This window comes from Vipera berus (assembly GCF_964194415.1).
Source record: "Vipera berus genome assembly, chromosome: W".
Classification (NCBI taxonomy): domain Eukaryota; kingdom Metazoa; phylum Chordata; class Lepidosauria; order Squamata; family Viperidae; genus Vipera; species Vipera berus.
Genome location: NC_138210.1, coordinates 69,640,985 through 69,764,712, shown reverse-complemented (window position 1 = coordinate 69,764,712; position 123,728 = coordinate 69,640,985). Strand labels below are relative to the sequence as shown.

Here is a 123,728-nt window from a genome sequence, read left to right as displayed (position 1 = left end):
TTCGTGTCCAGTTCTCACTGTTCCTTCTTGGCCCACATATAGGTTTCTCAAGAGACAAATATGATGGTCTTGTATGGCCATCTCTTTAAGAACTTGCCACTGTTTGTTATGATCCACACAATCAAAGGCTTTAGCATAGTCAATGAAGCAGAAGTAGATGTTTTTCTGGAACTCTCTAGCTTTCTCCAAGATCCAGTGTATGTTGGCAATTTGATCTCTAGTTCCTCTGCCTCTTTGAAATCCTGCCTGTACTTCTGGTAGTTCTTGATCCACATACTGCTGGAGTCTAGCTTGTAGGATTTTAAGCATAACTTTACTAGCATGAGAAATGAGTGCAATGGTGCGATAGTTTGAACATTCTTTGGCACTGCCTTTCTTTAGAATTGGAATGTAAACTGATCTTTTCCAATCCTGTGGCCACTGTTGAGTTTTTAAAATTTGCTGGCAAATTTTTATCAGGTGCCAAAAATGTTGAGCTTTTAGACATTCCCACCACATGTGATAATAGGTCTCTGGTAACTTTCTACATTTCCAGCATGTCAGTGAGGTTTTTTTTATCCCTTTTTACTAGCCTTGTGGGGGGAAGGTGCCACCTATAAAACATCTTGTATAAGTTTTCTTTCTAGGTGGTGGCTAGTGTTAGCCTCCTGTTCCTGTTCCATAGTCATTGCCAATTGTCTAGATCAATGGTATAGCAAAACTTTTTGCTCCAGATTAGCATTGTATCCTTAACCTGTTCTTCTAACATATCCTGTTCTGATAAATATTGATATATCTTTTTATCACTTTGTCTTCTCTTCCTAATAAGATTTTCTCTAATTCTGTGTGCTCTAATTTTATCCCTGTTCCTAAGTTCATGAATTTGGGTGCATAAATATCTCCAATGTTGATATCCAGTTGGGAATTTCTATATAGTTGTTGTTTTTTTAAAAAAAATAGTCCACACCTCTATTAGTGCCTGTCTAATGTAGTGTTTCTGAAAATACTGATGTGCCTTGTGTTTCCCGTCCCGCAGTATCGCAAGCCACCCTCTCTGCATGTCATGGCCTTCTAATGCTAACAGTCTTCTGTTCCTTAGATTTATCCAGTCCTTTATCCACACAGATGCTGCCACCTGATAATATTTTTCCCAGGTTGGGAGGCCAAGCCCTCCTCTTTCCTTTGCATCCTGCAATAGTTTAAATTTGATTCTTGGTTTTCTTCCTTGCCAGATAAATTTGGATGTAATTTTATTTAGGTTTTCGAAGAAATCTTTGCCTAATTTAATTGGTACACATTGGAACAGAAAGAGTAGTTTAGGGAGTATATTCATCTTGATTGTCACTATTCCCCCCATGAAGGAGAGCTGCAAGTTTTTCCATCTATCTAGGTCTGGTGTGATTTGGTCTATTAATTTATCATATTTTTCTCTTTTGAGTGTGGTGAATCTTGCTGACAGTTGGATCCCCAGGTACCTTACCCTTTTAGATATTTGAATATTATTTTTTTCCACTAGCTCAATTTCTTCTAATTTGGACATGTTTTTAACTAGGATTTTGTTTTGTTTTTTGTTACTCTTCAACCCCACTACATCTCCATAATTTTCCAGAACCTGTATTAGTCTTGTTCTGGACTCTGAGTCTTAAATAATATTTTGATACCCAGGATTATTATCTGAAATTTCATGTGGAGATTGTTCTTGCAAGCTCAAATTATTATCTTTCAAAATAATGTATAAAAAGTGGACTCACACACTTGTTGTCCATATATACTTAAGCTCAGAAGGAGAAAGATCACCCCTGATTTGGCATTTTCCATTTTTCAAAATAATATTTAACAGCTGCAAACAATGCATTCTAGAAGACTGACTCTTTTATTTTGGTTCATGCTTAAACTGGAAATGGAAGATAGAATAGAATAGAATAGAATAGAATAGAATAGAATAGAATAGAATAGAATAGAATAGAATAGAATAGAATAGAATAGAATAGAATAGAATAGAATAGAATAGAATAGAATAGAATAGAATAGAATAAAAGGAAGGGACCTTGTACTTCTTGTAGGTCTTCCTTGCTCAGGCAGGAAACCCTATACCATTTCAGACAAATGGTTGTCCAATCTCTTCTTAAATGGTTTAAGTTTATGTAAAGATGTTACTTCTTACATACTTCATAACAGGGAAATGTTTGTTGGGGTGTGGAAAAAACAGAGGGAGGGATATACAGAAGAATGCATGCAGGTTTGAGTTTGTGAACAAAAAATAGAATATAAATCAGATAAATAATTGGATGATCTTTCCTGATTCCTTTCTATTAGCTTCCAAGGGCTCAAATATCTGATGAACTTCAAAAGAGAAATGCAAAATATTTTTCTTACCCTTTAAGATGTTCTTCTCAGTTTACAAATGAGGTTGTGATCATTTTAATTACCTTCACAAGACCAGCTTTTGTGAAGTCATCACTTGACCAGGAAATAAACTTTCTTCTACTGCATGAGCAGAAAGAGATTGTATAAAAAACTATGGGAGAAGGTTGCTATCTTTCATTTCTTAAGTTCATACCTCTTACCTCATAGGAAGAATTAACTTTGGGGAGAAAAGCTGCTTTTCTTAGAAGTGAAGGATGTAAAATTCAAGGCTGCTGGATCATCCATGGTCCAGACTACATCTTGACTTAATCCTTAGAAACCTTCCCACCTCCCCAATTCAAACCAATTAATACAACAGGAAAAAAACCCTTAGCATTGCATTCACAGGAATTTCATTTCATATTATCGACATATCCATGACAGGAGTTTGAATCCTGGCATACTTTTCAAGTCTATATGTAATCTGGGGTCTCAAAACATAGTTTGATTTATGGCTATCTTGCTAGTTAGCTATTTGGTTATCTATCATCATAACTTCTACTTGTCAATATTTTCTCCTTTGAGCACAGAGAAAGTTGATTTTTTTCTCTCTCACAAATATCAGTTTTACAGATATTGATAAGGGCACAGGCTTTAACCAAGATTACAGTCCAAACCAAATAGAGCATCTCTGTTCTTACCTTCTTAGCCACCACAGAACATATTCTGGAGACCATATTAACAAAGAAAAGCCTTGCATATATCTTATATAGCTGGAAGGATTCCCCCCCATGTGATTTCTTAACAGTACCCCAGGGGTACTGAAAGTGATGTAAAAGTTTCCTTCAAGAAATGATAATTTTATAAAGAACTTCAGATACACTGGTGTACAGTGGAGGAGTGAGACTGATCCATTTTTTAAGAGTTCATATCAAGAATGAATGGAAAACTAAATAAAAATGGTCTGACTGAAAAATGAGTCATAGGCACAAATTAGGTATATTGAGATTATTTGGTCTTTACTGAGAGACTGAATGATGATTGAATTGCAAAAAAATATATGAAGACAGAGTGAATGTGTTGAGAATAAGGAATAACTGAGAGTGAAGCAGTTGGGTGGAATCATTGAGATCTCGAGGAAGAAAGCAGTGAAAATCCTATAAAGAACAAAAAGCAAGGTCTAAGGTCTTGTATGGACATCATGAAAGCCAGGATGACTAGCAAGCATAGTGTCAATAATGTGACTAGCAAAACATAACATTTCTTCAAGGCAATTGAGTCCAAAAGAGTAAACCTTTATTGGATACACCATCTCGGAACTAAAGAAGCAAAACCAGCTCTGAGTTTTCCCCTGCAAAAGCTTACTTAGTTAAACAATAGATTCCCATGCCCCCACCCACTGGGTGTTTACATTGTCCAATAGTAATACTCCTTTTTGTTATGGGAACAGTTCACTTCTCCATCGAGCACCTGTGGCAATGACCTTGGCATGGAGTAGGCTCCCATGGTCTGTGAATGGCTTCTTGGCCTTACATTTCCTCCCTTCATCTTCTACCCTCCCCCTTTTATCTGGCAAGTTGATTAGTGACAGAAGCTGCCAGGCACCGTAGTGATTCAATCTTGACAGATAATATATATGATGTATATATTTTCTTTGTCTTTTTAATTATTTTCTTCCCTCTATTTTACTGTTTGAATGATGTTTATCTAACATCTCCTACGAGAGAGTAGGGCAGTTTAAAAATGTGATAAATGAATGAATGGATGAATGAATGAATGAATGAATAAGAACAGAATGATGGGTAAATCTTCAAGTGTGTATGAGAAAACCAAGAGTTCAATGACATCTCTCAGCCTCCAGAATCACTTGGTTGAGTTGGGTGGGTATAGAAATTGATTGAATGAATAGATAGATAGATAGATAGATAGATAGATAGATAGATAGATAGATAGATAGATAGATAGATAGATAGATAGATTCACAAATAAACCAGGGCTCAACAATGTTTTTGTCTGAAAAGAGGGTTCAAATTCACTCTTCTCATTTAGCAGTAAACTATAGGTGGATTTGCAGTAATGTGGTGGAATTCCTGACTTTTAACTGGAATCAAGGAATAGTCAATTGCATGCAACTGGGAGAAACACAAACTGCACACTGTGCTTTGTGTGTGCAGATGTTCATTGTGAGGACGTCAAAAACTGACATTCCATCTCCATATTGTGGGCAGAGTCAATCTTGAAATATCTGGTGAAACTGCTCTTATCCTTTTCTTACATTAAATAATACAAAATGAGAATGAATATCACTAAATGAATGCTTGTAAGGACTACAAAAATCCTCACAGGTAGTCCTTACAATCATTCATTTAGTGATATTCATTCTCATTTTTTTATTATTTAATGTAAGAAAATGATTCTTTCACTCATTCGTTTAGTGATATTCATTCTCATTTTTTACTATTTAATGTAAGAAAAGGATAAATTAAATCCAAAATTACATTTCAGTTACAACCTTTGGGAACTTTGGTTCTAGTGTTACCTTTTTATTCCACAAAGCACTGCACAGAAAAACTGTCACACTGTTTCAGTTTTCAACTTTGAGGTCCCTTCCTTTTAAGGACTAATGACTAGATAAAAGACAAGTGTCATGGTTACGACAGGTGAAACTCTTCAAAGAACTTTGCAGCACTTTTACCTTGAAGAATCTTTATTTAAGGAGCATGGCATTGGCAGATACATGGTCAAAGCCAAAATCTGAATTCTCCTTCCCTAAACACATAGTATCAAAGCACAATTCCCTCCACTAATTAACAGTCATAAATCACATTTTCCAATTAGTTTGAAATGCAGACCTTCCCTCCAGTTCTCCAACTGGCCATTTCTTGTTATCTCTTATTTCAAACAATCTTGAAAAACATTCTTCCTCCTCCCCCCCAGCATCATCTAATTCTAACTCTAATAGTAACACTCAAGTTAAGGGGAAAATGGCTGCATCTTCGTATATTGTCAAAGCAAGAACATCCAAAGTTAACAATGTTGACAACAAGCATGTCAGAGTCACAATACAGTTTGTTCTGAGCTTTGCTAATTTTCTGGATATTTTTATTGTCTTATAAACATGTTTGGATTGAAAGATTTCCCCCCCCTCCTTAATTCATTTAGCTTTTGAGTGCCACTCAAGAAGAAAGCTGGGATATAAATTCCAAGAAATAAAGGGGGGGGGAGGGGAATCCACTTTCTTTTATAAAAAAGTTAATTTCTTACTATGGATTGCATTGTACACAAAACAATCACAACAAATGCTGTTAACATGTTCAGGATTTACAAATCTTGATCATCATCTGTTTAGTGATCACTTCAAGTTACAATGGCACTGAAAAAATGATTTACAAATGTTTTTTTCTCACTTACACCATTGTACCATCCCCATGGTCACATGATTAGAATTGAGACGCTTAACTACTGACTTATATTTATGACAGTTGCAGTGTCCCAGAGTCACATGATCCCATTTTGCGACCTTTTGACAAGCAAAGTCAATGAGAAAGCCAGATTCGGTTAACAAACATGTTAATAATTTAACAACTGCAGTGATCCACTTAACATCTGTGCCAAGAAAGATCGTTAAATGGGGCAAAACTCACTTAACTAATGTCTCACAATTTTGGGGTCAATTCTAATACACCTGTATTGTAAACTATAAAATCAAATGGTGTTTTTAAGTCTGAAAATGCCAATTGGATTCTGATTGCCTCACTCAAAATGCCACCAATGCCGCAATTCTCTAAATTTCATCTCATTCCTGTTGCATAAGATAGTGCTGGAACTATTTCTCCACTCATTGTCTCAATTCAAGGTCCCTTTCCTTTTATGGATTACATTCTGGACAGCTTTTTTGACTTCGGCATTACGAATTGTGTATATGAAAGGATTCAGCATTGGGGTAAGATTGGTGTTCAGGATCGCCACAGTCCTTGTCAAGTGGTATGAAGATTGGACATTGGGCCTCACATACATAAAAACAAGAGCTCCATATAAGATGGACACCACCAACAGGTGAGAGGTGCAGGTAGAGAAGGCCTTCTTCCGTCCTACGGCGGAGGGAATGCGCAGCACAGTGGCAATGATGAAAATGTAGGACAGAGTAATGAGAAGTAAGGTCATAATCACAACAACAAACATAGTCAATATTCTGAGGGACTCAATGACATGAATATCAGCACAGACAAGGCTCAACAGAGGACCAATATCACAGAAGAAATGGTCAATAATATTGGACCTGCAGAATGGCAATGTCCAAACAATAAAATAATGAAAAAAGATAATCACAAAGGCAGCATACCAAGTGGCCAAAGACATTTGAAGGCACACATGCTTGGACATAATGATGGGATATTGAAGCGGCTTGCAGATGGCCAGATAGCGGTCAAAGGACATAGCTGTGAGGATGAAGAGCTCTGTACTACCAAAACAGAAGTGAAAATATCCTTGAGCCAGACAGCAATGGAAGCAAATGGTGGTTTTGGCTTCTATAAATGTCTGTAGCAATTTGGGTACCACAGTGGAGGTATAGCAGATCTCCAGGAAAGCAAGGTTGCTCAGGAAGATGTACATTGGTGTCTGAAGTCTTGGCTCAATTGCTACAATGATAAGGATGAAGCCATTCCCAAGGATGGTTACAAGGTACATGAGCAGACCCATCACGAAGAAGACTCGGTGAAGATCGTACAGAAAGGGAATTCCTAATAGGATAAATTCACTCACTCTGGACATATTCCTAGGCTCCATCATTTCAGAATTGTCCATGGTATCTCAGCAGTAGCTCAGATGGCATATAGCATTTCAAAAAGTATTGCTACCGTGTGCATTATATATATAAATAAGGTTAAGAAATGGAAGCAAATGAAGAAAAAAAACTCAAAGCAGGAAAGAAGGGTGTAGGAAAAGTAGCACAATGCATTTAAAACTTCTGAAATGTTCTATTTATTTAAATTTGTCCGTCTGGAAAATTAACTAGTATTGTTATAAGATCCACACATTTAAGTGAAAAAAGGTATTTCATTTCATCATTTCTCATAGATTGCACAAGAAAGTATGTGAAAAGTCACTATGGTGATGCCAAAATTCAGGTGCACAACATTATATCTCTGTGTTCGGATTGATATTTCAGAAGTTACACTGGCCATATTCTTTCTTCCTGGAATAAAAGAAGAACACAATTAAGGAGAGAGAAAAAATATCTTACTAAATAAAGGAGGTCTCAAAAGTGCTTTTCCAATTGGCAACTGGACTTTCTTTATTTTTCCTTGAAGATGTCTGGTTTCTCATCCAAGAAGCTTCTTCAATTCTGACTATATGGTGTGTTTGTGTGTGTGATGTAAGTTCTTCCTGTCAGAATTAATCCTTCCATTTCCCCCCACCATCCAGTCAGAACTAATGAAGCTTATTGACTGAGAAGCAAAACATCTTCAAGAAAAAATAAAGAATGTCTAGTTGCCTTTTTTTGATAAAAGCTCCTTTGAGACAACCATGACCTGGATTTATCTCCATAGATAAATAAAGAAGGGTGGTTAATGTGGTGGGGGCACCACATAATATTTTGACATTCAGGACTGATATCTAAAATTTCATGAGAGAAGAGTCTTTACGTGCTCAGATTATGATTGTCAAAAAAGCAAAAGAAAGTCTAAAAAAGAATCCCCACGGAAAGAGCGATATATTAATTTTATATCAATAATCAGACAAACCTTTACCAATACCTGTCTTATTCTTTGAACCTACTCTAAAGCTTTGCAACTATCTTGGTCCTTGGGGAGTGCCAATCAGATCAAATAAAGACAAACAAAACTGTCCAGGGTCCATGTTCATAATTTTTATGCATAAAAAGTGGTACATATTTATATTATTTTGAGGATGGGGGAAATTCAAAACATCTTATATCAGCAGTTAGGAAAACAGGCATTCCAAAGACTCCAGTGACTCCATACATAAATGAAGAGCCAACTCTAAATTCAAGCAGATTCTCCTTTTAGTGTTTCAGTTGTTATTATTATTTGATTGGCAGGAGGGTGATTGTGGAACCAGGATTTGGGCATTCTGAACCTTGACTTACCTTAGGGCAATTAATTTTAGCTTCAATCAGCCTTGCTTTTAAACATAGCTTCTATAAATCCATATCCCAGTCTCAGCTTACTTTTTTGAGGGAGAAAACAGAGAAGGAGAGAAGGGAGAGTAGAGAGCAGAAAATGATTTGAGCACTAGAGGAGAAGAATTGACAGAATTGTGCAGTGCTAAGATTAAAAAAAATCAAAATGTGGTTCTTTTCATCTTTCAGACTTTGGATGTTGTACTTCCTTCCCTCAACTCAAAGCAGCTGTTTCCTTCTCTGAGATCTGGCTGTCACCCTCCATGATCTCATGAGATTCCAGGTAAAGAGCTCCTTCACTGAAACAGCCACAAAGCCAAAGCTTTCCTAATATGTCATCTGCTCAAATCTTTAGCAGGTTGCAAATAATAACCTACTTTTCACTTTCCAAAGAGGAGCTATTTTCTCTCACTACTTCAGTTCTGGGAAAGCTTCTTGAATGAGTAGTGAAACTTTTTCAAGCTAACAAGAAAGTCCAGTTTCCTTTAGAAAGAAAGCTCCTTTGGGGCAACCATGACCTGGATGACTGAGAATCACCAGAGAGATTTACAAGGAATTCTTTAAAAAAGGACGGTCATTGATTTCTTTATCTATAATGCTACATCTGTAAAATAAGCCAGCCGATTCCAAATCGTAGAATGCTAAAAGGATGGAGCAGGTGGGATTCTCCTTCTGTCTCTCTCTGTTTCTCCATTTAGGGTTCTCGACATTTTTGTCCTCATTTACAGAACTCAATAAATCTTTATTGACTTGATGTGGAACATTTTTTCCTGGAAATTTCATAGTGATCCAACTATCAATATGTCATCCATTTCTTAAAAGAGAGAATCCCTTATCAAAATCTCCTAAGATTAATTACAATATAATAACTCACTTTGTTTAAGAGCTCTTAGAATAATGGAAACTTTCCTTAATCATAATTTCTCTTGGGAATTTTCCCACTTAGAGATAACTCTCTCTGGTTATTATCGAGCAACTGGAAGAAAAACGCCAGTAGGAAAAGGTTGAAGGAGACATATTTGGCTATAATTTTTCAGTTGAAATTATAGGAAGTGGCCAGAACTAATTGCTATAAGAAACCTATGGCCATTTCCATATCGTCTCCCAAAAGCATATTTATTTATCAAATACAAGTAGTTAATGACTGACAATGGTTTATTTAGGGACTGTTCAAAGTTACAATGGCACTGACTTACAACCGTTTTTCACACTTATGACTGTTGCAGCATCCCCATTTTTTGTGATCATAAAAATGAAAATAATGTTGTAAGGGACCTTGGAATTCATCTAGTCCAACTCCCTCCTCAAGCTGGAAACCCTATGGTAGGGGTAGGCAACCTGGGCTCTTTTATGACTCATGGACTTCAACTCCCAGAATTCCTGAGCCTGCTGGCTCAGGAATTCTGGGAGTTGAAGTCCATAAGTCATAAAAGAGCCCAGGTTGCCTACCTCTGCCCTATGGCATGTGTGAAGGAAACCCTATACCTTGTCTCATGTTTCCGAAAGAGAGAGACAAATAAAGTAGAACTCCGAAGCTTGCAAGTTCGTCAAAGAACATGTTTATTGATACAAAGTATCGGCACATAAAAAGTGAAACCAAGTCTGAATAGACAGATCACAGCCTAAAGCTATGCAAGCTACTATGTTCCCGAATACATCTTCATGCTGGGCTTTTCACGAAACACCCAGCCTGCAGTTCTGGGAGCAGCCAATGACCTTGGTTTCCCCAGGAGGAAATCTGTGTAGTCTAGTGACTAGTTAACCCCCCCTCCCTCCGTGCTATGTGTCAATCGAAAACGTGTAGGGAAAATGGCTGCAGCCATGCTCATTTTCAAAGTTGACACCATGGTTAATGAAAAACCTACACCATGTGTGATGAAAATTCACACTTGGCAACTGACTCATATTTATGACAATGGCCGTGTCCCAAGGTTCCACTTTTGCAGCCTTCTGGCAAGCAAAGTCAATTGGGGAAGCCACATTCATTTAACAACCATATTACTAACTTAACAACTGCAATGATTCACGTAGCAACTGTGACAAGTAAAAGTGGGCAAAATTCCCTTAACAAATGTTTCACTTAGCAACAGAAAGTTTGCTTAATTGTGGCCATAGGTCAAGGACTACCTGAATATATGGCGATCCATCTCAAAGAAAGTGACTCTGGATGGTGTAGAACTTTAGAGAGTTAGAGTTAAACATTCCTTAGGTCTATCCCCACTTCAGGATCACAAGGGACAATATGCATGGGCTTCTCCTTGCAAAGTGATGCCAAAAGGTAGCAATTAAATGTGTACACACACACACACACACACACACACACACAAACACCTTAAAAATTACATAATCAAAGAGGGGACAAAATAAGACTCTAATACTTTAACCGCATCTATTTTGAACTCTTTCCTAAAATGTGGTCAGCCTGAATATGTTTGTTCTATAGGGTTTCCTGCCACAGCAGGGGGTTGGGCTAGATGACCTCCAAGGTCCCTTCCAACATTATTATTATTATTATTATTATTATTATTATTATTATTATTATTATTATTATTATTATTATTATTATTATTATTATTATTATTAAACTTTTATTCATAAAACATGAAACTCAGTCAACTGAACACTCAAATTGACTGGCACTAATGGTTGACATGGACTGCTGCCAGCATCCGAGGTGTTAACCAGGTATCTCCTTAAAATGTAAGATGTTCCGAGTAGTGTATTTTTTTGTAGCTTTGCTGGAGTTATTGCAGGAAGCTGCAATTTCTTGATGTGTTTCACAAAGTTTTTGGACATAGTTCCCAGTGCCCCGATAACAATGGGTATCACTGTTACATGTTTCATCCATAATCGCACAGTTTCGATGGCTAGGTCGCGATATCTCATAATTTTTACAGTTCTTTTTCTTCGACTCTGGCATTTCCTGGTACAGCAATACCAATCAACTGTATGCTTCGGGTCTCTACAACTGTGATATCTGGTGTGTTGTGTTCCAAATGGCGATCTGTCTGTATTCGGAAGTCCCACAAGATCTTCACCCTCTCATTCTCAACAACTTTTTCTACCCTATGTCCCCACGACTTTTCGGACACAGGCAAGTTGTTTTTTTACACAATGCCCATTGGATTAGTTTAGCAACTCAGTCATGTCTAGCTTTGTAATCAGTTTGTGTGATTTTGCTGCACTCACATATTAAATGTAAAACAGCTTCAACTTTGTTGTTGCAAAGTCGGCAATTTGGATTGTCAGTAGATTTTTGTATCTTCGCTTTCATGGCATTAGTTTGTAGTGCTTGTTCTTGAGTAGCCAGTATTAAGCCTTCTGTTTCTTTCTTGATGGTTCCCATCTTAAGCCATGCCCATGTCAAATTGTTATCACATTTTCCTTCAATGTTTTTCAAATGTTGTCCATGCAAAGCTTTGGTTTTCCATCTATTTAATCTATCATCCAGCCGTTTTTCCTTATATTCTCCATTTGTTTCTGTTATTTTGATAATGTTCTCTGTTTTCACAGCCTGCAGCAATTTTTCTGTACTTTGATTCACATAGTCATTCAAACTTCATTTTTTTTCTTCTACAGTTTGGTGGATTTGCAATAGCCCTCTGCCCCCTATTCTTCTTGTCAGGTACAATCTGTCGATGTCACTTCATGGATGTACAGTGTGGTGCATGTTCAAAAGTTTATGTGTTTTCTGGTCTAAGTGTTCTGTTTTGGCCAATGTCCAGTTGATAATTCCAGCTGGGTAGCGTATCACTGGGACTGCCCATGTATTAATGACTTTGATTATATTTCTACCATTCAGCTTTGATTTTAGTATTTTACAGACTTTCCTGATGTATTTCTTCTTCTTCTTCTTCTTCTTCTTCTTATTATTATTATTATTATTATTATTATTATTATTATTATTATTATTATTATTATTATCATCATCATCATCATCATCATCATCATCATCATCATTATTATTATTATTATTATTATTATTATTATTATTATTATTATTATTATTAACTTGGGGTCAGCTAAGAGTATTTGAGGAAGGGCTAAAAAACGGAATTGGAATCAACATGGCTAACTCTCATCTTTTTAACTTTGTAGCATGTGTCAAACTGATAACGCGTGGCAGGGCTCACACTATCATGAGTATAAACTTCTTTGATCTCTCTGGACTGATGTCTCTGAGAGCAGCTTTCAAAGCAAAGAAATATTTAGAATAGAATAGAGCTGGAAGGGACCTTGGAGGTCTTCTAGTCCAGCCCTCATTTTACTTTATTACAGCGTTAATGTTTGCAAATGAAGAAGACAGCCTGATCCTCTACATATTTTCTTTGTTTTTTTAACAGAAACCTATCTGATATTAGGTAAATATATAAATTATTCACATCCTTGACAGCCTGAAAAAAATGTAGGAATTGTGTCCTTTTCTCTGACTTTTGTTGCATCTCAACATGACTGGGCAAAGCATTGTGTAGAGAGGCAGATGAAATTCACTGGAAAAGGGTCAAGGATGAAATTCATCTTTATAGAATCATACAAATAAGAAAATGGATGTATTTTGATTATGACCGCAAAGTATGGGTTTGGTGTGACAGTTTTGGTATATCCACAAATTAAGGATAATATTGTATTGAGGAATGTACTTCAGAGAGTGTTTTAGTTTAGTTTAGACCAAAGCTGTATTATGTGAATAAAAGTTGTTCTTCTTATGTTATTTTTTTGAGATATTATCTTTTAATGGCTTGGCTTCTTATCCTAATAAACATTTTTATATCTAAATGTTTCTAAGAGGCAGTGGCCCATTTGTTTTCCTTAAAAATTCGGGTGTTTATGAGGAGGGACTTACCTGCCTTAAGTAGCACAAATTATTTCCATTTGACTACTATGATACGATATTACAGATGAACAATTCCCCTGGTCGCCATTAAACTCCTATCCATCTTTTTTTTTCCAAAGTCCTTTTAACTCCAAACAAAGAAGATGCTTTGATGATCTCCCAAACCACCAGTCTCTACTATCATCTTTATGTACAAGAATATCACTGTGACTTCTCTAAAGCCTTACTAAAGACTTTTCCCCAAATGCTGTTGAAGTTGTTACCTAGCCTCATAAGGAAACATTTGGAAACCAATCCATAAGCTAGAAGAATGAACCTTCAACTTCAACCTCAGTCTTACTAAAGTCCCAGTTGAGTGGTTTGATGGCCTAGAAAAAGCTAGTTCTAAAAAAAGTGCTTCTAATTAATCTGCCCATTGTTGTTGTTCAGTCACTAAGCTGAGTCTGACTCTTTGTGACCCCATTGGATCACAATATGCCAGGCCTCCCTGTCTTCCTCTGTCTCCTGCCTAAATTCATATTTGTTGCATCGATGACATTATCCAACCATCTCATCTTCTGATGTCACCTTTTCCTTTCCCCTTCAATCTTTCCCATCGTCAGGGTCTTTTCCAACAGTCCTTCCTTTTTATAGTTGGCCAAAGTATTTCGGCTTTAGGTTCAGTATGTCCTTCCAAAGGAAAGTCAGAATTGATTTCCTTTAGGATTGATTGATTTGAACTCCTTGCAGTCCAAGGGACTCTCAAAAATCTTCTCCACCAATCTGTCCATGATCAACCTATATTCCTCAGCTTGACCATGGATTTTTTTTTTAACGGATGATTCATTTCCATTATTTGAATACTGCCCTTTCAAAAATTCCATACTGTACATAAACTACTAATTAGCAGGAGGAAAGCTACCACATCACACGTGCTATCCCTGAGGAACTATAAAGAAATCATAGGAAAAATAGTCTTCCAACTCATCACTTTTACTGAACTAAGTTATATGTAGAAACATTCCTCTCTAAATCTGTCTTCAGAACATGTTTGATGCTTGCTACAAGGTAAGCAAGAATATTCTATATTTGATGTGGATTGTAAGGTCTTTTACAGTTATGGCAATTTGGGGGTTGAGTGAAATCATTTTGAGATTCAAATGGATCTTTATCAATATCTCTAAGATTTATGAGAAAAGATTTTTTTAAAATTTTTTCTCAAAGCTTTAAATGTAGAACTCTGAATACTCAGAAATTATCAATATGATAGAGAAAGGCTAAAGAGACAGAGTATTGTAGGATGTATATAATTCTCTAAAAATTATAGATACATAAAGGTTTTGGAGTTCCAGGTTACACTTGGCCTTGAACATCAAGAGATATAGAAGAATTTGCAAGTACATTAGTGGCCATAAGCCTTGAGGAGGAGAAGGACGATGAGCAGGAGGCAGCAGAGGAGTGATGTAGCTTCTTTCTATCAATTTGAAGAGGCTGGCATTGGGCTGGTGTTTGAACTAGATTATGGTTACTAGACTAGAACCTTGTTGGTTGTCCTTCCCACCTCAGTGATGGATGGATGGATGAATGGATGGATGGATGGATGACTTCTATGGCTGACTTCCTGCCAATGTTTTCCTGGAAGCTGAGTATACTCTGTAGTTTGCTTGCTTATTAAATATATATTGTATCTTCAAGGCAGTTTGGTATTTCTAAGTAAGACTGGATTTATCCAGGACAGTTTGGCATCATGACTCAAATTGTCAGGGTGAGAGAGAAGGCAGTCAATCACTTGCAATGTACTCAACGCTTTGCAGGTTTATGAGTGTTTTTTTTTTATTTTCCTGCTTTGCTTTTCCTATCCAATCCCGAACCCAGTTTGTTAGAAGGTAACATTTGAGGGAATTTTAATTTGGCCATTTTAATTTTTAATTTATTTGGATTTGCCCCTGCTAGCTTTGGGCCAGTGGAACACTGCAAAGGCAGGTCAAGGGTTTGTCTGGGAAGGGTTCCTACAAGATGTGGGACTCCAGTTGAAAGCACCATGACAGGTTCTGCACATCTGATTCCAGTGGAAGGACAAATAGGTGCAAATTTAAAATTCTGCATAGACGAGTTGAGATAAATTTGGATTGTTGCTGGCTGATTCTGCAAGGACATTAATAATGGGCTGGTGTTGAAAGAGTAAATAGAAAGATTAAGATTGAGGTCAGGTAGGAAAATGGACAGGACGTCTACTTCCATGAATTAATTGGTTGCAAGCTTTTTCACCTAGCTTCAAAGCCTTTTTACTAACTGAAAAGCAGGAGCGTACAGTTCTTACCTTGGAGTAACTGATCAGAGAGGGCTCAAAACAGATACAAATTCCACAGATACAAATTATGAAATACAATTCTTTTGTAGAGGAATAAAAGAGAAACTCTTTCAAATTACAACTGCTTCCTGTCTACAAATATTCCTCACCGTTCCTACAGCTTTTCAGTTGTTCCTGCATTAGTGTAAATTAATTCTCTGTGTGTGAGTATTTGTGTCTGTGTGTGTGTAGAGGTGAGAGGTCGCATGAATAGACACTACATTTTTTAAATCACTTTGTGAAGCACTCAATAATATTACACACCACAGTGAAGTTATAAAAGGGTATGTCCACAAAGTTTAATAATCTCAATTTAAAAAAAAAGAAAAAGTCAACATTATACGCTGCCCTTGAAAAATATTAAATTAAAGAAGGAAGATTATGTCAGTTTTATTTTTCCCCATATTAGATTTCAGAAAGAACTAAACAAATCCTGAACTGTGTGCAATACTTCAGTGAGGAAAAAGGGTGATAACATTTTATGAGGAAAAATGAATTTCCTGCCTCAACTCGCATCCTGAATCACATAGCCACAGATTCTCTGAGAGTGGCGGTGACATTTCTGAACCACTAATTAATCAACAGTTGTGTGAGTAAAAAAAAATATTAAACAGTTCAGCAATTCACTGTATAGCAATTCACTTCAGCCACTGATGCAATTAACCCTTGCTCAGATCCCATTATGTGCCTTGTTTCTTTCTTAGACGACAAATGATAATAAATAAATTATTGTATCATTTTAGAAAAGAAGAAGGCAATGTCAAATGCTACATTTTTCAATGAATTCATTCTTCTGGGATTTTCTGAATTACATGAGGTGTACCTGGGATTTTATACTCTCCTGCTTTTGATGTACCTTCTGTCACTTATGGGACATGCCTTAATCATCATAGTGGTTTCCATGGAACCTAAGCTCCATACTCCAATGTATTTCTTCCTACTCAACTTCTCCATGGCTGAGATTTCTTCCACAACATCAGAGATACCAAAGATGTTGGTCAATAGCTTTTCTGGCAAAAACACCATCTGCTTTGCCTGCTGCATGGTCCAAGGATTCGTGGTCTTCACAATGGGAGCTGTGGAGTTCATCACCCTCACGATCATGTCTTTTGACCGCTATGTGGCCATCTGCAAACCTTTGCATTATCAAACCATTATGACTACTGGACTCTGTCTCAATCTGTCTTTGCTGGCATGGATTGGTGGGTTTGGACTCATATTTCCTCAGTCAGTGGTAGTGTGGACATACCCTTATTGTGGGCACAATAAGATTGATCATTTCTTTTGTGATGTTGGTCCAGTTCTGAAGTTGGCTTGTGCTGATACAATAGTGATTGAGCTAATAGGATTCCTTTATGGTGCTACTATAATGTGGGGTTCCTTTGGGTTCTCTCTAATTTCATATATGTGCATTATAAACACCATACTTCAGATCCCTTCTGCCACTGGGCGGTCCAAAGCTTTTTTCACCTGTGCTTCCCATCTCATTGTTCTAACCATCTTCTATACAGCAGATATGCTTATGTACTTGAAACCTTCAACACACGGTAATGCCCAACTCAATAAGGCAATCTCTCTTGTGCGCACCAGCTTTGTACCCATGTTAAACCCTTTCATCTACACAATCCGGAACAGTGAATTCAAAACAGCTTTGTGGCAAGCAGTAACCAAACATAGGAGTTTCTAACATGGTGCCTGTTTATCTAAATATCTAGGTGTTTCCATTACCTCTCCTTCTGAAAGAGAACTATGGAGTCCTTGGTTCTCTCTGAACTTGGTTACTTTCTTGCGGACATTTCATTACCCAAATGGGTAACATCTTCAGCACTGCTAGCCCTGACGATGTTACCTAATTGGGTGATGGAATGTCTGCAAGAAAACAACCAAACTCTTCTGTTGAAAGAGAAAATATTTTGTAATCCTCATTGCTTCTGTCTGTTGGGATCTTGTTCAATGGTTGCACATCGATCTGGGAAACTACGAAATTATGTATGAAACTATGAATTCTTTAAAATATTTCATGTGTCTTGAGCAGTCTTTGTCCATTTGACAATATCTACTTGCTCAAAGCAAATTTCTTCCTTCCTATTATTTTCAACAGTCATCAAATATGATATCAGCTGTTGGCTTTTGACTATGTTTGTTTAATGACCTTGTGACTCACTTAACAACCATAGTGATTCACCTAACAGTGGAGAAAAAAGGTTATAAAATCAGGTTATGGTTCACTTAACAGTCATCTTGCTTAGCAATGGAAATTGTTTGCCACTGTGGTCATAAGATGAGGACTACCTGTATTCAGTTTACTGGAGGGTCTCAGAAACATAAGTAATATATAAGAAGATGAATGATCATGTTCTCAGTCTGACTTCAAGAGTATAAATTTCTTCAAGAATGAGGAACTCTGAGTAAATTCCCCTTTTCTATCTACTTTTGATTAGGAAGCATCAAGGAAGACTGAACAGCCCCCATATTTTTTCACAGATCACTGCCTCCCATGTAATTTAATTTACTGAGGGTGAAGGTTTGCTCTCCAAGCTTATGGTTTGGTTTCTGAACATTTCATTACCAGGCTCGGTAACACATTCACCACTATTGCAAATTTAATTTAGTATCTGAAAAATAACATGAACCTTGTGGCTTTGAAGAATTTGAAGAGATTTTTTTCTTCCTCCCTTCTTCTAGCTAAACTTGGATAAGAGCAACCAGATTTAAGATGACAGCATTTAAGTAAATTAATAGCAATAGCACTTAGACTTATATTCTGCTTCACAGTGCTTTACAGACCTCTCTAAGTGGGTTACAGAATCAACATATTGTCCCCAACAATCTGGGTCCTCATTTTACCAACCTCAGAAGGATGGAAGGCTGAGTCAACCTTGACCCAGTGAGAATCAAAAGCAGTGAGTTACCCTGCAATACTGCATTCTAACCACTGCACCACCAAGGCACTGACTTTGCAAAGGATAGGAACACATTGTAAGTAGCAAAATAAAGTCCAAACATTTCTGACTGGCTTTTCCATGTGGAATAGAGAAGGGCTACACTCTTGTTCTTTTGCCTAGGAACTACTTCAGATGACCTTACTGGTGGTGAGGTGTATATTTCTTCAAGTTCTATTTTGTGTCCTTCCATAGACTTGGCTCATCCCCACCCACATTCCCCAGATCACCTCAAAAGAGGTCCCTATCTGATTAGTTGACTTCCATTCCCACATGATAATCTTCAGCTCAGTTTGGGATCTTGTAATAATTTATTGTTGTCAGTATTATATTTTTTTTAAAAAGTCATTATCACATAGATTCACTAATGAACCACATTCTTAAAGAAGGTCCTAGTCCTTTGTTTTTTTTTACTCTGGATTTATCTGCTGTACTCTGCCTGGTTTCTCTGTCACCATCATCCACTAATCTTTTTCATCGTGGAAATAATTCATCTTTTGGGTTTTGTAGGTAGGTTATGGCCAAATTATATGCTACGTTATATGAAAGCTTTCTAAAAAATGAAAAGAGATTAATCACTTGTCTTTTTTTCCTAACAAAATTGTCAAGCTTTATAATATATGGACTGTATATAGTATATCTCATATTAAAGCTTTATAAGTCTATAAGTCTTAGAATGTCTCTTGGTTGAATTCATCTACAATCAAACATCTTTTATTTTGTTTTCCCCCCCCACATTCGCCATACCTCTGTAGCTTCCAATTTCTGGGGGTGGGGGGTGGGGGGGGAAGAACTCACTAAAAGCTAGATTATGTTTATATACCTGAAAGAATATTTAACATTCTTCCTGTAATAAACGATAGGATTAAACAAGAAAAGGAGAAAAGAGGAAAGAACTATCAATCAAATCATATATTAGGAAAATAAAGCCTACCACTCAAAAATGTATTAGGATGTAATTTCACCCTTGTTCTCCATTATCTTGTCTCTTCTCTGAATTGATAAATCTGATTTGTGACATAAATAATGCATCCCAACTCTAAAAGTTCAGTGTAAGTACAATATTGAAAAAAAAATGTTGAGACTCTAGAATGAGTACAGAGAAGACCAACAAAGATGTTTAGAGGCTAAAACATATAAGGAACAGTTGCTGGAATTGAATATGTCTAGTTTAATGAAAAGAAGAGCTAAGGGTGACATCAGAATAGAATAGAATAGAATAGAATAGAATAGAATAGAATAGAATAGAATAGAATAGAATAGAATAGAATAGAATAGAATAGAATAGAATAGAATAGAATAGAATAGAATAGAATAGAATGACAGAGCTGAAAGGGACCTTGGAGGTCTTCCAGTCCAACCCCCCTGCTCAGGCAGGAAACCCTATACCACTTCCAGACAAATGGTTGTCCAATCTCTTCTTAAAAACTTCCAGTCTTGGAGCATTCACAACTTCTGGAGGCAAGTGGTTCCACTGATTAATTGTTCTAACGGTCAGGAAATTTCTCCTTAGTTTTAGGTTGCTTCTCTCCTTGATTAATTTCCATCCATTTAATAATAATAATAATAATAATAATAATAATAATAATAATAATAATAATAATAATAATAATAATAATAATAATAATAATAATAATAATGTATTGTTATTGTTGTTACTATTAAACCCTATAACATTGTTACGCCTTCAGGTGCTTTGGAAAATAGCTTGACTCTCTTCTAATATCTAAGAGGTTGTCACAAAGAAGAAGTAATTGACCTATTCTTCAAAGCACCTAAAGGCAGGACAAGAAGCGATGGATGGAATCTAATCAAGGAGAGAAGCAAATTAGAAATAAGGAGAAAATTAGTCCGTGGAACAAATTGCCTCCAGAAGTTGTGGGTGCTCTGATATTGGAGGATTTTAAGAAGAGATTGAACAACAATTTGTCTGAAGTGGTGTAAGGTTTCCTGCCTGAGCAGGGGTTTGGACTAGAAGACCTTCAAGGTCCCTTCCAGATCTATTCTGATTGATTCATTGACCTCCAAGGTCCCTTCTGTCTCCGTTGTTCTGTTATTCTGTTATATATTGATTCCTGAAATTATTACAACATGGGTATAATTTTATTAAAAATATGACATAATGCATGCATAGACTCATCATTAACCTTAGGTCATCTGCTTGTCTTTGTGTAGTACCTTTGCTCAAATATGCTGTTTTAATGAAGACATTTGTTTTATTTTATTTTTTAATGTTTTTTTTATTGAAGAGTTTTACAGATACATTTTAAACATAAAAAACATAAAAACCCATCCCCCCACCCCCACCCTATTTCCCCTCCCTCCCCCCCCGACTTCCCAGAGCAAATACAGGGTATTGACCCTAACAATCTTAAACTATAATATGCAAACTAACTATAATAACACTTTGACTCCTATCGCACTTTAACTCTCCTTAAAAATAACTAAATAATAACAAATCTTCTAAATCTAATCCTCCTTCTTCCAATATTGCACAACCAAAAGTCTTGCTGCCGTTATTAAATTCAGCATCAATTTAGTTTCTATAGCAGTAGAGTCAATAGTAATACCCAGCAAAAATAATTGTGGAGAAAATTTTATCTTTTTCTTAAATATCTTCTGCATATTCCACCAAATTTTAATCCAAAAAGCTTTATTTTTTTTAATGTTTTGACTCATGATATAACTGAATCCAGGGAAGGAAAAAATCCTGATTTTGAACCAACTGTTGCCAAATTAATTAATTAATTAATTAATTTTTATTCTAGTGCACTAGAAGTAATAAAAGAAAGCATGAGGTCTCAAAATTACAGCACGGTGAAAGAATTTGTTTTCATAGGTTTTCCTGGCATCCAGAAATTCAAGATTCCTGCATTCCTGATTATAGCTGTCTTCTACATATTAATATTAAGTGGGAATGTTCTGATTATCTTCTTCGTGTGGAAAGATTATCGACTCCACACCCCCATGTATTGGCTTCTGGCCAACCTTTCCTTCTCAGGACTTGGCTTCACCACTGTTATTATTCCCCAAATGATGTTCAATATAATCACAGAGCGAAAAGTCATTTCCTTTATGGGTTGCATGATCCAGATATATTTCTATTTTTTCTTGGGAACTTTAGATTACATTCTGGTGGCTGTTATGGCCTTTGATCGCTATGTAGCCATCTGTAACCCCTTGAGATATTCTGTCATCATGAGTGGTTGGTTCACCTTCCAGCTTGCTGCTGCCTCTTGGATAGGGGCTTTCTTTTCAGTCCTCTTCTCTGCAATCCCCTTTTATCTGACTCCATTCTGTGGTCCCAATGTTATTAACCACTTCTATTGTGATATCCTTCCTTTGCTCAGGCTTGCCTGTAAGGACACAACCACACTGAAAAGGTTGAGCTATGTCTCAACAGCTCTTATTGTCCTGTGTTCACTTTTCCTAACCACAGTATCTTATATCTACATCATTGCCACCATCCTACACATTCCATCTTCAGCTGGCCGACAAAAGGCATTTTCGACCTGTGTTTCTCACATTACTTTGGCCTCGGTTTTTTATGGATGTTCCATTTTCATGTACCTTCTGCCAGAGAAAATCCATTCCTCTGGCTTCTACAAAGGTGTGGCCCTGCTTCACACTGTGGTAACACCTTTGTTGAACCCATTCATATATACCCTTCGGAATGAGAAAGTAAAGGAAGCCTTGAAAGATGCATTGAAACGAATGGACATTCTTGACCCCCCCAAAGAAGTGACCATATATTTAATTCAAGAGAAGGGGTCAACTTATTTTCCAAAGAACCAAAAGGCAAAACAATGGATGGAAACTAATCAAGGAGAGATTAGTTAAGAAGATTTAACTAATTAAGGAGAAACTTCCCAACAGGCAGAACAATTAACCGTTGGAACAGCTTGCCTTCAGAACTTGTGGGTACTTCATCACTGGAAGAATTTAAGAAGAGATTGGATAGCCACTTGTCTCAAATTGTATAGGGTCTCCTGCTTGAGCTGGGGGTTGGACTAGAAGACCTCCAAAGTCCGTTCCAGCTCTATTCTGATTGATTGATTGATTGATTGATTGATTGATTCAGATACCAATGTACCTGTGTGACATTTTTTTTCATGCCTTGGATTATTGTGAACCTAAGATCAGGGATATATGGATAAGTTTTGTTTTGATGCAATCAGGTTGAGGAATTGTAAGAGCTAATCTGTAGACGAATCAGAACTTGAAGACTGGAGATTATGGTGGGTACCCCATCTCATCTCCCAACCTCCCCCCAAAAGTCAGTGCTTTTCTACAGAAAACGTTTGAAGTTTAGGTGTCAGAGTCATGCTGAAAACAATAGTAAGAAAAGGGGTATTTTAAGGACACAGTAGGGAGATACCTTTTCTGATTCTATCATTGTGCTTTATGAAAAACCAAGAGCATGCAATGTCTGTTAGTATCTACCTTTCTTTACATCTCATGGAAAGTGAGTGGATTTGGATTTGTAGAATTTAAATCTCCATACACAATCACTTCAGATATTGGGTTTCATAGGGATTAGAGCAGGGGTCTTCAAACTTGGCCCTTTTATGACTTTGTGGACTTCAGCTCCCAGAATTTTTCAGACAGGCATAAAAGGGCCACGTTTGAAGACCCCTGGATTAGAGGGAGATAGAAATAGCTGATAGATGCACCTGCCCAGAGGAATTATCCGTTTAGAAAAGTATTAAAGGGACATGAGGTTGCTGTGGTTGGAACCCTGATTCTTCCAAATAAATATTCTTTTAGCCTGAATCCACAGTGATGGCAGATATCAATAATAAATCAACATCCAAACTCACATCATGAATAATATCAGAGGGTGCCCAATCCTACCAAAGCTTGTTTCTTAAAGATTTAATAATGCACCTAATTCTTTGACTGTCTTCAAAAGTGGAAATAAATGCTTAATCTTAAAAAAAAATAGATGATAGACAGAGAGAGAGAGAGAGAGAGAGAGAGGAGAGAAAGAAGAGAAAGAAAGAGAATAAAAAGTTAGAAATATGGAAAAAAAGATAGGAAGATAGGAAAACAGAAAGACAGATGATAGGTAGATAGATGATATATGAGAGAGAGAGACAGACAGACATCCTTTAATGATGCCATCATATCAGAAGTAATTTCCCCATTTTCTGCCACAATGCTTTCCTAGCTAGAGCAAATGTTCTCATTGCCAGACTGGAAATCATTTTTTTTTTAAAAAAGTCTGAATGGTTAACCAAAATTTTGGATGTTGCCAGTTGATAAAAGTCAAGGACTTCATAAAAGGTCATCATGAGATTAAATCAACCAGATAATGGGATTATGAGGTTTGTGAAAAGTAATTACAAAATAAACATCTAGAAAAATGATGTAATGTTCTGCCAGTAAAAAAAATGCCTCCCATAACAGATAATTCAATGTCTGTTTCTCTAGCTTAAATTTCACAATTTTCTGAAGAATTGTTATTTTAATAGAGAAGTATATCATATATAAATTTATATCGTGAATATGTTTGTGTGTATACACAGAAAGGTACTTAAAGGCACAGACATATATGGATATAACATTCAATAACTTAGTGAACAAAACTTTCCAAGATTAGCTTTCTTAGATTGGCCCACAGAGATCTATGTGGTGCTCAGGGACCTCCTAAGAAATCCTTGAGATATCAACAAGAAAGTCCTAAAGGTAAAAAAAAAAGAATCTTGCCAAAATAGAATGAAAAAATAATCAGATCCCCATTAATTGTATTGAAATCTATCTTAGAACTGGTGTAGAAGTGCTAAAAATGTATGTTCTTTGGCTTAAAAAAATAACAGAATAACAGAATTCTAAGGGACCTTGGAGGTCTTCTAGTCCAACCCCCTGTTTAATTTTCAGAACTTTGAGAAACCCTGGTTCTAAAGACTTTTAGCCACAAATGCCTGTGGGAGGGGAAAAAAACCCTATATAATTGCCTCTTTCCTCCTGAATCCTACATTCTCTTTTTCTGATGGAAAGGAGAAGATGGACACCTGGGGTTAGAGGCTATATGAGCATCAATTAGCCTGCAGGGTCCTTAATCCACAGCAAAGATTTTTGTAAATTGCATTGTTGCCATACTTTTAATAGAAGTCTTTATCATGGAACAAAAATGAATGAACTACTAGAGCCAGGAATATAATACTCTCCTACTGATGTCCATGGAGATGCTCAGTCATCCAGGTAATGGTTGTCCCAAAAGTGCTTTTTCAAAAGGCAATTGGACTTTTAGATGAGAAGCAAAATGTGTTTAAGAAAAAAAACAAAGTCCAGTTGCCTTTTGAAAATCACTTTTGGGACTTTCCTACTGATCTGCTGTAACAAATTCTGGGTCTTTCCAAAGACATGAACAATACGTTGCATAACAACAACAACCCAAACAGGAATTTATTTTATGAATTTAACAAGGGCTCAACTTTCAAACATCGTACTGGGGAGACATATATTGTGGTCAAGAAATATTATATAAAGTGTACTCTGCCTCTATAGATAGAAGCAGAGATACAGTAGACACAAAACTTGCAAAGATGTTATAGGTAGAGGTACAGAGAAAAAGACAAGCTTGTGTATGTGTGTTTCTGTGTGTATGTGAGAGAGGGTGTGTGTAAGGAGAGAAAGAGAAATGATGCAGACTGAGGCAGACATAGACCTAATTCTTCTCAAGATTAATTAGCTTTCTTAAATTGGCATGGGTAGATCTGTGTAACTGCTTGAGTCTTCTGAGAAGTCCTTGAGATATGTTCAAGAAAGTCAGAAGAAAAATAAAATCTTACCCAAATTCAGTGAACAAAATCTATATCCACATTAAACTTACTGAACACTATCTCAGAATTAGTGTGGTTCCTGCTAAAAGGTATGTTGTTTGATTTTATTGTGAAATTTGTTTAGGCACTGTACGTGGGTGATATTTTTAATGCTAGATTAGTGGAAGAGATTATTTTTATGTTCAGGTAGTTTGAAAAAAAAATCTTCTATATATTTGATGCTGGAATAATGCTCTAATTTTGTCTCTTGGTAATGATGTATTCTATGTGAAAATGGTTTGTTTTTAATGCAGGAGCACTCTGATGTTTTTGAGTTGTTCAGAGTTATATTATGGTATGGAATTTTTGGAATGTTAATAAAATAAATCTAATTAAATTGGGGTTTAGTAGAAGTTCTTTATCCATGCCTTTATGTTTTCTCTACTTTTAAATAATACAATCATTAATTAACTTGAGTCTGAGAAAGTGAATGTAGCTGTTTTCAACAAACTAGTTTGGAGCTGTAAACATGCGGGGCTCAGATTGTCATCTTCACGTTCAGAACATAGATTTTCACTTTACAGGATGGGAGGGCTACCACCTAAGAGGGAGAGAATGAACTTCCCTCTAACAGTGGTTTGTGGGTGGCTACCTACATTTGATTCATGAAGAAGAGGTGATGGCCAACTCAGTTTTGTTGGACATAGAGTAATAACAAGCAGCTTTATTATTATCAGGGCTTTTTTTCTCATAGAACGCTCAGAACGGAGTTCCGGCACCTTTTTTGGATGGAACCTTGTAGGGTAGGCAAGGCGGGTTGTATGACATGTGTGAGTTCCGGCACCTTTTTCTTTTACAAAAAAAGCACTGATTATTATTATTATTATTATTATTATTATTATTATTATTATTATTATTATTATTATTGTTGTTGTTGTTGTTGTTGTTGTTGTTGTTGTTGTTGTTGTTGTTGTTGTTGTTGTTATTATTATTATTATTATCATAATCATCATCATCATCATCATCATCATCATCATCATCATCATGAGTTTGAGTAGACCATTTTAGCAATCCTACTGGAGATTATAAGAGACAAATCCAAGACCATTTTTATATCTGAAGCATATGGAACAGAACAGAACAGAACAGAACAGAACAGAACAGAACAGAACAGAACAGAACAGAATAGAATAGAATAGAATAGAATAGAATAGAATAGAATAGAATAGAATAGAATAGAATGCTTTTTTTGTAAAAGAAAAAAAGGTGCCGGAACTCACACACGTCATACCTTGCCTACCCTACAAGGTTCCATCCAAAAAAGGTGCCGGAACTCCGTTCTGGGTGTTCTATGAGAAAAAAAGCCCTGCCTTTTGAGGAAAGTGGCTGTCCAGTCTCTTCCTAAAAAAGGTTTTGTTGGATAGTTGTCTTCTTTCTATAACCCTTCCTTCAAAGTGCTCTTGTGTACTGCTAAATTTTGCCTGTCCTTAACTTTTTTAAAGATCTCTTTTATAAGCCTTTAAACATCAAACTGAATAATGTTCAACTTAAACTACATACTCAAATAGAGACACATCCAAATACTAATCTGGTATGTGAATGTGTTTAATATGGATGGAGGAGACATTAATTTAGTTCTTATGAAACCTGCCAGTGGGTTCCTCTAATTATTCCTTAGCAATATCTTATAAGATTTTGTGTATGATTATCCATACAATTTAGAGGAAATCATATCCATACATACAATTTAGAGAAAAACTGAGTGGTTAATAGGTCCTTATTAAAACATGAGCCAGGTGGTTTTTCTTTCTTTTCTTCTCTCTAGTTCTCAAGTTCAGCCCACTTCTCTCTAGTTGTCAAATTCAGTGGGTACCTGCTGTCTCAGAGTGATGGACATTACCAAACATCAGCCAATTAATGAAACCTGTATGAGTTGGAACAGGGAGGGGACCTTTAAACAATTCAGAACTAGTATGGAATGTTATGCAAAGTAATTAAGTTCAACCATTCCATTCAAATCTGTGTAATGTAATGTTTGTTTCAATCCCTCATTATTCATAGCTACTTTGACCATCAAGGAATCATGTTTCTGTAAATTACTGTCATTGTTTTAAGGAAGTACAAGATGTCAAACGCTACATTTATTACCGAATTTGTTCTTCTTGGATTTTCTGAATTACATGAAGGGGACCTGGGATTTTATACTCTCCTGCTTTCGATGTACCTTCTGTCACTTATGGGACATGCCTTAATCATCATAGTGGTTTCCATGGAACCTAAGCTCCATACTCCAATGTATTTCTTCCTACTCAACTTCTCCATGGCTGAGATTTCTTCCACAACATCAGAGATACCAAAGATGTTGGTCAATAGCTTTTCTGGCAAAAACACCATCTGCTTTGCCTGCTGCATGGTCCAAGGATTCCTGGTTTTCACAATGGGAGCTGTGGAGTTCATCACCCTCACGATCATGTCTTTTGACCGCTATGTGGCCATCTGCAAACCTTTGCATTATCAAACCATTATGACTACTGGACTCTGTCTCAATCTGTCTTTGCTGGCATGGATTGGTGGGTTTGGACTCATATTTCCTCAGTCAGTGGTAGTGTGGACATACCCCTACTGTGGGCGCAATACGATTGATCATTACTTTTGTGATGTTGGTCCAGTTTTGCAGTTGGCTTGTGCTGACACAACTGTAATTGAATTTGTGGGACTCATATATGGTGCCACTATCATGTGGGGCTCCTTTGGATTTTCCCTGATTTCATATGCACGCATTATACTCACTATAATTCAAATCCCTTCTGCCTCTGGGCGCTCCAAAGCCTTTTTCACCTGTGCCTCCCATCTCACTGTTGTAAGCATTTTTTATATGGTACTTATGTTTATGTACTTGAGGCCTTCAACTCATGGGGATGTCCAACTTAACAAAATATTGTCTCTTTTCCACACGAGTTTCATACCCGTGTTAAACCCTTTCATCTACACAATCCGGAACAGTGATTTCAAAACAGCTCTGTGGAAAGCAATAGCAAAAATAAAGAAGAATTCCTAATAGTGCAAGGCTCTGTACATGTTTTGCATTCCCTCAACTCCTTGTCCTAAGTAGAACTCCATTCTTTTGTCCTCTGAGTGCTGTTATATAGATCAGTAGCGTGTCATCTGTTTGGACTAGCACTGATGGTGTTGCCTAGTTTGGGTAATGAAATGTTTGCAAGAAATAAGCAAGCTCAGAGAACACCAAAGATCTCTCATCTATTTGGTGTCAATTTATATGGATGTATGAATGCATTCCATGCACCTTTGCCGTCTAATCATGCCGGCCACATGACCACGGAGACATCCTCGGAGAAGCGCTGGCTCTTTGGCTTTGAAACAGAGATGAGCACCGGCCCCTAGAGTTGGAAACAACTAGCACGCATGTGCGGGGGAACCTTTACCTTTACCTTTATGAATGGTCCATGAGACTGTGTTATAGCCAACACAAATATCCTGCTTGTGATAATGAGTTGCTTCATAGATGCATGCTTGTTCATGGTTTTTTATGTGTATCTGCCTGAAAACAGATACACACAAAAAGCAGATACAGATTAAAAAAAATGTGTTCATGTTTTGTTTTGTTTTATGTGTACCTGCCTAAGGTATCTCCTACATTTTATGCATTGAAGGTCTTCATCCTAGAGCTACAATTGGGGAAAGAGGTGTTATTCTTTTCTCTTTTTTAGAATGTAGAACTGGCAACTGTGCATTCCACAACTAATCAACAATCCTTAGATCTCCAAATTCCTGTCCCTAAAGATCTTACCTTGTTAGATAATGAAATGTCTATAAGATAACCAAACTCAGATAGTACAAACGACTCTGCAGTTCAACCCTAAGCTACAAAGATTCTCTTCTATTGCTACCATTAATATTCATCCAATTGCAACTTACAGAAGGCAATGGAACTCATTGGGAGATCACATGATCAAATCCAAGAGGAATCAACCTTTGGCCTTTTGGCCAGTGACAAGAATGGACTCAAAGGAGTTTCCACCTTATTTCCTATCTGTATTGTGGAAGCTCCAAAACAATTTTTGTGCTGGTAGGATATAAGGAAGCCAACCACTGTGTTTTCAACTCAGCATGGCTGATGAAGCAAGTGTGTGGCAAAAAAATATCCGCTTCTTTTTGTAGCCAGATGTGCAAAGAAAGAAATTTAGAGAGCATTTGGCTGACTCCAACTCTCTTCAAATGAGGAAGTGAAACTAAACCATGTAAAGAGGAGAGGGAAACCCATCAAGAAGACACGTTGGGTCTTCTACAAGATATTGGGCATCAACACTCCTAAATTCAGTCACTGTGTGTCTTGCACAGTAGTAGATTGCAGTATCATCTACTTTTAGAGCATCTATCCTTAGCTGTGCTGTTGAACCTTGGGTGGAAGGGGTAACACGGCCCTTAAATTCATTGGCAGTGTATGTGGTAAATCCAGTCCTGAAGGCTGTGATGAAGACAAGCTCTTTGCCATTAGACTGACGAACCCAGTTCAAATGGTGGTGACTGATATTGTATCCTGATACTTTACAAGTCAGAGTTATGGATCTCCCTGGAAGTGCAAATGCTTCAGGAGGCTGGCTCAAAGTAACAGTGGCAGAAACACCTGTTAAAAAAGAACAACATAAGGGCATTAAAAGATTACAAATGTAAAAAGATAACCCACCAACATTTTTTTCCTGAATTCATATTCTGTGCGTATGTTCTGTGCACATGACTCTAAGATTGAATACAATATGAAAAATCTAATGGACAACTATTTCCAAACCTTAACAGATGTGTGGATTTCAAGTCCCAGATGTCATCAGTGGGTATGGCTATTGCTGAAAATTCTGGAAGTTGAAGTCTACACAGGTAGAAATTACCAAGGCTGAACAACAGTATTAATAATAATTTTCCATGTTAAATTTGTGTACCAGTGGATCTTTGTGGGGAAAGATATTTAAGTCATTGAAAAAGAAGAAACAGGAAAAGGAAGCCTTAGATTTGGGGAGGGGAAAAATGATTTATTTTTTTCATTTTAAAGAACTACACACTAGAAATGAGATAAAACCTTTCTTGTATTTTCAGTTTTAGTTCCATTTTTTTTATTTCATTACAAAGTAATTGTGATATTTATTCGTAAATATGTTAAACAGACAAAAATGAAACATGGTTACTCACCAGCCAGGAAGAGCAAAATGGCAAGGCTAATATAATTGATGTATTTCATAATTTCAAGTGTACTTTTCCTTTGAATTTAGGGACTTGAGGTCAGCTATTTGAACAATTGGAAAGTTTGGCAGCTAACTCTTATATAATCCATGACATGTAAATTAGTTTGTATTTCAGAAATATTCTTCCCCCTCTCATTTGAATTCTATAACTGTCTCTCTACTTATATAGGTTTTCTTTCCTCATATTAGTACAGGAAAAAAAGATCTTTCTAATGTTGATTTTTTATGGCAAAAATAGCTATAATTTCTCCCATTACTCGTTATATTCCATGCCCCCCATGGGATATGTTAATTTCATATGCTGATCCATTTTTTTAATAGGCTACTGTACATTGGAAAAGATTTTGGAATATTGGAAAAAAGATGTCTCCCCGCATTTCTACACAGGCTTCTGTGACTTTTGTCACTGAATCAGGAAGACTGTAGCCATTACAGTGATAAATATAGGTTTCAATTGAGAAGTATGGAATCTGAATTCAGAAGATGTATAGATTCTTTTATGATAGTTCAGAATTAAAATGGTGAAATCCAAGCAAAGACGTTTACAACTGAAAACACAATTGGTTTGATTGTTGTGATTCTCCTTCTTCACAATTAGGGATCTTCCACATCATATCAGTTTGAGTTTCATTTACCCAATACCTGTAGCTGTTACTCACCAGGCAAACATAGCAGAAAGGGGTAAATGTAAGGAAACCAGTCCATCAATAGAATAGAATAGAATAGAATAGAATAGAATAGAATAGAATAGAATAGAATAGAATAGAATAGAATAGAATAGAATAGAATAGAATAGAATGGAATGGAATGGAATGGAATGGAATGGAATGGAATGGAATGGAATGGAATGGAATGGAATGGAATAGAATAGAATAGAATAGAATAGAATAGAATAGAATAGAATAGAATAGAATAGAATAGAATAGAATAGAATAGGACCTTGGAGGTGTTCTAGTCCAGCTCCACACTTAAGCAGGAGAACCTATACCTGAGGTCCCCAACCTTTTGGGCATCAGGGACCGGTTATGCAAGGAGAGGTTTTTCCTCAAACCTGAGGGGGCATGGTATTGTGTGCTGCCTGCATCCTGTGGATAGGTCTTTCCTTGTTTGTGCAGACTGGTTGCTGGCATGCTGCGGCCTGGTACTGGTCCATGGACTGGAGGTTGGGGACCCATGACCTATACCATCACAGACAAGTGAGTGTCTTCCTGTGGTGGCAAACCTATGGCACACATGTCACAGGTGGCACGCAGAGCCCTCTCTGTGGGCATGCGCACCATTGTCCCAGTCCTAGGTCTTCAGCTGGATTTTGTAAAACCTTTTCGCTTTAGGCCTCTGCCGCCGTATGCAAAAAAAAAAAGGTTCAATCAATCAATCAATTTCAACTTCTCAATGGGAAAAAAAAAGATCTCACAAAGTTGGGATTGATTGATTGAACTTTTTAGTCCTACCCAGTTTGCCGTTACCACTGCAGCCATGCCCACCCAATGGGCCATGCCTACCCAATGGGCCACACCCACCCAATGGGCCATGCCCACCCAGCACCCGATGATACATAAGTAGGTTTTGGGTTGCAGTTTGGGCACTTGGTCTCTAAAAGGTTCGCCATCAAAGCCTCTTCTTTAAAATCTCCAGTAATGGAGCACCCATGATTTCTGGAGGCAAGCTATTCCACTGGCTAATTGTCTTCACTGTCAGGAAGTTTATCCTTAATTCTTGGTTGCCTCTCTCTTTGATTAGTTTCCATCCATTGTTTCTCATCCTTCCCTCTGGTTATTCACCAAAGCACCAGAGGTAAGGATGAGAAACAGATCACTATTTGCCTGGGGTTCAAGTTGTAAGGGTGACCTATTTACAATGATGAAATCATTGATCATTTGCATCTTCTCACATACTCCAGGATGAACAAAACAATTTGCGTTTCAGAAAATTCCTTTTTTTTTCTTGGTTCCTGCTTATTTCTAGTTGGTTCTGGTCAGAACGGCTTTACCAGGGAAAAAAACATAATCTCTTTTAACATTACTATGGTAGAAGAGAAAAACTTCTCATTTTATTGTTCTTGTCGATCTATCCCTCAACCTCTCCTATCCTTCTGAGAGGAGGATGAGGATGAGGACAAGGACGAGGAGGAGGAGGAGGAGGAGGAGGAGGAGGAGGAGGAGGAGGAGGAGGAGGAGGAGGAGGAGGAGGAACTTCAATTATATTTACCAAAATACAACTATAGTGCAATTGAGCATAGATCTGTATTTAAGCCCCTTTAATCTCTAAAGCCATTAAAACCAGAAGAACAGCAGTGAATGGAATAACTGCACATGCAACAAAAGTGTTTTAAGGAAAAGTAGTTTCACTTGACACAAGTGTTCTTCAGTGCAAAATATTATTTGTTATATCCTAGGTTTCGCAAGATGGCAACATTTAAGAGAAGTGCCTACTTTATGTGATCTGTTAGGATGGGAAAATATCCACAGGGAGTCCCATAAATAATCTAACTATGTGCCACATAGATTACCAGCACTTTGAAGTCCACTAGAAGAAACCCAGGGCCCAATGTAGCTTGGTATAGAAGTGTAAAAAAAGCCAAAGTTACAAACACCCAACACTATGCAGACCATCACATTCTGAATCAGTTTTAACTTCTGCATGATCTTCAAGGACAATCCAATGTAGGGTACATTGAAGTCAGTGGTGGGATTCAGCCTGTTTGCACCACTTTGGCAGAACTGGTAGCTATTTTTTTGTTGCCCAGGCCCAGAATGGATTTCTGGAAGTGGCATCCACACAGAGTTGCTCACATCATCATCATCATCATCATCATCATCATCATCATCATCATCATCATCATCATGTTGGAAGGGACCTTGGAGGTTATCTAGTCCAACCCCCTGCTCATACAGGAAACCCTATACCATTTCAGGCAAATGGCTGTCCAGTCTCTTCTTAAAAACTTCCAGTGTTGGAGCATTCACCTCTTCTGGAGGCAGGTTGTTCCACTGGTTAATTGTTCTAACTGTCAGGAAGTTTCTCCTTAGTTCTAGGTTGCTTCTCTCCTTGACTAGTTTCCATCTGTTGCTTCTTGTCCTGCTTTCAGGTGCTTTGGAGAATAGCTTGACTCCCTCTTCTTTGTGGCAGCCCCTGAGATATTGGAACACTGCTATAATGTCACCTCTCACCCTTCTCTTTGTTAAACTACACATACCCAATTCCAGCAACCGTTCCCTATATGTTTTAGCCTCCAGTCCCCCAATCATCTTTGTTGCTCTTCTCTTACCCTTTCTAGAGTCTCAACATCTTTTTTACATCATGGTGACCAAAACTGGATGCAGTATTCCAGGTGTGGCCTTACCAAGGCATTGTAAAGTGGTATTAGTACTACACTTGATCTTGATTCTACCCCTCTGTTAATGCAGCCTAGCACTGTGTTGGCTTTTTTTTTGCAGCTACAGCACACAGCTGGCTCATATTGAAGTGATTGTCTACTAGGACTCTGAGATCCCTCTCACAGTTACTACTATTGAGCAAGGTACCACCTATACTATACCTGTGCATTTGATTTTTTCTGCCTAAATGTAGAACCTTACTTTTTTCACCATTGAATTTCATTTTGTTAGATAGCGCCCAGTGTTCGAGTCTGTCCACCACTGATTGAAGTAATCCAACTAGGGTTTCTGGGAAATTTAAAGCTATTCAGGAAGTGAGTATTAGCAAGACCTTCTAATCCAAGCAAGGGCAGAATTGGCACCCAAAATAAATCTGTATCATAGCTTTCAACTTCCCAGAAGCTCTAGTAAAAGAAGCATTAATAGACTGCTATTAAGCTGGCCATTGGTCAACTATAGATTTATACCTGGACATTGGATATGATCATGGCTTTATCTATCTCTCAATTTATAGGTCTGAATATTTTCATTTGTTCAATTAAATTCATTCTGGTTTCCACGTTTGGACTCACAATCATTTCATTTGGTGAATTTTAAGACCTACTGATGTATGTTATTTCCCTTCAGCAATCTAGGGACATTCAACTACTCACATTCCAAAAAAAAGGGGGTGGGAAGGATTTATATCACTTTGGTAATACTATGAAGATAAGCCACTAATGGTCACCATCAAGTTTCATTACTTATCCTGTGAAATGGAGTGGTTGGATTTTTTTTAATGCCTTTTTAAAGTCTTCCAACATTTGGAAGCTGATCTCAGAAGAAGTTGATCTTATGGCTCTAGTTCTCTGTTATGTATCCTGGTGCAGGCATCTGCATAGCAACAGCCACCAGGGGGCGGGGCCTGGACAGTTTTGGCGGGAAACCTAGGGCCAACCCCATTGGCTGGCCACCTGCCTAGCTAGGTATATAAGGAGGCCAGGGAGCCCTTGTTCTCCAGTACGCACCCCCCCACACAATAAAGAGCTGAACACATACTCTGGCTGGCGTCTCTTCCTTGCGTCGGACCAACTACATTCTCCAAATAGACTTCTGTTACGTATTCACCAGATGGTTTCACTAGAGAGATGCCACAAAGAAAGTTTCAGTTGTGCAGTACTGTCTGAAGAACATTTTCTTTCTGATACATAAGATTTGAAACCACCCTGCTTATTTCAAACCACAGGTTTCGGTTAGAGTTTATTTCCTCAAGCATGTGCTGTAGTTTTGTGGTGCAAACTTTATAAAGTCTATTCAAACAATCAGAGAATAGATTCAGAGAAGGACCATGAGGAGATAAGTAATGAAGTCCTATAGAGGAAAATCTAGAAGGCCAGGATATGTTTCATCTTTGAAGAAGAATGCCATTCAGAAGATGGCTTGTTCTTTCCCATTCCAGAGTGCTCTGGATTTCAGTCAGAGGAGGAAAGATTCCCATGAAATATTGGGGAAAAGTCTATATATAAAATTTGGATTCCTGCACTAAGACAATGGTTGGACTGGGTGAACTCAATGGCTCCTCCAACTCTGCCTTCCTTTTCTTTCTGCACTGTTGTTGTTGTTGTTAGCTGCGAAGTCGTGTCCGACCCATCGCGACCCTATGGACAACATTCCTCCAGGCCTTTCTGTCCTCTACCATCTTCTGGAGTCCATTTAAGCTCACGCCTACTGCTTCAGTGACTCCATCCAGCCACCTCATTCTCTGTCGTCCCCTTCTTCTATTGCCCTCGATCTTTCCCAGCATTAGGCTTTTCTCCAGTGAGTCCTTCCTTCTCATTAGGTGGCCAAAGTATTTGAGTTTTAGCTTCAGGATCTGGCCATCTAAAGAGCAGTCAGGATTGATCTCCTCTAGGACTGACCGGTTTGATCGCCTTGCAGTCCAAGGGACTCGCAGGAGTCTTCTCCAGCACCATAGTTCAAAGGCCTCAATTCTTTGGCGCTCAGCCTTTCTTATGTTCCAACTTTCACTGCCATACATTGCAACTGGGAAGACCATAGCCTTGACTATACGCACTTTTGTTGACAGGGTGATGTCTCTGCTTTTTAGTGTGCTGTCTAGATTTGTCATGGCTTTCCTCCCCAGGAGCAAGCGTCTTTTAATTTCTTGGCTACAGTCCCCATCTGCAGTGATCTTGGAGCCCAGGAAAATAAAATCTGTCACTACCTCCATTTCTTCCCCATCTATTTGCCAGGAATTGAGAGGGCCAGATGCCATGATCTTGGTTTTCTTAATGTTAAGTTTCAACCCAAGTTTTGCACTCTCCTTCTTCACCCGCAACAAGAGGCTCTTTAGTTCTTCTTCACTTTCTGCCATTAGAGTGGTATCATCTGCGTATCTTAGGTTGTTGATATTTCTTCCGGCAATCTTAATTCCAACTTTTGATTCATCTAGCCCTGCCTTTCTCATGATGTGCTCTGCATATAAGTTAAATAGGCAGGGCGACAGTATACAGCCTTGCCGGACTCCTTTCCCAATTTTGAACCAATCAGTGGTTCCGTGTCCAGTTCTCACTGTTGCTTCTTGGCCCGCATATAGGTTTCTCAAGAGACAAATAAGATGGTCTGGTACTCCCATCTCTTTAAGAACTTGCCACAGTTTGTTATGATCCACACAATCAAAGGCTTTAGCATAGTCAATGAAGCAGAAGTAGATGTTTTTCTGGAACTCCCTAGCTTTCTCCATGATCCAGCGTATGTTGGCACTTTGATCTCTAGTTCCTCTGCCTCTTCGAAATCCTGCCTGTACTTCTGGTAGTTCTCGATCCACATACTGCTGAAGTCTAGCTTGTAGGATTTTAAGCATGACTTTACTAGCATGAGAAATGAGTGCAATGGTGCGATAGTTTGAACATTCTTTGGCACTGCCTTTCTTTGGAATTGGAATGTAAACTGATCTTTTCCAATCCTGTGGCCACTGTTGAGTTTTCCAAATTTGCTGGCAAATTGAGTGTAGCACTTTTACTGCACTGTCTTTTAAGATTTTGAATAGCTCAGCTGGAATACTGTCACCTCCACTAGCTTTGTTGTTGCTCAGCTTTTCTAAGGCCCACTTCACTTCACATTCTAGGATGTCTGGCTCGAGGTCAGTGACCACCTCATTGTGATTATCAGGGACATTAAGCTCATTCTTGTATAGTTCTTCTGTGTAATTTTGCCACCTCTTCTTAATCTCTTTTGCCTCTGTTAGGTCCCTGCCATTTTGGTCCTTTATCATGCCCATTTTTGCATTAAACGTTCCCTTCATCTCTCCAATTTTCTTGAAAAGATCTCTGGTCCTCCCTATTCTATTGTTTTCTTCTATTTCTTTGCACTGTTCATTTAAGAAGGCATTCTTATCTCTTCTAGCTATTCTCTGGAATTCTGCATTCAATTGGGCATATCTATGTTTTTCTCCCTTGCCTTTCGCTTCCCTCCTTTCCTTAGCTATTTGCAAAGCTTCCTCAGACAGCCATTTTGCTTTCTTGCATTTCTTTTTCTTTGGGATGGTTTTGGTTGCTACCTGTTGTACAATGTCGCGAACCTCTGTCCATAGTTCTTCAGGCACTCTGTCTATCAGATCTAATTCCTTAAATCTATTTGTCACCTCTACTGTATATTCGACAGGGATATGATTTAATTCATACCTGAGTGGCCTAGTGCTTTTCCCTACTTTCTTCAGTTTAAGCCTAAACTTTGCAAGGAGAAGCTCATGGTCTGAGCCACAGTCAGCTCCTGGTCTTGTTTTTACTGACTGTATAGAGCTTCTCCATCTTTGGCTGCAGAGCATATAGTCAATCTGATTTCTGTGTTGACCGTCTGGTGATGTCCATGTGTAGAGCCGTCTCTTGGGTTGTTGGAAAAGAGTGTTTGCTATGACCATCGTATTCTCTTGACAAAATTCTATCAGCCTGTGCCCTGCTTCATTTTGTACTCCAAGGCCAAACTTGCCTGTTATTCCGGTTATCTTTTGGCTTCCTACTTTAGCATTCCAATCCCCCATGATGATAAGGACATCATTTTTTGGTGTTAGTTCTATAAGGTGCTGTAGGGCTTCATAGAACCGGTCAATTTCATCCTCTTCAGCACTGGTGGTTGGGGCATAGACTTGGACTACTGTGATATTGAATGGTTTGCCTTGGATTCGAACTGAGATCATTCTGTCATTTTGAGGATTGTATCCCAGTATTGATTTTCCTACTCTTTTATTGACTATGAAGGCTACTCCATTTCTTCTGAGGGATTCTTGCCCGCAGTAGTATACCTGGTGGTCATCTGAATTAAATTCACCCATTCCTGTCCATTTTAGTTCGCTGATACCTAAGATGTCGATGTTCAGTCTTTTCATCTCTTGTTTGACCACGTCCAGCTTTCCTTGATTCATGGATCTTACATTCCAGGTTCCTATGGAGAAAAAATCTTTACAGCATCGGACTTTCCTTTCACCACCAGACACATCCACAGCTGAGCGTCCTTTCGGCTTTGGCCCAGTCGCTTCATTCTTTCTGGCGCTACTAGTACTAGCCCTCTGCTCTTCCCCAGTAGCATATTGGACGCCTTCCGACCTGAGGGGCTCATCTTCCAGCGTCATATCGTTTTGCCTTTTGGTACTGTCCATAGGGTTTTCATGGCAAAGATACTGGAGTGGGTTGCCATTTCCTTCTCCAGTGGATCACGTTTTGTCAGAACTCTCAGCTATGACCTGTCCGTCTTGGGTGGCCCTGCACGGCATAGCTCATAGCTTCATTGAATTACGCAAGCCCCTTCGCCACGACAAGGCAGTAATCCATGAAGGGGTCTTTCTGCACTGGTGCTTTTCAAATGCATGTTTTGCAGTTATGCTTTGATCATTGATGCCATCAGTCATGAGACAAACCATTGTGGCTGCTCCAAAAACAACAACAACAAAAAAAAACAAAAACAAACCCTGTCTGGGAAAAGAAATATGTGGGTGTCCTTATAGTCCCAAACATCTGGAGAACTCAGCTTCTGGTTGGGCTGTAATTTAAAAGTTAATTATTTTAGGATCTGAGTCCTGCTACGTGGCCCTTAGCCTTATTCTTAGAATAAACACTTAAAAAGATATTTTTGAATATCCTTTTTAATGTCCTTTTAACAGCTTGCGTTCAGAAATTGTGGGCACTCCATCACTGGAGATTTTTAAGAAGGGACTAGACCAGGGGTCGGCAACCTCGGCTCTTTTATGACTCGTGGACTTCAACTCCCAGAATTCCTGAGCCAGCTATGCTGGCTCAGGAATTCTGGGAGTTGAAGTCCACGAGTCATAAAAGAGCCGAGGTTGCCGACCCCTGGACTAGACAGTCACTTGTCTGAGATGATATATAGGTTCTCCTACCTGAGGAGGTTGGACTAGAAGACCTCCAAGGTCCCTTCCAGCTCTGTTCTATTGTATTGTATTGTATTGTATTGTATTGTATTGTATTGTATTGTATTGTATTGTATTGTATTGTATTGTATTGTATTGTATTGTATTCTATTCTATTCTATTCTATTCTATTCTATTCTATTCTATTCTATTCTATTCTATTCTATTCTATTCTATTCTATTCTATTCTATTGCTTCCAAGTAGCTAACATGACCTTATAAAATATAGTTGGGTTCCAAGTCATTTGGTTTGAAAGCTTTACAAGGAAGAAGTGATGAAAAGAACCTGAGTTTCATGCACCACCCTTGAGTGAGCTTCCCATAACTTTCATTTCTCGTCTTTTCTTTCTATTGGCAATAGAAACAGGCTTTCTTCCATGGGTCAAAAGTCACTTTGTCTAGTTCTGCCTCGAACGTTCTGCCTTGCACAGTCCAAGAGCGCCACCAAGAGTATTGAACTGAAACAGCAGCCCAACCCCCAATGAACGAAACCCATCAACAGTTTACTGAAACCAAGAACAGTAGAAACAAGTAAAATAATAAATACAGCCCAATAGGTAATTCTGATACTTCTTGTGGTTTTTCATAAGTTATAAAAAAAGTTTCTTTTCTCCCCCATTTCTTTTCTTAAGCTTTGGCTGCCATCAAGCGGTTAACATGCAATATTATATTAGTTTATTTTTTCCCACCAAATATTAGGACAGGGAACATGTGGCCCTCCAGATGTTGGTTAATTAAATATTCACTATTCTTAGTTGATTAGAGTTGCTAAGAACTATAATTCTTGAACCTTTTTGGAAGACAACAGAACACCTAAAACTGTGTCTCTCTCCCTCCCTCCCTCCCTCCCTCCCTCCCTCCTTCCTTCCTTCCTTCCTTCCTTCCTTCCTTCCTTCCTTCCTTCCTTCCTTCCTTCCGTCCTTCCGTCCTTCCTTCCTCTTTCTCTTTCTTTCTTTCTTTCTTTCTTCCTTCCTTCCTTCCGTCCTTCCGTCCTTCCGTCCTTCCTTCCTTCCTCTTTCTTTTTCTTTCTTTCTTTCTTTCTTTCTTTCTTTCTTTCTTTCTTTCTTTCTTTCTTTCTTTCTTTCTTCCTTCCTTCCTTCCTTCCTTCCTTCCTTCCTTCCTTCCTTCCTTCCTCCTTCCTTCCTTCCTTCCTTCCTTCCTTCCTTCCTTCCTTCCCTTTCTTTCTTTCGTCTTTCTTTCTTCTTTCTTTCTTTCTTTCTTTCTTTCTTTCTTTCTTTCTTTCTTTCTTTCTTTCTTCCTTTCTTCCTTCCTTTCTTTCTTTTTGCTTTTCTCTTCTGTCAATCTCAACTGCTTTTGTTTTACTTTCTGGAATTATTTATTTTAAGAAAGGAAGGAAAATGTGTAGGAAAAAGGAAACAGGATGGGTTAATGTTCTGTCATTTTTTCAAAGTGCCATAAAAATCCATACTTAAGAAGTCCAAAGTTTAACTGCAGTATGTCAGATTTCTCTACTTATATTAAATAATTCATGGTTTTAGTCCCTTCACTGAGTTCAAACAACATGGAATTTGCACAGGTGATATTCCCTAAAAAAAACCCACAACATTATTGCACCGGATACATTGACCATGAGATCTATCAATAGAAAGTCTATGTTCATAGATGGCATTTTATTAAGTTCATTTACATTGCCTTTTTTAACTTATTTCAACCACAAGAGGTCCTCCCTGTACTTTACAGAACCACCAACAGTTCTTGTTAAGGTATGCAATGTTTCTTGCAGCCTAGCAGAATACAAAAATTCTCATTAAGCCCTCAGAAATATGTCTCACTCCAGTTCACCAAAGTCAACCAAAAATTAGCTACCAGCTCTACAGAACTGATGCAAACTAACTGAATCCCACCACTGGTTATAGGAACATACAGATATTTCTAGAAATGATATCGCAACCTTCTGTAGAAAATGAAGCATTGCATCATTTTCGGAAACTTGGGTGGGCTCGGAGGGAGGGGTCCCTCTGACCGAGTTATGCCCCCCAGGTTTCCATGTGTTACACCGGCCACGGGCTCAGGGTAGGGGTGGAGGGGTGGCGGTGGTTATCAGGGAGACTTTATGTCCGCGGGAGACCACCATTGTCCAGACTAGCGGGAGTGAGACCCTCCTCCTGAGATATGGCCCTCGGGTTCAGATGGGCTTTTTGCTTACATACCTGGCACCTAGCTGTGTGGCAACAGCCCTGCCTGAGCTGCTCGACACACTTTCAGGGTTGGCGGTGGAGTTCCCCAGGCTTATGGTGCTGGGTAACTTCAACCTGCCTTCACTGGGAGGGTCGTCTGAGTTAGCTTGGGAGTTCATGGCTTCCATGACAGCCATGGGCCTGACCCAAGTAATTCAGGGCCCGACTCATGTGGGGGGTCACACTCTCAACCTGGTGTTCCTGTCCGGACAGTGGTTGGATGATCTGGGAGGGGGTTCACTGGTCATTGTTCCCCTGTCATGGTCCGACCATGATCTCCTGTGGCTGGTCTTCCGTTATGCTACCCCCCGCTGCTGGGCTGTGGAACCGACCAGATGGTTCCGCCCCAGGTGCCTAATGGACCTGGAACGGTTCCATATGGTGCTTGGGTCTATACCCATCACCCTCACTCACAGCCCAGTTGATGCCTTGGTTGATGCTTGGGATAGGGCGGCCGCTGAGGCACTCGACTGTGTTGTAACCTTGCGACCCCTGACCCGGCGCAGATCCTGTTGGGCTCCATGGTTTTCTGTGGAGCTCCGGGAGATGAAGCATCGGAGACAGGGTCTAGAGAGCTGTTGGAGATCCACCCGATCCGAATCTGACCGATTGCAGTTAAAAATCTTTATAAGGTCTTATCTTGCGGCGATGAGGACGGCGAAGGCTAATTACTTTGCTGCCCTCATCGCGTCCGCAGATAATCGCCTGGCTGCCCTCGCTCCCTTCTTAGCCCTAGGTGAGGGAGGATCCCTTGCAGGGGCGGGCCAAGGAGTTTAGTCATCATCTGACGGACAAAATCGCTCAGATCCGGGCCGGTTTGGACTCTGACTGGGCGGAGTCTGACGTGGAGGAATCGGACAGTCTTGAGCATGTTATCTGGACTGACTTCGATCCTGTTTCCCCTGATGATGTGGACAGGATGAGGAGGAGGCTGAGCTCCACCACCTGTTTGTTGGACCCGTGCCCCTCCTGGCTGGTTTATGCGGCTCGGGAGGAGACACGAGGCTGGTTCCAGGCAGTAATAACTGCTTCCTTGAAGGAGGGTGTCTTCCCCGCCTCCCTGAAGGAGGCAGTGGTGAGACCCCCTCCTCAAGAAGCCTGCCCTGGACCCAGCTGTTTTAAATAACTATCGTCTGGTCTCCAACCTTCGCTTTCTGGCAAAGGTTGTTGAGAGTGTGGTGGCACATCAGCTTCCTCTGTTCCTGGATGAAACTGATTATCTGGACCCATACCAATCGGGTTTCAGGCCTGGGCACAGCACGGAGACGGCATCGGTCGTGCTGATGAATGATCTCTGGCGGGCTTGGGACAGAGGTTGTTCCTCTGTCCTAGTCCTATTAGATCTCTCAGCGGCTTTCGATACCATCGACCATGGTATCCTACTGCGGCATCTCAGGGGGTTGGGAGTGGGAGGCACTGTTTTGCGGTGGTTCTCCTCCTATCTCCTGGGCTGCTCGCAGTCGGTGTTGACGGGAGGGCAGAGGTCCACCCCGAGGCCTCTCATTTGTGGAGTTCCTCAGGGGTCGGTTCTCTCGCCCCTCCTGTTCAACATCTATATGAAGCCGCTGGGCGAGATCATTCGTGGTTTCGGGGTGGGGTATCATCAGTATGCTGATGATACCCAACTTTTTTTCTCCACCCCGAACCAACCCAGCGATGCCCTCGCCGTGATGTCCCGTTGCCTGGAAGCGGTTCGGGTCTGGATGGGGAGAAACAGGCTTCGTCTCAATCCTGCCAAGACTGAGTGGCTGTGCATACCGGCATCTCAGGTTAACCAGACTATTCCATCTCTAACGATGGGGGGTGAGGTGTTACCCCCCGTTGATAGGGCTCACAACTTGGGCGTCCTCCTGGATTCACAGATCAATTTTGAAGATCACATAGGAGCCGTGACCAGGGGGGCTTTTGCACAGGTTCGCCTGGTGTGCCAGTTGCGACCCCACCTGGACCGAGATGCCCTACGCACAGTGACCTCCCGTTTAGACTACTGCAACGCTCTCTACATGGGGCTGCCCTTGGTGACCACCGGGAGGCTTCAGCTGGTGCAGAATGCAGCCGTGTGAGTTGTGATGGGGGTTTCCCGATACTCCCATGTAACATCTCTACTCCGCGAGCTGCATTGGCTTTCAGTTGCCCTTCGGGTGAGATTCAAGGTGATGGTGATGACCTATAAAGCCCTAAATGGCGAGGGTCCGGGATATCTGAGGGAACACCTGCTGCCAGCATCAAGCTCCCTTCGTCCAGTGCACTCCCACAGGGAGGGTCTTCTCAGGGTGCCGCCGGTTAAAGGTTGCCGGCGGGTAACACCCAGGGGTAGGGCCTTCTCAGTGTGCATGCCTGCCCTCTGGAACCAGACTGCCCCTGACCTCCGTTCATTCCGCCGGGACCTGAAGACCTGGCTCTTTGAGCTCTCCGGCCCAGGCTGAGAATTTTAACTTTAACTGGGCTTTTTATTTTTCTTTCAGGGATTGATTTAATCTTTTTTAATTTGTTTTTTAACTTTTCTATTGATTTTTCTTTTAAATATCCTGTAAACCACCCTGAGTCCTTCGGGAAAGGGCAGTATATAAATCCAAATAATAAATAAATAAATAAATAAATCAGTGAAGGTTTTACTTTTTTTTGTTTTCTGCAGTTGAAGAAAAATAGGAAGTATGCTGACTATAAAAGAGACATTACTCGGGGGAAATGATTTAGAAAAAGAGCACAATGGTGCAAGTGAACATAGCATATATTGGAGAAAGAGTGAGGCCATTATTATTTTTATTTATTTGTTTGTTTGTTTGTTTATATGTTACATTACATTAGTAAGGTTACCCAACTAATTAATTAATCTTAGAAGTACAAAATACTGAATATTAAAATACTAACAAAATATCTGGGACAATAGAGTGCAAATATCTCCAGGAAAGGGGTGCTTCTGAGTTCGAACCACAGTCTGTTCCTTCCCATTCGGACTTCCGGTGAAGATGGGCAAGTGATGGCAAGCCCAGGGAGGGCTCCCCGAATTCTTCTGAAGGGGTTTTCTCTGGATTGTTGCTTTTTAAACTTACCAACAGAAAGAGCTGGCAATCCTTTAGGTTATATTACTCTCCTGGGTTAGGGAGAGTCCTAAATCACCCCAGAAGATGCTCCATTCCACAGTGGTCTGCAAGTAACTTCGAGAGTTGTGCTTCAGAATAGCTTACGAGCTGTTCAGCTGGGGGTGGGGGGCTGGGTAGCAATCTATTGTTAAAAAAGCAGTTGCTTTGGAATTCATTTTTCAAGCCAACTGAGGAATAAGTGGAAAGGATTCCCCTGTCCAGTCATGTCCGATTCTGGAGGGCAGTGCTCATCTCTGATTTATAGTCAAGGGAGCCAGCATTCTCCAAAGACATTTCCATGACTTATAGACTATACACCAAGGCCCAAGACTATATGCTGAAAGATGATCTCACTCAATTGCCTCTTGTAGATGTTAAGCACCAACTGAAACTATCCATAGAAAAAGGAGAGATATACGTGAAACAGCATGGCCAATCCTTACACTCTAATGCAAGGGTGTCAAACTGCGGGCCCACGGGCCACATGCATCATCCAGAAGCCACTCCCACCCCATTGCCAGCAATGGCAAAACTGTCCCAGTACATTATGCGACATCACATGATGTCGCAAGTTTGACATATCTGATCTAATTCCCTTAGACAGTCCAGATGGATACCAAGATTAACAATACTGAAAGTTGACTAAGAAGGTCAAGGATGCTTGCACCATGCCTTCCCAACTTTAACACTGACAAGCATCTTTGGTGCAGCCTCACTTTTATGCCCTTTTCTGAAACTGAACTGATCATGAGTAACTAATTTTATCTTATAGAGTGTTTGCAGAGGCTTCTCAATGAAGTTCTCATCAAACTGAAAAAAAAACCATTGCTTTCCACTTGAACTTTAGTCACTCTTCCTTCTTTGTTAAGGTAGGCAATGTGAAACAATCTTCACTGATATCTTTGGCAGTCCCCAACCTGAAGGAAAACACACATATACAAGAAATCTATTGCAAAAATTGGATGCCTCGCACTTCTTTTAAATGAGGGTAAGGGTTGGCAATAATTAGAGATTTCGGAGACTTGCAACCATCCTTTTTACCATTTTTGATACAGAATCTTTCACTTCATTGTTCCTAATGCTGTAGATGAAAGGATTGAGCACAGGGGTGATGAAAGTGTACAGTATGGCGACAGACTTCATCATACCAAAGGAAGAATTTTTGACGTTCGGTCTTAAGTAGACAAAAAAGACTGACCCATACAAAAGGCTGACCACAACCAAATGTGAAGCACATGTTGAAAAGGCCCTCTGCTGCCTGGAGGTTGAAGGCAGTCGAAGAACAGTGTACAATATGAAGAGATAAGAAATGAGGGTAAAAACCAGGGAGGACCCAATCACAGCCACAGCAACAAGGAAGCCAAGGGCTTCAATGAGATGTGTATCTCCTCCAGCAATTTTCAGCACAGGTCCAACATCACAATAGAAATGATTGATAATGTTGGACATGCAGTAGGGCAAGTTTGCAATCATCACTACCTGGCAAATTATCGAGAAAAATCCTCCAAACCAGGCTGATATTGACAGTTTAAGGCAAACTCTAGAGGACATGATGATGGCGTATCTCAAAGGATAGCAAATGGCTACATATCGATCCAAGGATATCAAAGTGATGATAAAAAATTCAGTGACTCCAAAAAGGAAATAGAAGCACAGTTGTATTACACAGCAAGAAAAACAGATGGAATTATTAGCTGAGAGATAATTAAGCAACACTTTGGGTATAAAGACTGTGGTGTATCCAATCTCTTTGATAGAAAGGTTGGTAAGGATGAAATACATGGGTTTCTGGAGATGGTGATCTGTGATTACTATCATAATGATGAGCCCATTGCCCATCAGACTCAGGATGTAGAGTAGAAAGATGCTGGCATGCATCACCCTTTCCAGTCCCAAAACACTTGGCAATCCAACAAGAATAAATTCAGTGGCCCTTGTGCAATTGGTCAAGTTCATCTTCACCCTTTTATTGCAAAAAGTGTGGGATCTTCACACGATCAAGATTTCTGAAGACCTTTTTCAGAAACAACTATTGCAAGAGACAGAACACAAGACTTGATTTTAAAATCAAACTAACAAAAGTTGTCAGTAGATATAGTAGCTGAATAAGACATTCAATATACACATTTGGATTTTTGTTCTTTGAACAACCCTGTGATCTTTTGCATTGGGGTAGAGTTGGGGCGACTAAACAGAGCTTGAATGTTTACTGGATGGAGGCCCTTCCTGATGCCTCTGTGAAATTCATAGCAAACAATAACTCATTGTGCCCAGAGAGAGAGAGAGAGAAAAGGAAAAAAGGGGAAACACATTGCAGCAACTCAGAACAGCAGAAAAGGGAAATAGAGCATCTATGCAACACATTCCAACAAAATGGATACCCTTGCAACTTCATCAAAAAGTACCTGATCACTTATCCCAATAGAGCATAACCAAGACAAACCCTGAAAAGAATTACACTGCCATACTTCAAGAATATCCCAGAAACTGCAAGTGGATGACTACAACCACATGGAATCAGCACAGCACATGAACCAACTAAAGCCCTTCAAAACATCCTAAGAAACCAAAAGACCCAGCAACAGGAGCCATCTACAACATACAATGTAAGAACTGCAACAATCACTGTGTAGGTCAAACAGGCAGAAGACTGTCAGAACTCATCCATGAACTCCAACTGGCAGTCAAAAGGCCTGATAAAAATTCTTTAATTTCACAACCTATAGGCAGATTTAACCATAGTTTGAATTGGGAAAATGTGACAATCCTAACACCAGGCCAAATCCAAAAATGCCAGGGAATTTCTAGAAGTCTGACACTCTGACAAATCAGCCATCAGTAGACAGATAGACATTAACAACATCTGTAGACTATGCAAAAGAGACAATCAACCAGCCCCAAAGAGAAAAAAGACTCCAGAACCTCCCCATCTGTAATCAGCACTCAGATTAGCATAGATTAACTCCAAGGTCACCTTCGGACCAACAATCAAGTAAACAATAACCCAATTAAAAACTGCCAAAGAGCCATTAGTAAACAACCCATCTAAAGAATCCCTAAGACTGCCCCCACCCACTTAGACAGGCAAGACACCAGAATGTACACTGACAGCAAACAGCACTCCTTACTACCTCGTTAGGGTAATGAAACATCTGCAAGAAAACAAGCAAGCTCAGAGAGCACCAAGGTCACATCAGAGGAAGATCTGCCACTAACTAGGATCGAACTCACATTTGAATACCCGGTATGATTTCAAAATGACCATCAGTGGAGTGTCACAACTTCTTGAGAAACATTTTCCTTAATATTTCAACAGCATCTAGCAGATTGCATCATATAAAGTTTAATTACTGATTCTCTACAGAAACCTGGAATACAATCTCTAAGGATATCTACTTTAATTTCCCATGAGCATCCCTGCTCTACAACTAGAATATACTCAAGGATGATATGCTTTGGATGCATCTTCAAATGCCATCCCAAGACAGGAGGCACACTAACAAACACAAACTCCTATCTCTTTTATAGTCAGCATAATTCCTATTTTTCTTCAACTGCAGAAAACCAAAAAAAGTAAAACCTTCACTGATGCAATGCTTCATTTTCTACAGAAGGTTAAGATATCATTTCTAGAAATATCTGTATGTTCCTATAACCAGTGGTGGGATTCAGTTAGTTTGTTTCAGTTCTGTAGAGCTGGTAGCTAACTTTTTGTTGACTTTGGTGAACTGGCTGATGCCCTAAGCCCTTTTTTGCAAGGCCCAGAACAGACTGCTGCAAGTGCATGGATGCTACTTCTGGAAGTCCATCCTGAGCTGGGGAGGCCTCTCAGGTCCAGAATGGCCCACGGGAAGTATGTGGATGCCATTTCTGGAAGTCTGTTCTGAGCCACAGGAGGACTCCCAAGCCCAGAATGGCCCATCGGAAGTGCATGGATGGCACTTCCGGAAGTCCGTTTTTGAGCCAGGGAGGACTCCCAGGAGCAGAACAGCCCACCTCAAATGCATCCATCCAGAAATGGCATCCACACAGAGAACTGGTTATTCAGGTATTTGAATCCCACCACTGCCAGTAACCTTACATATAGATAGACTATGCCCAGAAAAGATAAATTGGAATCAACATGAATGGCATCTGGTTTCATCTGGACCAAATTCTAAGGGCCATTCCCAGATGTAGAGTCTTTTATATATTATTAAGTCTTCCGAGACTCTTTGAAGACACTATGAAACAGTGAAGGAACAGATTGGAGATGATATCCAATAATGATTTTCTTCCCTTTTTCCTTTTTCCCCCTTTCCTTTTTCCATAGAATTCAAAGTTAAGATTTTCAGCATAGTGTTCTGGATCTGCAGATTTGATATCCCCTTCACTTTTGGTGAGTCAGTGGCAAGAACATTTAGGTAATCAGAAGCTTTACAAATTAGTGTTTTCCAAACATGGCAATGTTATGATATGTGGACCTCAGCTCCCAGAATTCCATAGACAATAAAGTTGGTTGTAATAATGAAGACCCCAAAATCATGTCCTGTGCCTTATGATATCATCATCCAATGATGTGCACTACATAATTGTGTCATATGATGTATGAGATAATGATGATTTCAGTATTGTACCCCTCATCCCCATCATTTCATAGACAAATAGAATCATATGGTTGGAAAGATCTTCTAGTCCAACTCCCTCCCCAAGGCAGAAACCCTTGAGAGGCAACTGGATTTTCTTATTTTTCTTTGAAGACATTTTGCTTCTCATCCAAGAAGCTTCTTCATCTCTGTCTGGATAGTGGGGAATGGAAGTGTAAGCTGTAGGGCAGAAAACCTGGCTTTTTGTCATTTGTGTTGTTGTGTTGTGATAGTTGTGGCTTCCATTCCCCACTATCCAGTCAGAGCTGAAGAAGTTCTTGGATGAGAAATGAAACATCTTCAAAGAAAAACAAGAAAGTCCAGTTGCTTCTTGAAAAAGCACCTTTGGGACTCCAGTGGTGGAACACCCAAACTCTGGAAAGGAAGCTGTTCTGTTGATTAATCTTTCACACTATCCAGAAATTTCTCTTTAGTTCCAGGGTGGACTTCTCTTTGATTAACTTCCACCTATTGCTTCTTGTCCTACGTTCAAGTGCTTTGGAGAATAGGTCAATCCCCTCTTCTCTGTGAGAGCCATTCAAGTACTAGAAAAGAGCTATCAGGTTACCCTAAAACTTGACTTCATTAGGCTAGATGTACCTAGGTCCTTTAACCATTCATCATGTAATTTAGCTTTCAGACCCTTTATCATCTGTTATTTCTTCCTATCAGAGTGATATGCCTCCAATATTTCACCAGAAGAACTGTTCTCTTTATAGGAGATGACTGACCCAAGGTCACCTGTGAGCTTCCAGGACTAAGACCAACTTGGACCCATGTCTCTTCTTTCCTGGTCCAACATGGCAACCAATGTACCACACTCTTTTAGGGTACAGAACTTCCAAGTATTTCAAGTCAAGGAAAATGCTTAGAAAACAATTTTTATTGGAAACAGATCTTGATTCAAAGTCAACTCATTATAGTAGCTGTAATGATCCAACTGGTATGGAATCACCTACCCACCCTGAATCTTTATTCTGGATTGCCTAGATATAGAGAAGAAACAAATTTGGCCTCCATTTGCGTGGTTACATACATAACGTTGTATCTTTCAACCAAGAGGTTTAATAAGTTTCCTGTTCATCCCTCATTGCCCATATTAAAAGCAAGGAATTTTCAACAAGTGTTTTTTATAAAAGTGTGGGTTAGGACACTGAGCCTGTCGATCAGAAGGTCGGCAGTTGGGCGGGTCGAATCCCAAGTGCTGTGTAACAGAGTGAGCACCTGTTACTCGTCCCAGCTTCTGCCAACCTAGCAGTTCAAAACCATGTAAAAATGCAAGTAGAAAAATAGGGACCACTATGGTGGGAAGGTAACAGCGTTCCATGCATCTTTGGTGTCCAGTCATGCCGGCCACATGACCATGGAGACGTCCTCGGACAAGCGCTGGCTCTTCGGCTTTGAAACGGAGATGAGCACCAGCCCCTAGAGTTGGAAACGACTAGCACGCATGTTCAGGGGAACCTTTACCTTTACCTATATCTATTATATAAATAAAAAAATGAATTAGAAATAAAATATATTATATCTAATATATATTATTTTTTGACAACATAATTAAACAAATGATATATCAAACTAATGCACAAAGGATACCTTTAGGAAAAGTTTTACTTCATTTATTTTAAAAACTGTTCTCTAATACAGAAAACAAGATATTATAAGGAAAATATAAATATAATATAATAATATAATATAATATAATATAATATAATATAATATAATAATATAATATAATATAATATAATATAATATAATATAATATAATATAATATAATATAATATAATATAATATAATATAATATAATATAATATAATATAATATAATATAATATAATATAATATAATATAATATAATATAATATAATAATATAATATAATATAATATAATATAATATAATATAATATAATATAATATAATATAATATAATATAATATAATATAATATAATATAATATAATATAATATAATATAATATCCATCACTATAAGCAGGTCTGGTTTTCAATTAAAGATTTGCTCATCTGGAAGGAAGAATCCTGCAAGACATGAACCTAACTGAGGACACTAGATTGGGGAAATTGAATAGATATAATAATTGTAATGTTAGATGAGAAGAGGCACCCCAAGACTTGAATATTGTTCTTGTGTTCAGTGACGTGAACTATGTGCTTGCAAGAATCAGTGTTAGCCATATCTTTCTTCAAATCCAGTGCCCAAAATTTCTTGTTTCAAATTCTCAAGACTACTGTTTAAAAATACCTTATTTTAGGCAAATGATTTAGTAAAATAGCAATAGCACTTAGACATATATACCACTTCAAAGTATTTTACAGCCCTCTCATAATAATGTATTATCAATCTTGAGCTGGTCAGGATTGAAATGTGGGCAGAGTTAGCTTGCAGTACTGCATTCTAACCACTGCGCCACCACAGCTCTTAAAGTACAATTCTGCAAATGAGCAAGACATACTATGGAAAAAAAGTGAGCAAAGAAAAAGTGAGTTTATTTACTTATATATTTACTTACATGGTTTCTAAAGTTGCCCAAATCCATAATAACTCTTCGTAGCACACAATATTCAAAACATTTCAAAATAAACTAACAAATACAACTTTTTCACCAGTTTCACGTGTGAAAATATAACCTAATTTGAGACTAACAAAATACATGGACAATATAGTCCAAATATCTCCAGACAATGGGTCTTTCTAGTATTGAATCTCAGTCTGTTCCTCCCTATTCAGGCTTCTACTAGAGCATCACCTTGACAGCATCACTTGGTTGGCTCAAGGTTGAAATATGCAGCTGGATATTATCTCATTCCAGATTGACAAATGACTACAGTCAATTGTCTCAGGCAGTTATTAAACACCAACTAACCATAGAAAAAAGAGGTATTTGCAAAATATCATGCCCAATCCACACACTCTAAGGCCTGTGAGCAGTCCTGATGGATACCATGATTGATGGATCTGAAAGATGTGAGAAGGTGAAGGAGAACCAGGATGCTTGCACCATGCCTTCCCAACTTTAACACTGGCAAGCATGATAGATGTAGTCTTAGTTTGATATCCTGGTCTGAAACCCAACTGATCAGGCGGTACTGTCAAGGTTCTGACTGATGAACCCATCAAAGTAAGCACAGCTGAGACGATCCAATCTCTAATGCAAAACTTTATTGAGCACATCATTTCAGCACAGGTGAAAGGAAAACCAGCTCTGGTTATTTTACACCTAGTTTGCTATATTAAAAGTATAAAAGTCTCTCTCCCCCTATTTGTGCAGGTCACATTATCCAATTATAATTCAGATAACTATTAAGAGAGAATGTCTTTCGTTCTCAATAAACAATCTTGAATGTCCTTGGTTCTTATGGGCTGGCCTCTCAATATCAGAAGTCTGCATTCCATTCTCCCCTCCCCCGAGTTCATAGGCAAGCTAAGAAGCAATAATGGCTGAAACAGCATAAGCATTCTTCGAGCCTTGACAGGTACCCAATTTTATTTTATACAGTAAACAGAGATGCTTCTCAACAAAGAAGGGAAAAACATGTTGCCTTCCACTTGAATGTTACTCAGTTTTACATAATAATAATAATAATAATAATAATAATAATAATAATAATAATAATAATAATAATAATAATAATAATAATAATAATAATAATAATAATAATAATAATAATAATAATAATAATAATAAGAAGAAGAAGAAGAAGAAGAAGAAGAAGAAGAAGAAGAAGAAGAAGAAGAAGAAGAAGAAGAAGAAGAAGAAGAAGAAGAAGAAGAAGAAGAAGAAGAAGAAGAAGTTAGAAGGGACCTTGGAGGTCATCTAGTCCAACCCCCTGCTAAGGCAGGAAACCCTATACCATTTCAGACAAATGGCTGTCCAGTCTCTTCTTAAAAACTTCCAGTGTTGGAGCATTCACCGCTTCTGGAGGCAGGTTGTTCCACTGGTTAATTGTTCTAACTGTAAGGAAGTTTCTCCTTAGTTCTAGGTTGCTTCTCTCCTTGACTAGTTTCCATCCATTGCTTCTTGTCCTGCTTTCAGGTGCTTTGGAGAATAGCTTGGCTCCCTCTTCTTTGTGGCAGCCCCTGAGATATTGGAACACTGTTATCATGTCACCCCTCACCCTTCTCTTCATTAAACTACACATACCCAATTCCAGCAACTGTTCCCTATATGTTTTAGCCTCCAGTCCCCCAATCATCTTTGTTGTTCTTCTCTGTACTCTTTCTAGAGTCTCGACATCTTTTTTACATCATGGTGACCAAAACTGGATGCAGTATTCCAGGTGTGGCCTTACCAAGGCATTGTAAAGTGGTATTAGTACTTCACTTGATCTTGATTCTATCCCTCTGTTAATGCAGCCTAGCACTGTGTTGGCTTTTTTGGCAGCTGCAGCACACTGCTGGCTCATATTTAAGTGATTGTCCACTAGGACTCCGAGATCCCTCTCACAGTTACTACTATCGAGCAAGGTACCACCTATACTATACATGTGCATTTGATTTTTCCTGCCTAAATGTAGAACCTTACTTTTTTCACAATTGAATTTCATTTTGTTAGATAGTGCCCAGTGTTCAAGTCTGTCCAGACCCTCCTGTATCTTAAGCCTATCTTCTGGAGAATTGGCTATTCCTGCCAGCTTGGTCTCATCTGCAAATTTGATGAGTTCCCCATCTATCCACTCATCCAAATCATTGATGAGGGGACAGATGGGGAATTCTTTGATTATGGTATGCAATGTGAAATATCCTATGAATCTTTGTTGATGTCTTTGAACACTCCCCAACTTGAAGGAACACACATATACGGTATAGCAGTCCTTAAAAGACAGATTAGGCTGTCATTTGATGTACAAGAAATATCTTGGAAAATAGAATCACTTCCCATTTACTTTAATAGATGGTTAGGGTCAGTGGTGTGATTCAAATATGTGAACAATCAGTTCTCTGTGTGGATGCTGCTTCCAGAAGTCCATTCTAGGCCTGGGCAACAAAACATTAGCTACCAGTTCTGCCAAACTGATGCAAAGAGGCTGAATCCCACCCCTGGTTAAGGTTAGAGATATTTAGACATGCCTGAGACCAGTAATCTTTCTTCCAATTATTCTGCGTACAGAATCTTTCACATCATTGTTCCTAATGGTGTAGATGAAAGGATTGAGCACAGGGGTGATGAAAGTATACAGTATGGAGACATATTTTGTCATACTAAAGGAAGAGTTCTTGATAGTTGGTCTTAAGTAGACAAAAAAGACTGACCCGTACAACAGGCTGACCACAACCAGATGTGAAGCACATGTTGAAAAGGCCCTCTGCTGCCTGGAGATTGAAGGCATTTGAAGAATGGTCCAGATGATGAAGAGGTAAGAAACGAGGGTGAAAATCAGGGAAGACACAACCACAACCACAGCAACAAGGAAGCCAAGGGCTTCAATGAGATGTGTATCTCCCCCTGCAATCTTCAACACAGGTCCAAGATCACAATAGAAATGATTGATAATGTTGGAAGTACAAAAGGGTAGGTTTACTGTGATTAGTTGCTGATAAAAAATGGAGAAAAACCCTCCACACCAGGCTCCTATTGCCAGTTTAAGACAAACCCCTGAAGTCATGATAATGGTGTATCTGAAAGGATAGCAAATGGCTACGTATCTATCCAAGGATATCAAAGTGATGATAAAAAATTCAGTGACCCCAAAAAGAAAATAGAAATACATCTGTATTATACAGCAAAAGAAGCAGATGGAATTATTATCAGAGAGATAATTGAGCAACATCTTGGGTATAAATGTGGTGGTGTGTCCCATGTCTTTGAAAGAAAGGTTGCTAAGGAAGAAATACATGGGTTTATGAAGATGATGATCCTTGATTACTATCATAATGATGAGCCCATTGCCCATCAAACTCAGGATGTAGAGCAAAAAGATGCTGGCATACATCACATTTTCCATTCCCCAAATACGTGGCAATCCAACAAGAACAAATTCAGTTATTCTTGTGCAGTTGGTCAAATTCATGTTCTTCTCCTGCTACAAAAAAGAGAAAACATGCAATCTTCACTGAATCAAGATTCAGCTACATTTCTCAAGATTTTCCCCAGAAACTGCTATTGTGATGTAAGAGCTAGTATACAAGATTTGATATTTATATCAAGATAACAAAGGTTGTGTGGAATTATGCTCACTGAATAAGACACTTGCATGTAGATATTTGAATATCAATTATGATATCTCAAAGCCCATCACTGGATTCTCATGAATGCACAATGAAAACAAAAAACAAAAAGCCACTATTAGTAGCCATTAGTAACCACTATTAGCCATTAGTTTCATGTGTGAAATTTTTAAATTCTTAAAAAATATAATGACATTTTTGGAAGATAGAGAGTACATGTGAAATAATTTGATAAAAAATAGAACTTGATAGGAGAGAATATATGCACTTTGCGGTTGAACTGTGGGGTCCTTGCTATTTTCTGAGCAGGGAGATTTTCTTTCAGATGTTTCATTACTAAACTGGATAACATCATCAGTGCACTTATGATGTTAGTTTGGTAAATAAACATCTGGAAGAACATTACCAGGCTCTGAAAGAACCAAGGACCCTACAAATTAGAAATTGGAAACTTTACTCTTATGGAATCACAAAGTCCCATACTTCTGTGCAGAAACTGTCTTTACGTTATTAGTTATCTAAGGAAAGACTAGTAAAATACTGGAACATAAAACATAGGTTGTGATAGAAATATGAAATTTATAAAGAGCTCAAAAAATACAATAGCCATGTGTGGAGGTGGATTTGAACATATGCTAAGAAATCATGGTTCTTTTTGCAGTTCCTAATGCACATGGCATGATTTTGGTGTCCTCATAATAATAAGCAACTATGCTATCTTGGGAATTCTGTTTCAAGTGTTCATTCTAAAAAAGATGGACCTAAAGAGCTCTTCATCCTTACCTTGACTTGTTCTTCCTTCATTACCACCTTCTTTTCATCAAATACATTTCACTCCACCTCAGTATCCATTCATTAAGACAGTATTTTGAAGAAACATAGAAAATAATTCATCATATCTTGTGACCAGGGGAAATGGTAGACTTCATGAAAAATATTTTCCTTAACATTTAAAGAACATCTAGAAGATCGCATCATAAAAAGTTTGTTCTCTTCTTCTTTACAGTAGCTTGGAATACAGTCTCCAAGGATATTTGTCTTTAATTTCCCATGAGCATTTGAACACTGTAGCTAGAATATACTTGAGGGTGATAACTTTTGGATAAAACTTAAAGTGCATCCCAAGATAGGAGCCCTCTGGAGGTCCTCTGGAGGCAAATCAACAAGGATAAACTATGAAACTCTTCTATGGTTGGTCTAGTTTCCATTCCTCTTCAACTTTAAAAATTGAAAGTGTAAAACCTTTAGTGATGTAGTGCTCCAGTTTCTACAGAAGTTTGAGGTACCATTTCTAGAGATATTTGTCTCTCCATTCACGTAAATATCCAAAGACTATGCCCAGAATACATTATTTGTTGTCAGCATGACTCATTTGAACCAACTTTCAAGTCTCATTCCCCAAAAATAGAGTCTCCTGAATGTTGTTAAGTTTTCAAAGACCCTTCAAAGTCTCAATAATAGGGAAGGAACTATTGGAGGTAAAATCTCAGAATTCCCAAGGTAGCACAGTTTTTTCGTAATTATGAAGACACCAAAATCATGCCATGTGCATTAGGATGTTATTGTACAATGATGTGTGTTCTGTAATTGTGTCGTATGATGTATGATGCCATTACACATTCTATGTTGTGTCCCACCCTCACCTCCCCTAATTTATCTGCATTGAAGATTGAGGTCTGTTCATGAGTCGTCGTATTTACCTGGAGACTAGAGAATAGAAATATCTTGTTTAGATACTTAAGTTTGGATTATTATTTTTTGTACCAAAATGGGATAAGAGGTGGAATGGAATGACCCAATTGTCTCCTTCCAATTCTGGGATTTTATGATGATATAATTCCACGTGGCAGTAGAATAGTGCCTAAAAGTAGAGGTCATAGAATGTCAGATCTAGGATAGGCCAAGTAAGCCAGTTCAGATTGTCAATAAAATGTAAGCATACTTAGAAATGAAAATGTTACACCATCCAAGGATCATTTTTAGGATTCAAGATTCACACTCTGACTCTGCTGCAGGACTTTTTTGTTCTCTTCCTCACTCCTACTATCTTCTGGGTCCCAATTGTCCTCTTCATAGAAAGAAGTTCATGCATTTATAACATTTGGAAAGCTCTGCAGACATGATCTCCAACGTGTAAATGATACTTCTCAGGGAACAAGGACAAACATGTTGAGAGTGATTTTCTTCTTGTCAAATAGATATCCCTCCAATATTTCCCCAGAAGACGTGCTCTCTATATGGGATGGGACTGATCTAAGGTCATCTGTGAGCTTCCAGGACTAAGAGAGACTTGAACCCATACCTTTCCTTTCCTAGCCCAATATGTCAACAAATGTACCACACTCTTTTAGGGTATAGAATTTCCAAGTATTGCAATTCAAGGAAAAGAGCTAGAAAACAAACTTTATTTGAAACACATTACAATATAAACTCAATTCATTGTGATAACCTTAATGAACCAACTGGAATGTAATCACCCCCACCCCCCAAAAAATCTTATCCTTGATTGCCTAGAGATGGATAAGAAACCAATTTGGCCTCCATCTGAGTGTTTCTGTACATCATCATCATTATTATTATTATTATTATTATTATTATTATTATTATTATTGTTGTTGTTGTTGTTGTTGTTGTTGTTGTTGTTGTTGTTGTTGTTGTTGTTGTTGTTGTTGTTGTTGTATGACGCTATTACATTAGCCAGGAGACAACAATGCTATTCTCCAAAGCTATTCTCCAAAGCACCTGAAAGCAGGACAAGAAGCAATGGATGGAAACTAGTCAAGGAGAGAAGCAACCTAGAACTAAGGAGAAATTTCCCGACAGTTAGAACAATTAACCAGTGGAACAACCTGCCTCCAGAGGTGGTGAATGCTCCAACACTGGAGGTTTTTAAGAAGAGACTGGACAGCCATTTGTCTGAAATGGTATAAGGTTTCCTGCCTGAGCAGGGGGTTGGACTAGATGACCTCCAAGGTCCCTTCCAACTTTATTATTATTATTATTATTATTATTATTATTATTATTATTATTATTATTATTATTATTATTATTATTATTATTATTATTATTATTGCAAACTAGTAGTTTACTAGCACTGTTGTTGTACACGCTTGCACACTTTCCAAGGAAGGTTATCTAATATTGCACCAAAAAGAAAGAGGAGTGACTTTTCCTGCAGCATCACCCAAGGCCCTCTCTCTTCACCAGAGCTGCCTCGCAAATAGGCCTCACAACCAGCAAAGTTAAGAGCTGGCAGAATTCCAACTGCCTGCATGAAGGACTGGCTCATCTCCCCACTGAAGTAGTACCCATTTATCTTCTCTCATAGAATATGCTTTTGAATTGCTAAGTGACAGAAGCTGAGCAAGTGATAGGAGTTCACCCCACCATGCGGTGCTAGGGCTCAAACCACCATTAAGCAGAGACCATTAAGCCACTGAGCCACAAGACCTCTTTTTCAAGAAATATGTTTATCAAAACTTTACCTATACATTCCTCATTGTCCATATTAAAAACAAGGAAATTTCAACGTTTTATAAAAGTGTATATCTATTGTATGAATATCAGTTTTATCGAACCATTGCATCCTAGCTTGGACACTTAAAAGAGTCTCACCTTTATTTCTTCATTTGAAACTCAGTTGATCATGGATACCTTATTGTACTTTATTCAATATTTTCAAATGCTTCTGAACAAAGCATCTATCAAACAGAAAAGAACAGATTGCCCTCCATTTGAATGTTATTCACTGTTTCCCTTTTTGTTAATTCAGGCAAGTCTGACATATTTCATCAATCTTGAATGATGGTGGTGCAGTGGTTAGAATGCAGTACTGCAGGTTACTTCTGCTGACTGCCAGCTGCCAGCAGTTTGACAGTTTGATTCTCACCGGCTCAAGGTTGACTCACCCTTCCATCCTTCTGAGATCAGTAAAATGAGGACCCAGGTTGTTGGGGGCAGTATGCTGACTTTGTAAACTGCTTAGGGAGGTCTGTAAAGCACTGCAAAGCAGTATATAAGTCTAAGTGCTATTGCTATTTTTGGCACACCCTGTCCAGGAGAAACACACATATAAAGGAGTCCTTCAAAAGACAAATTACCTTACATTTTATTTTCTGTTTGCAAATGGAATGACTTCCCACTTCTTTTAACATAGTGTTGGCTTCGAGATACTTAGAGATTTCAGAAACCTGGAACTTTTCTTCCTAGCATTCTGCGTACAGAATCCTGCACTTCATTGTTCCTAATTGTGTAGATGAAAGGATTGAGCACGGGGGTGATCATAGTATACAATATGGAGACAGACTTCATCTTACTGAAGGAAGAGTTTTTGACAGTTGGTCTTAAGTAGACGAAAAAGACTGAGCCATACAGAATGCTGACCACAACCAGATGTGAAGCACATGTTGAAAAGGCCTTCTGCTGCCTTGAGGTTGAAGGCATTTGAAGAATGGTGGAGAGGATAAAGAAGTAAGAAATGAGGGTAAAAAGCAGGGAGGACATAATCAAGACCACAACAAGAAGGAAGCCAAGGACTTCAATAAGATGTGAATCTCCTCCTGCAATCTTCAACATGGGTCCAACATCACAAAAGAAATGATTGATAATGTTGGAAGAGCAGTAGGGCAAGTTTGCAATCATCACTACCTGGCAAATTATGGAGAGAAATCCACCAAACCAGGCTGATATTGACAGTTTAAGGCAGATCCCCGAAGTCATGATAGTGGAGTGTCTCAATGGATGGCAAATGGCTAAATATCTATCCAAGGATATCAATGTGATAATGAAAAATTCAGTGACCCCAAAAAGGAAATAGAAGCATAATTGCATTAAACAGCAATAAAAACAGATGGAGTTATTAGCAGAGAGATAATTGAACAACAGTTTAGGCATAAAGGTGGTGGTGTGTCCAATGTCTTTGAAAGAAAGGTTGCTAAGGAAGAAATACATGGGTTTCTGTAGATAGTGGTCCACAAGTACCATGACAATGATGAGCCCTATTTCAGAAGTACAATTACTCCTTCAACTTGCTCAGTTCTCACAAACAAACAAATTTGTACACTGCCTGACAAACAAATATTTTCTCTCTGAAAGGTCATGAGTCTCAAAAGAAAGAAGAATTTACCATTTTGTGCTATTTTGGTTATATCACAACTGGGAAAAGACTCAGAAATTTATACTGACTTCTGAAAAAGTATCAAGGTGGTAATCAAACTTATCTCCAGTGGAATATTCAATAGACGAGACCACCATTGAGAAGGTCTTTTATAAGAAGATTGCTTCTTTATAATTTGCTTACGATAGATAGATAGATAGATAGATAGATAGATAGATAGATAGATAGATAGATAGATAGATAGATAGATAGATAGATAGATAGATAGATAGATAGATAGATAGATATGGATGGATAGATAGATAGATAGATAGATATGGATGGATGGATAGATAGATAGATGATAGATAGATAGATAGATAGATAGATAGATAGATAGATAGATAGATAGATAGATATGGATGGATAGATAGATAGATAGATAGATAGATAGATAGATAGATAGATAGATAGATAGATAGATAGATGATAGATAGATAGATAGATAGATAGATAGATGATAGATAGATGATAGATAGATAGATAGATAGATAGATAATAGATAGATAGATAGATAGATAGATAGATAGATAGATAGATAGATAGATAGATAGATAGATAGATAGATAGATAGATATGGATGGATAGATAGATAGATAGATGATAGATAGATAGATAGATAGATAGATAGATAGATAGATAGATAGATAGATAGATAGATAGATAGATATGGATGGATAGATAGATAGATGATAGATAGATAGATAGATAGATAGATAGATAGATAGATAGATAGATAGATAGATAGATAGGTAGGTAGGTAGGTAGGTAGGTAGGTAGGTAGGTAGGTAGGTAGGTAGATAGATAGATAGATAGATAGATAGATAGATAGATAGATAGATAGATAGATAGATAGATAGATAGATAATAGATGATAGATAGATAGATGATAGATAGATAGATAGATAGATAGATAGATAGATAGATAGATAGATAGATAGATAGATAGATAGATAGATAGATAGATAGATAGATATTTTGGTTTTGGTTATTTTGGTTATTAAATTTAAGATTTTTGAAAAATATTAGAAAATAAGAATATTGTATTATTAATCTGTTGATGTAGATGGTGAGAATCTATATATAAGATGTGTATCCTGAATACTTGACTTTGAGAGGAAGTGTGATAAAGGAATTGGGGTCAATTAAAAATCTGGAAATGATGAATATTAAATGTTAAATTTAAAGATTAAGGGAAAATTAAAATTGGGAAAAATTTACTAGGTCATTGATGGTCTAAAAGATTGAATGTTAAAACAATTGAGATTGAATACAAGATACTGCTATGAGTTGAGATAAAGAAAAATTTGGTTAAGTAAAATTTAGAAGTATAAACACTAACAATTAAATTGGAATATTGGAATATTGATTTGTGGAATAAATACTAATAGTTTTAAAAAGAGGAAATACTAAACATGGAAATAAAAGAAATTTTGGTTTTTTTAATTTAAGATCTTAAGATATTTGAGAATTATTAGAAAATAAGAATATTAGCTTGCATTATTAATTTGTTGATGCAGATGGTGGAAACCTATATAGATAAGATGTGTATCCTGAACACTAGGCTTTGGGAGGAATTGTGATAGGAGTTGGGGTCATTTAAAATTTGGAAATGATAAATATTAAACATTAAATTTAAATATTAATGGAAAATTAAAATTGAGAAAAATTTATTAGGTCATTGATTCTCTAAAAGATTGAATGTTAAGACAATTAAGACATATATAAACTAAAAACTATGGATAAATGTTAGAAAGTTACTTTCTGTTTGATTGATAGAATAAGAATTGTGTTGTTTTGAATAAGAGACAGTATATATTAAGGGGAAATGAGAGGGAACAGTTATTGTAATACTCTGAGATCTGTACTAATGATATCTAAATGTAATGGAATTATTGTACTCAGCCGCCACGTTGCTTTTCAAATATGTAGATGTAATAATAGAAAATCATTTTTTTAAAAAAAAAGATATACCCATACATCCAGTGGTGGGATTCAGCCAGTTCACACCACTTTGGCAGAACCGGTAGCTAATTTTTTGTTGCCCAGGCCCAGAATGGACTTCTGGAAGCAGCAACCACACAGAGAACTGGTTGTTCACATATTTGAATCCCACCACTGCATACATCTATATTTCCATTGAACAGCATGTTAAATATGGTTGGCAGGCATTCTACAAGCTAAGTGTAATTTTCAAGGACAACCTCCCCCAATGCCTGAAGAGAAATGTTTTCAATCAGTGTGTGCTACCTGCTCTATCATATGCTGGTGAAACATGGACACTAACCTCACAATCAGTACAAAAGTTACGAGTGGCACAAAGAGCCATGGAAAGATACATGCTTGGCATTACAAAACAAAACAGAGCTTCACATGAATTAGAGAACAAATGAAAGTATACAATATAATCAAGAGAGTAAAAGAATTGGAATGGGAATGGGCTGGTCACATAGCAAGAAGAACTGGACCAAGGGAATTCACAGAATGAATTCCACTTGACAAAAAGCATCCATGAAAGAGACCTAATAAAAGATGGATTGATGACATTGGCAAGTACTGCAGGTCAGTTGGCAAAAGAAAGGTCAGGACAGAACTTTTGGAAAAGTTCTAAGATCAGAAGCAAGTTTATTGCATAAACAATAAAGAACTAGGTGTAATAAATAAATTTTTCCTTCGGGAAAGGGCGGTATATAAATCGAATAAAATAAATAAATAACTAAATAAATAGAAACTTAACTCCTTGACTGAAACAGAGATTTCAAACTATTTGATTGAAACGGAGATTTTTAGAGTGCTGAATCTGCATAAATTCAGAGGAAAGGTATAAAAGTCAACAATAATAGTGAAAACTCATATCAATTGGATTCAAATCTTTTTATTATTATTTAAATATCATAGTGCTTATATTATCATTTGGTATTTTCTGGAATATAATTGTATTAACAGAAACTTTCATGGGGACAGTTAGAAAACTATAACTGATTCATTTCACAATGGTTTCTCAATGGTTTTTCCTAAAATTAACTTCTTTTCTGTGGGTGTTTTGAGGGAATAGCTTCAGTTTGATAGAATTCCCCATGAAAATATTTTTTTTCTTAAATAAAGAGTTAAAAGGAAATCCAAATCCCTGTGCAAAAATCATTAAAAACTTTTTATAATTTTACATATCAATAGACATATTCAAATAAAAAAGTGTTTAAACATGTCTTCGTATCAGTTGCCCCTTGTTGTTTAAATCAGGCCTCAAAACAATAATGTAACACTTGGGGAAAAAGATGCATCCAAGAAGCCCAGCACTAGAGGACAAAATGGAGAATATCTCCACCGCCACCATGGCTTTTCCTCTGGTGCTCAGGTAGGTTGGAACAAAGGAGACCCAGACACTGCAGAAAGCCAACATGCTGAAGGTGATGAACTTGGCTTCATTAAAACTGTCAGGAAGTTTACGAGCCTGGAATGCCACAATGAAGCTGGCAAGCGAAAGGAGAGCCATATAGCTCAGGACACAATAAAACATAACAACTGACCCTTCATTGCATTGTAGAATCATTTCTTCAGTTGTTGAGTGCATGTCTAACTCTGGAAATGGGGGAGAGGTAGACAACCACACAATACAGATGCTTGCTTGGAGTAGAGAGCAGAGCAGGACAATAGAAACAGCCAATCTTTTCCCTACCCATGTCCTCATCTGAGATCCTGGTTGGGTGGCCTTGAAGGCAAGAGAAACAAGGATGGTTTTGGCCAACACACAAGAAATGGACACTGAGAAGATAAGACCAAATGCAGATTGTCTGAGGAGACAGGTGACTCTCCCAGGTTGTCCAATAAAGAGAAAAGAGCAGAGAAAGCAGAACAGAAGGGAGATGAGGAGAGTGTAGGTGAGATCCCGGTTGTTGGCTTTGACGATAGGACTGTCTTTGTGCTTAATAAAAGTTCCCAGCACCCATCCTGTAATGAGGGAAAACACAGCAGCAAGACAAGCTAAGTTATACCCTAAAGGTTCTTCATAAGACAGAAAGTTTATCCTTTTTAGGAGGCATCCATTTCTTTCTTGGTTTGCATACATATCTTCTGGACATTGCAAGCAAGCTACCATATCTGAAATTTAAAAAAAAAAACAAAAAAAAAACCACCACACCATGTTTTAATGAATAAATGTGGAGTAACAACAGTGGATAAACTGATTCCTAAATGTTCTTCCTAAGGCAAGAAGATTTTTTTTCATGATACATTCGTCTTTGTCATGATTTGCATATTGATTTTCAGAGCATTGAAAGTAAGAATGTGTCTATAGAGATTCTCAGTCATCGAGATCATGGTTGTCCCAAAAGTGCTTTTTCAAGAGTTCAAGACAGTCAGAAATGAAGAGATGAGAAGCAAAACATCTTCAAGGAAACACAAAGTCTGGTTGCCTCTTGAAAAAGCACCTTAGGGACAAGTAAGAACATTTAAGAAGAAAAGAATAGCCTTTTGTCAATACAGGTTCATGAGACAGAGAATTAATTCCATGCTCAGAATAATATAATTTTCAATGAATTTGTTTTCTTCATTTCCCCATTCCACTTCCAAATAAATGTAGAACCTAAACAAAAAACAGATTAGCTGAAAATATTCAACACAACATGGACTGTAAGATATAGAATTCTTTATATAGAATTCTTTATTGGCCAGGTGTGATTGGACACAAACAAGGAATTTGTCTCCTGTGTAGAAGCTCTCAGTGTGCATACAAGCAACAAGTGATCAATCATGATCCTAATCATAAAATACAATCATCATAAATGATAAGATACAACACAAAGTGATAGTCTTAAGATGCCAAAGGAATAGGTAATAGGAAAGATGGGAAGGATAATAGTAATACAGACCTACTGCATGGTTAGATATTCTAAGGAATAAGACTTTATTGTGGGAATTAGTTGCTTAGCAGAGTGATGGCATGGGGAACAATGTGTGTCTGGTTGTTTGGTATGCCTGTATGCCTGAACAGTGTACTCGATTTCTATGGAAGTCTGTCTGAAATTTCAATTTCATCTGTATAACAAGAAAATCAGAGGCGTTTGTTAACGTACCCATTTCTTTAGAGATTTTTCCTTTGGGACATGGAACACAATCATAGCAGCAGAATTTTTTCCCTTCATTCTTCCTTTTCTGATACCCAGGGTGACAATAGTCATTGCACAGAGAAATAGGAAGGACCTAATTATCAATATTAAATGTTGGAAGATGAAGATGTATTTGTTTTGAAGACAAAATAGTTATTACGCTGAAAATAAAATGTTCTACTATATTAAAAGAAATATCCTAACAAATCGTTGTAGAAAAGAATAAAAAAAATCTATTTATTTGAAAATATAGTTAGGACCATTTCAACTGGAACTTTAATTTGAATTTGTGAGCATATCTGATCTGGCTTTCCATGTTTTTCAATTAGATTCATATCAGGATCTCAATATGCAATATTTCATTAGTTCAATTTATTAAATGAGAATTCCCTTTAAATCACAACTCTGATGAAGCTTCACTCAAACAAGGAAATAGAGTTGTTTAAATGCATGTCTTTTCTTTCACATTTTTTCTTTCAGTTTTTCATGGAGATGTAATAAATATTATGCAAAATATACCTGTCTTAGCTTTTTACAGTAAAAGTTGAAAGAATGTCATTCTTGATTTTCACATATTGCCTGGAAGCTAATATCTCAACCTAATGAACCCATCTTAGGATAGTCATATAAAGTCTCCTTGCAACCATACCTGGTTAAATGATCTGTGCCAAACTATCATCTCCTCATTTATGTCTAATTCCTTCCCTTTAAGAGCATCAGGGTTCACTGTTCCAACCTTTACTCTCTGGTAAGTGGAATTGGGAAAGACAGCTATATTTATGATGTCAAATCCACCCTCCATCTTCTTTTGATCATAAAAAGTCAAGGCCTCTCCAAGAGAATTATTAAATTTCCAGCTTTTAAGAAATTGGTGGAGCTAGATTATTGGGAATAAGGAAATAAAGAATAGAAAGGTGTGAGTAATTTAATCATAGTTGTGCTATGCTTGTAAGGGAGAAACTCTGAGAACACGGAAAATCTATTTGTCCAACCTTGAAAAACTGTGTACACGTAAGAAGGATTCAATCTTTCCGTTGGAGGAATAGTCAAATGAAAGGTAAAATTGATTCTAGCCTAGCATGCTCTCTTGATCCCAGTTCCAGGAAGAGGCATATAAAAAACTAGGAAAAAAAAACAATTTTCATACTTGTCCCACCTTCCCCACCTATTTTTCATTTCATGTTATTCTCATAGATATAAGGTTGCTAAGAATAGAATAGAATAGAATAGAATAGAATAGAATAGAATAGAATAGAATAGAATAGAATAGAATAGAATAGAATAGAATAGAATAGAATAGAATAGAATAGAATAGAATAGAATAGAATAGAATAGGAAGGGGCCTTGGAGGTCTTCTAGTCCAGCCCCCTGCTCAAGCAGGAAAACCTATACCATTTCAAACAAGTGACTGTGCAGAATTAAAGGACAGCTAATTAGGCTAAGGAGCATTCATCTAATATCTTCATTAATAGGTGAAATTCCTGAATAGCTATAAGGCTTTGAAAACCAGGACCTGGATCTTAGTTCAGGGGTCCACAGCCCCGGGGCCTTGGACCAGTACTGGTCTGCAACCTGTTGGGAACCAAACCACACAAGTGATGGGCGAGTGCACAAAGCTTCACCTGCACTTGCGTAGGATCTGAGTTGCATACATGAAACCACCACCCCTGCTGCCACTGCCACCCCTGCCACCACTATCAATCCATGGAGCCAGAACTGTTGGAGACCACTTTCTGGATCCATGCTTTAATCCTTGCATCCTGAAGATGTCCAGGGAATAAAATGGAAAATATGTTACTATGAACTTAAACCAAGAATGACATAGAAAAATTCAACCTGAGTTCAGTTTTTTTATTTGCTTACACACAATAGACAGAATCTTTCCACAACAAACCCTTACTACTTTCATCCTAATGGATATTCCCTGAAAAATTCAAGGGTATTCTCTAACTCTCTTCTGTCTTTTCTCAGTCTCTAGGCTATGTTGCTTTATCTCCCCCCCCCCCAACTTTCTCCAGGGGAATTTGCCTGTTCACTAAGCTGCCTCATGATTCTCCCAGCTTTCTGCAAATGTTTTAGGGGAATTTTCCTCTTCACTGCAGTGAGTCACACTAGCTCCCCTTCCACAGGCAACATCTTTCAGAATTACAGCCATGAAAATAAAGATACACAAATAAATATTATCAATGGACAATATTTCAATATTTGCTTCTTCCCTGCTTGAATCATGCACACTAACTTTGTGCTTTAGGACAAAGCACTCGTAATGCACAAATCACCTGCCACGGTTGTGAATTTTCATATTCTGATAATTTATGTCTCAAAAAATGCCTGTGGTTAGATCGAAGTAAGAAGAGAGCATGTAAAGCTTGAGCCAATACATAGACTGCATTATAGATACTATAGCTGTGCCCAGACAGCTGCAATTCAAAAAGAGCTCCAGGAATATCCTTCATCCTCTCCTTTCCAGTACATGTATCACTGTCCAGAGAGGTCACGATATGAGCTGGCAATGAGCAATCAAATACTTGCTCCCAGAAAAGTGGAAAAAATCTGTCTTCTTGAATCCAAGGAGGTTTTATGGACTTCTGGAATTCCTTGAACCCTGGAATGTCTTTGGAGTGAATTGTGAAAAAAATGGCACCGTCCAAAACCTGCCGATCCCATCTTGTTTGCATGCCTGTTAATAAATAAACAATCTGGGCAGTCATGATCCACACCTTTCCCAAGGAACTCTTCCCATCTCTAGGATCAAATGTGAATATAGTATTAATGATCCATGCAATTGTCAAAGATTCTCCACAGACAATAAAGGTATTGATCTTCTCATCAGTTATGTGGTTATAAATATTTTCCCCTATAAAGACCATTTCAGATAAATTGTCCCAGTGGGTCAAATATGGAATTCTTTGTGTACAAGCAGAACAGATTCCATGCTGGGAAAAGAGAGAGTCCATGATCTGCAGAAAATATTCTCCATGCCTATTATCAATAGCAAAGAGCCCAACCCATCTCCACCCAAAATGTTGAAGCAATCGGATAATCCCAATGTATTGTGAGGCCTCATTTGGAACCATGGAGTAATAGAAGGGAATCTCGGCACTATGAATATCCTTTGGAGCAAATGAACCGTATGTGAGCTAAAAGAAAACAAACACATATTATAGTAATATGTCATCATCTTTATTATCGCCAACAACAACAATAACAACAACTACTTCTCTTTTCCTATTTGGGAAACTAATATTTCTTGACAAATTTGGTCAGATTGTGAGATATGTGGGCATTGTTCAGAGTATAATCATTTTTCTCATCGCCCTCATTTGGAAAAAATAAAGGAGGGGAGGATTTTCATGCCTCTGTTCTCAAAATTCCTACCTGTGGAATCTTGCAAAACTGTATAAGGTCTGCAATATAGGAGGAAGTTTCAGAGCTGAGTCCCCCAATGATAGAAATGAGATTTTTCCTGGTGTCACACTTGTAGTTGGGAACAAATTTCTGTGACCTGAACAAGAGGTCTAGGGTGGTCCAATAGGTCATCATTGCATTGTAGTAGCTGTCATGAATATGGAAGCCAAGAGTGACATTGGACAAAATTTCTGGATTCTCATTGATCTCCTTCACCGCAAAGACCAAGGAAAGGACATGCTGGTAGAATTTTGTTAACACACTGAAAACAGGACAAGTTATATGTCTCATTAAATATTTCTAATTCTAGACATTTTCCTGCAGCTTCACAGTGGTGTTTCACTCAATAGCCAAGCACAACTGAAGAACAGCCATTTCAACTCTATTGCCAACTCAGGCTGCATTGAACTAATTCTTGTGATTTCATTGTAGCAGAATGAATCAATGGGTAGCCAATTTCTCCTACACATTAAGATCTCCTATACATTAAGACAATGAGCCAAGGTGTCACAGTGGCTACAATGCAATATATTAGGCTAAATTTGTCAACTCCCAAACAATTTGATCCTGACCAGCTCAAGGTTCACTCAGCCTTTCATCCTTCCAAGGTTAGTAAAATGAGGATCCAGATTGTTGAGGGCAATATACTGACTCTGTAAACCACTTACAGAGGGTTGTAAAGCACTGTGAAACAGTGTATAAGTCTAAGTGCTATTGCTATTGTTATCTCCAAATGAGAAATAGGATGGCATCTGGTCACATTCCACTGAAAATATTGAACTTGAGGTTTAAACAGACATGAGAAAATATATTGTTTTAGGCAAGTTCCAAACGTTTCTTAATAAATGAAACAATCTAGAAATGCCACAAAGATAAAAAATAAGAACTGCTTACTCTGGATTGCCAAAATACTCCTGAGAGGGATGCTGCTGAAATGAAACTTCATTAAATTGGTAGTTAGCCATAGAGACCATCCCACCAATGACAAGGTCCCCTTCCTGGTACCATTCATTTGGAACAGGTATGGGTTCACCTAGATTGCAAGGCAAAGACTTCACTCTGAAGAGTGGAAAAAGGAGAAAAAAGAACATTTGGGCAGCAAATGCTGTCTTAGATGTTCCACCAGGAGCAGCTTTCCACATTAGTCTGCATTCACCAGCCTCAAAATTTCCATTTTAGAGCAAGGCTGAAGACTACTAACTTTTAACCCTGATTCTTCTTGCGAATAGTGATAATATTGAAAAAGGTCTGAATGACAATGTAGAGTTCCACCAGCAGAACTTAATTTGTGGCAGTTGAAATCATAGGACTTGCATGTTCTGGTCTTCAATTCCCCAGTATCAATGGAGCAGTCCTTCTTAATATTTTTTTTCTTTCTTTTCTATAATGTCTTCTTGAATTGTTTACAGTTTTGATGAAAGGAGAAAATTATTATCATTGGAATAATTTCAGTGGGAAGATAATTATCACTTCAGCATTTTGTCTTCCATTATTGTGTATATATAAATATATACTGTACATACTGTATATACACCAATACACACACACACACACACACACACACACACACACACACACACACAGAGAGAGAGAGAGAGAGAGAGAGAGAGAGAGAGAGAGAGAGAGAGAGAGAGAGAGAGAGAGAGAGAGAGAGAGAGAGAGAGAGAGAGAGAGAGAGAGAGAGAGAGAGAGAGAGAGACTGGACACTGTGGGGGAGTGGGTGGGGGGTGTTTTGTTTATATATATGTTAAATTTGGATTGCTAACAAAAAAATAAAGAGAGACTGGTATAGCTATATATATATTTACACAAATATATAAATTTACACAAATATGAGCTGCCACTGCTGTGGATACTGCCTGTAGATGGCCTTGGGCTAGGCTGAAACAGGAAATAAGATTTGTCCCGTGTCTGGGACTAAGCAAGTGTATTCTGAATGCTTAACAAACATTTAACATTTTATCTATATCTATATCTATATCTATATCTATAAAGGTAAAGGTAAAGGTTCCCCCGCACATGCATGCTAGTCGTTTACAACTCTAGGGGCCGGTGCTCATCTCCGTTTCAAAGCCGAAGAGCCAGCGCTTGTCTGAGGACGTCTCCGTGGTCATGTGGCCGGCATGACTAGACGCCAAAGGCACACGGAACGCTGTTACCTTCCCACCGTAGTGGTCCCTATTTTTCTACTTGCATTTTTACGTGCTTTCGAACTGCTAGGTTGGCGGAAGCTGGGATGAGTAACAGGCGCTCACTCTGCTACGCGGCACTCGGGATTCGACCCGCCAAACTGCCGACCTTCTGTTCGACAAGCTCAGCGTCCTAACCCACTGAGCCACCACGTATCTATATCTATATCTATATCTATATCTATATCTATATCTATATCTATATCTATATCTATATCTATATCTATATCTATATCTATATCTATATCTATATCTATATCTATATCTATATCTATATCTATATCTATATCTATATCTATATCTATATCTATCTATCGATGTATCTATCTATCTATATGGTGTGTGTGTGTGTGGCTGCATTTAGTATTTCCTACTTTATTCTCCCTTTGTGATGTAATAATTGGAAAACTTCAGAGACAAAATTCAATTCACCTCAAAGCTACACTTTGAATAATAAAACTGGTTATTTTCCACTTTTCAATCAAATGAAGGATTATTACTTCCCAGGATACTTTGGGAATAGAACATTGCTCCATGTGTAACTTGTAGGCCTTGTTATATTGTCATACAAATAACACAATAGATCGATTAGGTTGTTGTGATTCCTCGCTAGCCAGTGGATACGGCAGCTGAGTCTGAGGACTCAAATGAGGAGGAGGGCCTGGAGGAACAGTGGAGTCTGAGGAAGGTTATGAGGAGCACCAAGACTCACAGTCTGAGAAGGAGCCTGGCCCCTCTACTCACACTCAGCAGAGACACAGAGTTTTGGGAGACTGAGTTGGGTGCCGATGAGGAACAGCTGGGTCCAATCCCAGATGTGCTGATGTGCAGAGAGGAGAAGCAAGCAAGACAGAGGAAGGCATTGGGGTGGCTCCATAGGCAAAATAAAAGTCACCAAGAAGCCACACCCTGGCTGGACTATAAAAGTGGAAGATGTGGGAGGTGCTGGTTGCCAAAGGAAACCATTCACGCTGCGACTTTGTGTTTTGCTGATTATGTTATTTGCCTCTGAAGTGTTGGACATTGAGTCAGGTGTGTAAAAATAAAAAGGAAGGGGGTGGTTTTTCGAGCGGGTCCTTCCTGGTTCCATGAAGAAGATTTTTTTCCTCGTGAGTAAAACAGTTGAGCAAGTACGCACATAGGCTGGGACAGAACATAGGTTAATCTGCAGAACCTGATCCAAATCTATCTGAAGGGGATTTGTAATCAGGGCAAGGCAATTGTTTTTGGGAATCCCATCATATATCCATGGGAGAGCTGCTGAACATCCCTCCACATGAAGAGGACCTCTACTTCTCTGTCTTTACCGACCATAACTGACCTTGAAAAAAGGAGGAAAACCAGCATTACATCATTCAACCCATCCTCAATCCTCTGACCTGATCCAGAAGGACACCGTGATCAATTGGACTGAAAGCCACCAAGAAGTCAAGTAGGACAAGAATGGATGTACAACCCACATTCCACCTATGTCAGAGATCATTCAAAAACACAAACAGTACTGTTTCTCTCCATACCTTGGCCTCAATCCTGACTGAAAATGATCCAGGTAATCTGCTTCATCCAAGGCCTTTTGAACCACTGGTGCAAGCAATGCTCAAACCTTTTTCTCCTTTAATGAATAAATATTTTCCACCTAATACAGTCCATGACTGTATTTACAATTGTAACATCTATTGAGATCTCATTTTTACATGCATTCCCCTGTGATAAAAGTTTTAATATTCTCAAGTACTAATGTCATGGTTCCAACAGATGAAACTCTTCAAAAGAACTTCGAGACATTGTTTTCTTTAAACTTTTATTCAAGAAACAAAGTATCGGCACAACACAGTTAAAGCCAAAAACTGAATTCCCCTTCCCTGGGCACAAAGTAGCAAAGCACAGTTCCCTCCTCCAATTAACAGTCATAAATCACATTCCCCCATTAGCTTGAAGTGCAGGTTTTCTCCCCAGCATTCCAGCCCGCCAAATCTTTATCAACTCTGGGCGCAATAACCTTGGATTCTCATGGCGGAATTATTATTGTTATGACAAGCTGGACTCTCATCCACATTTCCCCTCCAAGCATCAACTAACTCTAAAGCAAAAGAGGAAAAAGGCCGCATTTCCATCTGTTGTCAAAGCAAGAACATCCCATGTTAGCAGCGTTGACAACTAAATTCACATACCTATCTGATTTTCCCCCTTTTTATGACCCTGTAATCCAGACATGTCAAACACAAGGCCCGGGGGCAAGATCCAGCCCGTGAAGTGGTTTCATGTGGCCCGTGAAGCCATCCTGGAAACAGTGAGGGAATGGCCCCCACTGCCTTGGCCCTGGCCCAGAGACCCTCCTTCTGCCAGAGACCCTCAGATCTGTCCCACTCCTGCCCAGGCCCCCATAGGCACCCTTGATGCGAACGATGTAGAGCTGGCCATGCCCATCCAGTAGGCCATACACACTTTAGCCATGCCCACCCAGTAGGCCACACCCACCCAGGCCACAACCAGCTGGCCCCCTGAGGGCAACCGCAATGCTGATGCGGCCCTCAGTGAAATTGAGTTTGACACCCCTGCTGTAATCCCTTCATTTGGGGTGGAGTCAGGACAACTGAATGGATATTCAGAATACTACAAAATATTCTCATAGGGTGAGAATGATTCCATCTCAGAGATAAAATGGAATCTGATCTTCTGTTTTTTAATAAGGGAGATTCCTTTTTTAAATATATATTCAATTTATTTTCCCATTTCTTCCACAAACAAGTCAACAAATATATCGCCATACATAAATACATACACGTAGGTTTAGGTGCTGCTTGTCCATTTCCCCTTTCACTGTATCCACCCTCCTCTCTCTTCCCTCTTATCTACTTTCTTTCTCCCTTTCTCCTTTCTTTCCTACTTCCCTCTTCTTCCTCTCCTCTCCTCTTTCCCTCACCACTCCCCTCACGTTCCTCCCCACTTCTCCTCCTCTTTCCCTCTAACCTTCATACATCCTTCCACCTCCTCTACTCTCTTCCCTGTCTCCTCTCCTTTCTTCCCTCCCATTCCTCTTCTGATACAATTCAGGGGTGATGTCCGAGCAGCTCCTCTCCTTGGATTTTCAATGTCTATGTTGTTGTTAGCTGCGAAGTCATGTCTGACCCATCGCGGCCCTATGGACAACGTTCCTCCAGGCCTTCCTGTCCTCTACCATCTTCTGGAGTCTATTTAAGCTCACGCCTACTGCTTCAGTGACTCCATCCGGCCACCTCATTCTCTGTCGTCCCCTTCTTCTATTGCCCTCAATCTTTCCCAGCATTAGGCTCTTCTCCAGTGAGTCCTTCCTTCTCATTAGGTGGCCAAAATATTTGAGTTTTTGCGAGTCCCTTGGACTGCAAGGCGATCAAACCGGTCAGTCCTAGAGGAGATCAACCCTGACTGCTCTTTAGAAGGCCAGATCCTGAAGCTGAAACTTAAATACTTTGGCCACCTAATGAAAAGGAAGGACTCACTGGAGAAGAACCTAATGCTGGGAAAGATTGAGGGCAATAGAAGAAGGGGATGACGGAGAATGAGGTGGCTGGATGTAGTCACTGAAGCGGTAGGTGTGAGCTTAAATGGACATCTTAAAGACACAACATCATAGTTTATATATTTTCAACCCAACTATGTAGGCTATCACCATATGCCTAACATTCTTCCCTTTGGGTAGAATAATATATAACTTCTTATAATCTTAGTCCAATCTTGATGTCCATATCATATCTATTCTCGACCAGGAAAGGTGTCTGTTAGAATAGAATGTATATTGCTTCTTTTCCGGATATTTTTCTCTCCAAACATCTAGTATATTTAATTTGTCCACCATATTATGAAAAGATTTTGGAAGTGTTCTCCTTAGGATCTTTTTTTGTCATATTATAATACAGTCCGGCCTTTACAATAGCATTGAAATCTCCCATCATGCATATGCTTTCGAATTCCAATTCTATTATTTTCTGGTGTATTTTTTTTATTAAAGAGTTTTACAAATACATTTTAAACATAAAACCCATCCCTCCCCCACCCCCTCCCAGTTCCCCTCCCTCCCCCTCCCCCCCGACTTCCCAGAGCATAATACAGGGTATTGACCCTAACAGTCTTAAACTATAATATGTTAACTAGCTATAATAACACTTTAAATCCTATTGCACTTTAGCTCTCCTTAAAAAAAATAACTAAATAATAACAAATCTTATAAACCTAATACTTATTCAAATGCTAAATGAAACTTTTTAGTCCCATATTTATTCTGAATATAATCAATCTATCTTCACCAGTCCAAGATATCTCTTTGTTGCGAATGATCCTTCAAATATGCTGAAATTTTTGCCATTTCTGCCAGGTTCGATACTTTTAAAGTCCATTCTTCTATAGTAGGCAAATCTTCCTGCTTCCAATATTGCGCTACCAAAAGTCTTGCTGCCGTTATTAAATTCAGCATCAATTTAGTTTCTATAACGGTACAGTCTATAGCAATACCCAGCAAAAATAATTGTGGAGAAAACTTTATCTTTTTCTTAAATATCTTCTGCATATTCCACCAAATTTAAATCCAAAAAACTTTAACTTTTTTACAAGTCCACCATATATGATAATACGTTGCATCATCACAACCACACCTCCAACATTTAGGCTGATAATTTGGATACATACATGCCAATTTCTTAGGATCTAAATGCCATCTATAAAACATCTTATAAAAATTCTCTTAAATTTTGTGCCTGTGTAAATTTTACACTTCTAACCCAGATTGTTTCTCGAGTATCCATCATTATTGATTCTTGAATATTCTGGGCCTATTTTATCATACAATCTTTAACAAGTTCCGTTTCTGAGTCTATTTCTATCAATGCATTATATATCCTTCTTATATGAGCAGGACTTTGATCTCTAATTTGTTTAACCAAATTTTCATCTACTATGGAAATACCAATTTTTTTTTATCCTGTTTCCATCTAGCTTGCAACTGCCCATACTGAAACCAAGTTTGCACTATATTTTCTTCTTTTAAAATATTAAATGGCTTTAATACCGTATAATATATATATATATATATATATATATATATATATATATATATATATATATATATATATATATATATATATATATATATATATATATATATATATATATATATATATATATATATATATATATATATATATATATATATATATATATATATATATATATATATATATATACATATATATATATATATATATATATATATATATATATATATATATATATATATATATATATATGTAGGTCTAGAGTCTCGGGTTTCTTCCCGCGTTCCTTTCATCTTCAGAAAGTTGTGGCGACGTTTCGACGAAATCCCATCCGTCATCATCAGGCCGGAGTATTCCTCCTGCTGCTTTCAGGAGCAATGTGTGGTCTGTCTGTTCCTTTCCTTCCAACTGCCGGTGGGGCTGTGTTCCGACTGGGTGGAGGCGTGGCTGCTTTCTGATTGGGTGGGGGTGTCTTCCGACTGGGTGGAGGCGTGGTTGTCTTCTGATTGAGTGGAGGCGTGGCTGTCTTCTGATTGGGTGGATGTGTGGTTGTCTTCCGATTGGTTGGAGGCGTGGCTGTCTTCTGATTGGGTGGGGTGTGTTCTGAATGGGTGGGGTTTTTTGTTGTGTCGTAATATCCTGAGTGTTGTGATTTGGTGTCTTGAGTAGTGGGCTGTGTAGTGGCCTCCAGAGCTTTGGCTTGGCTCCGAGTTCGAGGACCCGCCATGCATCTCTGGTATGGGTCAGTCAGGTTCGTGTGTGCGTTCTTCTGCTTGGGTGATAGAACTTTTGCTTGACTTGTTCTATCTTCTGTGTGGGAGAGTTTTTGTTCTGGGTGTGGATGAGTCTTGCTGGGGCTGGTGGCATTTGGGGTTGTTTGTTGGTTTTTTAAATCCTTGTTTGCTGAAATTCGTTTGTCTATCAATGCTGGTTTCCAAATGGCATGTAGGCGGGAGGTGTCGTCTCGCTTGTTCATACTGTCTGGGTGTTTTTCTATTTCAATGGCTTCTCTGATTATTCTGCTATTGAGATGTTCTATTTTGGCGATTGTTTTTGTACCTTCAAAATTGATGTTGTGTCCCGTAGTGTTTATGTGTTGTACTAGTGAAGATGTGCGATCTTTCTTCTGTACTGAGTTCTTATGTTCTTCTACACGTACCTCTATTCTTCTGTTAGTCTGTCCGATGTATGTTGCTGGACAGGAGGCGCATGGGATTTGGTATATGCCCTGGTTTTCCAGTTCTATTTTGTCTTTGGGATTTCTCAGGATGGTTGATATCTTTCTGTCAGTGTTAAATGCGGTTTTGATGTTATGTTTGCGTAGTACTTTACTGATTTTGTCGGTTGTTCCTTTTATGTAGGGCAAGATGGCTCGTCCGTTGTTCTGTTCTTCTTCTTGGATGTTTTTCTGTTTCGGAGTCTGCTGCTGAATTATATTGGTGATTTTGTTTTTTTGGAACTTGTTTGCTGTCAATATGTCTGTCAGGGTGTGTAGTTCTGTTTGTATATGTGTTTCATCTGCAAGGCGTCTGGTTCTTGTTATTAGTGTTTTGGCTACTGAATTTATTTGTGCTGGGTGATGATGTGATTGCGCATTGAGGTAACGGTTGGTGTGTGTTTTCTTTCGGTAGACTGTGTGTCCTAGGGTTCCGTTTTGTTTTTTGTATATAAGTACATCCAGGAAAGGTAACTGGTTGTTTGTTTCAATCTCCATGGTGAATTTTATTTTGGGATGTAGGCTATTCAGGTGTGTTAGGAAGTTTTCTAGCTCCTTTCTTCCGTGGGGCCAGATCACGAAGGTGTCATCCACATATCTGAGCCACAGTTTTGGTTTGTTTGTAGTCTTTTCTAGAGCGTTAGTTTCAAATTCTTCCATGAAAAGGTTGGCGATAACTGGTGATAGAGGGGATCCCATTGGTGCGCCTTCTATTTGTTTGTATCTCTGGCCTCTGTGTATGAAGTATGTGTTTGATAAGCAGTGTTCTGCTAGTTCTATAATATGGTTAGGTGGTTGGTATTTGCTTCTTATTGTTGATAGAGCTTCTTGGACTGGCACCTGGGTGAATAGTGATACCACATCGAAGCTGACTAGCAAGTCTTTTTGGTCTATCTGTAGATTTTTCACTAATTCTATAACCACACAACCACACATCCACCCAATCAGAAGACAGCCACGCCTCCACTCAATCAGAAGACAACCACGCCTCCACCCAGTCGGAAGACACCCCCACCCAATCAGAAAGCAGCCACGCCTCCACCCAGTCGGAACACAGCCCCACCGGCAGTTGGAAGGAAAGGAACAGACAGACCACACATTGCTCCTGAAAGCAGCAGGAGGAATACTCCGGCCTGATGATGAGGGATGGGATTTCGTCGAAACGTCGCCACAACTTTCTCAAGATGAAAGGAACGCGGGAAGAAACCCGAGACTCTAGACCTACACATACAGACACCCGCGAGAATCTACGAAAACATATATATATATATATATATATATATATATATATATATATATATATATATATATATATATATATATATATATATATATATATATATATATATATATATATATATATATATATAAGTATTTATCAAGGCTTTTTGAATGGACCTTGCTAATTAACTCTTTCATTCCTGTTTTGGCCCGGCTCAGGGCTTATCCACAGGAACTAGTCAACTTATGATAGCTCATTATTTGTGCAAATTATAGTTATATATATTATAACTAATTAAAAAAAAGATTTAAGTTATAACAATCTAAAATTTACTCATAAGCTAAATGGAATTTTTTAGTCCCATATTTATTCTGAATATAATCTATCCATCTTCTCCAAACCAAAATGTATCTTTCTTGTGAATGATCCTTCAAGTAAGCAGAAATCTTAGCCATTTCTGCTAAATTTAACACTTTAAGCGTCCATTCCTCTATAGTAGGTAGGCAATCCTTCTTCCAATATTGCCCTACCAATAACCTCACAGCCGTTATCAAATTCAAATTCAAATTCTCTATTGTGTCCAGTCTATGTCTCTGTTCTTGCCTTCTGGTATTAACCATCTAAAATTCATCCCTTTTTTAATTAAGCATTTTGTCAGAAATTGATACTCCTTTCTCCGGTCTCTCACTCTTCTTGGGATCTGTTTTAACATTACTATCTCTCTTCCTTTATATTTTATTTTAACATTGCTCAGCTTCTGTAGTATATCTACCCTTAATGCTTTTTTTTAGTAAATCTTATATACACCTCTCTGGGGAGAGTATTTCTCATTGCCTATCTAGTGTATATTCTAAATATTTCATCTATATCATCAATTATCTTTTCCTTGCTTTCCTCCAAAACTTCTGCTAATATTCCCGCCATTACATCTGCTAGGTTCTCTCCCTTTTCTTCTTCAACATTTTGGAATCTTAAATAATAATCAGCTCTATCCGTCTCTAAAGCAATGATCGTTTTCTAAGGGAGATTCCTGTTATCCAAAGTTTATCTATAATAAATCCATATAATACTTCCACAGTTTCCGTATGAAGTATATGACTATTGTATTTGGTGAATTGTGATTCAATCAGATATTAAAAGTGACTACTGAAAACTATTAAGAAAAATAAGAGATGGAGAGCATGTAAAACTGCAAAAACAAAGTGGAAAAACTAAAAAAAATTCCTAATATTTTATTTATTCCTGACAGTTAGAACAATTAACCAGTGGAACAACCTGCCTCCAGAGGTGGTGAATGCTCCAACACTGGAAATTGTTAAGAAGAGGCTGGACAACCATTTGTCTGAAATGGTATAGGGTTTCCTGCCTGAGCAGGGGGTTGGACTAGATGACCTCCAAGGTCCCTTCCAACTTTATATTATTATTATTATTATTATTATTATTATTATTATTATTATTATTATTATTATTATTATTATTATTAAATTTTAATTCCATTTATATCCCGCCTTTCTCCGAAGACTCAGGGTGGCTTACAAGCTTAGCAGTAGCCTTCATTCTATGTATATGCCTGCTTATTAGGGCTTTCACACACACCCCAAGCGGCATTATTACAAAGTCAGCTTAATTGCCCCCAACAATCTGGGTCCTCATAGATAGATCCACATATATGACTTAATTTCATATCTTCTCCTGACTCAAAAAGAAAATTGTCAAGTTAGATGAGGTAAAATCCTTGGAATAATTATTTACAATGATAGATATATTAATGTTATTAAAATGTGTTTTCCTATAATAACTAATAACCTAATAAACCAAAAGAACAAACTTAGAGCAAAAATTGTATTCTTATCCACTTTCTTCATTATAAGAGAAATGTGTTTACTGATCTACTGAAACTAGAAATAACACATTTGAATTTTCCCTTTTAAAAAAGATAATTGTTAATACAAAAAAAGGTTTTCTCTGGTTTACCTAAAACCATATTACTATTCCCCACTACGTTCTGTGAGACCTCTTTGTAAGTTGTGGGGGGAAAACATAATTTGAAAGAATTTTTCATAAATTCAGGTTTCTAAACTACAAGTAAATAAAAATGCTAAACAATCTTTTTACACCTATAAGAATATATTTAAAAGACTGTATTTGACATTTCTCAACTTAAAAACATTATCAAAAAGGTTTTTAAACATGTCTTCTTATCAGTTGATCCTTGTTGTTTAAATCAGGTCTAAAAACAATAATGTAACACTTGGGGAAAAAGATGCATCCAAGAAGCCCAGCACCAGAGGACAAAATGGAGAATATCTCCACAGCCACCATGGCTTTTCCTCTGGTGCTCAGGTAGGTTGGAACAAAGGAGACCCAGACACTGCAGAAAGCCAACATGCTGAAGGTGATGAACTTGGCTTCATTAAAGCTGTCAGGCAGTTTACGAGCCTGGAATGCCACAATGAAGCTGGCAAGCGAAAGGAGAGCCATATAGCTCAGAACACAATAAAACATAAAGACTGAGCCTTCATTGCATTGTAGAACCATTTCTTCAGTTGTTGAGTGCATGTCTAATTCTGGGAATGGGGGAGAGGTGGATAACCAAACAACACAGATGCTTGCTTGCAGTAGAGAGCAGAGCAGGACAATAGAAACAGCCAATCTTTTCCCCACCCATGTCCTTATCCGAGATCCTGGCTTGGTGGCCTTGAAGGCAAGAGAAACAAGGATGGTTTTGGCCAACACACAAGAGATGGACAATGAGAAGGTGAGACCAAATGCAGACTGTCTGAGGAGACAGGTGACTCTCCCAGGTTGTCCAATAAAAAGCAAAGAGCAGAAGAAGCAAAGGAGAAGGGAGATGAGGAGAGTGTAGGTGATATCCCGGTTGTTGGCTTTGATGATAGGACTGTCTTTGTGCTTAATAAATATTCCCAACACCCATGTTGTAATGAGGCAAAATAATGTAGCAACAGTGGCTAAACTGAGTCCTAAAGGTTCTTCATAAGATAAGAAGCTAATTGTTTTCATGATGCATCCATCTTTCTTATGGTTTGCATATTGATCATCCGGACATTGAAAGCAAACAACAGTGTCTAAAAGGAAAAAAAATGACAAGGCAGTTTTGTAAGAAAGATTATTATTAAATTCCATATTTATTCCCTCTGATGTTTATGTCTTTGGTATAAATAATAGAATCTACAATATAAAAATGCATTTCAACATCTCTCTCTGTATATTTTGTGTGTTGTGGTATTAAGTCAAATATTGCTTTGATTATACACAAGAAAATTTCACAAACTCCATGAAAATCCATTTTATCTTGATTTGCTTTCTTATGATAAAGGAGTTCTCCAATAAAGATTCATGAATAGCTGAAGTGATATATTTTCATATTTGAAACCATATTGACTTATTGAATATTGAACAATATTCAAACTATGGTATATAAGTATAATAGTTTCACCAAATTCAAAGTGAAAGAGGAAAGAAAATTTTCAAGGAGAAAATTGTAAAACATATGCGTAATTACATATTTGAAGGAAAAACTATAGAGTAAAAGGGATTTTCTGTTTCTGTAAGAGAAGTATATATCGCTTTTTAATTTAATATCACTATTTTTGTTTTCTTTCTATGTCTCTTTTAATATTTCATTTCTTGTGTTTACCCCCATAAAGAAAATATTGGAATCAGCCTGCATTACATATAAAATACTTAGATATTACATATCCAAGAGAACAACACAATGTAGAGAAAATATGAATAAATATTTCTAAAAGAAGCAAAACTGTGGACAAATGGATGGATGGATGGAAGGATGGATGGATGGATAAGTAATATCTAAACACACAAACAAACAAACAAACAAAGTGACTGAGAGGGTTGGAAACATTAAGACAAAAAGTATGGAGTGATTTAATCATATTCCACATTATGTCTGCAAGATTCTTATTATTAAGAGAAATGTCTCATTAGTTTTTCCACTCTTCTTAAGAAGTAAATATTGACTTCCGTAAATTTTAGAAATTCTCGTTTTCATTATTATATTTCAAGAGTGTCCCTATTTAATTGGTGCACATTGGAGATTTTTGGATTCCATAGTTTAATCAAAAGATATCAATTCTGAATTCCTTCCTTCCTTCCTTCCTTCCTTCCTTCCTTCCTTCCTTCCTTCCTTCCTTCCTTCCTTCCTTCTTTCCTTCCTTCCTTCCTTTATTTTTACAAATTTTATTGATTTTCTAATATTACATTCACATATTTGAAAACCAATGTGGTGGCTGAGTAGTTGTAATATATACAGATATCATTAGTACAGATTTCAGATTGCTACCATAAACATTTCCTTTCTTTTTCCCTACATATATGTTTTCTATTTGTAAATTTAAAGACAGGTTTTATCTTATCACTCACAAAGAAAATAACTTTCTTACATATATCCATAGTTTTTAGTTTACATATATTCTAGTTGTTTTAACACACAATCTTTTAGACAATCAATGACCTAATAGATTTTTCAGTTTTAATTTCCACTAACATTTATATTTAATGTTGATATTTATTATTCCCAAGATTTTTAATATACTCCCAATTCATCTATCACTATTCCTCACAAAATCTAATATTCAAAATATGTTGTTGTTAGTTGCAAAGTCGTGTCCGACCCATCGCGACCCTATGGACAACGTTCCTCTAGGCTTTCCTGTCCTCTACCATCTTCTGAAGTCCATTTAAGCTCACGCCTACTGCTTCAGTGACTCCATCCAGACACCTCATTCTCTGTCGTCCCCTTCTTCTATTGCCCTCAATCTTTCCCAGCATTAGGCTCTTCTCCAGTGAGTCCTTCCTTCTCATTAGGTGGCCAAAGTATTTGAGTTTTAGCTTCAGGATCTGGCCTTCTAAAGAGCAGTCAGGGTTGATCTCCTCTAGGACTGACCGGTTTGATCGTCTTGCAGTCCAAGGGACTCGCCGGAGTCTTCTCCAGCACCAGAGTTCAAAGGCCTCAATTCTTTGGTGCTCAGCCTTTTTTATGGTCCAACTTTCACTGCCATACATTGCAACTGGGAAGACCATAGCCTTGACTATACGCACCTTTGTTGACAGGGTGATGTCTCTGCTTTTTAGTGTGCTGTCTAGATTTGCCATGGCTTTCTTCCTGAGGAGCAAGCATCTTTTAATTTCTTGGCTACAGTCCCCATCTGCAGTGATCTTGGAGCCCAGCAAAATAAAATCTGTCACTACCTCCATTTCTTCCCCATCTATTTGCCAGGAATTGAGAGGGCCGGATGCCATGATCTTGGTTTTCTTAATGTTTAGTTTCAACCCAAGTTTTGCACTCTCCTTCTTCACTTGCAACAAGAGGCTCTTCAGTTCCTCTTCACTTTCTGCCATTAGAGTGGTATCATCTGCATCAAAATATACATCCCATCTATTTAACTTCTCACCCTATATGTCAAAAAATTAAGGATACAATATGATATCCTTCCTTTTTGCTAGTTTTCAGTTTGTTTTTCTTATGTAGTAATCAAAATTTCTTTTTATTACAGTGTTTAATACTTCCCCTCTCTTCCTCTTTGTATCTGCTATCTCTTGCTTAAACTAAAAATTTTCATTTTTAAAGTTCCATATAGACCTATTTATTCCTTTCAACAATAAGTTTTTAGCTTATCTACATTATTCACCTTTACATGACCTTTATGCACAAATCAATATTCAAATTAGCTATTAGTATTTATACTGCTACATTTTAATGACCATTTTTTTTTCTTTATCTCAGTTCATCACAATGTCTTGTGTTCAAAATGCACATCTTATCTCTTTAAGTACATTCTGTTTTAGATTTCAATAAGATGGTCAAAACTCCATTCTTTTTTAATCTTATTCTGGCTTTTTTCCTTTGCCAAGTCATCTTCCATGTCCTTGCTTTTGGATCATCGAACCAATCTCCTTGTAATATCATGTATATTAATTGATATTGGAAAAACCATCTGGTCGCCATTTTTTTGAGAGGACTTATAGATCTAGTGGGTCGTCTCTTTATTCTTCCATATTTTTTTTTATTGAAAAGTTTTAACATACAATTTTTCCCTTAAAAATCCCCCCTCCCCCTCCCTTCTCCCTCCCCCCCTTCCTCTCCCCCCTCCCCCCCTCCCCCCCCGACTTCCCAGAGCTAAATACAAGGTATATATATAAAAAAAACAATCATAAACAACCATATACTAACAACCATAAACTCTAAAATCTATCACTCTCTAGCTTATATAGGATAAAACAAACCTTAGTAATATTAAATATATATAAAAAAAACTAAGATAGAAAAAGAAAAAAAGAAAGAAGACTTATTCAAATACTACATAAAACTTCTTAACCCTATACTTATTCTGGATAAACTCAATCCATTTTCTCCCTTCCATAATATAGCGTTCTTGCAAGTAATCTTTCAAATAGGCCGAAATCTTCGCCATTTCAACCAGGTCGGAAACCTTTAAAGTCCACTCTTCTATGATCGGCAGTTCCTCTTTCTTCCAGTACTGACCTATCAAAAGTCTTGCTGCCAATTAAATTCAACATCAACTTAGTGTCCACAACTGTAGCATCTATAATTATTCCCAACAAAAAAAAAGAAAACAAAAAAAAAGGGTTGCGGACAAAACTTTAACCTCCGTTTAAAAATCTTCTGTATGTTCCACCAGACTTTTATCCAAAAAGCCTTAACCTTTTTACAAGTCCACCATATATGAAAATATATTGCGTCTTCATCACCGCATCTCCAACATTTAGGCTAATAATTCAGATACATACTTAGCTTTTTAAGATCTAAATGCCATCTATAAAACATTTTGTAAAAATTCTCTCTTAGATTTCAAGCTTGTGTAAGTTTTACATTCCTCACCCAAATCTTTTCCCACCTCCCACTGCTTGGCTGTAAGTACGTTGTGAAAGTTCCATAGACTTCTGCTGATCTTGTTCTTTTATCTTTTTTGATCGTTTTAAAGCAGCACGCGTCACCCTCTGTTCTCTGGGATCATCCAAAGAAGTTGTAACTTGATCTCCTCCAGCACCATTCTCCTCTGTCTGTCCATCTTCAGCCTCTTGATGTTCTCCTTCTCCAGATCCCTTTGCAGCTTCCAGAAGTGTTAATGGGGTTGCTTTTAAAACATTATTGTAAAAATCACACGCTTGCATCACAGTAACCAGACGGTACCTTTTACCTTCATGCATCACCATCAACCCAGCTGGGATCTCCCATCTGAACCTTATATCTCGTTGCTTGAGCTCTTGCACAAGAAATGTAAAATCCTTCCTTCTCCTTAAAATCTTTGGAGGAATTTCTTTTAGAACCAGAACTTCTTGATCAGCAATCACAACTTTAGTATCATAGGCAGCTTGTATAACTTCATCTCTAATTTCCCTTTTTGCAAAATAAACCACCACATCTCTAGGCAACTTTCTCTGTCTAGCAATCCATGAATTCACATGAAACACTTTATCCATGCCTCCTTTTATTTCAGATGCTGGCTGTTTCAATACCACTTCGAGAGCCTCAGAAACCAGCTGCTTTAGATCTTCCTTAATATTCTCCTTTAAACCTCTGATTCTAATGGCAAACTGCATCTGGAAATATTGAGCAAGACTCAGGTCTCTATCCATTTTGTCTCTTAAATCTTCATTCTCCAATACTTTTGCTTCTAATATGGCATTCTTTTGAGTCAAATCTTCCACTTTTTCCTCCAAATCTTCCACACATTCAGCCACTTTATACACTGAAGACAAAATGTCTACCTTCATCACACTGAACTTCTGTTCCATCCTCTCCTCCATTCTCTCCTCCAACTTCTCCAATTTCTCCTCCATCTGTGCAAATTTATCACCCATTGATTCCAAAATTACCTGGGTATGTTTTTCAAGAGCATCTTGTAAATCCTTCGATGTCAATACATCAGGAGGATGCAATGCCTGCAATGATGATTGTTGCACCGGAGAAGTTCCAGCACTCCGAAGAGTTTTAGGGGGAGGTTTAGCCGCCATCTTTTACTTTCAATTGTGACGCACCTTCACTTTAAGTTTAAAAAGTCCATCAAGCTCGAGAGTAAAATAAAATAATCCTCTTCACCTTTTCCTCTTGTACCGCTCTGCCTGCTCTTTTTATTCCATAGTCCTTCCTTCAGGCAGGGGTGGTCGCAGACGCCTGGCTCTGCTCCAAGAAATCAGGAGCAGAGGCGCTGGCCAGCTGGGAGCAACCCAGGCTACGGGGGAGTTTGATCCTTCAGCCGCCCAAGCTACAAGCTCAGGCGGCCCCGGAGAACTCGACCCCTACCTGGGGCCTCACCCCCTCCTCTTCTCCCGAGGAGGGGGCTTCAAATTCGCCCGAACAGCTGATCAGCGCTGTTTCGGGCGAAAATCACTCAGCTGAGCCGCGGGCAGCCCGGGAGGGCTGTCTCCGGCGCCGCGCAACCACCGGAAGTCCTTTATTCTTCCATATTGACGTGGTTGTTCTGAATTGTTTATCTTCTCATCCAACTGTTCTTTTTCTAGATCCTATAATTCCTTCTGAGTTGTATAAAGAAACATTTTCCTTTTTCCAGGTTGTCGATGTCTTTTCTGGATTTTCAAATGTCAATATTTGTTGAATAGTAGATTCTTCTGTCATAGTATTTGAATGTTTCATTTTTTCTATTGTATTTTGTATAGACAGTTCTTTAGTTGTAGTCAAAGTTTGGCCTTCCATATCTGGGCTGTCTTCTTATTCCTTCCCATAGTCTCTTAGTATTTCATTGGTTGTGGTAAGAGTTTGAATTAGTATTTTCAACATAGAGAGAGTTTATTTGATCTTCATCTATAAGGAAATTTTGTTCCTGGTCTTCTTCCATATTAGTATTTTAGACTAAAGGCTTGACACTTAGAAAATCCAAAAGAGAGAAAAAGTTTTTTTTTTGTTTTTTCCCCCGGGTAGGGAACACAGAGCCTTTCACAGCTGTTGTTTCAAAATTCTCAAGGTTATGTATCTTATCTATTTCCCTGGGCAGCCAGCCAGGCCCCTTTTAAAGTTTCCTTTTGAGTCCCAAAGTTATTTTAATCTTTTCAGTTGTCCTTTTTTATATAAGAAAAAACAACCAGATTAGATAATGAAAAATAATAATAAAAAATATTTCAGTCCACATGCTTTGAGAAGTAAAGTTCCAATTGGGATTCAGTTACTTTTTCAATGTTTAAAACGCACCTGGGTTTTTAGTCACTGCTCTTTCTGGAGGGAGGGCTAAAATCCCCCTTCCCTCACCGCAGGAGGGAGAATGCTTAGCAGCTTAATGACGTACAGAAAATAATAGGGTGTAAAAGAGGTAGATCTCACCCAGTCTCTTCCGCACTGCTTTAAGAGTTGCCTGATGGAAAATGTGACCAGCTGTTCACAGCCTAGGAACGACCCACAATGGCTGGTCCTTTCATCCGCTGGTTTGGAGGGATCACCAGGTCTAACGGGAGAGTTGCAGTTCTCCTGCAATCCAGCAAGCACCCCTCCTTGCTGGTCACTTCTTCAGGGCGACTTTTGGCCCTTTTCAGAGGCCCCCAGCAATGCAAAACTGGACAGGGGAGAGAGAGAGAGAGCAAGTCTCCCAGCCATCCATAGTGGCAGCATGGCAAACCAGAAGCCCCTTCCTTCCTTCCTTCCTTCCTTCCTTCCTTCCTTCCTTCCTTCCTTCCTTCCTTCCTTCCTTCCCTCCTTCCTTCCTTCCTTCCTTCCTTCCTCTCCACCTTTACAGTCATTGTATTATATGTAGTTTTGAAATTGTACAATCATGTTTTTGTGGGTTTTTATTTTTCATCTTTAAAAAAACCCTGAAATAATATACTTTGGGGGGGGGGGTGCATATATTGTCTTCAGTGCAAATGTTTCTGAATCTCTACTATGGTGCTTGCTTGGTTATAAAGCTGAAACCATTCCAGGATTGGTTTAATTAATTAATTGAAACATTGTTGTGATTGTGAACATTAACACTTGTAATTCCATTGTAAGAACTTATACTTTTAAATGCATTATTTAATTAGCTGAAAGTGTTCAGCACACTAGACAGTATAACAACAAAATTGAATGATTTGTTAACTTACTACTCTCTTTAGAGATTTTCCCCTCTGGACATTCAACACAATCATAACAGCAGAATTTCTTTCCTTCATTCTTCCTCTTGTGATAACCAGGGAGACAATGTTCATTGCATAGAGAAATGGGAAGCACCTATTTATCAATATTACAATGTTGGAAAATGAGCATTTATTGTTTTGAAGAAAATCCAGTTGTCACACTGAAGAGAAACGTGCTGTTACATTAAAGAGAATAGTCCCATCTAAAGGTTGTAAAATGAGAACTTGATTGGATTTGATGATTTATTTCAAACACAATTAAGTATGTTTCAGTTTGCACCCTGATTTGATTTTGTGAGCACAACTGATCTGACTTTCCAATTTTTGTTATGTTGAAATTCTCGTATCAATTTAATTAAAGTTTTATTAATTCAAATAATCACACTGACCAGAAACATTGAGTCAAGCAATCACTATGTCAACACTGCTAACATTGGATGTTTTTCATTGACAACAAATGGAAATGTGGCCATTTTCTTCCTTTTGCTTTTAGAGTTAGATGATGTTGGGGAGGGGGGATATGAATGAGAGTCCAACTAGACATAACAACACTGAACCTAGCGTGAGAATCAAGGTTGTGGAAATCAGAGCTGATAAAGAATTGGTGAGTTGGAGAACTGGAGAGGAAGCCCGCGCTTCAAGCTAATTGGGGAATAAGATTTATGACTGTAAATTGGAGGAGGAATTGTGCTTTGATACTATGTGCCCAGGGGAAGGGAATTCAGTTTTTGGATTCAATTATGTAAGTGCCAATATTATGCTACTTGAATAAAAGATTCTTTAAGGAAAATAATGCCTCGAAGTTCTCTGAAGAGTTTCATCTGTCGGAACCATGACAACTGATTTGAACACAGATTTGATAAAGCTTCACTCAACTAGAGTAATATAGTCCCTTAAAAGCATGGTTATTTTTTTTCCCCTTTCTCATTAACATTTCAATATATGAGGGAAGTCTAATAAATATAGTGCACAATACCAGAAAGTGTTAGCCTTTAATAATTAAAGAGGAAAAAAGTTATTTCTCAATCTTGGTATCGTTATAGGTTGCCAAGAAGGATAAAAGTAAATATGCCAATCTAATGAATCCTTATCTGAATGATCAGACAAAATATTCTTGAAATCATACCTGGTTAAATGCTCTATGCCAAACAATCATATCCTCATTAATGACTAATTCCCTTCCTTTTAAAGCATCAGGATCCACTTTCCCAATCTTGTGTCTCTGGAAAGTGGAATTGGGAAAGACAACAATGTTTATGATATCAAATCCACCTTCCATCTTCTTTTGATCATAAAAAGTCAAGGTTTCTCCAAGAGAATTATTGTATTTCATGCCTTTCAGAAATTGGTGGAGCTATATGATTGGAAACAATAAAACAGGTAAATAAAAACATAGAAATGAGTGGGCAAATCACGTGAAGATCACGTGAAGTACTAATACCACTTTACAATGCCTTGGTAAGGCCACACCTGCAATACTGCATCCAGTTTTGGTCAAGACGATGTAAAAAAGATGTCGAGACTCTAGAAAGGGTACAGAGAAGGGCAACAAAGATGACTGGGGGACTGGAGGCTAAAACATATAGGGAACGGTTGCTGGAATTGGGTATGTGTAGTTTAAGAAAGAGAAGGGTGAGGGGTGACATTATAGCAGTGTTCCAATATCTCAGGGGCTGCCACAAAGAAGAAGGAGTCAAGCTATTCTCCAAAGCACCCGAAGGCAGGACAAGAAGCAACATATGGAAACTAGTCAAGGAGAGAAGCAACTTAGAACTAAGGAGAAACTTCCTGACAGTTAGAACAACTAACCAGTGGAACAACCTGCCTCCAGAAGTGTTGAATGCTCCAACACTGGAAATTTTTAAGAGGAGACTGGACAGCCAGTTGCCTGAAATGGTATAGGGTTTCCTGCCTTAGCAGGGGGTTGGACTAGATGACCTCCAAGGTCCCTTCCAACTTCTTCTTCTTCTTCTTCTTCTTCTTCTTCTTCTTCTTCTTCTTCTTCTTCTTCTTCTTCTTCTTCTTCTTCTTCTTCTTCTTCTTCTTCTTCTTCTTCTTCTTCTTATTATTATTATTATTATTATTATTATTATTATTATTATTATTATTATTATTATTATTATTATTATTATTATTATTATTATGTTACCCCCCCGTTGATAGGGCTCACAACTTGGGCGTCCTCCTGGATTCACGACTCAATTTTGAAGACCACATAGGAGCCGTGACCAGGGGGGGCTTTTGCCCAGGTTCACCTGGTGCGCCAGTTGCGTCCCTATCTGGACCGAGATGCCCTACACACAGTTACTCATGCGCTCGTGACCTTTCGTTTGGACTACTGCAACGCTCTCTACATGGGGCTGCCCTTGAGGAGCACTCGGAGGCTTCAACTGGTGCAGAATGCAGCCGCGCGAGTTGTAATGGGGGTCCCCCGATACTCCCATGTAACACCTCAACTCCGCGAGCTGCATTGGCTTCCGGTTGCCCTCCGGGTGAAATTCAAGGTGCTGGTCATTACCTATAAAGCCCTACATGGCTTGGGTCCGGGGTATTTGAGGGAACACCTGCTGCCAGCATCAAGTGCCCTTCGTCCAGTGCGCTCCCACAGGGAGGGTCTGCTCAGGGTCCCACCGGTAAGAGATTGCCGGCGGGTAACGCCCAGGGATAGGGCCTTCTCAGTGGGGGCGCCTGCCCTCTGGAACCAGCTGCCAGTGGAGCTGAGGACTGCCCCCAACCTCCGTTCATTCCGCCGGGGCCTGAAGACCTGGCTCTTTGAGCTCTCTGGCCCAGGCTGAGGATTAATTTATTTTAACTGGGGTTTTATTTGCACAGGGTTAAGTTTAATCTTTTTTAAACTGGTTTTAACTTTTGTATTGTGGTTTTTAATTCCCTGTAAACCGCCCTGAGTCCTCAGGGAAAGGGCGGTATATAAATGTAATAAAATATTAAAATATTAAATATTATTATTACTATTATTACTATTATTACTATTATTACTATTATTATATGCCTCTAACAAAGATACTGTACTTGACTTACTTTTTATATCTACAGTAACACCTATAAGAATATGGAAAGATTCTCTGACCCAGCAGAACATATTGATTAAAAATGATAATGGGCAAAAAAAAAGGGCTAAAGTGAAAATTAAGAAAATAGATGATGAGGCCTATCAGAGGGAATATTTAAAAAAGAAACACCTGTTTGGGAATGGTTAAAGAAATAGAAAAAAAAATTGGATGTGACTTTGATTTTAAGAGGAAAGAGCCCCTCAAGTAACATGGTAACTTCTTTTTCTACTTTTTTATTTTATTTCTAGATATGAGTAATATAAAAGAGTTGGGGTGGCTTATATAAAGGAAATGTTTTAGATATCTAAAGGTGATTGACTTTAAGAAAATTAATAAACTGATTTTTTTTAAAAAAATGTTTTGACTAAGAGCTAAAAGACTAGAGTATTAGATTTATTAAATGGAATATTTAAAGATTAAATACATTTTTAATTATGGTAAAAAAAGAACAAAAAATGGAAATATATATATGTGTTAGCTTATAGGAAATAGGGATTTTAAGTAGCGTACTGTCTTTTTATTTTATTTTTATTCTTATTCTTCTTTTTTCTCTTTTCAGTCTTATTTATTCCTTAAGAAAGGTAAAAGTATTGGGTTGGCTTACATGATAAAAATAGATTTAAATATTTAAATGTAATTAACTTTGAGAAAATCTTAATCAGAAAAAATGTTAAGAACATTGTGGGAAAAACAAATGTAAACAAGAACTATAAACATGATATATGATGAGACAACCAGAATGACTAGATAGAAAAGGAATATTATATTGATGTGATTATTGTTTGTAGAAATATTAGAAAACTTTTGTACTCAATTATCATTTATTAAAACAACAAGAATTGTATTAACTTAAGGTTGGTAAAAGAGAATACTATGGGGAAAAGAGGAAATCAAGTAAAGTTATCATGTGGATATAGATTATAGAAATTAACTGTTAGTGAATGTTTTTTTAAATGTAAACTCAGACAATTATTTTATTTTAATTTAATTCCATTTATATCCCGCCCTTCTCCGAAGACTCAGGGCGGCTTACAAGCTTAGCAGTAGTCTACCAAATATTAAGGTGATTATGTTAAAAAATTAATAAAGCGTACTTTTAAAAAAGGTATATAATAAACATTATCAGTGGACAAATGTTCAAATTAATTTTAGAGTCGCTTCTTCCCTTTTTGGCTCATGCACCATAAGTTTAATTTACTAGGCTCAGGGAATAAAATAGAAAGCATATTAGTGTGAAGCTAAGCCCAAGAATGACATAGAAAAAATGAGCCAGAATTCAAGTTTTTTATTTACTTACACATTGTAGGTAATATCTTCCCATACTAAATCCTTACTACACACATATAACCTGAGAGATATACACTGTAAGATTCTAGGTAGTGGCTATTGTAACTCTCTTCCACTGTCTCCTCAGAGTTTGAGGGTGTGCTACCTCTTCTCTCCCACACAAACAGTTTCTGAAATGTGTTCCCTCCTTTAAAAAAAAAAATGCCATCATATCAGCTCCCCTCTACATGCACCATTTCCTACAATTACAGGGATGGAAATAAAAGGTAAACAAATAAATGCCATCATTAGACAAATGTTCAAATCCATTTTAGTACCTGCCACTTCCCTGTTGGAATCATACACCCTAACTTTGTACTTTGCTATTATGTAGTACAAAATACTTGTAGCACAAAAGTTCACCTGCCATGGTTGTGAATCTTCATATTCTGATAATTTGTGTCTCATAAAATGCCTGTGATTAGATCGAAGTAAGAAGAGAGCATGTAAAGCTTGAGCCAATACAGAGGCAGCATTGTAGATACTATAGCTGTGCCCAGACATCTCTACCTCAAAAAGAGCCCCAGGAATATCCTCTAGCCTCTCCTCTCCAGTACAAAAGGGATTGACCAGTTTGCTCAAAGAAGGGGATGGTAATGAACAATCAAATACTTGCTCCCAGAAAAGTGGAAAAAATCCATCTCCTTGAATCCAAGGAGGTTTTATCAACTTCAAGAATTCCTTGAACCTTGAAATTTCTTTTGAGTGAATTGTAAAGCAAATGGCACCATCGAAGAACTGCCGATCCCATTTTTTAGTCATTCCAGTTAATAAATAATCCATCTGGGCAGTCATGATCCATACCTTTCCCAAGGAACTCTGCACATGTCCAGAGCCAAGCCAAAACATTATATCCGTTAACCATGCAATTGTCACAGATTCTCCACAGATGATAAAGGTGTTTGTCTTCTCATTAATTATGTGTTTATAAATATTTTTCCATTTTTCCAACATTTCAAAAAACTTATCCCAGTAGGTTAGCAATGGGATTCTTTCTGTAGAAGCAGAGCAGATTCCATGCTGGGAAAAGAGGGACTCCATGCTCTGCAGAAAATGGTCTCCTTGACTGTTATCAATAGCAAGGAGTCCAACCCATCTCCACCCAAAATGCTGCAGCAGTCGGATAATACCAATGTACTGTGAAGACTCATTTGGAACTATGGAGTAGTAGAATGGAATCTCAGTGCTATGAACATCTTGTGGGGTGAATGACCCATATGTGAGCTAAAAGAAACACAGATTATGGAAATGGATCATCATCACTATCTTTTTCTTCATATATTCCAACAGATTTGGTCAGATTGTTGAGTAATGTGGCCAGAGAATAAGGATGTTTTAATAAGCCTAGTTTGGTAAAAAGAAAAGAGGGGGGAATTTTTCAGGACTCCCTTCCCAAAAACCCTACCTGTGGAATCTTGTAAAACTTTACCAGATCTGCGATATTGGAGGAAGTTCCAAAGCTGAGCCCTCCTATGATAGAAATGAGATTTTTCCTGGTGTCACATTTATAGTTGGGGACAAATCTCTCTGATCTGAAGAGCAGGTCCAGGGTGGTCCGATAGGTCATTATTGCATTGTAGTAGCTATCATGAATATAGAAGCCAAGAGTGACATTGGACAAGATTTCTGGATTCTCATTGATCTCCTTCACAGCGAAGACCAAGGAAAGGATATGTTGGTAAAACTTTGTTAGCACGCTGAAAACGGGAAAAATTTACATCTATCATTAAATATTTCTTTATTATTTTTCTGGAACCCCAGGGAGATACTTTACCCCATATAAGGAATGACCAATCCAGCCCTATTTTTAATTCTACTGCACTGAACTAATTCTTGTGATTTCTATTGTTTGCATGATAGAATCAATATTCCTTAAAACAGGGGGCCCCAATCCCCAGTCCATGGACTGGAACCGGGCCACAGCATGCCTGCAACCGGGTTGCACAAAGAAGCAAAGCCCCATCTGCGGGTTGGAGGCAGCACACAAAACCACACCCTCTCTGGTCCATGAAAAAAAACCTCTCTCTATGTAACTTGTCCCTGGTGCCCAAAAGATTACGGACCTCTGCCTGAAAACACTTCCCCACAAAACAAAGTGTTCCCAATATGGTTGACTCAGCCTTCCATCCTTCCGAGGTAGGTAAAATGAGGACCCAGATTGTTGGGGGCAATTAAGCTGACTTTGTAATAATGCTGCTTGGGGTGTGTGTGTGAAAGCCCTAATAAGCAGGCATATACATAGAATGAAGGCTACTGCTAAGCTTGTAAGCCGCCCTGAGTCTTCGGAGAAGGGCGGGATATAAATGAAATTAAAAAAAAAATGAAAGAAAATATCTGCCTTTCTTTTTATTCATTGCATAGAGATGACACAAAGGTGAATGATAAGAATTGCTTACCTTGGATGTTCAAAAAACTCCTGAGAGGGCTGCTGCTGAAATGAAACTTGATTAAATTGGTAGTTAGCCATAGATACCATCTCACCAATGACAAGGTCCCCTTCCTGGTACCATTCATTTGGAACAGGTATCGGTTCACCTGGATGACAAGGCAGTGACTTCACTCTGAAGAGTGGAAATAGGAGAAGAAAGAACATTGGGGCAGGAAATGCTCTTTCAATATAGAAGTTCCTCCATCAGCAGCTTGCCACGTTAGTCTGCATTTCACCAGCCTCAAAATTTCTATTAAGAACAAGTTGAAATCCTAACTTATACCTCTGATTCTGCTTGCATATACTGCTAATACTCAAAAAGATCTAAACGGCAATGTGGAGCTTCAGCAACAGAACTTCATTTGGGGTGGTTGAAATGACCGACTTCATCTACCTATCTTCTACTCTCCAGTCTCCGTGGGACAGACGTTTCTTCATACATTTGTTCATTTCTCTTATGTCTTCCTCAGGTGTTTACAGTTTTGATGAAGGAAACAAATTATTATCATTGGAATAATTCCATTGGGGAAGTAATCATCCCTTCAGTATTTTCTCTAGCATTATTATTATTTTATTTATAGGGGGTAAAAAAGATTGTTGATTTTGAACAACAAATGAAGAGAAGAACTAGGGGTGACATGATAGCAGTGTTCCAATACCTCAGGGGTTTAAACAAAGAAGTCAAGCTATTCTCTAAAGCACCTGAAGGCAGGACAAGAAGCAACGGATAGAAATTAATTCAGGATAGGAGCAACCTAGAACTAAGGAGAAATTTCCTGACAGAACAATTAATCAGTGGAACAACCTGCCTCCAGAAGTTGTGACTGCTCCAACACTGGAAGTTTTGAAGAAGAGACTGGACAGCAAATTGTCTGAAATTGTATAGGGTGTCCTGGCTGAGCAGGGGGTTGGACTAGAAGACCTCCAAGGTCCCTTCCAACTCTATTATTATTATTATTATTATTATTATTATTATTATTATTATTATTATTATTATTATTATTATTATTATTATTATTATTATTATTATTATTATTATTATTATTTATTGTTGTATGCCCACATTTCTTTTCTCTTTGTGGCTTAATAATTGGAGAAGTTCAGATGTGAACTCCAATTCATCTTGATGAATACTCTCTGAGTGTTAAATATTAATAAAAAAGGTAAAGGTAAAGGTTCCCCCGCACATGCGTGCTAGTCGTTTCCAACTCTAGGGGCCGGTGCTCATCTCCGTTTCAAAGCCGAAGAGCCAGCACTTGTCCGAGGACGTCTCCGTGGTCATGTGGCCGGCATGACTAGATGCCAAAGGCGCACGGAACGCTGTTACCTTCCCACCGTAGTGGTCCCTATTTTTCTACTTGCATTTTTACGTGCTTTCGAACTGCTAGGTTGGCAGAAGCTGGGACAAGTAACAGGCGCTCACTCTGCTACGCGGCACTCGGGATTTGACCCGCCAAACTGCCGACCTTCTGATCGACAAGCTCAGCGTCCTAACCCACTGAGCCACCGCGTCCCTTTTTAAATATTAATATGATACATTAATTAAAATTTATTTTCCATTTTTCAACCAAAATATATTACCCTGTTAGCGCAAGGTTCAGAATAAGAAACATTGAAGCACATATAGAAAGTATATTTCACTAGTAAAATGGAGGAGTTATTAGTATTACTTTTGAGGCCTTGTTACATTGTTATATGAATAATCCAACAGCTCAATTAGAATCTGCAGAATCTGATCCATTTATCTAGAAAGTATTTGTAGTTCATTTAGGGCAATTGATTTGAGTGGATTTAATACCCAGTGCCTACATTCAGAATGCATCAGACCCATCATATGGCCATGAGGCTTCTCAACTTGCAAGAAATCAGCTTGAAGGTTGCCTAATTTCCATTCTCATGTCAGATTTCTCCATGACTCTGAATGACATAAGCCTATCAAAATGTGACATCACACAGGTTCAAGAAAAGATATTATAATAAACTGGGGATTAAATTGAATACCACATGATTATTAAACAGCCTGTTCATCCAACGTTAAAACAAACTGAAATTGAGTAGGAATTAATTATTAACTATTTTCAATTATCTAGGAAGTTATACTAGATAAGAGCCATGATGGTGCAGTGGTTAGGATGTCTACTGCCAGAAGTTCGATCCTGACTGGCTCAAAGTTGATTTAGCCTTCCATCTTCCTGAGGATGGTAAAATGAGGACCCAGATTGTTGGGGGCAATATGCTGACATTTGTAAACAGCTCAGAGAGTGCTATAAAGCACTATAGAGAGGTATGTAAGTCTAAGTGCTATTGCTATTGCTGTCAAGCTACGAAGAATGTTTATGCTGCTGCAGCCATTACTGCTGAAGGTTTGGCTTCATTAAAAGCAGGGCTTTTTTTCTCATAGAACGCTCAGAACGGAGTTCCGGCACCTGTTTTGGATGGAACCTTGTAGGGTAGGCAAGGCAGGTTGTATTACATGTGTGAGTTCCGGCACCTTTTTCTTTTACAAAAAAAGCACTGATTAAAAGTATCAGGCAATTTTCTGGTAAAGAATCCCACAGTAAAACTGATGGTGGCCAGCAGACCCAAAGTAGCCAAGGACAATGTAAAACATGGCATCATGAGCCTTCATTACATTGAACAATAATCTCTTCAATCTGTGAATGCGTGTCCCATTCGGAAAAGGGAGCACACATAATCAACCATAACATACAGATAACAACTTGAATACATGAGCAGAGAGCAATGACAGACCCAGCCAGTCTCTTTCCTTGCCATTTTCTCATTTGGTTTCCTGGCTTTGTGGCCAAGAAGGCCAGAACAAAAGTCATGGTCTTGGCCAAGTTACAAGACACTGAGAGAGAGAAAATGGTGCCAAACACAGTTTGCCTGAGAAAGCAAGTCATCTCCCCAGGCTGATCTATGAAGAGCAGAGAGCAGAGAAAACACAGCAGGAGAGAGGAAAGAAGGATGCATGTGATGTTCCTGTTGTTAGCTTTGACAATGGGGGTGTCCCAGTGCAGAATAAAAGTCACTACCACCCAAATGTGGACAGATGAAAAGAAAACGATCAAGGAAGTCAGAATGATCCCCAAAGGTTCACCATAGGATAAATAGCTGAAACGTTTGGGAAGGCACTGGAAATGTTCTGCATTCAAATAGTGATCTCCTGGGAATGTCTCACATTGGTCTGCATCTGAAACATGAAAAAGACCTGGTCATTTCCAACTATATAGGACAATATATAGAGCTAACTGAGAGAAACCATTCTTGGTGGTATAGTTTACAATTGTTCTGTACCAGCCTGCTACCGGCCCTGCAGAAAAGGCAGGGACAACCCCTTTTACAAGAAGGCAAGAGGCTGGAACTAAGCCTGCCAAATTTATGGACACAAAAGCAAACAGAACAAGACACGAACCATGAAAAAGGAGCTAGTCAAGCAGTTGCCTTCAGCAAACCAGCCCTCCCACGCATTCCCCTTTTATACAGTTCAGGGCATGGCTTCTCTCTGCCTCCTTCCGAGGTGCCCCATTGCCTTCCTCTGTTTACTCCTGATTGACTGCCTCCTGCATCGGGCGTCCTTGAACAGGGCCAGCTGTGGGTCATCTTCATCCACGCTGACAGGCTCACACAGCTGGGTCTGCGTCATGACCAGGTGGGAGGGGCCTGGCTGAGGGCTCTGTGGAGCCTCAATATTATTCTCAGCAAGCTCTTCAACACCCCCCTCCTCCTCCTCTGAATCGTCCAACCCAACTGCCGAACCCACAGGCTGACCCTGAATCACAACAACAATCCTCTTGACATACACAGAATAATACTCTCAAAAATTGCTAAATACAGATTCCGGGCTATCATTTATGCAAACGTATCCCTTTGACTTTCAATATTAGTAGGGTAGGACTCTGAAAAGAACTATAACTCTCAACCTAGCAAAGGATATCACAATAGAATGGACTTATGCAAGCATTAAAATTACACCCACTTTTTAAAAAAGAATCTACTGCACTTTACCCCTATTCAACCAAATAGCATACCAAAGTTGGAAGGAATGAAGAAAAGATGAGTTTGGAAGCTCTCAATTCCCAATTGTCTCTTTACTTATGCATTTTGTTCGAAATTCTTCCTTCAGGACATTGTGCACAATTGTAGCAACAAGTATCTTTTCCTTCCTGAACAAGCCTGCTGTACCCCTGACGGCAGCTCTCTACACATCTTGCACAGGGAAGTACCTGGGATATTTTTTTAAAGAAAAGAAACAACAACATAAAAGAAGTTTTAGCAGTAGGATTCATAAAGATGTTGAGCAAGTTGTCCATTTTATTAGGACAAATTAGTACATTCAGGGGGATGCATAATCTTCTGATATCAAGATATCCCAAGATGCTTTTGGAGAGTGTCCATGTTTACAGAGAATCTTCCTATTCATAGGATACGTTCTGAGTTATTTTGCCAACACAGCCATTCTCTTTTATTCTTGTAGAATAAGAAAAATAGATAGTAAAGAGCATGACAGTTTTTGGTGGGAGATATCTGAAATGTTTCAATTCTACTAGAATTGAAATCAGAGCAAACTAGAAAGTTTTGCAACCTGTGGTCTAGGCAGTAATGAAGGATTACATTATGTATGAAATGTCAATTGGATAGACAAATAACCACTTCCTCTTAATTATTTTATGTAGAAACGGTATTTAAGACAAAGATTCATCACAAGTTTAAACCAATTTCCTCCTAATCTTTATTCTGTTCACTGCAAAAATGCAGATATATTGTAATTTATTTAAAGAAATGGTAGCATGTTCATCAAACTAGATAAGCACAAGCATATGTATAAATATTCTTAGGTAAAGGTAAACGTTCCCCCGCACATGCGTGCTAGTCGTTCCCGACTCTAGGGGCCGGTGCTCATCTCCGTTTCAAAGCCAAAGAGCCAGCGCTTGTCCGAGGACGTCTCCGTGGTCATGTGGCCGGCATGACTAGACGCCAAAGGTGCACGGAACACTGTTACCTTCCCACCGTAGTGGTCCCTATTTTTCTACTTGCATTTTTACGTGCTTTCGAACTGCTAGGTTGGCAGAAGCTGGGACGAGTAACAGGCACTCACTCTGATACGCGGCACTTGGGATTTCACCCGCCAAACTGCCGACCTTCTGATCAACAAGCTCAGCGTCCTAACCCACTGAGCCACCGCGTCCCTTTAAATATTCTTATGTCATATTAATTTCAAAATGCAACTCAGTTTCATGTTGATGCTCTTTATAAAGACCATACTAAATGTTCAGCAAAAGCACCAGGCTCCAGGATACCATCACTGAAATTTCTGGACATTCAGATCATTGGGGAAGAATTTCTTCCCCTCCAAATAATAGTCTACCAAATTAGAGTAGACCAAATGTCTCACCTGCTGAAACATGTGATTCCGCACAATGGCACTTTTATCAGTGGTGAACCTTTTCCCATAGGGAGCTTTGGAGACCATCTTTCCAATCCGGAACTCTCTGGAAAGATTGATTGTGAAAGGTGACAAAGTTGAAGATTTCGTATCCTGGGTCAAAGTCCCCCTTTTCATTAAAAAAACAACAACAACAAAAACAAACCACGTCTTCTCCCACATTGTTAATAAAATGGGTGTTTCTCAGAAAGTAGTGAAGCTGGATTTGAAAGAGAGGAGAAGCCAGAGCAATTATTCTAATACCCAGTTTGGCTTCATTCTGAATCCCAGCAGAGTTTCTGTAGCGAATCTTATCAGAATTGTAACTGAAGTGCATTGTGATTTGATTGCACAGCACATTTCTAATTTCAGCAACGTCAGATCCAACAATTTGCTTACATTTATTCCTTTAAGTGTTAACAGATAAATTAAGACCCTGGCATAAGATTCTCATACAGCCTATTTTCCAACAGTTGCACAAATAAACAATTGGAGGAAACAGGCCATACCACATAAATAAGGTAGGATATCCACTATATGTGAAGCCAGTGCTTTTTTTGTAAAAGAAAAAGGTGCCGGAACTCACACATGTCATATAACCCGCCTTGCCTACCCTACAAGATTCCATCCAAAAAAGGTGCCGGAACTCCGTTCTGAGCGTTCTATGAGAAAAAAAGCCCTGTGTGAAGCAAAGAAAGGGAAACACAGGGAATTTATTACCATATGGTTCTTGTTCTTGAATCACAGACTTGCAGCATTTTGTTTCAATCTGAATCAGTAGCTTCCTGAAATTAATTAGATTCTTGGACAGCTTTGAGATTTAAGTTAGTTTTTCCAATCCTGCCTATCCCATATATCTGGACTGTTATATGAGAATGGAATGGAATAGAAAATACGGAAATAGAATAGAATAGAATAGAATAGAATAGAATAGAATAGAATAGAATAGAATAGAATAGAATAGAATAGAATAGAATAGAATAGAATAGAATAGAATAGAATAGAATAGAATAGCATAGCATAGCATAGCATAGAATAGAATAGAATAGAATAGAATAGAATAGAATAGAATAGCATAGCATAGCATAGAATAGAATAGAATAGAATAGAGTAGCGTAGCGTAGCGTAGCGTAGAGTAGAGTAGAGTAGAGTAGAGTAGAGTAGAGTAGAGTAGAATAGAGTAGAGTAGAGTAGAGTAGAGTAGCGTAGCGTAGCATAGCATAGCATAGCATAGCATAGCATAGAATAGAATAGAATAGAATAGAATAGAATAGCATAGCATAGCATAGCATAGCATAGCATAGCATAGCATAGCATAGCATAGCATAGAATAGAATAGAATAGAATAGAATAGAATAGAATAGAATAGAATAGAATAGAATAGAATAGAATAGAATAGAATAGAATAGAATAGAATAGAATAGAAGCTGGAAGGGACCTTGGAGGTTTTCTAGTCTAGCCCCCTGATCAAGCAGGAGAACCTAGAAAATTCTGAAGACTGATATGCTTAAGCATATCTGGTTGGAATTATGAGGGTGGTAAAATCATGGCCTTTGCATTGGGATGTTATCGTCCTATGACGTGTAGTAGATAATTTTGTCCTATAATGTTTGTGACTGTGAAGTATTCAGTGTTGTGTTCCACTCACATCTCTCCTTAATTCATCTGCACTGAAGGCTGAGGTTTCTTCATGTGTGTTTGTATTTAACCCAGAATTACAGAATTTGGATATCTCTTTGGGATATTGAAGTTTGGATTCTTGTCCCAAAGTCAGGTGGGTGGAATATAATGACCCAAATGCCCCCTTCCAATTTTGGAATTTTATGATATCATTCTGTGTCACAGCAGAACATTGTTTAAGAGTGGAGATCACAAAATACCAGATCTGAAAAGGACAGAGTAAGTCACTTCAGTTCATCAATAAGATGTTAGCATACACAGACTTGAAAATGTTTCAGTATACAAGGATTTTAGGGGTCAAGGTTCCCAATTTGATTCTGCTTTAGGACACTCTTTTCTGTTATCCACTCTTTCCATTCCGGATTTCATTTCTTCTCCACATAGAAAGTAAGTCCATGTATTTGTAACATTTGAAAATTTCTGCATAGATGCTCTCCTATGTGTAAATGACACTACTTTAGAGAATGGAAGGACAAGAATGTTAAGAGTGATTTTCTTCCTGTCAGATTGATATGCTTTCAACATTTCCACACAAGGTGTATTCTCTGTATGGGAAGTGATTGACTCAAGGTCACTTATGAACTCTCAAGACAAATCCATTCCCTGACCACAATAGCACACCGTGGTGTGTAGAGCAACCCAAGGAAAAGGCTTAAAAACATACTTTGCTGATACTCATCATGATACAAAGTCAATTCATTATTTTTATTTTTTATTTTATTTTAATTCAATTTATATCCCGCCCTTCTCCGAAGACTCAGGGCGGCTTACAAGCTTAGCAGTAGCCTTCATTCTATGTATATGCCTGCTTATTAGGGCTTTCACACGCACCCCAAGCGGCATTCTTACAAAGTCAGCTTATTGCCCCCAACAATCTGGGTCCTCATTTTACCTACCTCAGAAGGATGGAAGGCTGAGTCAACCTTGAGCCTGGTGGGACTCGAACCTGCACTAATTGCAGGCAGCTGGTGTTACTTAAGGAGGCATTAGCCCACTGCTCCACCAAGGCTCCTTATGATCCTTAATTATGATCCTTAATTATGCAACTGGTATGGAATCCCCCAACCCCAATCTTCATTTGTGATGCCCTCAAGAATAGGAAGAAACAATTATAGCACCGATGATGTTACTTGATTTGGATAATGAAACATCTGCAGGAAAACAACCAAGCACAGAGAGCAACAAGGACACTCAGAAATAAATTTAGACTCCATCTCAATGTTTGTTTACATAACGTTGTATCTTTGAACTAATAAGTTAAAGAAAAGTTAGCTATTCACTCTCATTGTTCATATTAAAAGCAAGGGATGCTCAACAGACGTTTTTATAAAAGTGTATATCTATTTTCTGAACCTAATGTACATAAATTTGCATTATTTCAGAGAACTTCTTTAAACAAGGGATATGTTAGGCAAATGGACCATACGCTACATTCTGGGAAAGTTTTAATTCATTATTTGAAAAACCGTTCTCCAAACCAGAAAACAAGATATCAAATAGGCATCAAGAGAGGAAATAAGAGAAGTCTAACTGGGGAAAAAATCCCCTTCGCTATAAGCTATCACTATCCCACAAATTTCTGGGTTCTATTTCTGTTTAAAAATATATTACTTCAGACAAATAATTTATAAAAAGACCATAATTGTGCAAATCAGCAAAGCATATTATGGAGAAAAAGTGGGACAGTATTTATTTACTTAGGACAGGAAGGCCTGGAGGAATGTTGTCCATAGGGTCGTGATGGGTCGGACACGACTTCGCAGCTAACAACATAACAATTTATTTACTTACATATTTATTTATTTGGTTTCTAAAGTTCTCCAACACCGTAACAACTCTTGGCGGCACACAATATTCAAACATTTCAAAACAAAATAGCAAATACAAGTAGCTCACCAGGCCCAGACATGGAAATGCAATCCCATTTGGGATGACAAAATATCTGGGACAATAAAGTCCAAATATCTCTGGCAATGGGTCTTTCTATGACTGAACTCAGCCCATTCTTCCACATTCAGACGTCAATTGGGACATGACCTTGACAAAAATCATTTGGTTGGTCCAGGGTTGAAATATGTAGTTGGATATTACTTGTTCCAACCTGAAAGATGACCACACCCAATTTCCTCGGGTAAATTTTAAACAGCATATGAAACTAACCATAGAAAAAGGAGAGGAATGTCATGAAATGTCATGACCAATCCATACCAATCCTTTCTGTAATCCAGATGGATACCATGATTGATAGCACTGAATGAGGCTAGAGATGAAGGAGAACTAGGATGCCTGCACCATGCCTTCCCAATTTTAACACTGACAAGCATGGTTGATACAGTCTCAATCTTATGTCCTGCTCTGAAACCCAACTGATTATGAAAATAAAATAAAACCTCATTTTATTTTACACAGGCTTTTGAACAAAGTTTTCATAAAACAACAACATCAACAACATTAACTCCCTCTTGAATGTTATTCACTCTTACCTCTTTGCTATACTAGGCAAATATAAGAACTTTGATTGATACTCCTGGCACTCCCCAAATTGCAGGAAGACATATACTGTATAGAGAACTGTCAAAAGACAGTTTACAGGTTTACATTTCATATAAAAGAAATCTGCTGGAAAGTGGAATCACTCTCCATTTCATTTAACCAAGGGTTAGGGTTGGAGGTAATTAGAGATTACCTGGAACCTTTGTTCCTATCATTTTGCATACAGAATCTTTCACTTCATTGTTCCTAATGCTGTAGATGAAAGGATTTAGCACAGGGGTGATGAAAGTATACAATATGGAGACAGACTTCATCATACTAAAAGACGAGTTCTTGATAGTCGGTCTTAATTAGACAAAAAAGACTGACCCATACAAAAGGCTGACCACAACCAGATGTGAAGCACATGTCAAAAAGGCCCTCTGCTGTCTGGAGGTTGAAGGCATTTGAAGAATGGTGCAGATGATGAAGAGGTACGAAACGAGGGTAAAAACCAGGGAAGACACAACCACAACCACAGCAACAAGGAAGCCAATGGCTTCAATGAGATGTGTATCTCCTCCTGCAATCTTCAACATGGGTCCAACATCACAATAGAAATGATTGATAATGTTGGAAGTACAATAGGGCAAGTTTGCAATCATTACCACCTGACAAATTATGGAGAAAAAACCTCCAAACCAGGCTCCTATTACCAGCTTAAGGTAGATCCCTGAAGTCATGATAGTGGAGTGTCTCAAAGGATGGCTATGTATCTATCCAAGGATATCAAACTGATGATAAAAAATTCAGTGACTCCAAAAAGAAAATAGAAGCACAATTGTATCACACAGCAATACAAACAGATGGAATTATCAGCCAAGAGGTAATTGAACAACAGTTTAGGTATAAAGGTTATGGTGTGTCCGATGTCTTTGAAAGAAAGGTTGCTAAGGAAGAAATACATGGGTTTCTGGAGATGGTGATCCATGACTACCATCATAATGATGAGCCCATTGCCCATCAGACACAGGATGTAGAGCAGAAAGACGCTTGCATACATCACCCTTTCCATTCCCCAAACACGTGGCAACCCCACAAGAATGAATTCAGTTGTTCTTGTGCAGTTGGCCAAATTCATCTTCTCCTTCTGTTGAAAAAAGGGAAAATATTGAATCATTATGGACTTGAGATTTAGCCAAATTTATAAAGTATTTTTTTTTCAGAAACTAGTATAATGAGCTCAACAGACAAAACACCAACACATGATGCCATGGCCAAAGAAACACTATTAGAGATTATTGTCATGTGTGAAATTTGTCACTACGGGAAATTTGTCGTTTGGGTAATCTTGAAAATATAATGACCTCTTTGCAAGATGTAGCCGACAGATAAAATGTTTTTATTCAGATTAGAATTTGAGAAATCTGGGATGGCAAGAGTTCCATAAAGTGCAGGAACTTTCTTTGCATTATTAATTACCATACACTATTAACCTTGTGAACTCTAAAGCTTCCTCCTTCCATTATGTATTCAAGATGGACAGTGATTGATATTTATATGTTACTTATATGTAAGGGTGTAGATCTATACACATGTTACATATAGTATGTTTAAATGTGTGTTATATATGTTTACACTTTGAGAACAAGGGACCAAATTTCATTTTTAATGTGTGCCATTGTGCCCACAGTAAAAAAATGAGAATAAAGCTTCTCTCTCTCTCTCTCTCTCTCTCTCTCTCTCTCTCTCTCTCTCTCTCTCTCTCTCTCTCTCTCTCTCTCTCTCTCTCTCTCTCTCTCTCTCTCTCTCTCTCTCTCTCTCTCTCTCTCTCTCTCTCCCTCTCCCTCTCTCTCTCTCTCTCTCTCTCTCTCTCTCTCTCTCTCTCTCTCTCTCTCATCTATCTATCATCTATCTATCTATCTATCTATCTATCTATCTATCTATCTATCTATCTATCTATCTAAAGAAAAGATGAATAAAATACTGAGAAACAAAACATGGGGTGTAATAGAAATATGAGAGTAAATAAAGGGCTCTAGAAATATAAGAGCCAAGATGTTTCTCTGATGGGAGGGGGTGGATGTGTGTCTATGCTAGGAAGTCATAATATAATATTCTATGTATGAGATGTGGTTGACCCATGATCACTTGTGAGCTCTCCAGACAAAGGACTTGAATCTGAGCTTATCCATTCCCTGACCAACTGCTCAACCACAATGCCACATCACGGTGTGTGCAACAACCCAAAGAAAAGGCTTAAAAACATACTTTATTGAAACACATCACGATACAAAGTCAATTCATTGTGGCAGACTTAATAATGTAACTGGTATGGGATCCCCTATCCCAATCTTCATTTGTGACACCCTCAAGAATGGGAAGAAATAAATACTAGCACTGATGATGTTACTTAATTTGGATAATGAAACATCTGCAAGAAAACAACCAAGCAAACAGAGCAGCAAGGAACCTCAGAAATAATTTTAGACCCCATCTGAATGTTTACTTACATAATGTTGCATCTTTGAACCAATACATTAAACAAGTTAGCTATTCACCCTTCATTGCTCATATTAAAAGCAAGGACTGCTCAACAGATCTTTTATAAAAGTATATATCTATTTTATATGAACATAATGTACATAAATATACATCTTCTTATACATAATGTACATCTTCCCATCATCCTGTGCGCCCCCACAGGGAGGGCCTTCTCAGGGTACTGCCGGTTAATGAATGCCGGCGGGTTATTCCCAGGGGAAGGGCGTTCTCTGTGGGTGCGCCTGCCCTATGGAACCAACTACCCACAGAACTTAGGACTGCCCCCGACCTTCGCTCATTTCGCCGGGACCTGAAAACTTGGCTCTTCGATCTGTTTGGTCCAGACTGTGGGGTTGTTAATTTAACTGGGTTTTAGATTTACTCTTGGGGCTTGAATCTAATTTAATTGTTTTAATTGTTTTTAATTTTTTGTATTCATGGTTTTAGCTGCCCTGTAAACCGCCCTGAGTCCTACGGGAATAGGGCGGTATACAAATCCAATAAAATAAATAAATAAATAAATAAATTCTTTTAGAAAACATCTTTAAACAAATGATATATGAGACCAATGGACCACAGGCTACATTCTGTGCAGGAACTTTGCATTTTTAATTATCTAAAGAAGAGAGGAATAAAATATGGAAAAACAAAACATGGTTTGTGATAGAAATATGGAAGTAAATAAAGAGCTATAGAAATATAAAAGCTAAGATGTTTCTCTCTGTTTGTAGGGGTGGATTAGATGCTAAAAGTCATAGCTGATTTTGCAGTGAAATGGTGGATCTAAAGATCTCTCCACTTTTACCTTGGATTGTTCTTACTTCATTACCATCCTTGACTTCTCCAAGCAACTTTCATTCCATCTCTCTATCCATTTATGAAGACAATGTTTTCAAGAAGCATAGAAAATGATTCATCATGTGTTCAGGGGAAAACGGTAGACTTCTTAGAAATATTATCCTTGACATTTAAAGAGCATGTAGTGGTTGGCACAATAGAAGGTTTATTTACTTCTTCTCTAGAGTAGCTTGGAGTACAGTCTCTAAGGATGTTTGATTTAATTTCCCATGAGTATCTTAGCAGTCTACGTAGAATATACTGAAGACTGATATGCTTTAGATTGAATGTCAAGCGCCATTCCAAAATAGGGAGTCCTCTGGAGGCACACCAACAAGAATAAACCTTTAAGCATTTTTTTGTATAGTTGGTTTAATTACCATTCTTCTCCTACTGCAAAAAGAGTAAGTGTGAAACCTTCACTGACACAATGCTTCATTTTGTACAGAAGGTTGAAAAGGTCTCTCTGTTTCCATTAGTATCCACAGATTAATGGCAAGAGTAGATTATCTTGCATCAGCGTGACCATTGCCCACTTCTCTTTGGATTAACTTTCAAGTGCTATTTCCAGAAGTACAGTCTTCTATATATTATTAAGTCTTCCAAGATAGTTCAAAGAACTCAATAAATTTTGAGACACTTTTTTTCTGTTCTTCACCCCTATCATTTTCTGGGTTCTATGTGTTCACTTCATACAAAAAGAGCACATGCATTTGTAACATATGTAAAGCTCTACAGATATGTTCTCCTATGTGTAAATGATACTGTTTTCTGCCCTGGTTCTCTTCACTGTTGAACATCCTGCAGCCAAAAAAGCTCCACACACATTTTCACTACCCAGGTGACCCTGAGGACACAGATAAACCTCCAAATGACCTCAATGACTCTCTAAAAGAAGGCAAAGAACAGCTGCCTGCAAGGAATATAAATCCTTCCATTCCCCACCATCCAGTTAGAGCTGAAGAAGCTTCTTGGATGAGAAGTGAAATATCTTCAAGGAAAAACAAGAAAGTCCAGTTGCCTTCTGAAAAAGCACCTTTGGGACAACCATGACCTGGATAATTGAGAATCTCCACAAACATCAAACTGGAGGGGACAGGGAGGAGAAATCTCCACAACTATAAGCAGGTCTGGTTTTTAGCCAAGAAGGATTTGTTCATTTGGAAGGAAGAATCTGAAATGCCTGAATGTAGCTTAGTTGGAAAGTGTGAATTGGAGAATTTAATTGAAATATAGTGATGAGAGATGAGGGAACAAGGCACCCTCAGATTTGAGTCTTGTGCTTGAGCTTAGCATTGTGTATTATGTGCTTGTAAGAATGAATGCTGGTGATCTCTTTCTTCAACACCAATTCCCACAAATTTTGGGGTTCCATTTGCTCCTCTCATAAAAGCCACAAAGCAATTACTAATTTTATATAGACAATTCCTATAAATTGAAACACTACAGATAGTGCTACTCAGCTATGAAGAATGATGGAAATGAATGAGTGATATTTTTTCCTTGTTTTCTAGATTTCTACCCTGACTTTTCTCCAGGACTACAAGACAATGTACCAGGAACTATCTCCTCCCTCTTTTCCCCCACAACAACACCCATGTAAAGGAGGTGGAAGGAGTGGGTTGTTGACAAGAAAATCCAGTTGCCTCCTGAAAAAGCACCTTTGGGACAACCATGATCTGGATGACTGAGAATGTCCATAGACAGAAAAGAACATGTTTCTCTCCTATTAAACATTAATAGGAGGGAAGTGAAGAGGAACTAAAGAGCCTCTTGTTGGGAGTGAAGAAGGAGAGTGCAAAACCTAGGTTGAAACTAAACATTAAGAAAACCAAGATCATGGCATCCAGCCCTCTCAATTCCTGGCAAATAGATGGGGAAGAAATGGAGGTAGTGACAGATTTTATTTTCCTGGCCTCCAAGATCACTGCAGATGGGGACTGTAGCCAAGAAATTAAAAGACGCTTGCTCCTGGGGAGGAAAGCCATGGCAAATCTAGACAGCACACTAAAAAGCAGAGACATCACCCTGTCAACAAAAGTGTGTATAGTCAAGGCTATGGTCTTCCCAATTGCAATGTATGGCAATGAAATTTGGACCATAAAAAAGGCTGAGCACCAAAGAATTGAGGTCTTTGAACTCTGGTGCTGGAGAAGACTCCTGCGAGTCCCTTGGACTGCAAGGTGATCAAACCAGTCAGTCCTAGAGGAGATCAACCCTGACTGCTCTTTAGAAGGCCAGATCCTGAAGCTAAAACTCAAATACTTTGTCCACCTAATGAGAAGGAAGGACTCCCTGGAGGAGAGCCTAATGCTGGGAAAGATTGAGGGCAAGATAAGAAGGGGATGACAGAGAATGAGGTGGCTGGATGGAGTCACTGAAGCAGTAGGCATGAGCTTAAATGGACTCCAGAAGATGGTAGAGGAAGGCCTGGAGGAACGTTGTCCATAGGGTCGCGATGGGTTGGACACGACTTCGCAACTAACAACAACAAAACATTACTCACAACTTCCTTCTTTTTTATGGTAGGCATGGTGAAATATTTCAACCATATTGATTCATATTTATGACATTCCCCCAAGTGGAAGGAATGCAAATAGAGGAGTCCTGCAAAAGACATAAAAGTTTAGAACTTATCTTTAGAAACTCTGCTTGGAAATGGAATCAATTCCCATTCCTTTTAACACAGGGGAGAGCTAGAATCTTTCTTCCAATCATTCTACGTACAGAATCTTTCACTTCATTGTTCCTAATGGTATAGATGAAAGGATTGAGCACTGGGGTGATCATAGTGTACACAATGGAGACAACCTTCATTACCCTGAAGGAAGAGTTCTTGACCGTTGGCCTTAGGTAGACAAAAAAGACTGACCCATACAAAATAAAAACCACAATCAGATGGGAAGCACATGTGGAGAAAGCCCTCTGCTGTCGGGAAGTTGAAGGCATTCGAAAAATGGTGAAGATGATGAACAGGTAAGAAATGAGGGTGAAAAGCAAAGAGGACATAATCACAACCACAGAAACAAGGAAACCAAGGGTTTCAATAATACGTGTATCTCCTCTTGCAATCTTCAACACAGGTCCAACATCACAAAAGAAATGATTGATAACGTTGGAAGTACAGTAGGGCAAGTTTGCAATCATCACTACTTGACCAATTATGGAGATAAATCCTCCAAACCAGGCTGCTATTGCCAGCTTAAGGCAGACCCCTGAAGTCATGATAGTGGCATATCTCAAAGGATGGCAAATGGCTACATATCTGTCCAAGGATATCAAAGTGATGATGAAAAATTCAGTGACCCCAAAAAGGAAATAGAAGCACAACTGAATTACACAGCAATAAAAACAGATGAAATTACTAGCAGAGAGATAATTGAGCAACAGCTTGAGTATAAAGGATGTGGTATGTCCAATGTCTATAAAAGAAAGGTTGCTAAGGAAGAAATACATAGGTTTCTGCAGGTGGTGGTCCACAATTACCATCATAATGATGAGCCCATTGCCCATCAGACTCAGAAGATAGAGCAGAAAGACACTGGTGTACATCATGCTTTCCATACTCCCAAAAGTTGACAATCCAACAAGGAGGAAATCTGCAGGTCTTGTACAGTTGGTCAAATCCATTCTTTTCTTTAGCTACCAAAGCAATCAGAATTTGAATTGAGTCAACTTTTTGCTATATTTCTTTCAATTATTTCTTATGGTGCTAGCTTTGTTATAAAAGCATGCTATGAAAAAAGCTAAGTTCGTACTAAAGTTTTCTTAAATTCCTGCCACCAAGACAAGATTGGCTGGGATCACAGAAGATGTTGAAACCAAAATCATGAATTTTAAAGGTTCCCTCCATGGGATCCCACAAAATATGGGGTCAAAAGCGTAGGAGAAGAGAAAGAAACCAGTCCTATTGGAAATTAAATAGCAGCATTGGATTCCTGCAGAACGTGCATTACAGACAGAGGACTAGTCTATGTTTAAATGTCTTCATGGAAATTTTGAGCCCTCTAAAGGGAACTTTATGTTCCAATGGAAGGATTCTTCAGAATATTTTAGGTTTACATATTAAAACAAAAATCCAATACACATATATTGTAAAGTACGGTAATACATATATGTTTATGAATTTAATTTTGAAGAGTACATGAAAATTAACAGAAATTAATATAGAATAAAGAGAACACAGAGAGAAAGAGATTAGGGGGAAAAATAAAATGGAAAACAAAAGGATAAAAAGTAGGAAGAAAAAGCTTCTACTTTCCTTTGCAGCAAATGCAAGTGTGATTACAAAATTACCTTTATGATTACACACATACACACACACAAAACCTCACACTTTTGTGTTAGTTTTGTCTAACCATTGAAAACACAAATCATAAATACTTTCTTTGTTACATGCAAATGTCTATAAGAGCTTTCCATTTAGCCATAAATATAGATCTTCTCTTTTCATTAATCAAAGAAGTGATTTTACCCAATAATAAATCTAAACTATTAATGCAGGGAATCCTTTTGTGCTTTTACAATTGGCAAAAGGCATAAACCTTTCTGCCACTTACCTTGAGTTTCTCATCTGTTATTCCTTACCCTTTCATCTCTTCTTCATGTGTTCTTTTACTCCATCTCAATATCAAATCAGTCACTGATCTGCCCACAGATGACAACATGGTCTGCCTTTGAGAAAATCCTATTTACTTCTTTAAAATATTGTCCTTAACATTTAATGCAGTTTCAAAAGATTGCATCATAGAAAACTTGTTCATTTCCTGCAGTAAGTTAGGATACCATCTCTGAGGACATGTCTTTCTAATTTCCCATGAGTATCTTTGTGCCTAAAATTTATGATTTGAATAGCGTAACTCAAAGGTGATCTTATTTGGATTAACTATTAACCTCCACACCAACATATGGATCTGTTATTAATCGTGGAAATATTTTCAGGGAAGGAATTCATTAGAGGCACTATTTTATTATTTTGTTAGGATTTTCACTTCCCCTTCTTCCATCTTCTCAAAGAGATTACATTGGGGAAATTAAACAAAGGACAACAGTTGAGATTTTATTCAGGCAACGTTTATAAGTGGGGGGGGGGAACATTGAGAATAAGACATTTTACATTTTAGTGGATACTTTTTTCAAGAATTATCTCTCTTCTCCATTACTGAAATTTTTATTTATTATATTCCATATTTTTAAACCTACCATATCCCCCTGAGAGGGACTCTGGATGGTATGCAAGTTAATCAATAAAACTAAGCATTAAAAACAGAATAATTTAAGATATTTTTTTAAAAAAAGTGAAACATTATAAAATTGCAAAAGATGGAGAGTTCCAAAATGGAGGGCTTAACAGTTGTTAATACAGGTGGCGGGGGGGGGAGATTTCTCATGGGGGCCAACCAGTCCCATGGTTGTGTGAGGCCCTGTGTCTCTCACACAAGGCTACACAGCCATTTTTTTCCTCCATAGTACATTAAATATTCAGGACAGGGGTGGGGTGGGGGGTTAGTGACCCCTTGATTAAAGTCACAGACTCAACAATATAGCCTTTCATGGATACTTAAGCATGGCTGCCTCATGAAAAAGCACCTTTGGGATAACCATACCTGGATGACTGAGATTCTCCATAGACATTAAGTATGGCTTCAAGTAAATATAATCAGCTTCAAGCTATAGAGTCACAGAGATATCCTTAGAAAAATAGCAGAAACAGCTAGAAAAACAACAGCACATTTTAAGCCGGACAGAAATCCTGGAAATGATTTTCTGTAGGTGCTCAGTAGTCACTACCATGACAACTAAACAACATGGCTCATGATGCCATCATAGAAATGCTGCAGCTGATGCAATTGTGTGCTACACCTGTGGTCAAAATGCACAAACCCTTGCTGACACTTTACTCCTTGTTATTTTCAGCAAGAATGACGTCAAGAAGTGTTTCTCTTTTCTTCCCTCATTCCCTCTCTCTAAATCCTGAGAGCAGGACAGAGAATTGGGAATTTAAATGACAGGAAGACAGATTCCAGTTAAATATTGGAGAAAGTTGAAGAGAAACAGCACATCGGAAGAGAAACCAATAAACTAGACTGGTGGGGGTCCCACCGTCATGAAATGTGTTTCAAAGGAGGCCATTATTATTATTATTATTATTATTATTATTATTATTATTATTATTATTATTATTATTATTATTATTATTATTATTATTATTGTTGTTGTTGTTGTTGTTGTTGTTGTTGTTGTTGTTGTTGTTGTTTTTATTTAAGATGAATCTAGGATAATGTTGGTAGAAAAATCAGATCTGCTTCCAAGCTGGGAGAAAGAAGCTGGAATAAAATGGAGGCAGGTTGTTTATTTGGTAGCCAGAAACTAGTGGCCAGCAGCATGTTTCTGAGATGGCTGACAAAATGGAGGAGAGAGTGGGGGGGGGTTATACATTCTTTGGGAATTTGTGATTGAGATGCCCGCTTTTCTGTAAGAATATATCCTTTAATATTTTAATCGCTGTTGCCAATTCTTACAGGGTCATGTAAGGGTCATTGCTGGCTCTACAGACAAGAGGGGAAATGCAAATTCTAGATGTTTTGTTTGTCTGGGCTAATTGTGTCAGTTTGGCCTTGCCTATTGTGTTGCTTTCACTGAAGAAGAGCCTCATGCTGGGAAAGATGGAGGGCAAGAGAAGAAGGGGACGGCAGAGAATGAGGTGGCTGGATGGAGTCACTGAAGCAGGAGGCGTGAGCTTAAATGGACTCCAGAAGATGGTAGAGGACAGGAAGGCCTGGAAGAACGTTGTCCATAGGGTTGCAATGGGTCAGACACGACTTCGCAGCTAACAACAACAACAAATTGTGTTGCTTATTTAGGGTTTCTGGATGTTCTTTGGTTATGAATTGGGTGGCCCAGCTTTCTGAATGGATGCAAACTATTCATTCCTAAAGACTAGCTTCTTCAAGTTTCTGCTTGAGGCTACTTTCCTATAACAAGACTGGGGCTGCTTTCTGCCTTTGTTAAGATTTTTCTCCTCTTCTCCTTTAGGGAAAATATTCTATCCTGCCTCTTTTTATATCCTGTAGAATATCCCTAGCTTTATTTGGGCAAAACTTGCAGGACCATTCCTAAAGTTGATTATGTCTATGTTTTATTAACTCTTCAAAGACTCTTCAAATGCTCAATAAGATAAGATTAAAAAGTGTCTGTTGTCTAAATTAAAGAATTGTTCACAGAAGAAGAAAAACTTTGGCTCTTGGCTAATCTTTTAGGGGAGAATTTACTGGAAGGATTTAAGGTGGCTAAACATACTGAATTGCAACTTTGATTGATTGATAGTTGATCCCTGAATAAAAAATGTTACAAAATACTGCCTTCACTGAGGCCTTGATAATTGGAAATATATTGGACTACAAAAACCATATATAAAGATAAGAGCTATATGAGATTGGTTGTGCGACTCTGAGACTGATAGGTTGAATAACTAATTATAGAGATTAAAGACTATTTGAAGGGCAGAGACAACATGGATATCATACACATCAAAAAATGACAGGACACCACACTCAATATTTACCCCTGAAAGATTTAGTCTGGAATATCAAAGACCTCCAGAAGCAATATTTCAAGGCAAGTCAAATACTTTCCAGGAGGAAATAAATAAATAAATAAATAAATAAATAAATAAATAAATAAATAAATAAATAAATAAATAAATAAATAAAAATAAATAAATAAACCTTTATTGTCAAAGTACAACATGTGTACATTGAGATTAGCTGAGCCTCTCCCCGTGCTCTCTCCCCCCAACACACAGTGACAACAAATGTACATAATGTTACAACAGATACAAATGACAATAGTTTAAGCCATGAGGAAATCAGAAACAACTTTGATGACATAAATAAGCACATCTCTAATATAAATCTACAATAAAAAAAACACCCAGAAAATGATGGCATATGAACAAACAAATCAGATAATAGAACACAAACTAGAAGAACATGATCAAATCAACAAAGCTACAAACAATTTAATACAAATAGGAAAAATCTACAAGACTTTGATATAACAACAAAAATGGAATGGTCTATAGAATTCCCAGATGAATCATCAGAGTTTGGGAGACAGAAAGTATATATTTCACTTATTCTATGTTCTTTATTCCCAACAAAATTTACAAAAACACAGAAACTACAGGGTAAGCAGAATATATCAACTTGGAAAGCTACTTGGCAAAAGAAAAAGGCCTAGAAACAGATTCAAGAAATCTACAACAAGAAGGATAAGAGATTTAAGTAGTATAGTATGTTTTACAATATATGAAATGTAAAAATATTGGGAAGGTGCAATTTTTATAAATATACGTGAAATATAAGCTGATCAGAAAGGATGTTATTTGCAGATGCTATAAGACAGATAAGAAACATAGTACTTTTATAACATATGAAATATGAAAATATTGGGATGATGTAATTAAATGGAGAAAATTGAATATTTAGATGACTAACATTGAGAAAATCATGATTGATAAGAAAGGATTGAATATAAAGGGGAAATTAAGCTTCAAAAAAACCCTACAAAAATAGGATGTATGATGAACTAATGAGATGATTTCTATAAGAATAAAGCTGATGATAAGTTGTCATTATCTGAACAAACATGAAAAACGTTTGACTGTTTTTTAAAAAATATCATTGTCTTGTTTTTCAAATATATAAACCAAGACAACACACTGTGCACCAGAAACTGGAGATTGTTATTATAAAAAAACCAATAAAATATTTTTAAAAACCCAATTTATAGGTCTTCTCTGAAAGGCTCATTTGTGTTTAATGCCCACTTCTTGTTACACATTCTATTCTGGATATGAATTAAGAGGACTAATAAAGATAAATATATAATTCACATTTAATCTATATATTTAGTCAGAATATCACATAACTGAAATATCTCAACAAATCAATTTGTCCTATTGTTTATTTATTTATACATTTCTATGGTCCCCAATTATAATTGACTTCCAGAAGCAAAAAGAGTTTCAAACTATCCAAGTCCTAGGGGACAGGGCATCATAGAAGGCCAGTCTAATTGCACATTGCTTTGTGGCTTCAATGTAGAAGTGAATAAGTTCCCCAACATACATTATGTATGATGTCAGGCAAACAGAGAAATTTGTTAAAACTTTCTTTTCATGAGTTGATGTTTATTGTTCAGTTCAGGTCTCATCACAATGATAAAACACTTGGGAAGAAAGATACACACCAATAATCCAGCACTGGAGGAGATCATAGAGAAGATCTCGACAGCCAATGTATATTTTCCCCTTGTGCTAAGATATGTTGGAATAAAGCACAGCCAAACACTACAGAAGACCAACATGCTGAAGGTGATGAATTTGGCTTCATTGAAACTGTCAGGTAAATTCCTAGCTAGAAAAGCAGCAGAGAAACTAACCAGAGCAAGAAAACCCATAAAACCCAAAACACAGTAGAACATGACTGAGTCTTCATTACACTCCAGGATAAGTTTTTCAGGTATTGAATGCATATCAAAGTCTGGATATGGTGGTGAGGCTATCATCCACACAGCACAAACACATATTTGAACAAGGGAGCAGGAGAGTAGAATGAAACTAACCATTCTTCCCCCCACCCATTTCCTTAATTTGGAACCAGGTTTGGTGGCCATGAATGCTAGAACCACAATGAAGGTTTTGGCCAATACACAAGAAACCGCCACAGAAAAAATCAGGGCAAAAGCTGGTTGTCGAAGGAGACACACAATCGTATTGGGTCTCCCAACAAACAGAAAGACACAAAGGAATGAAAGTAGAAGAGAAACTAGAAGTGTATAAGTGAGATTCTGATTGTTGGCTTTGACAATGGGAGTAACTTTGTGTTTCACAAAGATTGTGATTACTAAAGTTGTCATCAATGACAAGCAAAGAGAAAGAACAGTCAGACTGATCCCCAAGGGTTCTTCATAGGACAAAAAGGTGATCTGCTTTGGAAGGCACATATTTTTCTCAGGATTTGGATATTGGTCTTCTGGACATGGAGAGCAGTCATCTATGTCTGAAAAAGAATGCATGTGAATTGATATAGGGAATTATAGTGTTGTGCCATCTTGGCTTAGTTCCATTATATTTGAAAATTTCCTACCCTTCTTCTTTGATATTTTCCCTTCTGGACATAGGTGGCAATCATAGCAGCAAAACCACTCCTCTTCTTTCTTGGCCTTGCTGTATCCTGTCTCACAAGGATCATTACACAAAGATAGAGGTAATCCCTATCATTGAATGAAGAAGAATATTTTAAGATTCAGAGAGGAAAGGAAGTGCTTGGAGTGATACTGTTAGTGTGCAATCAATAGATTAAAAATAAAGTAGTGTGATAACAATTTTTGATGTAGTTGGTCTGAAATAATTATAAATTAAATATCTACAATTATTGATATTTATGGCCTTCTGTCCCTACTGTCCAAAGACGAGTAGTTAAAGTTGGTTTTCTCAACTTCTGAATTTTGAAGCCAGCTAACTGATGGAATCTAGCACACTAGCTTGTAGTTTTTACATCCAAACCATGAAAACTATTGTCCATAATTAACAGGGGACAAAAATAAAAGGTACAATGTTCAACAGCAATTGCTAGAAAAGTAAAAAAAAAATAATCTTACAGATATTTTTCCTTCACAATGACATTTGTATCTACTGTAGGTTAGTCAAAAATGATGTTTTGAGACTTTCATCAATAAGGATATTTAAATGAAGGCAGACCAATCTAGATTCAAAAAGCTAACCTGATTAAAGCCTACTGGCCACGTGATGGAATCCACAGAAATATTGAAGAACTTGTCTGCCGGAGCTGTGGGATCTATTATTCCAACTTTGACCCTCACAAAGGATTGGTTTGGGAATGTGATCCAGTTGACAATATCAAATCCACCAATGAACTCTCCATTTTTGTCAAAAGAGATCTTTTCACCCACACTGTTGTTGAATCTGACACTTCTCAGAAAAGAATGAACCTGAAATATATTGATACTCAGAAAGAACAAGAGAGAGAACAGGACTCAGGAGAGAGACATAATTCACATATTCAAAACATTTATATGAATGTTTCTTTAAACAAAGAAAATATAAAGTTTTTTTTTTAAAATGGAGTTGTAGTCCAGTATAAAACAAATGGCATTCCAACACAAAGGAAAAGATAACATATCAGCTTGAAATAAAATTAACATAGAATTGCAAAAAAACAAACAAACAACCCCCAAAACCTTTGTAGTTTAATTGTGAGTGCTACTTAAGCCAGAGGACTTGTAATAAATATATAACAAATACTAAGAAGTTTAAAACTACCATATACTGTAATTTTGCTCATTTCACACAATAACAAGGCTATACTCAAAATCCTACAAGCTAGGCTTCAGCGGTATGTGAACCAAGAACCATAAGAAGTACAAATTATTATTATTTTTTTGAAAAGGCAGAGGAAATAGTGAACAAATTGCCAACATTTGCTGGATTATGAGAAAGCAAGTTAGTTCCAGAAAAACATTTACATCTGTTTCATCGACTATGCTAAAGCCTTTGATTGTGTGGATCACAACATACTGTGACAAGTTCTTAAAAGAGCTGGGAGTATCAGACCAACTGAGAAACCTCTATGCAGGTTCAATAAGCAACAGTTACAACTGGACATGGAACAAATGATTGGTTCAAAATAGGGAAAGGAGTACTACAAGGCTGTATATTTCACCCTGCTCATTTAAATTATGTGCAGAGTAAACCGTGAAAAACTCCAGGCTGGATAAATCACAAGCTGGATTTAAGATATCCAGGAAAAATATTAACAACCTCACATAAGCAGACAATATTACTTTAATGGCCAAAAAGTGAACAGGAAATAAAGAACCTCTTAATGAAGGTAAAATGGGAGAGTGCAAACGTTAGCTTGAAACTCAACATGAAAAAACTAAGATCATGGCATCTGGTCCCATCACTCCTGGCAAACAGAAGGAGAAGAAATGGAAGCAGTGATAGATTTTTTTTCCTTGGGCTACAAAATCACTGCAGATAGTGGCTTCAGCCATGAAATTAAGAGAGGCATACTCCTTGGGAGGAAAGCTATGGCAAACCTACACAGCATATTAAAAAGCAGAGACATCACCTTGCTGTCAAAAGTCTGTATAGTCAAAGCTATGGTTTTCCCAGTAGTAATGTAAAATTGTGAGAGTTGGACCATAAGGAAGGCTGAGCACCAAAGAATTGATGCTTTCAATTTTGGTGCTAGAGAAGATTCTTGAGCGCCCCTTGGAGTACAAGGAGAGTAAATCAGTCAATCCTAAAGGAAATAAACCTTGACTGCTTTGGAGGACAGATATTGAAGCTGAAGCTCAAATACTTTGGCCACCTAATGATAAGAGAGGACTCGTTGGAAAAGATCCTGATGCTGGGAAAGAAGGAAAGCAAAAGGAGAAGTCAAAGGATAGCAAAAGGATAGCAGAGGATGAGATGGTTATATAGTGTCTTCAGCACAATGAACATTAATTTGGGCAAATTCTGTGAGACAGTGGAGGATAGGGGGGCCTTCGGTGTTATGGTCCATGAGGTCACAAAGACTCAGACATGACTTAATGATTAAGCAACAACAATATATAGAATATATAGGGCTATAATAGTTGAATACTCTTCTTACTTATAAAGAACCTTATATTTGTAGCTGTGCTAAAACTTGATTTCAATTACAGTATAGTTAAAACCAAACAGACTAGAGGCAAGGAACTAACAAGTTAAAACACAATCTAATTGAAAAGGTCTATATGTATGTATGTATATACAGACAGACACAAAACCCTTTCCAGTTGTTGTTGTTAGCTGCGAAGTCATGTCCGACCCATCGCGACCCTATGGACAACGTTCCTCCAGGCCTTCCTGTCCTCTACCATCTTCTGGAGTCCATTTAAGCTCACGCCTACTGCTTCAGTGACTCCATCCAGCCACCTCATTCTCTGTCGTCCCCTTCTTCTCTTGTCCTCAATCTTTCCCAGAACCTTTCCAGTTACAATATGTTTTATCTAGATATTGTGTTATGTATTTGGCTATATTATCTTATGTTCAAAACAGAGAGAAAACTGGCCATAAGGCGTACTAAGTTATGGTAACCTAGATGGGATCCAGGATCACTTCACTTGGAGGAGTGATATGCATTCAATCTTAGCTCACATACAGAACTGGGCTACAGTGTCTGATATCCCCATTCCCGGACAGCTAGCAAGAGACAGTTGTAGTCAAGGTCCTTCTCCCACAGCTAATGTGTTGTGAATGGAGAAATATCTACATTTCTATTGATCATATGAATGGTCTTGAAGGACAGAAGGGAGAGCCACTATCAAGGTATCATTCAAATAAGAAGTACTTGAACCTTGATTAAGAAATATGATTTGAGAAAACATTTCCAAGAAACCTTAGTGTATCAAACAAAGAGAATATGGTACTGAGCTAAGCACATTCAGACTTGCAAGATTCAGTTACTACAGCTCTTGCAATAAAATTAGTCCTGAGCTACATGGTGATGGTTTCTCAGTCTGGTCTACCTTTTGGGGCTGAAAATGTCTTGGAGGTCTCTATATATGAGACAATACAGAAATACTTAAGTACAGGTGTTCCTCATTCAATGGCTGCTTGTTCAGCAATCATTTGAAACTGATCGGTGCAAAATGTATGGTACTGATGACTTCCTTGAAATTCCAGCTGTCACAACATCCCTGTGGTCATGTGATCACAATATTGGAACTTGGTAACTGGATTTCTGACTGTTGCAGCATCTCAAAATTACATAATTGGGATTTGTAACCTTTCTTGCAGGCTTTCCACAAGCAATGTCAATGGGGAAGTTGGAAGGAAGTTGGAAGCTGTAATCACATGAGTTGCTTCAAAACCTGTCCAGTCCTCACTTAACAATGATAATTGGGAACTGTCACAATTGCTTTAGTAAACTGCATGGTCAAATGACAGCATACTTTATAACTGTATCACTTAGCAATGGAAATTCTGGCCCTGATTACCGTAGTTCAGTAGGTATGATCTGTAAAATGTTCTGTATGATAGAAGACAGACTTACTTTTAAAATGTAAAATCTAAACTTAATTTTTAAAAAAAATAATTTGCAAACTATATTTTACCTATGAAACAAAGTCTCAGTAGAAGAGGTTAGGCCAGGGGTGTCAAACTGCATCATATAGAGGCCACACACACACACACCCAGCTCTGGCAATGCAAAAAAAGTCACGATACGTCACAACACATCACGTGACGTGGCGAGTTTGACCCCTTGGGTTAGGCAATGAGAAATAATGACCAAAGGGCAATGTCCTTTCTTTTACTGGATGTGTTCAAAGAGAGGCAGAATCAACATCTGCTGAGATGCTAGAATTTGAAATCGTGCACTAAGCCTAAATATACATTTTTTAAACCTATGATTCTTTCATCACTTGGGAGTATATATGTCTCACAAAAAGTAGGCTCAAAATTAAATCCTACCTTGGTCCTCTTTTATTAAGCACCTGAAATGTTAAAAACACCTTCACTCCCTTCTCTGCTATTCCTAGAACTCTGTTCCTGGAAGCATATAAGGCTGTCCTCATTCTTTTCCATTCCTTTGCTCCAAAACTAAGCATGTTTTGCTGTTAATTTCTGTGTGTAGAAATGCAGATGACATTCTAATGGTCTGTGAAGTCTCAGAAACTTATGCTTGATGGAAAGGGAACACCTGAATCCTTTTTTTGAGTAATCATGTCACAATATAATTATCAGTCCTTCCTCTTCCACACATGGAATGACCAATAAAGGCACGCCTGTACTTTCAACAATCACAGAACTGTGTGTGATTAAAAGCAACTATTCCAAAGAAAGCATCTAAAACAGGGGTGTAAAGCTGCCAGCCTGCAGGCTGCTTGTGTCACATGGGAACCGCACCCACCCCAGCTCTGGCAATGGGAAAAAAGTTGTGATACATCCTGACACTTCACGTGACATGGCAAGTTCA

At 38.1% G+C, this 123,728-nt stretch overlaps 9 protein-coding genes, 1 pseudogene and 1 gene segment (V, D, J or C); 2 read left to right on the top strand and 9 right to left on the bottom strand.

Annotated features, from left to right (window-relative positions):
• Window positions 1-6,171: 6,171 nt before the first annotated feature.
• LOC308676440 (olfactory receptor 6X1-like) lies at window positions 6,172-7,131 on the bottom strand (the record flags this gene model as incomplete). Its single annotated transcript, XM_081342254.1, has 1 exon — window positions 6,172-7,131. One exon carries the CDS (start codon window positions 7,129-7,131, stop codon window positions 6,172-6,174), a length of 960 nt encoding a protein of 319 aa, XP_081198380.1.
• A 9,259-nt stretch (window positions 7,132-16,390) lies between these two features.
• Window positions 16,391-17,320, top strand: LOC308676439 (olfactory receptor 6X1-like; the record flags this gene model as incomplete). Its single annotated transcript, XM_081342253.1, has 1 exon — window positions 16,391-17,320. One exon carries the CDS (start codon window positions 16,391-16,393, stop codon window positions 17,318-17,320), a length of 930 nt encoding a protein of 309 aa, XP_081198379.1.
• A 10,144-nt stretch (window positions 17,321-27,464) lies between these two features.
• LOC308676438 (olfactory receptor 6X1-like) lies at window positions 27,465-28,397 on the top strand (the record flags this gene model as incomplete). Its single annotated transcript, XM_081342252.1, has 1 exon — window positions 27,465-28,397. The coding sequence occupies one exon, from the start codon at window positions 27,465-27,467 to the stop codon at window positions 28,395-28,397; it is 933 nt and encodes a 310-aa protein (XP_081198378.1).
• A 1,192-nt stretch (window positions 28,398-29,589) lies between these two features.
• Window positions 29,590-30,590, bottom strand: LOC308676437 (igW heavy chain V region W26-like). The segment is given in 2 exons: window positions 30,542-30,590; window positions 29,590-29,984 (listed from the first exon to the last, which is right to left on the bottom strand).
• A 15,068-nt stretch (window positions 30,591-45,658) lies between these two features.
• Window positions 45,659-46,609, bottom strand: LOC308676436 (olfactory receptor 6X1-like; the record flags this gene model as incomplete). Its single annotated transcript, XM_081342251.1, has 1 exon — window positions 45,659-46,609. One exon carries the CDS (start codon window positions 46,607-46,609, stop codon window positions 45,659-45,661), a length of 951 nt encoding a protein of 316 aa, XP_081198377.1.
• Window positions 46,610-54,355: 7,746 nt separating this feature from the next.
• Window positions 54,356-55,306, bottom strand: LOC308676435 (olfactory receptor 6X1-like; the record flags this gene model as incomplete). Its single annotated transcript, XM_081342250.1, has 1 exon — window positions 54,356-55,306. The coding sequence occupies one exon, from the start codon at window positions 55,304-55,306 to the stop codon at window positions 54,356-54,358; it is 951 nt and encodes a 316-aa protein (XP_081198376.1).
• Window positions 55,307-59,645: 4,339 nt separating this feature from the next.
• Window positions 59,646-60,446, bottom strand: LOC308676434 (olfactory receptor 6X1-like; the record flags this gene model as incomplete). Its single annotated transcript, XM_081342249.1, has 1 exon — window positions 59,646-60,446. The coding sequence occupies one exon, from the start codon at window positions 60,444-60,446 to the stop codon at window positions 59,646-59,648; it is 801 nt and encodes a 266-aa protein (XP_081198375.1).
• A 3,368-nt stretch (window positions 60,447-63,814) lies between these two features.
• Window positions 63,815-70,273, bottom strand: LOC308676433 (vomeronasal type-2 receptor 26-like; the record flags this gene model as incomplete). Its single annotated transcript, XM_081342248.1, has 6 exons — window positions 63,815-64,716; window positions 65,691-65,817; window positions 66,373-66,600; window positions 68,003-68,863; window positions 69,102-69,393; window positions 70,026-70,273. The coding sequence occupies 6 exons, from the start codon at window positions 70,271-70,273 to the stop codon at window positions 63,815-63,817; spliced, it is 2,658 nt and encodes an 885-aa protein (XP_081198374.1).
• Window positions 70,274-80,969: 10,696 nt separating this feature from the next.
• Window positions 80,970-105,647, bottom strand: LOC308676432 (vomeronasal type-2 receptor 26-like; the record flags this gene model as incomplete). The annotated part of the gene is made up of 8 exons (XM_081342247.1): window positions 80,970-81,871; window positions 88,878-89,004; window positions 90,037-90,264; window positions 93,671-94,531; window positions 94,713-95,004; window positions 95,704-95,868; window positions 105,324-105,411; window positions 105,527-105,647. The coding sequence occupies 8 exons, from the start codon at window positions 105,645-105,647 to the stop codon at window positions 80,970-80,972; spliced, it is 2,784 nt and encodes a 927-aa protein (XP_081198373.1).
• Window positions 105,648-105,683: 36 nt separating this feature from the next.
• Window positions 105,684-106,375, bottom strand: LOC308676431 (olfactory receptor 6X1-like; annotated as a pseudogene). Its single transcript has one exon. The product of its transcript is annotated as an olfactory receptor 6X1-like (transcript).
• A 4,982-nt stretch (window positions 106,376-111,357) lies between these two features.
• Window positions 111,358-112,248, bottom strand: LOC308676430 (olfactory receptor 6X1-like; the record flags this gene model as incomplete). The annotated part of the gene is made up of 1 exon (XM_081342246.1): window positions 111,358-112,248. The coding sequence occupies one exon, from the start codon at window positions 112,246-112,248 to the stop codon at window positions 111,358-111,360; it is 891 nt and encodes a 296-aa protein (XP_081198372.1).
• Window positions 112,249-123,728: the final 11,480 nt, after the last annotated feature.